Source organism: Silurus meridionalis, chromosome 28, assembly GCF_014805685.1.
Source record: "Silurus meridionalis isolate SWU-2019-XX chromosome 28, ASM1480568v1, whole genome shotgun sequence".
NCBI classification, from domain to species: Eukaryota; Metazoa; Chordata; class Actinopteri; order Siluriformes; family Siluridae; genus Silurus; species Silurus meridionalis.
In genome coordinates, this window is record NC_060911.1 from 14,531,683 (window position 1) to 14,673,476 (window position 141,794).

At 40.9% G+C, this 141,794-nt stretch overlaps 10 protein-coding genes and 1 long non-coding RNA gene across 16 annotated transcripts; 4 read left to right on the forward strand and 7 right to left on the reverse strand.

Annotated features, from left to right (window-relative positions):
* The first annotated feature begins 3,005 nt into the window (after positions 1-3,005).
* On the forward strand, positions 3,006-5,540 carry aptx (aprataxin). The gene is given in 9 exon segments (XM_046843294.1): positions 3,006-3,370; positions 3,716-3,851; positions 3,940-3,986; positions 4,064-4,117; positions 4,199-4,365; positions 4,465-4,567; positions 4,663-4,886; positions 4,967-5,070; positions 5,269-5,540. Coding segments are annotated over 8 exon segments (984 nt in total). The 5' UTR covers positions 3,006-3,370; positions 3,716-3,721; the 3' UTR covers positions 5,424-5,540.
* Positions 5,541-5,663: 123 nt separating this feature from the next.
* slc44a1a (solute carrier family 44 member 1a) lies at positions 5,664-10,808 on the reverse strand. 4 transcript variants are annotated; one of them, XM_046843292.1, is made up of 17 exons: positions 10,678-10,808; positions 10,558-10,595; positions 10,314-10,397; positions 9,812-9,954; positions 9,367-9,503; positions 9,145-9,238; positions 8,835-9,004; positions 8,659-8,748; positions 8,402-8,541; positions 8,074-8,260; positions 7,588-7,756; positions 7,335-7,491; positions 7,180-7,263; positions 6,640-6,777; positions 6,324-6,560; positions 5,985-6,065; positions 5,664-5,902 (listed from the first exon to the last, which is right to left on the reverse strand). In XM_046843292.1, the coding sequence occupies exons 2-17, from the start codon at positions 10,579-10,581 to the stop codon at positions 5,879-5,881; spliced, it is 1,959 nt and encodes a 652-aa protein (XP_046699248.1). In that variant the 5' UTR covers positions 10,582-10,595; positions 10,678-10,808; the 3' UTR covers positions 5,664-5,878. The 4 variants fall into 4 exon arrangements, with proteins under 4 accessions (XP_046699248.1, XP_046699246.1, XP_046699249.1 ...); XM_046843290.1 differs by having other exon boundaries at positions 10,314-10,400; positions 10,678-10,807; XM_046843293.1 differs by having other exon boundaries at positions 10,558-10,592; positions 10,678-10,803.
* Positions 10,809-12,702: 1,894 nt separating this feature from the next.
* On the reverse strand, positions 12,703-17,381 carry LOC124381153. Its single transcript, XR_006924804.1, has 4 exons — positions 17,275-17,381; positions 15,330-15,427; positions 15,109-15,203; positions 12,703-14,413 (listed from the first exon to the last, which is right to left on the reverse strand). It is a non-coding gene; the product is annotated as an uncharacterized LOC124381153 (long non-coding RNA).
* Positions 15,453-40,696, forward strand: abca1a (ATP-binding cassette, sub-family A (ABC1), member 1A). Of its 2 annotated transcripts, none has more exons than XM_046842564.1 (50): positions 15,453-15,574; positions 17,307-17,411; positions 18,296-18,389; positions 19,870-20,011; positions 20,381-20,499; positions 22,624-22,745; positions 23,389-23,580; positions 24,089-24,178; positions 25,882-26,116; positions 26,523-26,662; positions 26,760-26,876; positions 27,075-27,269; positions 27,374-27,579; positions 27,692-27,868; positions 27,957-28,179; positions 28,295-28,516; positions 28,602-28,806; positions 28,907-29,020; positions 29,104-29,278; positions 29,367-29,498; positions 29,600-29,739; positions 29,831-29,968; positions 30,520-30,752; positions 30,845-30,917; positions 31,029-31,231; positions 31,321-31,369; positions 31,456-31,572; positions 31,686-31,834; positions 31,914-32,038; positions 32,118-32,216; positions 32,746-32,935; positions 33,012-33,106; positions 33,200-33,232; positions 33,324-33,429; positions 34,203-34,277; positions 34,423-34,592; positions 34,698-34,875; positions 34,966-35,081; positions 35,170-35,314; positions 36,194-36,317; positions 36,425-36,554; positions 36,634-36,754; positions 36,856-36,918; positions 37,001-37,107; positions 37,188-37,329; positions 37,452-37,586; positions 37,783-37,886; positions 38,487-38,579; positions 38,720-38,963; positions 39,238-40,696. In XM_046842564.1, exons 2-50 carry the CDS (start codon positions 17,346-17,348, stop codon positions 39,376-39,378), a joined length of 6,804 nt encoding a protein of 2,267 aa, XP_046698520.1. In that variant the 5' UTR covers positions 15,453-15,574; positions 17,307-17,345; the 3' UTR covers positions 39,379-40,696. The 2 variants fall into 2 exon arrangements, with proteins under 2 accessions (XP_046698520.1, XP_046698522.1); XM_046842566.1 differs by having other exon boundaries at positions 31,456-31,563.
* A 6,222-nt stretch (positions 40,697-46,918) lies between these two features.
* On the reverse strand, positions 46,919-86,617 carry LOC124381200 (mucin-2). Its single transcript, XM_046842617.1, is given in 11 exon segments — positions 46,919-49,053; positions 49,056-51,449; positions 51,492-52,074; positions 52,691-54,278; positions 55,952-57,220; positions 57,558-57,599; positions 57,863-57,988; positions 58,073-58,231; positions 83,581-83,925; positions 84,054-84,116; positions 86,443-86,617. Coding segments are annotated over 11 exon segments (6,900 nt in total). The 5' UTR covers positions 86,453-86,617; the 3' UTR covers positions 46,919-48,732.
* Positions 68,214-73,281, reverse strand: LOC124381096 (butyrophilin subfamily 2 member A1-like). Its single transcript, XM_046842472.1, has 12 exons — positions 72,949-73,281; positions 72,552-72,614; positions 72,080-72,424; positions 71,834-71,992; positions 71,618-71,749; positions 71,381-71,470; positions 71,064-71,102; positions 70,878-70,979; positions 70,723-70,764; positions 69,582-69,620; positions 69,006-69,089; positions 68,214-68,720 (listed from the first exon to the last, which is right to left on the reverse strand). The coding sequence occupies exons 1-12, from the start codon at positions 72,956-72,958 to the stop codon at positions 68,437-68,439; spliced, it is 1,389 nt and encodes a 462-aa protein (XP_046698428.1). The 5' UTR covers positions 72,959-73,281; the 3' UTR covers positions 68,214-68,436.
* A 425-nt stretch (positions 86,618-87,042) lies between the features above and the next one.
* Positions 87,043-94,103, reverse strand: tacr3l (tachykinin receptor 3-like). 2 transcript variants are annotated; one of them, XR_006924792.1, is made up of 6 exons: positions 93,492-94,103; positions 92,534-92,722; positions 91,917-92,067; positions 88,591-88,787; positions 87,412-87,776; positions 87,043-87,368 (listed from the first exon to the last, which is right to left on the reverse strand). XR_006924792.1 is itself a non-coding variant. In XM_046842473.1 (5 exons), the coding sequence occupies exons 1-5, from the start codon at positions 93,842-93,844 to the stop codon at positions 87,488-87,490; spliced, it is 1,179 nt and encodes a 392-aa protein (XP_046698429.1). In that variant the 5' UTR covers positions 93,845-94,103; the 3' UTR covers positions 87,043-87,487. The 2 variants fall into 2 exon arrangements, 1 of the variants encoding a protein (XP_046698429.1); XM_046842473.1 differs by having other exon boundaries at positions 87,043-87,776.
* A 7,761-nt stretch (positions 94,104-101,864) lies between these two features.
* LOC124381101 (N-acyl-aromatic-L-amino acid amidohydrolase (carboxylate-forming) B-like) lies at positions 101,865-107,166 on the forward strand. The gene is made up of 8 exons (XM_046842476.1): positions 101,865-102,067; positions 102,290-102,403; positions 104,120-104,355; positions 104,434-104,629; positions 104,715-104,808; positions 104,910-105,017; positions 105,811-105,923; positions 106,683-107,166. The coding sequence occupies exons 2-8, from the start codon at positions 102,401-102,403 to the stop codon at positions 106,890-106,892; spliced, it is 960 nt and encodes a 319-aa protein (XP_046698432.1). The 5' UTR covers positions 101,865-102,067; positions 102,290-102,400; the 3' UTR covers positions 106,893-107,166.
* Positions 107,167-108,013: 847 nt separating this feature from the next.
* On the reverse strand, positions 108,014-112,075 carry cldnd1b (claudin domain containing 1b). Its single transcript, XM_046842477.1, has 5 exons — positions 111,988-112,075; positions 110,855-111,141; positions 110,095-110,223; positions 109,860-109,997; positions 108,014-109,747 (listed from the first exon to the last, which is right to left on the reverse strand). Exons 2-5 carry the CDS (start codon positions 111,129-111,131, stop codon positions 109,527-109,529), a joined length of 765 nt encoding a protein of 254 aa, XP_046698433.1. The 5' UTR covers positions 111,132-111,141; positions 111,988-112,075; the 3' UTR covers positions 108,014-109,526.
* A 941-nt stretch (positions 112,076-113,016) lies between these two features.
* glb1 (galactosidase, beta 1) lies at positions 113,017-118,994 on the reverse strand. The gene is made up of 16 exons (XM_046842471.1): positions 118,794-118,994; positions 117,883-118,055; positions 117,638-117,788; positions 117,058-117,118; positions 116,883-116,977; positions 116,514-116,694; positions 116,315-116,373; positions 116,114-116,235; positions 115,977-116,017; positions 115,725-115,837; positions 115,538-115,612; positions 115,312-115,401; positions 114,640-114,753; positions 114,390-114,521; positions 113,941-114,195; positions 113,017-113,809 (listed from the first exon to the last, which is right to left on the reverse strand). Exons 1-16 carry the CDS (start codon positions 118,845-118,847, stop codon positions 113,561-113,563), a joined length of 1,965 nt encoding a protein of 654 aa, XP_046698427.1. The 5' UTR covers positions 118,848-118,994; the 3' UTR covers positions 113,017-113,560.
* Positions 118,995-119,042: 48 nt separating this feature from the next.
* On the forward strand, positions 119,043-122,687 carry ccdc86 (coiled-coil domain containing 86). Its single transcript, XM_046842481.1, has 4 exons — positions 119,043-119,301; positions 121,526-121,655; positions 121,845-121,919; positions 122,541-122,687. The coding sequence occupies exons 1-4, from the start codon at positions 119,162-119,164 to the stop codon at positions 122,664-122,666; spliced, it is 471 nt and encodes a 156-aa protein (XP_046698437.1). The 5' UTR covers positions 119,043-119,161; the 3' UTR covers positions 122,667-122,687.
* Positions 122,688-141,794: the final 19,107 nt, after the last annotated feature.

Consider the following 141,794-nt stretch of genomic DNA (forward strand, 5'->3'; position numbering starts at 1 on the left):
GTCAAAATTTGAATTAGAGATTAGCAGAAAAACTTTGAGTATTTTTTTTGCTGTTATTTTTAGTTAATCAGATGTTTAGATGTGGATTATGTTCTGTGTGTATCTCAAGAACACATTAACTAAAAGCGATAGGGAAAATTAATTCTCAGTCAATTCCAGGCAGAGATTACTGAAATAGATTTGATGATAGTAGCATTTCAGACATTCCTGTTCATTACAGTGTCAGTGACTGACAGACACACAGGTCTTTCAGCTCGAGTGACATTACAATAAAAGGAAAAAAACAAAACTGTTAATCTGTCATGCTGCAGGTTTGTGCTTTCAATCTCCGGAAGAATAAAAAAAAAAAACTTGCGAATGCACAGAAAAAAATTCAGCAGGTAAAAAACTCTTCTTTACTTAATCACCTCAGTTTATGTGCAGACTCAGAAATTCTCGGAATCAGAATCAGGTTTATGTGCCAAAGAATTTGGTTCCAGCTGTTGGTGAATCTCCAATGCAAAGGTGGAAGTAATAAAGTACAAAAACTTTATTACTGTATTAAGTAGATTTTTCTGGTATCAGTTATTTTACTTCACTATTTATTTTTTTTACTTTTACTCATAATTTTTTTTTTAATGAAGATTAACAGTTTTGTTTTTACTGTCACTGTAATGTCACTCGAGCTGAAAAACCTGTGTGTCTGTCAGTCACTGAACACTGTAATGAACAGGAATGTCTGAAATGCGACCATCATCGAATCCATTTCAGTAATATCAGCCTGGTGTTTATTGAGAAATTTCCCTTTTGCTTTTAATTAATGTGTTCTTGAGATACACACAGAACATAATCCACATCTAAACATCTGATTAATTAAAAATAACAGCAAAAAAATAAATAGTAAAAGTTTCTTGGATAATCTATAATTAAAATTTTTACTTCACAAATAAATTGGATTAGAAACAAAAAATCTTTTATTACATTTTATTAATTGTTCATTTTGGGGAACGGGGGGTAGAAAGGTGTATACTGGTGTATTTGGTGGACTGGAGAACGGGGGGTAGAAAGGTGTATACTGGTGTATTTGGTGGACTGGATAACGGAGGGTAGAAAGGTGTATACTGGTGTATATGGTGGACTGGATAACGTGGGGTAGAAAGGTGTATACTGGTGTATTTGGTGGACTGGAGAACGTGGGGTAGAAAGGTGTATACTGGTGTATATGGTGGACTGGAGAACGTGGGGTAGAAAGGTGTATACTGGTGTATTTGGTGAACTGGAGAACGTGGGGTAGAAAGGTGTATACTGGTGTATTTGGTGGACTGGAGAACGGAGGGTAGAAAGGTGTATACTGGTGTATATGGTGGACTGGAGAACGGGGGGTAGAAAGGTGTATACTGGTGTATTTGGTGGACTGGAGAACGGAGGGTAGAAAGGTGTATACTGGTGTATATGGTGGACTGGAGAACGGGGGGTAGAAAGGTGTATACTGGTGTATATGGTGGACTGGAGAACGGGGTAGAAAGGTGTATACTGGTGTATTTGGTGGACTGGAGAACGGGGTAGAAAGGTGTATACTGGTGTATTTGGTGGACTGGAGAACGGGGGGTAGAAAGGTGTATACTGGTGTATATGGTGGACTGGATAACGTGGGGTAGAAAGGTGTATACTGGTGTATTTGGTGGACTGGATAACGTGGGGTAGAAAGGTGTATACTGGTGTATTTGGTGGACTGGAGAACGGAGGGTAGAAAGGTGAAGCTGAAGTCTGCTAGAAGCTCTGCAGTACAGTTGTGAACCCCACACATGCCAAGGTTATTTCTGAGGAACACAATGTGAAGGAACAAAGTCACATCATAAACCACTGGTTATAGAATCATTAAATTTTTACTGTAGGTTCAGCTATTAGTATCAGACATTAGAAAACTACAGAGGAAAATCTGGAAATCTCAGTAGATTATTGGTGCTCCGCCACATATACCACACACACACACACACACACACACACACACACACACACACACACACACACACACACCTCACTATCTGTTTGAAATGCTGCCCTCTGGCGGCGCTACTACGCACTATAGCTGCAGGACACAAGAACAGATGTTTTCACCTCATGAACATTATCTCTTATCCAGAGCGATTTAAACATATATAAAAGTAAAAAGTAAAGTAAAATATGTTTCTTTTTTACCTTTAAACAACTGAAAAATCATGAAATGACTTTTTTTTCTCCAATATATTTTTATATTTTAAAAAGTGATTGAGCAGAACTCATCGTTATTATTACTCATCGATATAAATAATGTTATTTATATCATTTACTGAAAAAATGATATAAATAACATTAAATATCAACAACAATAAAAAGAAGATTCAAAATGTATGATACAATATCTGAAGAAAAAAATAAAATAAATACAAAGACCACAGTTAAATGGAAACTTATGACTTTCTGATCAGAATATATATATATTGTTGATATTTAATGTTTTTTATATTATTTGCTTTTAGTAAATGTTTTAAAATCATGCTTTTTCTAAACCAGACGATGAGTTCTGCTCAATCACTTTTTTAAATATAAAAATATATTGGAGAAAAAAAAGTCATTTTATGATTTTTCAGTTGTTTAAAGGTAAAAATAAACATATTTTACTTTTAATAATTCATGCATTAAAGTAATATTTATATATTTCTCTTCTTCTTCTTCTTCTTTTTCTTCTTTCGGCTTCTTCCATTAGGGGGCGCCACAGCGGATCATTCGTCTCCACACCCCCTGTCCTCTACATCTGCCTCTTTCAACCCAACTACCTGCATGTCTTCCCTTTACCACATCCATAAACCTCCTCCTTGGTCTTCCTTATATATATATATAATTGATTATTGATTGTGATGCACTTTGCCCAGTTGCGCACATCTGTATAAGATGTTTATCAGGATTATCACACAGCAGCTCGCATTTTACTTTTATTTTGAAAGTCTGTTTCCTGAACCAGACCGGAAGTGACTCACAAATACGCTATTATTATGCATTGATCCCCTTCCAAATGCAGTCGGATTGTCTCCTATCTTCTCTCTTCTCCCTCTCCCTCTCCCTCTCTCTCTCTCTCTCTCTCTCTCTCTCTCTCTCAGTTCACTATATAGTGAGTGTGGGGTTGTTAGTGGATTAGTGAGCTTGGAGGAAGGTGCAGGTGATCACTGAGCAGGAGACTGAGGTTCACAGCGCTGCTTAGTGTCCAGCTTTAAATCCAGTTACACTGAGACTGGACTGAGGACAGGAGGAGGATAAAAGGAGGACAGGAGGAAGTGTGTCGTTGATTCGATTATTGTACGAGTTTCTGTAGGAACAGTGTGATGTATAAGTGTCTCTGAGGAACTGAACACAGGTAATGTATCATCTTCATCATCTTCATCTTACTGTAAGTCCTGCACTGGGGAAGAGGTAAGGACGAGGAGCTCCACAGTGTGGGGTATAAACACTCAGGGGTAGGATAGGGTGGATCAGGGGTAGGATAGGAGTAGATCTGGGGTATATGTGTGTGTGTGTGTGTCTGTGTTTAGACATGAACGGTTATTTTTCTAAAAATTCTGTCCTGAAGAAGTCATTCAAAGAGTTTTGAGGGACATCATCACGTGACGTGTTTGAGATCCGACAGTGCTGTAAGAAAACCGAGGGCTGTGCAGGAAGAGGTTGTGTGATGTGATGTTTTGTGGTGGTGTGGGTTTTTCAGGAGGAAATGTTGACTTGTTGGTTGGTGAGTGAGGAGGAGATCCATCATCCCATCCAGCTCCTTCATCATCACACACACACTCTGGGGCGAAGTCCAGAAACTAAGATCAAAGACCAGAAATGCTCCAGACAGCAAGGTAAGAAAGTGTTTTCCATTAAGGGGATCGAGTGTGGAATCTCCTGGTGGTGGTGGTGGGATTCTAACCCGTTTCTGCACGTTCACAGTGGAACTGAGAGCAGATTGTAAGCGAGGGTTCGTCAGCGTGAAGCAGGTGAGATCAGGAAATTGTTTTGTTTGTCGGAAATGAAATGTTTCTATCGATGGATCTCATCAGCACGTCTCCTACAGTTAGGCAGCAATCCATCAAGCCTGGATGATGTAGTCGTGGGCAAAGGCAACCAGGTAAAAGCAGCTCCTGACCAGATCACACATTCCAATCAGTAACTGAGACTGTTACACCGTTTCCTTCACCTCTGCAACCAGGTGACCTTCAAACCCGGCCAGAAGCTCTACCTGCTCAACAGGCTTTACCCGTACACGCTGCAGTTCAGAGACGAATCAACATCTGGCTCTTCGCTCCTGGGGAGAAAAGCAGACCGATGAAGAGACCACACCAGAGAGACACAGAGGAAGAGAAAAATGAGGAGAAGGCAAAGAGCTCCAGGACTTCAGGAGCTTCCTGTTCCTTCCAGCCGGAGAACCCACCTGGAAAGGTCTGCATGCTCGGTTTATTGGTCGTTTAGTGTGAGATTGCGAGTGTGTGATAAATCATCAAGGGTTTGTTCTCCACAGGAAGGCACAGGTCACTGGAGTCAAGGTCTCAGAGTCTCAATGCAGGACCCCAGCATGCAGGTGGGTCCACACCAGTTTCATAGATTTATCACGGATCATCTCCTGAAAGCAGAACTTTCCTCCTCACGCACCGCTCCTCCTTTTGTGTTCCTCAGGTGTACAAAGACGAGAAGGTGGTGGTGATTAAGGACAAGTACCCGAAGGCGCGGTACCACTGGCTGGTCCTGCCGTGGGACTCCATCTCCAGCCTGAAGGCTCTGAGGTCCGAGCACGTGGAGCTGCTGAGACACATGGAGCAGGTCGGAGATCGCATGGTGCAGCAGCAGAGTCCAAACAGGCTCCATTTCCGTCTGGGTTACCACGCCATCCCGAGCATGAGGTCCACCACGTTCCTATATCTCACCAGTGTTCTTCACAGCAGATCTTACAGTTGTTCTCTTTTTTTTTTTTCTCTCTCAGCCACGTTCACCTTCACGTCATCAGCCAGGACTTTGATTCTCCATGTCTGAAGAATAAGAAACACTGGAACTCCTTCACCACGGATTACTTCATTAACTCTCAGGGTGAGGAAGCTGGAACCGAATGATCTGAGGAACGGCTGTGTGTGTGTGTGTGTGTGTGTATGTGTGTGATGCTTTACTAATAAAAAAAAAAAAAAAAAAGAAACCAGGGTTGAAGAAGTTTGGCTTCTTTTTAATCCATTTTTTACGCTGCTTCCATCCCGTTTGTCTCCTGATTAACTCCAGATGTTTGTTTTCCAGATGTCATCGCGATGCTGGAGAGAGATGGCCGCGTGAGCGTGAAGGACGGAGCCGGCGAGCTCCTGAAGCTCCCGCTGAGATGCCACGTCTGCCGCGAAGAGCAAACCACCATGCCCAAGCTGAAGGAACACATCCGGACTCACCTGCTGTCCTGAGACCCGGGGACGAGGAACCGTCTCGGAGCTTTCGAGGATTCCGGATCGGAATTCCGAGCGCGGTCACGATTTTGGAATGAATTCGGTTGAAATAAAAGCGACAGAGTTGCACAGAGAGTCGTGCATTTTTATTCATCAATAAACCCCCCCCACACACACACACACACACACACACACACACACACACACACTTTATCTACAGCTGTAAGCAACTGAGCTTTTACAGTAAAACATCTATTCTACGATTAGTGTGACTTTTATTTATAAAAGTGAAGTAAAAAATGACTAAAAACATACAAATTCTTATTGCTGACTAAAATTCAGCTCGTACGCGATGCTGCATAGCTGCTGCGCAGGCGATGCAGTTACACACTACACAAGTTTTAATCGCCGGAGTGTTGAGGTTGTAGATCAGGACGTCCTGATGATGAAGATGATGAGGAGGAGGAGACGGTTCAGGCTGACGTTTCTCCTGTGGTCTAAAATACACAAAAAAACACTTCAGTATCATGCTCTCGAATAAAAACCCAAACAAACTGAAGAACGAGAGAACGGGTGTACCATGGGTTTCATTTCCTTGCTGTCTCCACCTTCTGCTTTCCGTCCCTCAGCCTCGGCCTTCCTGCTGCTCTCTACAAACTCCTGCGGGAAACATCAGATTTTTAAAAATATATACTCGAGAGTCGTGTAGAATAGAGATTGACATGGCAGAGGTAGAGCTGCACCGGAACAGGAAAAGGACGTCTGGATTTTATACGTCTGATGACTTGTGACCCATATTTTTTGTGTCAGTTTTTAAGACAAATGGAGACAAATGTGAGATGCAGATCCATAATACATACATCTATGGAAGGAGTCTCCAGCGTCAGCACTTTGTACCAGGACTGTGGACGTTCTTACCATGAGCGCTTTGTCCATGTAGTACTCTCGGCCGGGGCTTCCGTCGTTGTACTTGGTGTCGATGGCGAAGCAGAGGAAGAGAACGTCCACCACCATCTCGAACACCGACAGGAAGCAGTGCGCCACCAGGAAGGCGAACACGCACACGATGATGAGCGGCAGAACCCACACCGTGTACTCGCGCTGGTAATTCAGCGCCAACACCCCCGCGAACGCCGTGCAGGACACGATCAGGACCTGAAAATCACATCGCGGAAACGTTACAGCACGCATCAACTTCCAGGAGATGTTCGAGAACCCAACGCTCCTCACGCACCTTTCCCAGGAACAGGACGAAGTCTCCGACGGAGTTGATGGTGGCGACGCGCAGCACGTTCTCAGCCAGGATGATGAAGGCGTCTCGGGCAGACGTGCAGAAGCCGGTGCTGTTGATGGCCGTAGCCACGTAGGCGTTCTCCAGAGAAGAGAGCACTCGTAAACCATCCACAATTCTAACTTTAAAAGGCCAAAAGTTTGCGGACACCCGACCCTGAGATTGGCGCCTGAATCTTTTTGAACATCATCTCCATCTACTCTTATAAGAAGCTCCATTAGGAGGAGACCTTGCACGTGGTATCTTCATGGAGCTGGCTGAATGAATGATGTGTGTGTACAACTTTGTTTAATAGTTTGGTGAAGGACAAACACACGGTTGGGGAAAAGTCAGGTGTCCTGATACTTTTGGCCAGACAGTATGTGTTGAACATTCAAATCGATACACTGAGTTCGGTTCCTCTGACGGTTCTTCCCTCGTGATCACATTTACACAGGGATTTATTGTGTGTGTGTGTGTGTGTGTGTGTGTGTGTGTGTGTACCTGGTTCAGGTAACTGAGGCACTTCTCGAGACACCACAGGCAGCACACACACGCTTTGATCATGCAGCGAGCGCAGGCGTTCTCCTGCAGGAAATCAGAAGATCAGTACGAAGGCGCGCGGTAACGCAGGATCGAACGGAGACCGGGAAACTCACGCTGCCTTTCAGCTGGCTGTGGATGTAGGTGAGGACGAGGCGTGGGATCTCCACCAGCGTGATGATGAAGGCTCCTTTCGCCACCGTGCCCAGGTGATAGCGCATCAGACGCATGGCTGAAGACAGGATGGGGGTCAGGGGAAGCTGAGACTTGTCTCTGTCACACAGGGGGGTGGAGGAGAAAAACACCTGAGTGTAACTCGAAATGGATAAAAAAAGAAAAAACATACGGGTTCGACCTTCAACCTCTTACCTGGTGAAGTAGTACGTTACGACCGCGCCTGCGATCGTCATCTGTTGGCAGGCCAGGACGAACTCGCTGATCCAGATGAGACCCACGGCGTGGTACCACACCATGTACTGTAACGGGCCGTCCATCTTGAACTCCACCAGCTCCGTCTGATTGTTCTTCACTGGACTTCCTGTGGAACAGAGACACACATCGCGTGTGTCAGCCGCTGGAGATTTCCAAGGAGGACGCCGGTTAGAACAACTGGTCATTTCTGATGCAGGACCTTTTTCTGATCAAACATCTCTAACATCAGCGAGGAACAACCCTGGCAGACGTCTTGTAGGACATGGACAAGTTGCAAGAACATTTTGGGGAAAATCTCTGTAAATACAACACATTTATTGTGTGTGTTTTTTTCCCCCTACATTTACATACAATTGTATCAGGTGCACTCTGGCACCCCCTACAGGTTTACACGAGACATACAGATCCGAACATCAAACAGACCTGCGGTACCAAGAAGCAGCAGCACGGTGATCCAGTAAACCCAGAAGAGCATGAGCGTGAGAAAGGTCCAGAACGGCTGCAGAACCAGCAGAGGAAGAGATCCGAACACTTTACTGGCCACGCGGAACAGAGCGATGGTCAGGGCGACGCGTTTCCTCATGAAGAACAGCAGCAGGAGCAGAACCGCCTGCCGGAGAAACCCCGCTAAAGTTCAAACCTGATTCGGTTCTATTTCAATCAAACGCAAAAAAACAGATGGAAAAAACTAATCCGGACTTCTGCAAAGTTCTCCGACGAGTCGTGGAATAAAGGAGAAGGAGTTCAGTACCGTGAAGATTGTAGCTGCTATGGCGTAGACCAGCAGAGCTTTCTGGTTGTCCACAGCCACGGCTAGCTCGTTAGCAGGCATAGTGGCGTTGACCGAGTTCCGGTGGTCCACGTAAAGCCACCAGAGAACTCCAGTTCCACCTGAGAGAAGAAACACCTGCGTTTATATACTTCTGATCTTCTACACGTCAGCGTTTGAGGACGTTCTCACGCTTTCTGGTGGCGTTTCAGTAAATATTCAACAAAAAAAAAACCAACCTAAGGATCCGAGAACAACAACGGCGGTGAGGAGCCACACCAGGACCACTGAGATGTAGCGGATCACTGCCATCAAAATGATGCTCAGAACTGCACCCAGAAGCAGAAGAAACATCAACATCATCATCATCACAGACTGATGCAACCAAGAGAACATTGAGAGGGAGAAAGGTTACCCAGAGACAGTAAACACAGCCCCATGATGATCTCCTTGGAGGTCATGACCCCAGCGATGACCCTGTGCAGAACGCTGTTGTCGCTGACGAACGTGACGACGGCCTCTGCGAACTTGGAGAAGCAGGAGATATCAGCCGGGGTGCAGCGGTGGAAGATCGGAATAGACTGACTACAGGAGGAACCGAAGAAGAAGTGTTAATGCTGTATGTCAAGGATCTTCATCCTGGTGTATAAACATCTAAAATGTGAAGCATCTACAGATACTGAAGAGTGATATCAGCCTGGATGAAGATGATGTAATGTTCTTGCCTGGGGGGAACCGGGAGCTTGGGGCATTTCGTGGCTCTGTTCGGATCGTCTGGATATGCGTCTGGATTAATCTCATAGGAACACAAATTCGATCCTGTAAACAACAACAACAACAACAACAACATCCCTCAGTTCTTTCATTCTGGGAATCTTCTCAATCCAGAGACTAAACATTGGGTCATCGTTTGGTTTTTTCCCTTTTGAGCTGATGATCGTCCTTACCGTTCGTCTGCGAGAACTTCCTGAGATCTTCATAAGTCTGTAGTTGGATATCAGGACATTTGGAGACGCACAGAGCTACGGATTTGATTTTCCTCTTCACGATGTCGATGTTACAGGGATCGAGGAAGAACACGTACCTGCAGGAAGCGAAACATCTCAGAAAATCGAAAATCGACCTAGAAAGATCTCAAAAGCACGCTGTGTGAGGGATCAGGGTGGAGGAGAACATGGCCGTTTGCAGCCGAGAAGATCGGATCGGATGATGCCGGGCGGAGTTTAATATTAGACCGCACGCTAACAGAAACGAAGAACATAAAAACAGTGAGAAGATTTGATGATCATTTATCGAATAATAAACTCAGATGTTTCTTCTCCACATGCTGGTCAGTGGATCGTGAAGTTACTGGTTAATGTTTGTTAATGACGTTAGAACTGAAGGTCCTACTTGTTTGCCGTTTGGTCGCGGCCGCTAAGTTCGATCCCGGGAATTTCGCTGTTCTTCTGGCCGCAAGTGTTCCCGTAACTGTCGTACCCTGAGATGAACCTGGAGGCCGCGCCGGTGGACACGGCAAACCCGCAGAGGAACAGCTGATGGAGAAACAACGAAAAAGAAGGTTCCTGATTAGAAGCTGGAAGTTTAAAAGTGTTTCTATGATTTCTGCATCAGAAATTGAGGTGGAACCTACGAGAAGAATCTACTGGATCATCAGAAGTGAAACACAACCAATTGGAAGATCTCTACATGTTCCTGAGATGTTCTGAATGTTTTAATATAAATTCTGGTGAAAAAGAGAACTGAAGGCAGAAGGAACTTTGGAATGTGTGGACATCATGTGATCACGAGTCTGTTCGATTTTTTTAAATTATTCAACATCACATGAGCATGTCTCAATGTTTTTGTGGAATGCAGAAGATCAGATTCCTGATCGGACACGGCTGTTTCTCACCATTCCGATGTTGAAGAGCGCGAAGAGGATGAGCCAGGGGATATCCGTACATCTCCTCTCCTCTAAAGGCTTCCACTCTCGACTCTTCTGAGAAAAACACAACACACAGACAGCAGCAGCTTCAGGTTCTGCAGGTCTCAGCATGTTCACATCACTCCATCCAGGAACAGCCTCAGCCATACACACACACACACACACACACACACACACACACACACACACACACACTGCAGGTCATACTCACCACAGTGCTCCCGCAGCATCCCATAGCAAAGCTCACTGCTGGAACACACAAAACACAAATCTAAAATCTCCGAAATCCAGATGTGTACTGAGTAAAGAGCCGCACATCTGGATAACAAACCTCTCTGAATCAACTCTGAACAGCTGTTGGAATTCCGCCCGGGTCTCTGCTTTCTGTCTTGACTTCCGGGTTTACTGGCTACAATGTAGCGTCGGGCGAGGTTCTGACGTCACACATCGTGTTTACAACAAACTTTACTCCGATTGGCGGATCAGATTTGTGACGTCAGAAAAGGAGGCGCGAGACAGAGAAACGCTGGCGCGCCAGAGGAAACGCTTACCTCCAGAGTGAACTTCTCTCCGAGGAATCTGCTCTACTCCCAAACATGGAAATGAAATCAATTAAAGATAAAGAAGTGCACAATTATTGGCCCCCCTTCAGGATCATGAATGGGGGAAAGAAAATTCACTGAGGACTGAAGGGGGCGTGGTCTATTTATTGTTGTTGCCCCATAAGCCCCCACACACACACACACACACACACACACACACACGCTGCTGTAGAATTGATACACACTCAAAATGACATGTCATGAAATGATATGGCCGCGAGATGGCGCCAGTGTCGCTGTTGATCATTTTCTTTTGTTTCTATCTGCACACTTTGTTTCTCTCTGTGTCTAGGTGTGTTTGTTTATCACGTGCAGCTCAGTGCCCAGTGGAGCCATCTTTCCACTAAATTTCCTCACAGTTACTCAATGTTCTTTGTTTCTCTCTCTCTCTCACACACGTGCCATCTGCTTTGTATATCAAAAACTGAGAGATTCCAGATGTGGCTGAAACAGTAATGAAAGTGGTTTACTAACATACACAGCTTTGGAAAAGAGATGGATGGCCAGACAGACAGACAGACAGACAGATAAACAGATAGATAGATAGATAGATAGATAGATAGATAGATAGATAGATAGATAGATAGATAGATAGATAGATAGACAGATAGATAGATGTAAGGAGGTGAAGAAGTTCAGTTGCTCTGTGTTTTGTACAGAACATCATCAGGAACTGGGGAAAAGATGTGCAGTGGATTTTCTGTGAATTTCATGGCTTCAGGTCAAATCATGTGACAGGAAGTAAACTGGTGCAAGACCACACAAATTATCATAATCACCTTCCAGTGCTGAAGAACATGAGCAGAGTGAGGAACACAGTGGAGAACCTGGACAAAAGAACTTTATAAAAACCCCTGAGCACTGAGCTGTTACCGTGTTAAACCACTCACTCGCTTACCATCAGAAGTTTCAAACCAGAGCAGAAGCAGAGGGAACTAATGGCCATGCTTGAGGGACCACATCAGGAGCATCATGGTCTTGCTGGGGCTCAAACACCCACACACACACAAAAGTCCTCTTTGCATTGTTAAAAGTGTGAGACCCCGATTCCTGTGTGTGTGTGTGTGTGTGTGTGTGTGTGTGTGTGTGTGTGTGTGTGTGTGTGTGTGTAAATTCCTGGAGATCAGCAGCGTGCTTCAAACCAGCCATGAAGTCTACGAGGTCACATTTTCTCTGAGCTGCTGGTGTTTTAATACGACGTGTTTGTGTGTGTGTTTTCATTTAATCTCATTTTTCATTTCTTTTGGCTCAGACAATCCACACACACACACACACACACACACACACACACACACACACACACACACACTAAACATCATGAGAAAGGCAGCCATCTTGTGCTGAAGATTCAGAACTGAGATTCAGATTTATTCTGCTTCATCTTTTCATTTAAGTTGAAGAATTTCCCAGTGCACAATTCATGAGAAACAGCAGAGTGTGTGTGTGTGTGTGTGTGTGTGGTTCCTGTGCTGATGACGTCATGTTCCCTTTCACCCAGTTTGCAGGCTGAGAGAGGTTACTGTCGGTCATTGCGCACACTGCGGATTCTTCTCTCCTCCAACACACATTACAGCAGCGTTCACTATTAATAATAATAATAATAATAATAATAATAATAACAATAATGATAAAATTATTATAAAATTATAATAAAATAATAATAATAATAAGATTATAATAACAAAATAATAATAAAAATAATGTAAAAAATATTTTATTAATAATATAAATAATAATCTTGCATTTATATTTAGAAAATATAATAAAAAAAGTGCACATGTACAAAACTTTCACTGGGTTCTCAGTTTTTGGGGGGAAGAGTGAGAGATCATCGTCAGGTCGTCAGGTCCAGTAAATCCTTCTCTGCAGATCTCAACTCTATCATTAATCACTGACTTACTCTTGAATAGATTTCTGTTCATGAACATGTATTTAATTCTACCCAATCATCTATTCTCCTCATTTAAAGGGTTCCTCTCGGGTTCCTCCCAGTTTTTGCTGCTGTAACACAATCATTTCCGTCACGGGGATCAATAAAGTCTATCAATCCGTCTGGTCTACGGCGCGCTGCTTCAAGAAGTTTAATTTCAGTTTCTATCCAATCGGATTTCAGCGTCGCATCACGTGTTGCCAGGGTCAAAGAAATCTGCCTATAAACTCTGCAAGCTGTAGCTCACGATCCATGTGTTTGTAATCGGAACCAATCAGACTGTGATTTGGTGATTCTGAAGCCCTCTAGCAGGCGTACGATAATGTCCGCGTTTTCACGTCCTCTGATTGGACGGTCGGAGAGCTTGCAAACCGCGTCTGTAGCAAACCGGACGATCCCAAATCTGTTCACGTGAGCTTTTTAGACTTTTCAAGAAAAGCTAAGGAATGGACAGATTGGACAGACGAGCGAGACGCGTCCGTTATTCTGGACTGAGATGTTTCACTTCTGCAGGTACATGTTCTTCTGCGATCCCTGTAACATTGTCATCGTGAAGAGGAAAACAAACCCGTGTGACGCAGTTCTACTGCCTATCTCTCTAAAATTGATGCCTTCCATAACAGTGGCGTCGTAATGACGGGACTAAGAGGTGGATTGGTTCAGGTAGAACATCTCTGAAGGTCTGACGCTGTTAGAGTGTGATATATAAGTGTGTGTTTTTTGCTGCCATGCAGATTCTCCTTGTTTTTCAAACCTCTTTTTCCAATCTTTTGTTCTCTCCACTGTCTCATTTGATGCCGTGTATTTGTGTATAGAGCTATATTTAGCCCCGCCCCCCTCCTTTCCTGAGGTTACTATCGGACAAACTGCAGCTCTGAGGAACACAAGGGTTGATTTATCTGTTTCTTCATCATCCTCCAACCAGACAGTTTAATTTTTGATTTCTCCTCACCGTGTAAATGAGATGAGTTTGATTTTTAATCTTTTATTTATTCGCTATTGTGTTTTTTTTTGTTTTTAATAATTCACTCAGCTACACATTACTGCAGTCTTAAAACGGCAACGCCTTCCACAAGTGGACCCACTGCTCTGTGTGTGTGTGTGTGTGTGTGTGTGTGTGTGTGTGTGTGTGTGTGTTTGTGTCATTAAAGCCATGTATATAAAAACAGGATCTTGGTGTTTTACTGTATTTTATTCGATGGTGATGGAGCTTGTGTGATGATGGAAGTTGGTCTTCACGTCTTCATTAATGTGTAATTGCACAAATCTGTCAGTTCATTAGAACCTTCTCAGCAAACAAGATCTCATTTACCTGCAATAAATAAGAGAAAGACGGACCAGAGGCAGATCTAGAACATTCCTCTCTCCTGTGGCTCGGAGCTTCTCACTTCCTCTTTCACTAAATGTTCACAAATATATGACTTCATCTGGAGCAACTTCTTCATGACACACTTACCAAATTTTTTCTCTCTCCAAAATCCGAGTATATCTGAACCCTGTGAAGACTGGAATCCAGCTGGAAAGCCACCCAGAACCTTCATGAGATACACAGCATTATTTGGAGGTGTGTGTGTGATCACATAAGCACTTTTACACACACTTACTGTTTTATTTTTCTATTTATTTCACATCTATTCGAGAACACGTGAACGTCGTGGTTTATATCTGCTGTGGGACATCAGTGAAACGAGGAGGTTCCCGTTCTCGCTTTAAGTTACAGCGGCTGGGAAACTTCTCCGTATCGCAATTACTTGTTTATAATCAAAAATGCAGAATAAGCACGCTATTATAAACCCGCACTACTGGATCTAATCACAGCCTTCTGACCAATCAGAGCACAGGATTCAGCAGAACTATTCTTTTAACGAATTCACGATAGAATTCAGGCTGTTTGTGTTCTCCTGAGGGTTTATATCGAGGTGTAGGACCATGAGGACCCGGACCATGTTGTGAGACACATCTAGCAGGCATCCAATAACCTCAGCATTTTCACGTCTTAAAAACAATCACGTCCTGATGAACAAATTCATGTGGATTTAATCGCTGTTTTTGTTTATTTCACAATGACTTCCCAAGGAGAAGAAACCGACGGACTTTTCCAAAAAAATAAATGAATAAATAAAAATGCTGGACGTCTTAAAAAAAAAGGTCACCAAAACGGTTCAAGCTTTTTGAGTTATAAAATGTGATGTCAGGCTTGATTTTTTCTGCAGAAGGTCTAAAGAGTCACCTGTTTCACCTCCATACAGTAGGTGCTCCTGAACCTGTCAGGAGGTGTGAAATGAGGATGAAGAGGATGATGAAGAGGTTACTATCGGGCATTTGCTGTAAAACAATGCACTCATTAAAGCTTTCAGAACCTACGGTCTATATTATTGATGAGGTATTTGTATTATATATATGTGTGTGTGTGTGTGTGTGTGTGTGTGTGTGTGTGTGCGTGTGTGTTACCGGTTTAAGGAGTGTTTGGGCTGAGCACGTGCTTGGCGTCGGTTTCTCTGTTTTGACCGCGAGTAACCCCACAGCTTAAAGCGGCAACATCCGTCCTGCTATAAAAGGATGGAGAGAGAAAAAAAAAACAGAGAGACACAGATAGAGAGAGAGAGAGACAGAGAGAAGTGAACCAGACAGACAGTGTTTCTATCTCCACTTTATGAACATTATCACTAAAACCCTGAAGTGAGGAAGAGCGAAAGGTAAGAGATGATGATGATGATGATGATGTTTTTTGTCTCTTGCTGATGTCATGTTTAGATTTGTATTAATTCCGATTTAAAAACCCAAAACTCTTAAAGATCCGAATTCAGGCAGAAATAATAGAAATCACATTTTTAGTGCAGATCCGTTTTTCTCTCTCTGTTTGTCGGCACTCTTTGTTTCTCTGCTACATTGTAACTTTTTTGCTGTAAGATCTCGCGGCGCGTTTGATGTTTAATATTAATGTTATTTTTGATGGAATTTAAATAAAGATGAAAGACAAAGACGTTGCGTTTAAACTAGACATCTGCATGAAATGACCGACAGTAACCTCATTCCTCCTCCTCCTCCTCCTCTCTATACTGAAAACACATAAACCACACACACACACACACACACACACACCACACACAAGAAGCGTTACAATAAGTGTTAATCATTTAAACAGGGTTTTAGTTTTGCTAATATTATAAACAAGTGTCTTTTTTTGGAGAAAAAAGGATTCGTTGAAATGATAAACGAGTGATGGATGATGAGGTTTATGAGGAGCTCAGGTTTCTGATGATGAACGCGGATTTGGAAAACCGTGAACGTTAAAGTGATTTATTTGTGATCATCAGTATTGAGGTGTTGAGCTGTCAGGAGTAGATCCTGGAGTGAAGGAAAAAAAACAAGTGAGAACAAAGAAACTCTAGTGAAGCGCCACTGAACGCGAGCAGCCACTTTGTTGAAGAGCATGTGATCATTTCTTCATCTGGTCCAGTATGGATTTTTTCTTGAATTGAAGACGAAAAGAATTAAGAATAAAGACATGAAGAAACTGTAGTCATGACGAGAAATCTATCTATCTATCTATCTATCTATCTATCTATCTATCTATCTATCTATCTATAGAGAGAGATAGATAGATAGATAGATAGATAGATAGATAGATAGATAGATAGATAGATAGATAGATAGATAGAATATTGATAAACATTAATATGGTGAGAAGTGTTTTATAGTCTGGAGTGTTAATATACGATTTGCTCCGTCAGGCTAAAGATTAAGGTTGACTTGTCTTACACACACATGCACACACACACACACACACACACACACACACACACACGACACAGACACAAAGGAATAAACTGAACTGGATCATGCTTTTTATGTCAATTGTAGTTCATGTATTTATGTGTGTGTGTCGCACCTCGGTGCTGAAAATCGTTGTTTTCATCGGCTGCAATTTCATCTGCCAATTTATTAACTCGTCTCAACAAGGTTTTAGTTTGTACACACACACACACACACACACACAATGTAATGAACTACAATTGACATAAAAAGCATGATCCAGTTCAGTTTATTTCTTTGTGTCGTGTGTGTCGTGTGTGTGTGTGTGTGTGTGTGTGTGTGTGTGTGTGTGTGTCATGTGTGTGTGTGTGTCCGTGTGTCCGTGTGTCTGTTTCGTGTGTGTGTCTGTGTCGTGTGTGTGTGTGTGTGTGTGTGTGTGTGTGTGTGTGTGTGTGTATTGGTCTCTGAGCCTCAGCTGTTATATTGACTTGTTTGAAGGTCCTGCGTGTGTTTGACGGTCACTCGTCATGTACAGTCAGTTATTGACAGCGGTGGCGTGAGTTCCGTCCAGCAAATAGGAATCGCGAGTTGTTGGGCGTCTGATTGCGTTCGAGCGGCTTTGAGGAGCTTGTGGACTCACCAGAGCTTTACATTGTGTTCTCTCGTCCTCAGGTCCAGAGAGGAGACACGAGCTGCAAAAGCCGTGAGAAGATGGTTGTCTCCACTCAGCTCAAACTCCTGCTGTGGAAGAACTTCACCTGCCGAAGGAGACAGACCGTGAGTTCAAAACGTTAAAAACAACATGTATAACAGCCGGGGTGGCGGGTGGGGATGTGGGGGATGATTCATTTCCTTTAACAGCACACCGCCAGAGTGTTTTATTCAGCAGATATTTAATGGTGTTTAATGCAGGATGGATTCCTCCTGCAGCCTGGGTTCACGGTTCAAAGGGTTAATCTGACAGATGTAGAGGAGCAGCTGGGAACAGACTCATGAATAGGGGTTTGTGTCAAACAGCTGACAGGATCATGAAGTTCACCAAATCCCTGTTACTGAGAACTTATGCTTCCATTCCGGGATCAGATTCCCGTCGTAAAGACAAGAAACAGTTTGTTCCGGGATACAATGAAAAAAAAAAAAAAAAAAAAGATTAAGAAAATGTTTAGGAAAATAAAAAATCCTGATTGTTATAATCAAAAGGAGTGAAAAAAAACTTATTATAATAATTAAATAAATAAACAAATATAATAATAATAATAATAATAATAATAATAATAATAATAATTATAAATAAGTAAAACATTATTATAAATTATTACATTATATTATATAATATTTTATAATGATTTTTAACTATTTTATAACAATAATAATAATAAATTATTATTATTATTATTATATTTACTAATTTATTTATTTATTATAATAAAAATGAGAATTTTTATTATAAAAACCCAGATGTGCGAAGTGTTTATTATGCACACTTCACAAGACATTGCAAGACAAAATCCTCCGTATTAATAGTTTTATAGTAAATAAATACATTTTTTATAGTAATCGCGTGTTTAACGGACGTGCTTATATTTACAATGTGAATTATAGACTTTAATATATGATAGAAATGTTTAAACCTGCTAAAATCCTGATGTTTTCTGTCTCAGATCCAGCTGCTGATTGAGATCGTGTGGCCCCTCTTCATCTTTTTCATTTTGATATCCGTGCGTTTCCATTATCCTCCGTATGAGCAGCATGAATGTAAGTGTTCCGCAGTTTCTGACTCTGTTTACATTTGATATCATCACAGACAGGTTTTAGTAGCGTGTAGGACTGTAATGAAACTGTGCACAAGATCAAACCAGAACTTTCTCATTCTGGTTTTTCGACCAAATTTCATTATGTTCATTCATCATTGTAAGAAATAGAATTTCCCTCAGATAGTACGTCTCTCACCAGCCCCATCTCCATCCGCTAAAATGTGATAGGACCCAAAAAATCGCATCTTAACTCGAAAACTGATTGTGAAACGCCAAACTTTTGAATGGAGTTAATGATTTGAAGAAGGTCAGAATGTTGTCTGTTTGCATTCGCCTGAACTTGGGGTGTTTCAGTTCCCACTGTTTGCATTGTGTGGACCGTGGACCGAACCTCCAAACAGGTCAAGGATATAAAAACAACTCCAAGAAGAGCTCTTACCCAGGAGAACTCAGTAGTTCAAACGGTCTACGATGTTTGTGTGTGATTAGTGGTGAGAGTAGGGAGCAGGTGGAGAAGAGCCTGGAGAAGTGGAGGTACACGCTGGAGAGAAGGGGAATGAAAGTCAGTAGGAGTAAGACAGAGTACATGTGTGTGAATCAAAGGGAGGGCAGTGGAGGGGTGCGGTTGCAGGGAGAAGAGGTGGAGAAGGTGGAGGAGTTCAGGTACCTGGGATCAACAGTGCAAGGTAATGGAGAGTGTGTTAGAGAAGTGAAGAAAAGAGTGCAGGCAGGGTGGAGTGGGTGGAGAAGAGTGATTTGTGATAGGAGAGTATCTGTGAGAGTGAAAGGGAAAGTTTATAGGACTGTGGTGAGACCCGAGATGTTGTATGGTTTAGAGACAGTGGTGTTGAGTAAAAGACAGGAGGTGGAGCTGGAGGTAGCAGAGCTGAAGTTGTTAAGGTTTTTGTTGGGAGTGACGACGATGGACAGGATTAGAATTTGAGATGGTTTGGACATGTGCAGAGGAGGGACATGGGGTATATCAGTAGGACAATGTTGAGGATGGAGTCACCAGGAAAAAGGAGGCCAAGGAGGAGGTTTATGGATGTGGTGAGGGAAGGTAGTTGGTTTGAAAGAGGCAGATGTAGAGGACAGGGGGTATGGAGACGGATGATCCACTATGAATGATTTTCAGATATTCTTCTCCTGGATTGATAGTGCAGGAATGATAACAGGAGTAAAGCCGAGACGGTGGTGTATAAATGATTTCCACAGTCCGGTTGTTTACAATAAAAGAATGAAGTCAGTTATAAATCCAGGCTGGAGCGGCGAGTAAAGCCTGATTAACTCGTTTGAACTTTTCCAAGGAGTCACTCTGAGCCGCACTCCGAAATCCAAATGTTCTCATAGTATTTACTTTAGCAAAATGTTTTTCTTTTTGATAACGCTTCCTGGAGCACTGTATAGACAGGACCTTCTGACATGTCAATATTGAAGCTCACTTCTGTTTGCTTTCATTGTCTCAAACAAATCTTATCTAGGTCATTTTCCCAACAAGGCCATGCCATCAGCTGGCACCTTGCCATGGGTTCAAGGAATCATCTGCAACGCCAATAACCCCTGCTTCAGATACCCTACTCCTGGAGAGACCCCCGGTGTGGTGGGCAACTTCAATGACTCCATGTAAGATTCCTATCATTCCATTATCAGACTGCTGATGTTCCTCATGATGTCTGCTTTAAAACGTTTACTAGACTGTAAAGTTCTTGATCGCTAAAAGAACTGGTACCCATGACATGGTTCTGGTTCCTGCTCACGTCAGCTCATTAATTAGTAACAATCTTTAACGCTAACTACGGCATTTTCCATGTTGTGTTGATTGCGTCCCGTTTTAATAACGTGTAAGGAGACGCTGCGATATTGTATTACGTATATTTATCGCCCTGTGACGTTCGCACGAAGTCTCCCAGAAGCCTTCAAAGAAAAAAATTAATTCTCGAATTGTGCTGAGAATCTAATCAGATGTCTGTGTTTTTGCTGATTGTGTTCCAGAATCTCCCGGTTGTTTACTGACGCCAAGAAAATCCTACTGTACAGCCAGAACGATAAGAGTTTTGAAGGCTACAAGGGTCTCGTCCAAGCCCTGAAGAAACTCCAGAGCAAAACTGCAGGTACCTCATCATCACGTTTTCTGACTATTTTAGGTCCGTTATTAATACCTGAGCTGAAAAACTGTAAAGCAGCATGTCACGTGATCGTCTCACCCCTCAGCGTGGAGATATCTCCTCACCCACACGGCAGGTCTGATATGATAAAGTGCGTTATCTCTCTGCACCACGCTTGCGTCCATGACCAGACAAATCTCCAGTCCTAAGGGACGGGGTTAGCGACTGCACAATGCGTGGCGTCTGCAGACCTCTGAGACCAGCGCTGAACATTTTGTGCTCTCTAACGCACCACGGGCATGCAGACTTGTTTATTTCCTGTTCTGCTTCGTGGCAAGGTGCAGAAAGCTGTGCGCAACAAATCATAATCACATCATCCTGCATACAGCATTCCGACATTTCATTTCATGTTCTCGGGATGCCACAGGGAAACAGAATTGTATTGCGTCACACTCTTTCACACACACAAACACACACAGCAGATCTGCAAACCTCCAGCACTCATTCTCACAGGATTAAATTTGACACTGTGTGTATCTGCACATTCTTCATTTTTTCTCTTTAGAAGGACTGAAGGTTCAGTCGAGACAAAACACAGATCTGCATTACGACTTTAGTGATCTCAGTTCGGTCATAACTGTTGGTTTCCCTCAATGTTTTAATAATTTTGTTGGCATTTCGATTGAGGTTCTGAAATCTTATTAAGCCCATGAGGAACTTGAGGAACATACACAGTTCTTGCTAGTGTTTGGAAAACCCATCTCTTTAATGAACTAGTTCCTGGGACAGTTCTATGAGGGTTTTATGAGGTTTTTCTGAAACGGATCTAAAGGTTCTGAAAAGCTCTTCCCTTTTAAAATTCTGTATTTGGTGTTTAGGTTCCTGAGAAGGTTCTCCTTGTGGAAATAAAGCGAGAGTGCTCAGGATGCACTCGTTCCCCCCTTTTGTTCCATTTTACCCCGTTTCACCGGTTTCCTGCTCTGCTGCCCGGATTATTGGCAGCGTCCCCATTCCCTTTCAAGTCCTTAAACCTCCCTCGTCTTGTTTTTTCCCTCTTGGTTCTATTCCAAGCTTCCGTTCGTGTGTCCAGCAGATCAGACCGCAAAGTTCCACCTCGCAGCAGGACGCAGATCCTCATCAGTCATTCTCTTTACATTTCACTGGGGGTCCCTCGCACGCTTTTCACCGAGCCAAGTTCCACTTTTGAGCTCCGAGTCTTAAACACAGGCTTTCAGTATTCGGTTTTCTTCTCGTTCAGACGATTAGAAGACAAAATGGTCTGCAGCTTAAAAAACGAAACGAGGCTGAAAGCACTCAGTAATTATAGTCAATATTGTACTTTTGCCTCTTTTCTGTTGGCTCTGTGGGGCAGATGGCGCGCTGAGAGTCGAGCAGTTGAGCGATTTTAATGAACAGCCCCACAGCGGCTTGTTTACACCCGAGTCCCGATTCACATGGTGTGGAGGAGAATTCAGTCCCCAACAGGAAACCATTTGGACTCAGAGGAATTCTCTCGAACGTCTACACAAGATGTCAAGTTGGAGCTGTGTTTATTTCTTTCTCAAACAAACATTACAAGAGTCACTGTTTTTTCAATCAAGTACCAAAATTTTTTTATGGTTTTGAACCTGTATATACAATGAAGAATCCTAAAATGAAGCTACAGTGGAATGACATACAGTAACCTCATTCTGGTTCACATTGGTGCAGAGAGAGAATTTCTTGGGATGTTCTGACCAATCAGATTTGAAGCTTTTGGAGATTGAGTCTCTCACAGTGTCTGTATTAGAAGAATAGAGTAGCCTTTGTTGGTCATATATACATTACAGCACACCGAAATTTGTTCTTCAAATATCCCAGCTTGCTCAGAAGCTGGGGTCAGAGCGCAGGGTCGGCCATGATACGGTGCCCCTGGAGCACAGAGGGTTAAGGGCCTTACTCAAGGGCCCAAAAGTTGCAGCTTGGCGATACCGGGGCTTGAACCCCCAACCTTCCGATCAGTAACCCAGCACCTTAACCAATGAGCGCCCACCTCCCCTATTATAAGATCCTACTGAAAACACTTTATAATCTTCCGCTTTTCAAGCTTATCTCAGGATTTGTTCTGTAAATTTTTTGTTGTTGTTGCAGGTTTTAAGTTGAAGGACTTCCTCCGTGATAATGAAACCCTGTCTGAGTTCCTGGAGCAGAACGCGACGCTGAGCAAACACACCGTGCAGCAGATCGTGGAAGCCGACATCAACCTGGAAAAAGTAGGAACGCTTTCTAATCTCAAAGTCATCCGACGTTAATGTTTGCATTGTTCCCTCACCCACATTCTAGAAAACGTGCCTCTCGCTCTCTTGAGCCAAACAAGGAGGTCTAGTAACGGCTGCATTTATATAAAAGACGCTCTGAACCCAGTGTTATGTGGTTATTTGTTCTAATACGTAGATGTTCCTCTCTGTGCTCCTGTGTTCCTCACCACCTGTGGTCAAACCATCAGGTCGATAGATATGTAGGTGTAGATAACTCATTATTCACTAAAGATTAAATGAATTTTATTCATTCCTGAAGAGAAAATGGCCAGGGGTCTAGAAAAAGGCATCTAAATTTCCTAAAAATATTTGAAATGTCCCAAAACACGGCAGTAGAACATGTCCTGTAGTAGCTCTACTGAGTCTGTGGGAGTGAAAGGATTCGCAAAGATCTAGTTCGTCTCCAAATTGTTTCTGTAGCCTTGAGAGAAGGACAAGCGATGGGGGATATGGTACAGAACATTCTCTGTTCTCAGAAGAACATGAAGCTCATGACAAACCCCCATTTCAATCTTCAGAAATCAAAGAAATAAAGAGCCGTATTACAGGTCACGGTGTTATGGAAGAGTTATGGAGTGGTTACTTCATCCTTCCTCAGGTGCTGATTAAAGGTTTCGGAGTGCATCTGAGAGATCTGTGCAACACCACGTCGCTGGAGGAGTTCGTCAGCATCGCTGATCGCAACGTGTCCCAGATGACCCAGAAGATCATCTGTCAAGCGCCTGCTGATTGGCTGAACAGTGCGGAGAACCACTTCCTGTCCAACCTTGACTTCCTGAAACCCATACGGGTAAGACCTACAGAGATGTTTCGAATTAGATACCTGTATTATTTAAAAGATCCTCCACAGAGCTGCTGCAGAGTTCTGGATTGAGGTCAGAACTCCTCTAGAAATTCTCTAGAACAGTCGATCTGACAGTAGTTGCAGGTTTATAGTCATGTTCTCAGAGTACCGGTTTGGTCATGTTAATGTGGGTGTAGCAGTAGATACAATAGAATCATGAGCAGAATGAATAATGGGTGATTTCCAGACAGATTTCTACAATACACACTTTAAGAAATGATGAGAAACTGTTATAGCACACAAACCATCACACAGTCAGCATTGTGCTTCTCTAGAGGTTTCAGTGGGAAGAAGGTCAGAGTGTGAGGACGTGTTGCACCATTGCGCTGTTTTTCTTGTTTTTTTTTTTCATGAGTGAAGGTCATGATGAGGGAGAGGCGAAAATGGCCGCTCTAGAAACCAGTTTATTTCCATAACAAACTGAATATTGAACTCTCCTTCCGTCTTTCTGCAGAAGGACGTCAGATCCAACCCTAAAGTGGTCCAGGATGTGTCTCTGGCCACCGATACGCTCTTGGAGAGTCTGGGATTGTTGGCTGTTGAGGTGAGTGAATCCAAAAATATCCCTTATCCTCTTCTGGATGCCAGAGCGAGACGCATGATAACTCTGCTACAAGTTCCAGAACGTTTCTTATGTAGGTCAGAGGACACTGATTTGAGATGATCGAACAAAAGAAATTCGATTAAAGCATTATTTTACTAATAATATCCTGTGTCTAAACATGAGGAACATCTCCAGACCTTCAGCTTATGAAACTAATGATCGGGAACATCTCCTGTCGACTATCTCAGAGAAGTTCAGCCTATCAGAATCTATTTCACATATTGTAAAGAGTTTCGGTGCTAATTTGAATAGCGCACATGATTGGGCGGGGGGGGGTTGATTTTGTTACATCACAGTTCAAACTGTGTGCAAGTGCTCTGTAGCTCCGCCCACAAATTTGTATTTTTCTACACAAAAATCGAGTAAGGAATCGTTTTTTCTACTTAAATATAGAATTAGATGCGGCGTGTTTGGAGTTTGGAAGCCTGTGCAGCAGTTGACAGCAGGAGAAGAGGGTTTGCTATTCCCGGAGCTCAGGGTTCTCCGGTCACTTTGTGAGGAAACCAGAGCCGAGTCCGTACGTTATAAGTGATGTAGCGAGCTCCAGGTGCTGGCAGATCCTGCTCTTCTACAGTTAAACAGCTGAACACAAGGTCACTTTGGGTCACTGCTGTTTTTGTTAACTTTAAAACCGGATTGTGTGAATAAAAATTGAAATGAAACAACAGTGAACAAGGCGTCGACTTTGTGTGCATGCAGAAGTAGAAAATATTTCAGCGGTGTCACATGACGAGACCGACTCGCACAAATACACCACCACTGTCAGCTGTTAGAAAGGAAACGAAACAGACTATTCCTCTGCCTCAGCTTCTCTATTGTTCGCACGCTGCGGTTTTCAGCGCTCGATGAACTGCAGTAACCCCTGTAGCAAGGCTGCGGGACCGGAGGTTACTCCAGGTCGTTTCAGGGGCCTCGAGTTCCTTAAGTGCTTTTGTTTGCGTGTCTCAGTCTCAGAACAGTGTGTTTACAGTAGCTCTTGCTTGTGGTTAGATTTAGATGCCTGAAGGATATGATTCAGTTTCGTGTGACTGAGTAGGTGGGACCTCTTTGGAGCGTCGATGCCGAGAAACGAGCCGTTAGGAGGGAACGAGTACAGTGGGGATGAGGAACGAAGACCGGAAAAAGCTGTTTTGCTCAGTCAGAAAAAAGCAGGAAATAAAACGTCTGAAGTAGATCAGTGTAGATCGGCAGCATGACTCTGAGGTACCTCTGTCTTCTGTCAATGAAACTGATACAGTACACAATAAAATACAAAAGACTTTACATCTCTACTCGTTTCTCGCTAGAAAGACCCACCCGAAAGTAAAAAGGAATAACGTGACCCAGTCACACACAGGAGTTGATAAAGCGTAATCTTCATCATCATTTTCTGTTCCTGTTCTGCTCTGTGACCGAGAGTAATCTCGCTTTACCGCTCCTATGCTCAGCAGCTCCCCCTAGAGGCAGACGCTGGGATTTCCTTCCAGTCTAATTCCTTTACATTTTCACAATAGATGATTAAAATGTATTTAAAATATTATTATAATTGCAAGTGATTAATGTGAGATGTAGGAATAATTATAATGAGCACCTTGTTGTAAGACATTGTTCTGGATTTATCCCTGACCTTCTTGTACGAATTCGTTCCCGATTCTCCCTCGCAGCTGATAAGCATGAAGAGTTGGAGTGACATGCGGAACGAGATCCTGTTCCTGACCGGAAACGTCACCCATTCGCCCAATCACGTGTACCAGGCCGTGTCACGCATCGTGTGTGGACATCCAGAGGGTGGCGGCTTAAAGATCAAGTCTCTCAACTGGTACGAAGATAACAACTACAAGGCTCTGTTCGGTAACCATAACGACAGCGAGCCGGTATCCGCCTACGACAACACGTCCAGTAAGTGCTGTAAACACATCCGGAGCACATCGGCATCGCTTTCACATCACTGAATACTTGAACATCGTTTTTTGTTGTTGTAGGAGTTTTGTTTATGTAGATTGTCGTACGATTGTTGTGGGTGTGGCTTGAGGAATTAGAGTTGTAATGAGAAACAGTAGTATCTGTATGTAACTTTTAAGTTTGTTTAACACACTGGTTCGTGTACAATCGATTGTAGGATTTACGTTGCGCCTGGCTTCATGCTAGCTTCTTGTTAAGATAAGATTAGCAAAGTCAGCTAACTATTATTTACAATCACCGGAAAAAAACAATCTGTGCTTTTTCCTTCTGATTTATTTTTTTTTACCCCTAATGCCACTGTACACATTTACTGAGAGTTTGTGTTTATGCTATGCTCCTTCAGCTCCATACTGCAACAACATGATGAAGAATTTGGAGTCGAGTCCAATCTCACGGATGATCTGGAGAGCATTGAAGCCTCTCCTCATGGGGAAGATCTTATACACGCCTGATTCACCTGCTACACGCAGGATCATACACGAGGTCCGTCTCCGTCTGAGTAATGGATAGAGGATTATTATCCATTCTTAACCATGTCTCTCTAACTCTAGCTCTCTCTCTCTCTCTCTCTGTCCCTCAGGTGAATAAGACGTTCCAGGAGCTTGGTGTTCTGCGGGATTTAGGAGGAATGTGGGAGGAGATGAGGGTGAAAGTCTGGGACTTCATGGAGAACAGTGAGGAGATGGACCTTGTGCGAGTAAGTTGACTGAAGTAAACTTAACAGTGACACACAGTGGTCAGTAACAGTACTGCAAGTTAGTATTGGCTAGACTGAAATGAAAACACAGTCATTAAAACATTACTTCTTAATGTAATGCTGGAATTTTGCTTATTAACACAGATTTTAGTGATGTATAGGAGTAATTAATGAGTGTCTGCTGTCTTCTCTCTGTAGACTCTGCTCCAGAATAACGCCAGTGCTCAGTTCTTTAATGCCAAGCTAAGAGAGACAGAGTGGCGAGTGGAGGACATTTCACGTTTCTTGTCTAAAGCCTCCGAGGACACGCGGCCCTTGGGTACAGGGTACACCTGGAGAGACATCTTTAACGAGACGGACCAGGCCATTCTCACCATCTCACGCTTCATGGAGGTGAAGCACACTTTTATATTCATTCAATCATGGTTCAAAAGAAATTCACATTTTTGTTGTGATTTCGAAATCAAATGTTATTTTTCTTTTATTTTGATCTAAAGTGTGTGAACTTGGACAAGTTAGAGCCGGTATTGACCGAGGAACGTCTGGTGAAAAAATCCATGCTACTGCTTGACAGCCGCAAGTTTTGGGCCGGAATCGTGTTCCCGGACATGCAAGCGGATTCGTCCGAGCTTCCTACCAACGTCAATTACAAGATCCGAATGGACATCGACAACGTGGAGCGTACCAATAAGATCAAGGACGGGTAGGGTTTCCTTTCTTTTTCATACTAAAAAGGTCACCATCTGGATGTATTTGAATGATTTCCGCATGGGAATGTGTACTGGAAATGAAAACGTTGTGCTTTGTACCCTCAGGTATTGGGATCCTGGTCCTCGTGCTGACCCCTTTGAGGATCTACGATACATCTGGGGAGGATTTTCCTACCTACAGGATGTTATTGAACATGGTATAATTCGAGCTCTGACAGGCAGCAAGGAAAAAACGGGAGTTTACATCCAGCAGATGCCGTATCCGTGCTACGTGGATGATATGTACGTGTTTAAAAGGTTGTTTCACTTCAGCTGTGTTTTCATTTAGTATTTTTACGTTATTTACCCCTATCGATTGTTTATCGCCAAGGTTCTTGCGTGTGATGAGCCGCTCGATGCCGCTCTTCATGACCCTGGCCTGGATGTACTCCGTGGCCATCATTATTAAAGGCATCGTGTACGAAAAAGAGGCGCGTCTCAAGGAGACCATGCGGATTATGGGATTGGATAACGGTATATTGTGGCTGAGCTGGTTCATTAGCAGCCTGATCCCACTGCTCATCAGCGCCGCCCTGTTAGTTCTTATCCTGAAGGTGCGACTCTTGTACTTCCACAGGAAAATTTGGTTTTCTAAATAAATAAAAAAGATGCTCCACAAGAAAAGGAATTTAAGCATTCGCGTTTTTAATATCTCGCTCTACATTACAGATGGGGAACCTTCTTCCCTACAGTGACCCGGGTGTGGTTTATCTCTTCCTGGTTTCCTTCGCCATAGTCACCATCATGCAGTGTTTTCTGATCAGCACGCTATTCTCTCGCGCCAACCTGGCGGCTGCCTGTGGGGGCATCATCTACTTCACCCTGTACCTGCCCTACGTCCTGTGTGTGGCCTGGCAAGACTACATCGGTTTCGGGGCTAAAGTGGTCGCGGTGAGTGTCGTGTCAATCGGGAGCTCTTATCGGAGTATCACTAGACCTTGAGAAGATAACATTTATTAATGTCTTCGTCTCTCAGAGCCTGTTATCTCCGGTAGCGTTCGGGTTTGGATGCGAGTACTTTGCACTGTTTGAGGAGCAGGGAGTGGGCATTCAGTGGGATAACTTGCTATCCAGCCCCATGCAGGAGGACAACTACAGCCTGACCACCTCCATCTCACTCATGCTATTCGATTCGGTTTTGTATGCCATCATGACGTGGTACATCGAGGCTGTCTTCCCAGGTAATCTTTCTCTCTTTGGTTATATTTTGTTCAGTATTCCTTTATATTTCCCAACTGATGATTCACGGTCAGGTCCTGTATTGTTTGAAATCTCTCCCAGGTCAGTATGGGATTCCCCGGCCGTGGTATTTCCCCCTTACCAAATCTTACTGGTGTGGAGAGAAATGCGGCTGGACAACAGCTTCATCCACAAACAAGAAAGAAAATGCAGACGGTATTTATAGAATTTCACTTAAACGTCATTTGCTCAGATAAATATCTGTTGAAGTCTAAATGATCTAATGGTTCTTTCTGAAGCGGTGTGCATTGAGGAGGTAGCATCTGATCTGGAACCGGGTGTCTACATCGAGAATCTGGTGAAGGTGTACAGACATGGCAAAAAGCTGGCAGTGGATGACCTCACTTTGGGGTTCTACGAGAACCAGATCACCTCCTTCTTGGGCCACAATGGAGCAGGAAAGACCACCACCATGTAAGATCAATACTTTTGTTGTTTTGTCGACTTTCAAATTTAGATGTTTTTCTTAGTTTTTTTTCTGACTGATGGTTTTTATTTTCAGGTCTATTCTGACTGGCCTGTTCCCTCCCACATCTGGCACTGCTTACATTCTGGGCAGAGACATTCGTACAGATCTAAGTGCCATCCGTCAGAACTTGGGAGTGTGTCCACAACACAATGTCCTCTTCAGCATGTACGTTCTTCTATAGACCAAACATGATCTTTGAGCTCCAACCTCAATGAAGTTTTCAGTAACATTTGTTCTAAAGCTTGTTGTTCTTGTTTAAACTACAGGTTGACGGTAGAAGAGCACATTTGGTTTTACGCTCGTCTAAAGGGCCTATCAGAGGAGAAAGTGAAGTCTGAGATTGATCAGTTTGTTAAAGATTTAGGCCTCCCTCACAAACGCAAATCTCGCACTAGTCAGCTTTCAGGTGAGCGCATCTAGAAAAATCTAGAACATCCTAAGACTGGCTGAAGATCTTTTTGTCATAATTAACATCAATGATGTCAATTCTATTACAGGAGGAATGCAAAGGAAGCTCTCGGTTGCGTTGGCGTTTGTCGGCGGTTCGAAAGTCGTGATCCTGGATGAACCTACAGCTGGGGTTGATCCGTATGCTCGGAGGGGCATCTGGGATCTCCTGCTCAAGTATCGTCAAGGTGAGGGCAATAAATATTTTACCAACAGCTACAAATAAGAGGTGGTATCAAAACGTTTTGAGATGAGTTCTGTTTAGTACTTCATTTATCTACGTTTTCACCTTAAAAATGGTCTTCTTGCTCAGCAATGAAGCCTCCCAACGTGCTTCTGGAACGTTTCCTGGAAGTCTTATTTTTGAATTGTCTCAGGCACCTTTTGCTATTCGCGCTGGATCTCGGCAACGGTGTAAAAACGGCGACTTTCAATCGCATTGTTTCACGAGCTCGGTGACGGGGTGCGCATGTGGTCAGAATAGCACAGGTGCTCCATGTGACTGTGCGTGCAGCCTTGTGCTGCCATCTGTTGGTGTCTTTTAAAACCAATCACGAAACCTATCGTTATCACCTTGTATCGAAACATGACTTTTGTGGAAACGATAAATGGCAGGACGCATGAATATTTAGTCTGAAATGAATGAAACAAGATTAATAAAAGTTTCACAACAAAACATTTGCACGATAGACAATCAAACATTGTGTAATTTAGGGGATTTTTTTCGTGTCTTCACCAGGTCGAACCATCATCCTCTCGACCCACCACATGGATGAGGCGGATATTTTGGGTGACCGCATTGCCATTATCTCTCATGGGAAGCTGTGTTGTGTGGGATCCTCCCTTTTCCTAAAGACTCAACTGGGCACGGGATACTACCTAACACTGGTCAAGAGAGATTTGGACTTGTCTCTAAGCTCATGTCGAAACTCCAGCAGCACCGTATCCTATTCCAAGAACAGTCTCAAGAAGGTTCGTGGTCACAGACATGCAGCAGTGTGAGAAAATCCTGGCTAAATTGTTTCTCTAATAGTTATGTGTATCTAATCATTCTCTCCATGCAGGATGACAGCGTCTCTGAAAGCAGTTCTGATGCCGGCCTTGGCAGTGACCACGAGAGTGAAACTACCACCATCGGTAAGATTGGATAAATCTGACCTTCTGCTTTGTGGAATCAAAACCTTCATAATAATAATAATAATAATAATAATAATAATAATAATAATATGTATGTCTTTCACATTGCAGACATCTCCCTGATCTCCAACATCATCTTCAAGCACGTTCCCACAGCCAGGCTGGTGGAGGATCTAGGTCATGAGATCACATATGTGCTTCCTTATGAAGCAGCAAAGGACGGTGCTTTTGTGGAGCTTTTCCATGAGATCGACGATCGTCTCATTGACCTCAGCATCTCCAGCTATGGAATTTCAGACACCACGCTCGAGGAGGTAAAGTCAGTCTAGAAAGGTGGATTACATTTAATTAAATTAAATTAATTAGTGACGGAATTGTGACCAGGTTCTTCTCTGTGGTACAGATCTTCTTGAAGGTTGCGAAGGATAACGGCGTCGACGCTGTAACCTCGGGTAAGTTCGAACGGAAATATACTCTGAATATCATCACTCCAAATGAAGAGATCTAGAAAGGTTCTTTCAATCATTTCTTGCTCCAGATGGTACGATTCTTCCAAGAAGGCATCGCCGGCATGCATTTGGTGACCATCAGAGCTGTCTGAAGCCCTTCACTGAAGATGACAGCTTTGATATAAATGATTCTGAAGGTGATCCAGGTACTTCTGTTGTCCATCATCATCTATAACATTAAACTCTTATCATCACTACGTATTCCTTTACATTGTCACATAACGGTTTTCTGCAGTAAAGATTTTTATTTGTGGTTCAGAATCCCGTGAGACGGATTGGTTAGGGGTTTCTGATGGAAAAGGCTCGTATCAAGTCAAAGGTTGGAGTTTAAAGAGACAGCAGTTTGTGGCTTTGCTTTGGAAACGTTTCCTGTACGCACGTCGCTCTAGGAAAGGATTCTTTGCGCAGGTTTGTTGATTTATTTTCAAAACTACGACCGTTCCAAACTTTCTGAACCTTTCGCTAACCCCTCATCTGCTCTTTCCAGATTGTACTTCCAGCTGTGTTCGTTTGCATTGCCCTGGTCTTCAGTTTAATTGTACCACCATTTGGAAAGTATCCGAGCCTGGAGCTGGAGCCCAGCATGTATGAGGAGCAGTTTACCTTCATCAGGTAAGAACAGTAACAAAAATAGACCTAAAGGATCTTACAGTGATCCAAAGTCTTATTGAGTTTTTATATTTCATCGCAGTAACGATGCACCGGAGGACACGCACGCTAACAAGCTACTCGGCTCGTTAACGGACAGTCCGGCCTACAGGGGGAGGTGTTCGGATGATGGGAAATCTGGGTGAGTGAAGTCAAGAGAAATTGTACTTTGGTTAAAACAGAAACAGAGCTTAAATATTGACACTAATTAGGTGAGAGAGGAAAAAGGTGTGGGTGATAAATGCAGCATGTGACATGTGCAGTGGCTGATGGGAAATGTAGTTCAGGCCTCAAGTGTGACAGTCACACTCTCAAAAGAATGCAGATCAGACAAAATAATGATGAAACACAGACACTGAACAAATGGCATGTGCTAAATCCTCCAGTTATGCAGTTCAGCCATTCTAAAGGAAAAAAATAATAATAATATTGAAAAATATGTTCGAATAAATCGGCATCGTCAGTGGCAATGACGCATATTGATGGAACGAGGTTCATATCTGTGGGTGTCCTTCGACATATTAGTTACACAAATTCAGGAGAAAAATATAAAGATCCAGATCTTTTTCCGCATCTAAATATAGTTTAATTACCACATTTCTTTAAATGTGAACAAACATTTCAATAAAGAAATGATCAAACTACTCATTTCTTCATGCTTTATTAAACAGAGACGGGTCGTGCCCTATCGAAGAAAACGCATGGACTGTTCCAAAGGTTCCCAAGACCATATCAGACATTTTTCAGAATGGAAACTGGAGCATGGAAAACCCATCACCTCTGTGTGAGTGCAGCTGTGAGAAGAAGAAGAAGATGCTTCCAGAGTGTCCTCCGGGGGCAGGAGGCCTTCCACCACCACAGGTACAAAAACAAAGTAATCTTGTTTAAGTAATGAAAGGATCTGGGGCTCTTTATTCATTTGGTTTATTGTGTTTAGATTAAAGTCAGCAGTTTGAACACACTGCAGAATCTAACAGGGAGGAATATTTCTGACTATCTGGTCAAAACCTACGCACAGATTATAGGAAAAAGGTGAGCAGAGAGAGTGTGTGATTGTAGTGTAAATACATGCTGTTGTTTTGTGTGTAAATCTCTAATTACAGAGTGTTTTCTGTTCTGTTACAGTTTAAAGAACAAACTCTGGGTGAACGAGTTCAGGTATCTACCAAACTACCATCTATCCATCCATTCTAGTCTTCATGAAATCATTCAATCGAATCTAACCTTTATTCTCATTGGCTGATTACAGATACGGTGGCTTCTCATTGGGTGCCAAGAGTTTACAAGGCCTGCCTCCTTCAGACGAGATCTCCATGGCCATCGCTCACATGCGTGTTCGTTTCAACTTAGACAGAGTAAGTACTTCCAAATTCTTCTGATTGATAAGTAATCTTTCCGATTTTCTGCCGTGTTTGATCTCACATCATTGTTTATCTAAACCAGGGGTCCCCTTTTTTTTTGTGAGACTACCAGTATTCTTTTGGAGATTTTATTATAATTTTGTTCTGCATCGTACAGACATACGAGCGAATAACTAGGGGTCGACTGATAGCCAAGTTAGATCGTACTTGCTGATAACAAATAAATCAACTGATACTTTTTTAATGGATACTGGATAAAAAACAAACAACATACCACGTAAAATAGCACTGCACTGAAGAACTGAATCAGAAAAATGTGCTAAATTAAATAAATATACTTATTAATAAATATAATAATATAATTAATACAATAAAAAAATAATAAATATAGCGCTCTCCATGCAGCACGCCATCTAACGTGTGGAATCAAACATCACTTGGCGTCAGCAATTCGCCACTAGAGGCAGCTCTCTTAATGACAGGGGACTGAAACCCGGAAAAACTATCGGTATGGATTTTTGCTGATAGTTCCAGCGAATCCACTATCCGTGCCTCGACCTCTATAATCAAATACAGATATGACATTTTTATAGGTAAAAATAAATATTTAAAATGACTTTTCTTAATATGTCTTTGGCATTATTCAGAGGGTAGTTCCAAATCTGGGGGCTGTAGTTTGGGGAGCACTGATCTAAATAATCTGGATTTCTCAAAAGCCTCTGTTTGTGTTGAAGTGAACACTAAGCTAGTTTTGTCGTTTGGAACAGGGCACTGCAGCAGACAGGTTCCTGAGAGGTTTATCAAGCTTCATCAACAACATGGACACCAAGAACAATGTCAAGGTCTGTAGATTTAATGGAGTAAACGCTTTATGGTGAATCCTGTGCAAATAAACCTCTGAGAAACTGTAGCTTTCCTCCAGTCATATCTGTCATTAGTTCACACTAAACTGATAAACTAAAGCCATTTTCTTGTGTTCACGTGCAGATCTGGTTCAATAACAAAGGGTGGCACAGCATTGCTGCTTTCCTCAACGTGATGAACAACGGTATCCTGCGTGCCAGCCTGCCTGCTGGGCTAAACCCGGCCAAATTTGCTATCAAAGCTTTTAACCATCCACTAAACCTCACTAAAGAGCAGCTCTCTCAGGTGGCCTTGTGAGTAAACATGTTCCTTATTATAGGAATCTGTTCCATACAGTTCCTACAAATTATTCACTTCTCTCAGGCCTCCATCACATAATGTGTTTTTCTTTGTGTCAGGATGACCACCTCAGTCGATGTTCTGGTCTCCATCTGCGTTATCTTTGCTATGTCCTTCGTCCCGGCCAGCTTTGTGGTCTTCCTCATCCAGGAGAGAGTAAATAAAGCCAAACACATGCAATTCATCAGCGGAGTTCAGCCGCTTCTCTACTGGCTCGCAAACTTTGTGTGGGATATGGTGAGATCCCGGTTTATTTCTAGATCATTTCTATAGCAACATCTCATTCAGTTGTACACTAACTATACCATTCTGGTGTTTCTCTCCCAGTGTAACTACATTGTCCCCGCAACCCTCGTCATCATCATCTTCGTGTGCTTCCAGCAGGAGGCCTACGTCTCCTCCACCAACCTTCCTGTCCTTGCTCTTCTTTTACTGCTTTATGGGTACATATTCTCAAATTAATATGATCCTGCTGTTGATCCTGCATATCCTTGACAAGACTAAAGATTTGTTGTGTTTGTGTGTTTCAAGCTGGTCCATAACTCCTCTGATGTACCCAGCATCGTTCTTCTTTAAGATCCCCAGCACGGCTTACGTGGTCCTAACCAGCGTCAACATTCTCATAGGAATCAACGGCAGTGTCTCCACCTTCGTCCTGGAGCTTTTTGGCAGCAATGTATGTATAAAACAGGTGCACTCGTAGTACAGCAGTATTTCACTAATTATTAGAAATTATAACTAAACAATAATCAGTGTAACACATGGCCATGAGTGGACATCAAGCATTTATGAAATGGTGAAAAGAATCTAGAGAATAAGGGTTTATAGGAAGATCTGACTGAGCCGAGGTTTCAGGTACGAGTTGGTATCAGAAAGTTTCCAGACTCGCTCTGTTTACAAGAAAGTATTTATTTATCTTCATTTCTAGTCTTCTTTTTTCGAAGCTTGTCCTGCACCTTCTGTGATTCGAGCTGGATCTCCGCCAAAGTGTAAAAAATCGCCAGCTGGATCTTCATTTTTGGGAAGAGGGTGAAATATGCAAATCTGGCAAGTAGTGTGTGTACAGAAGTGAGACCATGTGGGTCGTTCTCCGATGATCGTTATGCACGAGTTGCTGAACAGTTTCGACATTTTTGGCGGTTGAACCCTTCATCTCTTCGTCTTCCGGCGATGTTCTTGAAGTTTGAGTGCCTCTCGAAACACCTCAATCAATTCGTCGAATGTACGTCAAGTCAGACATCACTGTTGCAAAATTACCCGGTTTCACGCAGAATTTCAGGCTTGCTCTTTGTTCTAACTTGCTGTCCACGACGAAATCGCAGACGTGGGAACGCACATGAGACAGAACAGCACCAGTTACACCATTAGTCTCCAAACGTTTTGCTAAAACCTCATATTAAATAAGCCAAATCCAGATACTGTAATGTACAGGGGTGTGTATATTTTTGCAACAGCACTGAATCAGATATTTAAACCTAAAATTTGCTTTTCTGCCTGCAATTTTGCTTTAAACGCTAAATCATAACCAGATGCTCTCTGATGTGTCCTGATTCAGGAGACTGGTGGCATCAATGACATTTTGAAAAACGTCTTCCTGATCTTCCCTCACTTCTGCTTGGGACGAGGCCTGATCGATATGGTGAAGAACCAGGCCATGGCTGATGCTCTGGAGAGATTCGGTATGATCCAATGAATGAGTTTTTGGAATAGGCAGTATTCTGGTGCACCTTGATCTGCACTGTACTGGATGTGTATTTATGATCTGTAACTTTCCTAATCCCTCCAGGTGAGAATCGCTTCCGTTCTCCTCTGGCGTGGGACATGGTGGGAAAGAACCTCTTCGCTATGGCAGTGGAAGGCGTGGTCTTCTTCTGTATCACAGTGCTCATACAGTATCGCTTCTGCATCAAGTCCAGGTACGTTCCTCAGTTCCTCAGAGAATATACTTCTGGTTCTTCGATCTTCTCTGTGCTGATTAAACCTTGGTGCCTACAGAGGCTATAGTGCTCATCTGAAGCCGATCACCGAGGAGGATGAGGATGTGGCCAGAGAGAGGCAAAGGATTCTGGGTGGAGGTGGACAGAATGATATCCTGGAGCTCAGAGGGCTGACCAAGGTGAGAGCATGGCCCGCTTCCTCTACATGGCACCAATTAAAGTAGTAAACAATAAACATAAGAGCGTTAAGCAGTAAAGTGATAGTTTGATGTTCTTGCAGGTCTATAAGAGAAAGCAGAAACCAGCAGTGGACAGATTGTGTGTGGGAATTCCACGTGGAGAGGTAAAAATACTGTTTCAAAATATCCTCTCGACATTCCGTTACACCGCAGCCGTGATATTCAATGTGATTTTTCTCCGTGTAGTGTTTTGGATTGCTTGGTGTTAATGGTGCTGGCAAGACGAGTACCTTCAAGATGCTGACTGGAGATTCGGTCATCACGAGCGGAAAGGCTTATTTAGCTGGAAAGAGGTTCGGAGATAATGTCGAATGCTGCATTTAATACGCAATACCTGTTTTTACACAAACACTAATTATAAACTCTATTGCAGCGTATTGACCGAGATCAACGAGGTGCATCAGAACATGGGATACTGTCCTCAGTTTGACGCCATCAACGACCTTCTGACCGGCCGAGAGCACCTGGAGTTTTACGCCATTTTACGTGGCGTCCCAGAAAAAGAAGTGTGTGAGGTTGGTACTTCACTAGAGCCGAAAAGCTCTGTTACACATATAAGCAGAATATCAGGTCATGGTGTGGAGGACATCATGGTGGGTTTATATAATTCATCTCTCGCACCCGGTGCTGGTTGCAGGTGGCAGAGTGGGGAATCCGCAAACTGGGTCTGGTGAAATATGTGGACAAATCGGCAGGAAGCTACAGCGGAGGAAACATGCGCAAACTCTCCACGGCCATCGCTCTGATCGGAGGCCCACCAGTGTTGTTCCTGGTGAGTAGAAACTAGGCACAGGGGTATGATTTCCTTCAAATGCCCTTTGGCCCATTTAACACCCCACACAGGGGTTCTATGACCAATTAATACAATTCCTACAATAGACAGAACCATAGTGAGACCCATCACGGCCTGGTTCATATGATTTTCTGGAAGTTTATGCATCACTCACACTGTTGTTGTTTTGGAACAGGACGAACCCACAACTGGTATGGACCCCAAAGCACGACGTGCTCTGTGGAACTGTATCCTCGGCATCATTAAAGAGGGACGTTCCGTCCTTCTTACCTCACACAGGTAGATTTACCATCTTTTCTTTTAGAAGTGAATTAGAATTGTTAAAAAAAAATGTTCAGGCCCTTAGAGTTGAAAAGATAAAGGTTCTTCAAGAGATATATAACTTCTGCAACTGGGTTTACTTTTCAAAAATCCGGTTTAGAAACCCAGAATGACCCAAAAAAAGACAAGAAGGAACCCATTTTTTTTGTAAGCGAATGCAGGCAGTTTTTAGAGTTGAGATGGAAATGCGCTCTGATGACCATATACTAGAATGAAAATATCATAAGTCCTATTGTAAAATATCACATGGCCTGGCCTACACAGGAATTTTAAAGAATGGCGACCAATATGGGATAGTGTACTGTAATTTAATAATAAATTGCGAGCGACAATTATGTCATATCGCTATCGTAACATCGAAAAATTGTAAGTCCAACCTGCCATAACTAAGGGATCATCTGTATTAGGGATTGGATTTTATGAAAGTCTTCTATAAGTAAAAGAAATTCGGATAGTTATTACTTCTCAACTTCCTAAAGGCTACTTGGAACCTTCTGCTGTATGTTTTATAAACCTTCTAGACTGAACCTTTTCATGAACAGTAAATCTATTTTTCAGTATGGAGGAGTGTGAGGCTCTGTGCACTCGCATGGCCATTATGGTCAATGGCAGGTTCCGTTGCCTTGGCAGTGTTCAGCACCTAAAGAACAGGTAGGACCTCAGGAGAGTTTCCTGCAGCCATGGTTCATGGTTTTCTGTCCAGTCCTTATTGCAGAACAATTTTCTGTAACGTGATCACTGAAAGTTCTTCATGCGTAGAACAGTTTTTTTTATCAGAGTTTTCTGTTCAGGTTTGGTGATGGCTACACGATCATCCTGCGCGTGGCAGGTTCTGAACCTTGTCTAGAGCCGGTGATGGAGTTGATCGAGCAGGAGTTACCAGGCAGCACTCTGAAGGAGAAACACAGGAACATGCTGCAGTACCAGCTTCCATCATCGCTCACCTCACTGGCCAAGATCTTCAGCATCCTGTCCAAGAACAAAGAGCAGCTCCACATTGAGGACTACTCTGTCTCACAGACCACACTAGACCAAGTAAGAAAAATTGGATGGGTTCTGAGTTGTTCAATTACAAATAGAACATTAGCACCATCAGCTTAATACTGTTAAATGAAGGAGCTCTATTTTATAAAGCTAGAATTGGTTTTCTTCTCAATAACCCATGAGGAACGTTCTCCTCAGAGTGATATGCTGAGATGAGCTCTGTACTGAATTATATAATTAGTGATATATATAATGTATTTTTTTTATATAAACCCCAGAGTTCATTATAATATTGATAAAATATCTCTCAATATTTTTTGTTCAGGTTTTCGTGAATTTCGCCAAGGACCAAAGTGACGAGGACCACATCAAAGACATTTCCGTGAACCAGAGCGATGCCGTAGTGGACTTTTCCCATTTGGATGCTTTTCTCACGGACGCTAAAGCACAGGAGACTGTGGTGTGATCTGTCTTAGATGTTCCGAGATCCATTTTTTTGTAATGACTAATTTAATTTTTAATATATTTTTTAGTATTTTTTTGTTCAGTTTTCAGTGGTGTTTGTGCCCACAAGAGGGCACTGGACCTCCGACACACTACTGAATCCAGACTCAATGCAAATCAATGCAAAAAATAATCCATTTGGATGCCGACGAGGTCGTGCCTGGTGCCGCTTCTCCGCATCGCAACGTTAACGCGTGTAAAAAAAAAACTTGATACTTGAACAGTATTTTATATAAATGTTCTCTTTAGGGTTCTACTCGGTTCCACTCAGACACTGCCAGTTATGTGCATGATTCAGGGTCAAACTTCATCTCTCTTTCCAGCGCAGGACATTTTTCTTTTAAACTCTGCTACAACAGGAACTTAGGACACAACCTTCTTGAGAACATCTGCTGTGTGTAAGTGTTACCTGCTTTAGAAACGAGCTTCACAGAGAGCGAACCGACGTTCCTAAGCATGTTCTTGAGAGTTGGTGCTGGTGTGTAGCCTTGTGTCACATCCCTGATACAGTTTTTATACTGAAACGTAAATAAAAGCTCAAATAAAAAACTGGAGAAGGTTGATAGATTAAATATTGTATAAAGATCATGATGCATTTTGTGCCAAACTGAGATCTTGTCCGAAAGTGAACTTTGTGGAGTTCCTTGGATATTTAACACTGCACGTGCCGTGGACGGTGATGTTCATGCAGTAGTTTTTAACACGTGTGTGTTTCTTGACTTTGATATGGAGTTTTAATCTCTACACTTCTGTACCATCATGTTTAATGTGCAATTTATACAAACAGCCACATGCAAATTTTAAACGAAGGATAAAACTCAGGATTTGATGCGTTCTCTATTTCATAAACTCTTTGCACCCTTTCACTTTCAATTCCTCGTGCATCAGCGATCCTAAAAAACCCTGATGGAGACTTCAGGCCATTTGTTTCCAGCCTGGAGTTAAAACCGTGACCAAAAATGCCACCAAAAACGTAATTTGGTGCTTTAAGATTCAATTCCCTTACAGAAAAAAAAATCGAATCAGATGATAATAAAGATGATGATGGAATAATATTTAGCTCATTGTTCCAACATGGAAGCACTTTATAACAGTCTCTGCTGAGCTGTAGGTTTCTTTTTGTTTGTCCTCAACATTTACACTTTTTAGTTGAACAGATGTTTAAACATCTCACTCTGCTCATTTTGTGTTAAATTATGTGTTTTACACTTTAAGTATTAAAATCTATATTAATGTTACGTCTTTTCTGTACTTATATGAATAAAAACATTTTGTCTGTATACTGTTTTTGGGTTGGTGGTATGAAAATGATATTCATATATCATATAACAGCATGAAAGGTAGACATGCCGGAGGTCCTATACGTACTTATCTGCTGTATGTATATATATATATATATATATATATATATATATATATATATATACACAGTACAGACCAAAAGTTTATATATATTATATATACAGTACAGACCAAAAGTTTGGACACACCTTCTCATTCAAAGAGTTTTCTTTATTTTCATGACTATGAAAATTGTAGATTCACACTGAAGGCATCAAAACTATGAATTAACACGTGGAATTATATATGGAATTGTATACATAACAAAAAAGTGAACTGAAAATATGTCATATTGTAGGTTCTTCAAAGTAGGCATCAAGAGAATGCCAAGAGTGTGCAAAGCAGTAATCTAAGCAAAAGGTGGCTACTTTGAAGAACCTACAATATGACATATTTTCAGTTGTTTCACACTTTTTTGTTATGTATATAATTCCATATATAATTCCACGTGTTAATTCATAGTTTTGATGCCTTCAGTGTGAATCTACAATTTTCATAGTCATGAAAATAAAGAAAACTCTTTGAATGAGCAGGTGTGTCCAAACTTTTGGTCTGTACTGTATATATATTGTGACGACGTTCAACATGCAGGAAAAGGCAATCGCTCCGAACACGACTGCCAGAGTGGTGCTGAACGGATAGCGCCACTTCAGCACCCGTGTTGTGGAGAGCCGTGGTGCACATGGCAAGAAGGCGGGGCGACCTGATGAGGCACAGCTGGAGCCGAATGAGGAGAGTGGCAGCTCTTCATCCTCCCAGAGTCAAGTGAAGAGTTTAAAAGGAGCTGCGCAAGACAGCGAGTTGGAGAATGTCTGGCTCCCAAGTAATGGAGGTTTTCTCTCTCCCTTTCTTTGCAGGAAGCAGCGACGGCAGTTACGGCGGAGAGACCTACAGCAGCGACAATCCCAGCTCATACCCACAGCCTGCTAGAGCTTCCTATGTACCAAGGCACTAAAACCCACATCCCGTCCCGCGCCATTGATCCCATCTTGAAACACCTTTTGTAGACAAATATCCAACAACAGGCGGTCGTACAGGAAATCGCGAAAGAAATCCACACAGCTACGAAAGAGCTCTTCAAGCTGCTTAGGAAATGACGTCAATCCCATCCTCAGCCCAGCATAGGAAGCGCAGCACCTGCTGACTAAAATGACGACGAGGGGCCGACCCAACATTTGTACACGTTTGAATATATTGCTATAAACGAGGGCTGGCCGAAACGTGAATGGGCGCAGCTTGTAGCTCCCTGCCCAGCTCATGTACTACAGCCTCCCCATAGAGTCAAATGGGAATTTAAATGTTTGGAGGACAAACTACATACCATGAAGAGAGGGCTCCAACTGAAGAGAAAATCAGTTGGAGAAATCACAGAGAGAGTGGCCATAGATACATTTATAAGGGCACTACCCCTTCAAAACAAAAGGCTGTAGGGATGAAAGACCCAAAAATTCCTAAAGAGGTAGTCGAAACAATTGAGTGCACCATGTTGAATCTAGAAGAAAAGGTAACAAGCTACCAGCCACGCTCGAAACAGTCACATAAGCAAAAACTTCAAGGTCCAGGTAGCAAACAGCGAAGGTAAGTGGCCATTGTTAATAGTGCTACCTGTGCCCCTACTAATAGGCAGAGACTGGCCTCGGTTCCCTAAGCAACGACAGACCACCCTGGGGACCGCAAGGAACAGAAGAGGCCGGACACCTGGTCATAAATATGGTGTGTTTTTGGAGCATCGCATTCCACTTTTAGTCCCAGTGTGCTCTTATATTTCCCTCCATTCTTTTGTAAAGAAGTTCCACTACATTTTGAAGTGTGGTTGTGGAGATCTGGAGGTTCATCTGCCGCAGTCAGGTACTGATGTTCGTGAGGCAAGGAGGCCTGGGGTGCAATTTATCCCAAAGTTTCTGTATGGTTAAGGATCTGAGCACTATAGCACACCATTGAAGATCTTTCTCTCCAAACCATGTAAACCATATCTTCACGGAGCTCACTTTGTACACAGGAGCATTGCTGTGCTGGAACAGGTTTCAGTGTCCAAGTGAATACAAAATTTTATTATACTCCCTCCAAAGACAATTGTGTGCTTCGAGCTTTGTGGTAACAGTTTTGAGCAGAACCACATATTGCAGGAAAGGTCATGTTTCCACAAACTTTTGACAGGAAAACTTAGAATCCATTCAGTGGTTCTCAAACCTTTTTGAGGGGGTGGATTTTTTAAGCCCTGCCTGTCCTCCATCACCTCAAAAATGGTAATAATAAAATAATAAGGTCTAATTTTTTGAAATATCAAGTAAATCGATAAAATCAAACAGTATTAAGTTCAAAAATAAAGAAAATAAAAGTGCAATTGTGTTAGGCCTCGATTGTTTGTGGTTGCTCTGAGTGTATTAACTTCGTTTTCAATAGAAATAAATCATACATGAAGATTAATAAAGAACAAAAATATTTGATAAATCCTGCCTCTCTTGCGCCAACCTGTCATATATTTATTCCCCACTAGAGGGCGGCTCACACTGAAGAGAACCGCTGAATTAAATTAAAGCATACTGTTTTATCTTCATTGACCGTTTGCTCTGTTTAAATGCAGTAGATTATAAAAACAAATAATCTGGATTGGGAATTTGGGAACTGTCCGCTTCTGGGTGGATTTTGACAATGAAGGCTGCACTGTTAGTCTCAGGTTATTGCTCTTCATTGGAGAATGCCACTTCCACTTCAGGTTCAGGTTCTAAACAGGAGAGCCCACCACACACTTAGTACGTAAGGTCATTAAGTCAGCCAATGGCCAGTGCCCGTCTACTTTGGCTTTTGATGATGCATCGTCACCCTCTGACTAAAACTTGGCTTGTGAGGCTGCACCCACCACTGATATAAACAAAAGCAACATGACGTTGAGCCCAAAAATCCACCACAACTGTGAAGGGCTAAATTAATATTCAGTTAAGTATTATTGAGGTAACAATATCCTAAAGGTTTTACAACAAACAGTATGTAATTGTGTATAAAATACATACTAAGAACATTGTCTATGAAGTGTTACCACTCACTCTGAGGAACACAGTGGCCTTGTCATACCTCCTCTATCTGCTAGACTCAGGTTCTCCAGGTTTCCTAACTGAACATCTCCATTATTCCTTCTACATCTGTGTGTTTTTTGTAGAACAGCGCCGGGGTATTATACAGTTTGGGACGATACCAAGTTGTTTACAAGAGCACAGGGCATAAACACAGAGGAACTGAGGAGCCCTGAGACTGAACCTTCACTGGAAATAATCTTGGAATAGAGAGAATATTAGCTTCTTCTTCTTCCTTCGGTTGCTCCCATTAGGGGTCGCCACAGCAAATTATCCGTCTCTACATCAACCTCATGGCCTCTACATCAACCTCTTACAAACCAACTACCTGCATGTCTTCCCTCACTCATTGGTCTTCCTCTTTTCCTCCTTCCTGGTGGCTCCATCCTCTTATAAAATCATAAGAGTCATGTAATAAGAGTAAATGATGCAAACATGTACTTCACATCTACTACTGTAACATTGGGTGTGGTTTGACTTGGCGTGGCAAAAGCATGACAGGCGTGGAGACAGAGGGAAGGATCCACATGCGAGCTTTAATCGAGAAAGTGGTCTAAACAGGCAGAGCCAACAACAACAAACAGATGTGTCTGAAAGAAAACGAAAGAGTGATCCAGAAAACAGGCGAAGGACATGGCAGGCAACAAACAATCATTAGCAAGATAAACAGTCTGAGGTCAAGACGGTGAAAACTTGGCGAGACAAAACAAAGAAACACAGAACATGGACAAAACAGAACCCGTTACAAAGTCAATACACAACCATGTGTGTTCAAGACTTTGTCCCATTTATAGTCCTCCTGCTTGGAAAAAGGAGAAGTCGGTAATTGGTTCCCAGACAGGCGATTCTGGGAACTGTAGTACATGACGCATTCTTTGAAGTCGTGATGCCCTCTGGTGGTAAGTGGAAGAGAAGACCAGGACCGGATTTCAGAAAATTGCAATAAAATGCGAGTGTTTATTGCCTTCTTTGTCGTCTATATTAAAAAATTTTTTTTTTTATTTACGAGCTTTTCTTTTACATTTTGACTTTTATCACTTCACCTAATTTAGTTTAAATGATGATATTAGTCAGATGTTCCTGCTTCAGTCAATTTATCAGCTTTGGATCCTAATTTAACTGGATCTAAGTTAATTTTTTACTTTAGTTAAACTATATCAATTTATTTATTATTTATGCCTTGTTTGGGTTCCTTCCTCTAAACTGGAATAATACTCGTCAAATGGTAAATTACAAATATATATATTCAAGCATCAGTAAAACATAAATCATAGTGTATCTGTGTACAAAAATAAAATTTTATAGGCCAATTAATTTTAACACATGAACAAACTTCAAGTGGATTTGCTCAACTAAAGTAATCAGTTCATTTGTTAAGAATGAGAAAGATCTTAAGTCTCTCATGGTGTGGCCCTCTACCGGTAGGTATAGACATGACAGTTTTATGTGTTCTTCATTCAAGTCAAGTTTATTTGTATAGCACTTTTCACAACAGACATTGTCTCAAAGCAGCTTTACAGAAATCAACAGTCAAGGTGAATGGTGTGCATTTATCCCTGATGAGCAGCCATGGTGACTGTGGCAAGGAAAAACTCCATAGATGTAATGAGGAAGAAACCTTGAGAGGAACCAGACTCAAAAGGGGAACCCATCCTCATTTGGGTGACATCAAGAGTTTGATCATAAATCTTTCAACAGTACAGAACACTGGAGAGTGAGAACTAACATGAGTACTGGAGTATAAGATTATAAGTAAATGTTCTTTCTACAGTCTTTGGTATAAAAGTAGGAGCTTAACATTTGTGATCATCACAGATCCAGCATCAGCTTCTCCATGCCAGAGCCTTTAAACACTTCAGGAAGTCCAATATCAAACTCATGTAGTGGGATCCAATTGGCACTGGTACGTCTCTAGATGGTTCGGAATGTTTGCAAGTTTGGCATCTACTTCTTTAAAGTCCATAATCTTCACGAGGTGGGACGTGACTGGAGCTGGCCAAACCTCAGGAAGCCTCAGGATGGGGAGAGAAAGAGAAGCAGTGGAGAGGAATTAGCGTAGCTGCTGTTCATGATATTAACAGCACAAGTTGATAATGTGCATGTGATCAGATGTTCTGGAGCACAAGGTTATGATGTGATGTGTGTTATGTGTAGGCTTTGCTAAAAAGATATGTTTTTAATCTACACTTAAACTGGGAGAGTGTGTCTGAGCCCCAAACACTGTCAGGAAGACTATTCCAGAGTTTAGGAGCTAAATGTGAAAATGCTCTACCACCTTTAGTGGACTTTGCTATTCTAGGAACTACTAGAAGCCCAGAATTTTTAGCTCTCAGGGAGCGTGACGTTCATCTTCATTTATGATTTTTTCTATTTAAATTAAAGTTCATAAACTCAAAGCAGCCACAACCAAGCATTAGTCATATTGCAAGTAAATTATAACAATATCGGTTAGCCTACCAAACACAACTACACTGTTATTTCCTCAATCTTTAAACTTGATGCTATTTAATGTTATCGATTTAGAACTTGATATTTCAATAATTAGACATTTTTCATTACCATCTATGAGGTCCTGGAGGACACGTGGGGCTTGGAAATCCATTTCGCTCTAAGTTTGAGAACCACTGGTCTATAATAAACAGCGTGCATGCACAGATCACACCGATTTATGGTCGAATAGTAAATACACAATGCTGAATATAGAAAAAAAAACAAAGGATTTTTTTTTTTTTTATGTGATGGCACTTTATGATGCTGTGTCCTCAGTGCTGTTAAAATAAAACATTTCCAGTTAGAATGAGATCAGCAGCGGGGCAGAATCCCAAGGAACCACTGAGGAACCTAATGGAGTCCTGAATCCAGGGATCAACACTCAATATAACGGCTTTCTTTCAGATTCAGCTCCAATCTGTGCACTGCAATCGTGCGAGCTGAGAAACAAGCTGTAAAAGCCATTTCATACATGGTTTCAACATTAATATGATACAAAATTGAACAAATAAAGAAATAAACCAGCTAGAATTCCATGTGAAGAATGTCATAGGAGAAGCTCCTATATAACATTTTAGTGTTGACAGGTATATATTAATGTTAAAAGGTAACAATGTAAATTTTTATTTGACATAAAAATAATTTTACTCGATTATTCACACCATTCAATCAAAAGCAGGTTTATAAAACACTTCATTTGCTGTTTACATCTTTACATCTATTTTGCATTCTGGAACAAGTCATGTGAAAACCCACTGGAAACCATTAAAATTCTCCGGGAAATCATCTGAAAGCTCCAGAAGTTCGGCTCAGGTAACATCAAAATTTAAAAAGAAACAATAAAAAAAAGTGTATAAAAGTGTACAGAGTATTTTCTTGTTTTCTTCTGCGAGTGTTACACTCTAAAATGTTCCCATAATGATATGGTGTATTTACAGACAGTATTGGAATAAAAACAGCAGGAATATCATGTGTACAGCATATACAGTCTGTGTAGAAAAAAAAATAAAATGATCTAAATATAAACATAAAGAAGTATAAAAGAATCATTACAAATGCTGAAGGATAAATACTAATAAAAAAACCCTAAATCATTAAATAACACACCAGCTACTGTTTTCCTGTTCAGGATACTTCACTTTCATCTCCACATCCTTCCTGGAAGGCGAGAGATGCCCATCCATTACCATAATCTCACACAAACATCTCTTTTCATTGGCTCTGTACATGTACCCTGCACAATGACAAAGTTGAATCTAATCTAATCTAATCCAATCTAATAATCTCACCTGGTGGAAATTTAATGTCAGTTTTACTTATTTTTATATTACATTTTCTCACATCTCACTTTGTTCTTTACAGATTTGAGCCAAATCTCTTATCCTCAGTCTCTGATGTTTGAGGCTCATAGAGACACTTAGAAGAAGGAGAAGTTTCTTTACTCTTTTATCCTCTTGGTAAGGGTTTCTTTTGCTTCAGAGAAGCTTTTTGTTTCTTAATCAAAGTATGTTTTCCTTTTTACTTGGATGTGTACTGTTTTATTTTCAGAACTTGTAGCTGCAGAATTGAGTTGCTAGCAGCAGATGTGAAACATGAGTTTTTGGCATCAGGTTTAGAAGTTGAGTTTCTTGCATCAGGTGTAAAAGCTGAGTTGTTGGCATCAGGTGTAGAAGTTGACTTCTAGGTATCAGGTGTTGAAGTTGAGTTTTTGTTATCTGGTGTAGAAGTTGAGTTCTTGGTATTAGGTGTAGATGTTGAGTTCTTGGTATCAGGTGTTGAAGGTGAGTTCTTGGTAACAGGGGTAGAAGTTGAGTTTTTGGTATCAGGGGTAGAAGTTGAGTACTTGGTAAAAGGTGTAGAAGTTGAGTTCTTGGTATCATGTATTGAAGTTGAGTTCTTGGTATCAGGTGCAGAAGTTGAGTTCTTGGTTTCAGGGGTAGAAGTTGAGTTCTTGGTATCAGGTGTAGATGTTGAGTTCTTGGTATCTGGTGTTGAAGTTGAGTTGGTGGTATCAGGTGTTGAAGGTGAGTTCTTGGTATCAGGTGCGGAAGTTAAGTTTTTGGTATCAGGGTTAGAAGTTGAGTTCTTGGTATGAGGTATTGAAGTTGAGTTATTGGTATCATGTGCAGAGGTTGAGTTCTTGGATTCAGGTGTTAAAGTTGAGTTCTTGGTATCAGGTGTAGATTTTGAATTCCTGGTATCAGGAGTAGAAGTTGAGTTCTTGGTATCGGGTGTAGATTTTGAGTTCTTGGTATCAGGGGAGAAGTTGGGTTTTGGTATCAGATGTAGATGTTGAGTTTTTGGTAAAAGATGTAGATGTTGAGTTCATGGTATCAGGTTTTGAAGTTGAGTTCTTGGTATCAGGTGTTAAAGGTGAGTTTTTGGTATCAGGGGCAGATGTTGAGTTCTTGGTATCAGGTGTGGAAGTTGATTTCTTGATACCAGGTGTAGAAGTTGAGTTTTGGTATCAGGTGCAAAAGTTGAATTCTTGGTATCAGGTGCAGAAGTTGAGTTCTTGGTTTCAGGGTAGAAGTTGAGTTGTTGGTATCAGGTATTGAAGTTGAGTTTTTGGTATCAGGTGCAGAAGTTGAATTCTTGGTATCAGATGTTGAAGTTGATTTCTTGGTATCTGGTGTAGAAGTTGAGTTCTTGGTTTCAGGTGTTAAAGTTGAGTTCTTGGTATCAGGTATTGAAGTTGAGTTCTTGGTATCAGGTGCAGAAGTTGAGTTTTTGGTTTCAGGGTAGAAGTTGAGTTCTTGGTTTCAGGTGTTGAAGTTGAGTTGTTGGTATCAGGTGTAGATGTTGAGTTCTTGGTATCTGGTGTTGAAGTTGAGTTTTTGGTTTCCGGGGTAGAAGTTGAGTTCTTGGTATCTGGTGTTGAAGTTGAGTTTGTGGTATCAGATGTAGATGCTGAGTTCGTGGTATCAGGTTTTGAAGTTAAGTTCTTGGTATCAGGTGTTAAAGGTGAGTTCTGGGTAGCAGGTGTTAAAGATGAGTTCTTGGTATCAGGGGCAGAAGTTGAGTTCTTGGTATCAGGTGCAGAAGTTGAGTTCTTGGTATCAGGTGCAGAAGTTGAGTTCTTGGTATATGGTGTAGAAGTTGACTTTTTGGTAACAGGGGTAGAATTTGAGTTATTGGTAAAAGGTGTAGAAGTTGAGTTCTTGGTATCATGTATTGAAGTTGAGTTCTTGGTATCAGGTGCAGAAGTTGAGTTCTTGGTTTCAGGGGTAGAAGTTGAGTTCTTGGTATCAGGTGTAGATGTTGAGTTCTTGGTATCTGGTGTTGAAGTTGAGTTGGTGGTATCAGGTGTTGAAGTTGAGTTATTGGTATCATGTGCAGAAGTTGAGTCATTGGTATCATGTGCAGAAGTTGAGTTCTTGGTTTCAGGTGTTGAAGTTGAGTTCTTTGTATCAGGTATTGAAGTTGAGTTTTTGGTATATGGTGTAAAAGTTGAGTTATTGGAATCAGACATTGAAGTTGAGTTCTTGGTATCAGGTGTAGAGATTGAGTTCTTGGTATAAGGTGTAGAAGGTGAGTTCTTGGTATCAGATGTTAAATTTGAATTCTTGGTATCAGGTGTAGAAGTTGAGTTCTTGGTATCATTTATTGAAGTTGAGTTCTTGGTTTCAGGGGTAGAAGTTGCGTTCTTGGTATCAGATGTAGAAGGTGAGTTCATGGTATCAGATGTTGAAGTTGAGGTATTGGTACCTGGGGTAGAAGTTGAGTTCTTGGTATGAGGTATTGAAGTTGAGTTCTTGGTATCAGGTGCAGAAGTTGAGTTCTTAATTTCAGTGGTAGAAGGTGAGTTCTTGGAATCAGGGATGGAAGTTGAGTTTTTGGTATCAGGGGGAGAAGTTGAGTTTTTGGTATCAGGTGCACAGGTTGCGTTCTTGGTATCAGACGTTGAGTTTGAGTTCTTGGTATCAGGTGTAAAGATTAAGTTCTTGGTATAAGGTGTAGAAGATGAGTTCTTGGTATCAGATGTTGAAGTTGAGTTCTTGGTATCAGATGTTGAAGTTGAGTTCTTGGTATCAGATGTTGAAGTTAAGTTCTTGGTATCAGGGGTAGAAGTTGAGTTCTTGGTATATGGTGTAGAAGTTGACTTCTTGGTAATAGGGGTAGAAGTTGAGTTATTGGTATCAGGGGTAGAAGTTGAGTTCTTGGTATATGGTGCAGAAGTTAAGATCTTGGTATGAGGTATTGAAGTTGAGTTCTTGGTATTAGGTATTGAAGTTGAGTTTTTGGTATGAGGTATTAAAGTTGAGTTCTTGGTATGAGGTATTAAAGTTGAGTTCTTGGTATATGGTGCAGAAGTTGAGTTCTTGCTATAAGGTGTAGAAGGTAAGTTCTTGGTAACAGGAGTGGAAGTTGAATTCTTGGTAACAGGAGTGGAAGTTGAATTCTTGGTATCAGACGTTGAAGTTGAGTTCTTGGTAACAGGAGTGGAAGTTGAGTTCTTGGTAACAGGGGTAGAAGTTGAGTTCTTGGTATTTGGTGTAAATGTTGAGTTGTTGGTATCAGGGGTAGAAGTTGAGTTGTTGGTATCAGGTATTGAAGTTGAGTTCTTGGTAGCAGGGGTAGAAGTTGCGTTCTTGGTATCAGATGTAGAAGGTGAGTTCATGGTATCAGATGTTGAAGTTGAGGTCTTGGTACCTGGGGTAGAAGTTGACTTCTTGGTATGAGGTATTGAAGTTGAGTTCTTGGTATCAGGTGCAGAAGTTGAGTTCTTAATTTCAGGGGTAGAAGGTGAGTTCTTGGAAACAGGGGTGGAAGTTGAGTTTTTGGTATCAGGGGGAGAAGTTGAGTTTCTGGTATCAGGAGTAGAAGTTGAGTTTTTGGTATCAAGGCTAGAAGTTGAGTTCTTGGTATATGGTGCAGAAGTTGAGTTTTTGGTATCAGGTGCACAGGTTGAGTTCTTGGTATCAGACGTTGAGGTTGAGTTCTTGGTATCAGGTGTAAAGATTAAGTTCTTGGTATAAGGTGTAGAAGATGAGTTCTTGGTATCAGATGTTTTAGTTGAGTTCTTGGTATCAGATGTTGAAGTTAAGTTCTTGGTATCAGGGGTAGAAGTTGAGTTCTTGGTATATGGTGCAGAAGTTGAGTTCTTGGTATTAGGTATTGAAGTTGAGTTCTTGGTATGAGGTATTGAAGTTGAGTTCTTGGTATCAGGTGCAGAAGTTGAGTTCTTGGTATTAGGTATTGAAGTTGAGTTCTTGGTATGAGGTATTGAAGTTGAGTTCTTGGTATATGGTGCAGAAGGTAAGTTCTTGGTAACAGGAGTGGAAGTTGAATTCTTGGTATCAGACGTTGAAGTTGAGTTCTTGGTAACAGGAGTGGAAGTTGAGTTCTTGGTATGAAGTATTGAAGTTGAGTTCTTGGTATCAGGTGTAAAGATTAAGTTCTTGGTATAAGGTGTAGAAGATGAGTTCTTGGTATCAGATGTTGAAGTTGAGTTCTTGGTATCAGGTGCAGAAGTTGAGCTCTTGGTATCAGGGGTAGAAGTTAAGGTTTTGGTATCAGGTGCAATAGTTGAGTTCTTGGAATCAGGGATGGAAGTTGAGTTTTTGGTATCAGGGGGAGTAGTTGAGTTTCTGGTATCAGCAGTAGAAGTTGAGTTCTTGGTATCAGCTGCAGAAGTTGAGTTCTTGGTATCAGTTGTAGATGTTAGGTTCTTGGTATCAGGGGTAGAAATTGAGTTATTGGTATCAGGGGTAGAAGTTAAGTTCTTGGTATCAGGTGTAGAAGTTGAGTTCTTGGTAACAGGAGTTCTTGGTTCTTAATTTCAGGGGTAGAAGGTGAGTTCTTGGAATCAGGGGTGGAAGTTGAGTTTTTGGTATCCGGGGGAGAAGTTGAGTTTCTGGTATCAGGAGTAGAAGTTGAGTTTTTGGTATCAAGGCTAGAAGTTGAGTTCTTGGTATATGGTGCAGAAGTTGAGTTTTTGGTATCAGGTGCACAGGTTGAGTTCTTGGTATCAGACGTTGAGGTTGAGTTCTTGGTATCAGGGGTAGAAGTTGAGTTCTTGGTATATGGTGTAGAAGTTGAGTTCTTGGTATCAGATGTTGAAGTTGAGTTCTTGGTATCAGATGTTGAAGTTAAGTTCTTGGTATATGGTGTAGAAGTTGACTTCTTGGTAATAGGGGTAGAAGTTGAGTTATTGGTATCAGGGGTAGAAGTTGAGTTCTTGGTATATGGTGCAGAAGTTGAGTTCTTGGTATCAGGGGTAGAAGTTGAGTTCTTGGTATTAGGTATTGAAGTTGAGTTCTTGGTATGAGGTATTGAAGTTGAGTTCTTGGTATATGGTGCAGAAGGTAAGTTTTGGTAACAGGAATGGAAGTTGAATTCTTGGTATCAGATGTTGAAGTTGAGTTCTTGGTAACAGGAGTGGAAGTTGAGTTCTTGGTATATGGTGTAGAAGTTGAGTTCTTGGTATCAGATGTTGAAGTTGAGTTCTTGGTATCAGATGTTGAAGTTAAGTTCTTGGTATCAGGGGTAGAAGTTGCGTTCTTGGTATATGGTGTAGAAGTTGAGTTATTGGTATCAGGGGTAGAAGTTGAGTTCTTGGTATATGGTGCAGAAGTTGAGTTCTTGGTATCAGGGGTAGAAGTTGAGTTCTTGGTATTAGGTATTGAAGTTGAGTTCTTGGTATGAGGTATTGAAGTTGAGTTCTTGGTATGAGGTATTGAAGTTGAGTTCTTGCTATAAGGTGTAGAAGGTAAGTTCTTGGTAACAGGAGTGGAAGTTGAATTCTTGGTATCAGATGTTGAAGTTAAGTTCCTGGTATCAGGAGTAGAGGTTGAGTTATTGGTATCAGGTGCAGAAGTTAAGCTCTTGATATCAGTTGTAGATGTAAAGTTCTTGGTATCAGGTGCAGAAGTTGAGTTCTTGGTATCAGGGGTAGAAGTTGAGTTCTTGGAATCAGGGATGGAAGTTGAGTTTTTGGTATCAGGGGGAGTAGTTGAGTTTCTGGTATCAGCAGTAGAAGTTGAGTTTTTGGTATCAGCTGGAGAAGTTGAGTTCTTGGTATCAGCTGCAGAAGTTGAGTTCTTGGTATCAGTTGTAGATGTTAAATTCTTGGTATCAGGGGTAGAAATTGAGTTATTGGTATCAGGGGTAGAAGTTAAGTTCTTGGTATCAGGTGTAGAAGTTGAGTTCTTGGTAACAGGAGTGGAAGTTGAATTCTTGGTATCAGACGTTGAAGTTGAGTTCTTGGTAACAGGAGTGGAAGTTGAGTTCTTGGTAACAGGGGTAGAAGTTGAGTTCTTGGTATTTGGTGTAAATGTTGAGTTGTTGGTATCAGGGGTAGAAGTTGAGTTTTTGGTATCTGGTGTATAAGTTGAGTTGTTGGTATCAGGAGTAGAAGGTAAGTTCTTGGTATCAGGTGTGGAAGTTGAGTTTTTTGTATCAGATGTTGAAGTTGAATTCTTGGTACCAGGGATGGAAGTTGAGTTTTTGGTATCAGGGGGAGAAGTTGAGTTTTTGGTATCAGGAATAGAAGTTGAGTTTTTGGTATCAAGGCTAGAAGTTGAGTTCTTGGTATATGGTGCAGAAGTTGAGTTTTTGGTATCAGGTGCACAGGTTGAGTTCTTGGTATCAGACGTTGAGGTTGAGTTCTTGGTATCAGGGGTAGAAGTTGAGTTCTTGGTATATGGTGTAGAAGTTGAGTTCTTGGTATCAGATGTTGAAGTTGAGTTCTTGGTATCAGATGTTGAAGTTAAGTTCTTGGTATATGGTGTAGAAGTTGACTTCTTGGTAATAGGGGTAGAAGTTGAGTTATTGGTATCAGGGGTAGAAGTTGAGTTCTTGGTATATGGTGCAGAAGTTGAGTTCTTGGTATCAGGGGTAGAAGTTGAGTTCTTGGTATTAGGTATTGAAGTTGAGTTCTTGGTATGAGGTATTGAAGTTGAGTTCTTGGTATATGGTGCAGAAGGTAAGTTTTGGTAACAGGAATGGAAGTTGAATTCTTGGTATCAGATGTTGAAGTTGAGTTCTTGGTAACAGGAGTGGAAGTTGAGTTCTTGGTATATGGTGTAGAAGTTGAGTTCTTGGTATCAGATGTTGAAGTTGAGTTCTTGGTATCAGATGTTGAAGTTAAGTTCTTGGTATCAGGGTAGAAGTTGAGTTCTTGGTATATGGTGTAGAAGTTGAGTTATTGGTATCAGGGTAGAAGTTGAGTTCTTGGTATATGGTGCAGAAGTTGAGTTCTTGGTATCAGGGTAAGTTGAGTTCTTGGTATATGGTGTAGAAGTTGAGTTCTTGGTATCAGATGTTGAAGTTGAGTTCTTGGTATCAGATGTTGAAGTTAAGTTCTTGGTATATGGTGTAGAAGTTGACTTCTTGGTAATAGGGGTAGAAGTTGAGTTATTGGTATCAGGGGTAGAAGTTGAGTTCTTGGTATATGGTGCAGAAGTTGAGTTCTTGGTATCAGGGGTAGAAGTTGAGTTCTTGGTATTAGGTATTGAAGTTGAGTTCTTGGTATGAGGTATTGAAGTTGAGTTCTTGGTATATGGTGCAGAAGGTAAGTTTTTGGTAACAGGAATGGAAGTTGAATTCTTGGTATCAGATGTTGAAGTTGAGTTCTTGGTAACAGGAGTGGAAGTTGAGTTCTTGGTATATGGTGTAGAAGTTGAGTTCTTGGTATCAGATGTTGAAGTTGAGTTCTTGGTATCAGATGTTGAAGTTAAGTTCTTGGTATCAGGGGTAGAAGTTGCGTTCTTGGTATATGGTGTAGAAGTTGAGTTATTGGTATCAGGGGTAGAAGTTGAGTTCTTGGTATATGGTGCAGAAGTTGAGTTCTTGGTATCAGGGGTAGAAGTTGAGTTCTTGGTATTAGGTATTGAAGTTGAGTTCTTGGTATGAGGTATTGAAGTTGAGTTCTTGGTATGAGGTATTGAAGTTGAGTTCTTGCTATAAGGTGTAGAAGGTAAGTTCTTGGTAACAGGAGTGGAAGTTGAATTCTTGGTATCAGATGTTGAAGTTAAGTTCCTGGTATCAGGAGTAGAGGTTGAGTTATTGGTATCAGGTGCAGAAGTTGAGCTCTTGATATCAGTTGTAGATGTAAAGTTCTTGGTATCAGGTGCAGAAGTTGAGTTCTTGGTATCAGGGGTAGAAGTTGAGTTCTTGGAATCAGGGATGGAAGTTGAGTTTTGGTATCAGGGGAGAAGTTGAGTTTCTGGTATCAGCAGTAGAAGTTGAGTTTTTGGTATCAGCTGGAGAAGTTGAGTTCTTGGTATCAGCTGCAGAAGTTGAGTTCTTGGTATCAGTTGTAGATGTTAAATTCTTGGTATCAGGGGTAGAAATTGAGTTATTGGTATCAGGGGTAGAAGTTAAGTTCTTGGTATCAGGTGTAGAAGTTGAGTTCTTGGTAACAGGAGTGGAAGTTGAATTCTTGGTATCAGACGTTGAAGTTGAGTTCTTGGTAACAGGAGTGGAAGTTGAGTTCTTGGTATCAGGGTAGAAGTTGAGTTCTTGGTATTTGGTGTAAATGTTGAGTTGTTGGTATCAGGGTAGAAGTTGAGTTTTTGGTATCTGGTGTATAAGTTGAGTTGTTGGTATCAGGAGTAGAAGGTAAGTTCTTGGTATCAGGTGTGGAAGTTGAGTTTTTTGTATCAGATGTTGAAGTTGAATTCTTGGTACCAGGGATGGAAGTTGAGTTTTTGGTATCAGGGGAGAAGTTGAGTTTTGGTATCAGGAATAGAAGTTGAGTTTTGGTATCAAGGCTAGAAGTTGAGTTCTTGGTATATGGTGCAGAAGTTGAGTTATTGGTATCAGGTGCAGAAGTTGATTTCTTGGTATCAGGGGTAGAAGTTGAGTTCTTGGTATTTGTTGTAGATGTTGAGTTTTTGGTATGAGGTGTTGAAGTTGAGCTTTTGGTATCAGGGGTAGAAGTTGAGTTCTTTGTATATGGTGTAGATGTTGAGATTTTGGTATCAGATGTTGAAGTTGAGTTCTTGGTTTCAGGGGTAGAAGGTGAGTTCCTGGTATCAGCAGTAGAAGTTGAGTTCTTGGTATCAGCTGCAGAAGTTGAGTTCTTGGTATCAGTTGTAGATGTTAAGTTCCTGGTATCAGGGGTAGAATTTAAGTTCTTGGTATCAGGGGCAGAAGTTGAGTTCTTGGTATCAGATGTTGAAGTTGAGTTCTTGGTACCAGGTGTAGAAGTTGAGTTCTTGGTATCAGGTGTAGAAGTTGAGTTCTTGGTAACAGGAGTGGAAGTTGAGTTCTTGGTCAAAGGTGTAGATGTTGAGTTCTTGGTTTCAGGTGTGGAAGTTGAGTTCTTGGTAGCAGGGGTAGAAGTTGAGTTCTTGGTATCAGGGGTAAAAGTTGAGTTCTTGGCATTTGGTGTAGATGTTGAGTTGTTGGTATCAGGGGTAGAAGTTGAGTTGTTGGTAGCAGGAGTAGAATTTAAGTTCTTGGTATCAGGGGCAGAAGTTGAGTTCTTGGTATTAGATGTTGAAGTTGAGTACTTGGTACCAGGTGTAGAAGTTGAACTCTTGGTATCAGACGTTGAACTTGAGTTCTTGGTACCAGGTGTAGAAGTTGAACTCTTGGTATCAGACGTTGAACTTGAGTTCTTGGTATCAGGTGTAGAAGTTGAGTTCTTGGTATCAGGTGTAGAAGTGGAGTTCTTGGTATATGGTGTTGAAGTTGAGCTTTTGGTATCAGGGGTAGAAGTTGAGTTCTTTGTATATGGTGTAGATGTTGAGATTTTTGTATCAGAGGTAGAAGTTGAGTTATTGGTATCAGGGGTAGAAGTTGAGTTCTTGGTATATGGTGCAGAAGTTGAGTTCTTGGTATCAGGGGTAGAAGTTGAGTTCTTGGTACCAGGGGTAGAAGTTGAGTTCTTGGTACCAGGGGTAGAAGTTGAGTTTGTGTTGGGAATTGTGTTGTTGGTATCATGTGTGAGACCTGAAATATTAAAAAGTGAAAAAATACAAACATATTTAGAATTGTCTTGGATAGAAATTGTTCTGATGTTGTGTCTCTTCAGAGAAGATGGAAGATCAAGTTTAATAAATATTTTAACCAATAAACATTTATTGTTAATAAAACACTCAGATGCAAATAAAACAAATTCTGGTGTTTATAAGTTTAGTGAATAATTAAGACTGTATAAAATGGATCCATTTGGAGTTTTACTTGGAAACAGACTGCTGTAAAATCTTTCATAGAATCTGAAACAGAAGCTGGTTGTGGATTTTCTGAAAAGGTTCGAGGTTCATGAAGCTGCTTTAAACACATTTACCTGGAGATGGAGTCAGTCTTGTTTCTGCGCTTTTCTCTATTTCTATATGCAGAAAAAACTGATTTGAATTTGATATTTTCTGGTTGATAAAAAATAAATTAAACTTTGTATCACCTTTTTTTTTACATAGTACACAATAGACAGTAATTCCAGCAGCACACAGCAGCAGAACAATTATATTTAGAAGAAGGTATCTATTTCCATACTCTACACACACACACACACACATCATGTTGTTTCTGCAGTTCTACCATCAGAAATGTTCTTCCATACAAGATACTTTCAGGATGATTGATCTGTGATACCTGCAGGGATGAATATTGCTGTTCTGCACTCTTTTGTCTCCTGACCAGACAAACCCACAGAGCAGGAGATCCACAAAGATGGAGACACAATCATCCATGAGCTCACATCTACAAGTCCTTCAGTATCTGAGGAAAAAGAAAGTGAGATCATGTTGGTCATGTTTCTTTGTAGTCGTGTCTCTGATGGAACAGTACATGAGGGGATCTTACTGTTGGTGAACTTGTCTTTGCTGAGATGTTTCAGATCTCTCCCATCTTTATCTGTCCAGATGACTGAAGGCTCAGGTAGCCAACCATGTGAGTGACAGCTAACGTTAATCTTTCCTTCTCCTGCTTCATGTAAGGTGAGAACAGGAGTGGATCCCACCACTGAGAGAGAAAGAGAGAAGGAAAGAGAAAGTAAGTCAATACAACAGGAATTCAAAAAGAAGTTTAGAAGAACATTCTCTATGAAGCGTTACCTCTCACTCCGAGGTACACCGTGGCCTTTTCATACCATTTATCACTGCTTACATGGCACACATAGTCTCCTCTATCTGCTAGAGTCAGGTTCTTCAGTTTCATGGAGACATCTCCTTTCTCCAGGTCTCCTAAAAGAAACACTCTGCCCTGGTACTGAACATCTACAGGATTCTTCTGGATCTGTGTGTTTTTGTAAAACAGGGCCGGGGTATTATATAGTTTGGGACGATACCAGCGCACCTCCAGGTGTCGAGCATCCAAGTTGTTTTCAAGAGCACAGGGAAGAGACACAGAGGAACCGAGGAGCCCCGAGACTGGAGACTGAACCTTCACTGAAAATAATCCTGGAGAAGATTTTAGACCCAAATCAGCATCATGTCTATTTAAATCACTGTGTATGATCTTTTATCAGAACAGAGTCTAGAGCAGGGGTGTCAAACTCAGGCCCGCGGGCCAAATCTGTGTAATTATATTTGGCCCGCGAGATCATTTTAAATGTGTATTAGAGCTGCCCGCCAGTGTATAGTGCATACACCGCTAATACTACAAATCCCAGAATGCTTTGTTAGTGCAGTTGCGCGTCAGTCGAGACCGCTGAAAAACTCTGCGTATTCAGCGTTGAATTTACTTCCGCGATTTACCGACTTTGAAGCCCAGAAATGCAGATTTGAACTGCTCAGTAATCCGTTTGTGGTTGACGTGGAAAGCGCACCAACCAACCTCCAAATGGGGCTGATTGAACTCCAGTGTAGAGACACGCTCAAGTGAAAGTACGACTCTGTGTGTGCTGCACAGTTTTCATGTTTCCTCCCCGACACACTGCTCCAACTCCGTGCCCAAGCTGCTGAAACACTCTCTATGTTAAGCAGCACATATCTGTGTGAGTAACTGTTCTCTTTAATGGAGATGAACAAAACACCACTCAGAAGTCTCATTGATGAACACCTTCACTCAATCCTGAGGATTTCCTCAGATCAGAGCCTAAACCCAGACATTGATGCAGTTTGGCTTGAACCAATGTGCATCAGAATAAATCAGATTGTAAAAACTGAGCTAGAATGAATGTTGTCTTTATGCACTTTTCCTACTTCAAGGCATGGACTGGTAATAGTTGAAAGATTGCTTTTTTTAATTGAAGGAAATTCTTATTATTTTGGTTGTGTTGTTGTTGCCCTGTGAAAAAAGGTTTAAATTAAAAAGGAATTAGAAATGTCTATAGATAGATAGATAGAGAGAGAAAGAGAGATACTCAGCATAAGTCATGTTATGTTCTGAATGGCATCAGGTAATAAATAGTCAAATATAAATTAAATAAATAAATAACATCAAATAGACATCAATAAAACAAGACAATGAGAGTTAAAAGATAGGGGTTGGTGTAATCGTTAAGCTGAGCTCTGGTGCAAAGTACAATTCTTCTTCTTTTAAGAAACAAAGAGCTAATGGCATCACAGTCAGTGCTCTGAACCATTTAGTTTTTCCCTGCTCAGGTATATTGCCATTTTTGCTTGACCAAAAATAAAAATAATCAACTGACACATAAACCTGTTGCTCCTGCTGTACTTAAAACCCAGAATAAAACACTGTAAAGTAAAAGTCACATTCAAGTACCATAAAATGCCTTTTACAAACTCAAAAAGTGACTGCAACCTGGAGCATTGAGTAAAAGCATGAAAAACAGTCTCTCTCTGTGAACAGAATGGACAGACTTGTAAAACATTGGGGTTTAAAACAAAAATAAAAGAGTTCACAGAGATAACGCAGTGTAAAACCCTCCACTGGAGGTCGGCAGCTTTCTTAGGTAATGGTGGGTTATACAGTGCCCTCCACTCTGGTCTAATATCATTGTTAAAACCAAAAACATTTCTCCACTGGGTGTCCACCCTCCCACTCAGTTTTTTTCTTGTTTAAAACTTTAACACAGGCCCTGTAAAGCAGCTTCCCCGTCACTGTCCCAAAGTTCAACCCCCCTTCACCCCTGCACTCCAGGATTGGGCCACCACATCCGTCGAGGTCAGGAGCAATGTCCAGCTGGGGAAATGGTTCCTCCTCTGCAGGACCGCTCTCACCGATTTTATAGTCCTTCAGCTGATCACGCTCCTCTGCTGTTAGTGTAGACCTCCATCGGTGTAGGAGCTGGTTAGCGATGCGCAGAGATCGTAGTCCTATACGTGCATCCAGGTCCTCCCCTCGTGACAGGTCTGTCCCTGCGACGCTTACCAGCTCAGAGTGTGACGATCCTTGAGGAGATCAAAGCTCTGGACAGTGTGGGGGTGGTCGCACCGGAGATGTCCAGCTGACTCCCGTTGACCAGGGGCTCCTCTAGCAGCCAGTGTAATGTTCCGCAGCCCTTTATCCTTTTCTTAAAAAAGTCCATATTTTCAAAAGTCCACGGTAAAAGACCGGTAATCCAGTAACAATCAGTGTGCTTGTGTCCGTTAAAAACAAATTTCTGTCCAGCCCCAGCCCTCCTGCCATGTGCAAAAGTCCACTGGCTGCTGTCCTCCATACCAGGTTCCTGGGCCCGGTTAAGAGCCTCTGGATAAACTGGAGACGAAAGGGTTAGGGTTAGGGTTAGGTGTTCAAGTCGAGGTTGAAAACTTATTTATTTAGTCAAGCCTTTTATCATTAGGTTTTTCTTAGGTAAAGGCTCAGATCTGGAGGGAGCATGGATATAGTGTGTTTGGTGAACTGGTATATTTGTATGCTGTCGTCCCCTCACATTCACACGTTCACTCGGGTTTGTTGACGGTGGTGTGGTGGGTCATCTCTTATCCCAGAGATCCCTCATGTTTGTGTTACCTTCTGGTTCTCCCTTTTAGTTATGCTGCCATAGCGAGTCTTGCCGGAGTCCAAACTGCACAGTAAAATTAACTTTCATACAACAATAGGGACACTTAATAATCCATATCCTTCTCTTCCCGTCACCCTCTCTCTCTCTCTCTCTCTCTCTCTCTCTCGGTCGAGTTAAACATGCTCCTGAGGTTCCAGTGACCACTGTTCCTGCCCCTCTCCCCTCCGTGGATCTTCACACTTCTGTGCAGCTTGGGACGGTATCTCATCAACACCTTGGGTGGTTCCATGTAATTCCGGAGTAGAACGGGTGCTTTGAGGATGGATTGGACTGTAGTAGGTGCTGCTGCACTGACTCGGGAGTGCAGTTTGCTTCTGATCGTCATCACTGTAACCCGCAACATTGTATATCTGCTTCAAATGGACATTTGGTGCAACCCAGATGAGGATGGGTTCCCTCTTGAGTCTGGTTCCTCTCAAGGATTCTTCCTTATGCTATCTCGGGGAGCTTTTCCTTGCCACAGTTGCTCATCAGGGACAAACATACTTACAAAGAACATATTTACGTTTAATCACCACATTATCTGTGTAAAGCTGCTTTGAGACAATGTTCATTGTTAAAAGCGCTATACAAATAAAAATGAATTGAATTGAATTGTTCTGCTGGCGAGATGGACCAGCCCCTGCCCCCATTCCTCCTTGGGCAGATGGAGGACACTCTGCGGAATCCAGTGCAGACCATCCCAGAAGAAGTCAACGAGCAGTGCTTGGATGTTCGCTAGCAGCTTTGGCAGCGGATCCACACACGCCAGCTTGTGCCATAAAGACGATGCTGCCAGGTTGTTTATCACTAGCGTTCGCCCCCTGTAGGACATCTTTGGAACCAGCCGCTTCCACCTGCCCAGTCTGCCCTTGATTTGCTCTACAGTGCTTTCCCAGTTTTTATTCAAAAAATCATCACTCCCCAGGTAGACACCCAAGTACTTAAAACCACCTTTTTTCCACACCAAACCTCCCCACTTCCCAACTAAAAACGCTTTACTCTTTCCCTAGTTCACTTTTGCTGATGATAAAATTTGAAAGCTTTCTAAAACATCAGTTAAAATATCTACGTCAGAATGGGATCCCACCATTACTGCCAAGTCGTCTGCATATGCTGACAGATAAAGTGAAGCATTGGCATGTGAAATATTAAAACCAGAAAGAGAACTCCTTAGATTGATTAAAAGAGGTTAAATTGCAAGAGTGTACAGTATTCCTGAGAGGGAACAGCCCTGCCTGGGTCAAAAGCCTTATCCTGATCTAGGAAAATCAGACCAGTCTTCATGCCTAATAGCCTAAAGTTGTCCAAAATGTCACGAATTAGGTAAACATTGTCAAAAATCGACCTGCCAAGCACACAGTACGTCTGGTCATGGTGAATGGTCTGCTCCATCACCCTCGTCAGTCTCGATGCTAATGCTTTCAACAGCAGCTTGCAGTCAGTGCACAGTAGTGACACCGGGCGCCAGTTTTTCAGCTGAGTCAGGTCTCCCTTTTTTGGCAACAGGGTCAAGACGGCTCTTTTGCAATTAGACGGGAGCTGACCACCTTTCACACTTCCCCTTAGAACCTTCAGCACGTCCTGCCCTATTACTTCCCAGAATGCCTTAAGGAACTCAACAGGGAGACCATCTATTCCTGGCGCCCGCCCATTCTTCATGCCTTGGAGAGCCTCCTGAAGCTCAGTCAGTGACAGCTCCCTGTCCAACTCTCTGGCCACTGAATCTGTAAGCTTAGGCAGGTCTTTAAGGAAGCTCTCTTCCACCTCCTGTGCCCCTGACCTCTCGCTGCTATACAGCTTCAAATAGAAGCTGACTTTTTGCTGGCGAATTTCAGAAGGCTCTGATACGAGATCCCCTGATTCTGTTCGCACAGCATGCATAAATCTTTTCTGTCCATTCTTTTGCTCTAAACCGAAGAAGAACTTAGAAGGAGCATCCATCTCAGTGACACTTTTAAAGCGTGAGCGGACCAGTGCCCCCTGTACTGCAGTGTCCAACAGGTCGTTCATTTTTCCTTTTTTGTTTTTGAGGGCTTCAATATGCCCTTGATTTCCTGTTCCTGCTGTACAATTAAAATCTCCTCCCAAAACTAAAAACTCTGCAACATCAATAATTAATACAACATCATTAAGTTTGTCTAAAAAACTTATTCCCTCCACTGCACTGGTGGGAGCGTACACACAGATAAAAACAAAAACCTCAATCTCATAACAAACATTTACTTTTAAAAGCCTCCTGTTTAAAATTTCCTCCACCGTGTAAGAAACAGGAATAAAATTACGAGTAAAAAGCAGGGCAACACCACCACTAATATTATTCAGGAAAACAACAATTGCACTGTTCATTCTGGAGGCAGAGACAATATTCTCATGCCCCACCACATTACCAATAGCTAACACACACTCCTCTACACTCACACCACACAACACCCGCACACCGTGGCGGCGAGTCAAAATTTCAATCCTCGCGTTTGAAGACGCCATGTCAAACACTCACACTCTCTCACACACACACACACACACTACATATTTCCTTGATGTTTAAAGGAAAAGTAGCGAAAAAATGCTGAACACGCCACGCATGCGCAGAGAGAGAGAGAGAGAGAGAGAGAGAGAGAGAGAGAGAGAGAGAGAGACGAATGCCAATAATGTGTGTTTTATTTTCAATTTAATTTTTCATGTGTTTATAATATTAAGCTTTGGTTGTTCCATGATGTTTATGCAAAACAAAAGTTTGTTTCCATATGAAAAGGTTCAACATTACACATCTGGAGAGACGGAAAACATGCACAATTGAAGTCAATTTTTCAATAAATATTGAGTTTGGCCCGCGATTTCGACCCAGTTTTTAATTTTGGCCCACTGTGAATTTGAGTTTGACACCCCTGATCTACAGTGATGTCTGTTAAAGCTGATTATGTGAATAAATAATTACACTGACCAGAAGAAGTCTGATGGATGAGAGCTGAGAAAAGGAGCAGTGAAAACCATCTCAGTGGTAGAGCTGTTAACAGAAGAAGTGAAGACCTTCAACATGTGAAAGTTATTTAAAGACTCACATTATTGAAGTAGATTCACTTGATTGTGTTTTATTTATGATTCACTTGTAAGTGTGAATGGAATTTATAATAAAGTGTGGAGAAAGTGGAAATCTTACACTTCATGTATTTATTTTTCTGTGAAAATATTAGAAGTGAGATGTTCACTGTTCTGTTTATTAGATTTACACAGCAATTGATTTTCTCCCTGAACACACTTGTGATACATGAAGATTCCACTGTAGGAAAATGAATGAATAAACAGTACAGAAGCTCCTACCTGAAGTCATGGCAGTAAGGAACTCTGTGTGCTCAGAGTGCCTTCAAAAAGCCACATTTACTTTCGGTTTTGAAAAGGCTCCAGCCATAAAAGTTTAAGGTCTGGAAAGTGAAAATTTTATTATTATTAACGTTCATATTAAACATAGTAAAAGAAGGCGTTTTACTAAAACTGTATGAAAATACAGGAAAATCACTTAAGTTCATGTTCATGTTCACAAAGAAATCCTCTCAACACACATTAAAGAGTAATTGTGTATACAGTTTTCTCTTAGTTTATTCCTATACGTTTATCTCTGATGAGTGAGCCAAAGGTAATGGTGGTGTATCTCATCTGGCTTTGCTGAAACGTACAATTGTTTATCTTCAGCGTAACAATTGTCAGCCCGTTAGAGCACAACCTGCTAAACGGAAATAGCGTCCATCTTTCAAACACTCCTAGGGACGCCAGAAACCCCCAAACGGTGCCAGAATGTCTTTAAGGCTTGCCCCGACTACACTCCAGCGTTCTTCCCCTGTTTAAGTTTACTTTCTGTTACTGGCCTGTTTCCGCCTGACTATTCTGTCCTCCGGCTTCCTGACCAACGCGCTCCGGTTCCCGGCTCGGCTCTGCTCTGCTTGCGCATCCGGCTCGGCATCCACGAGCTCCGCGCGCTTTGGCTTACTGAATCGGCTCACTGAATCGGTTCACTAAATCGGCTCTGCACGCTCGCATTTCTGGCGCGGCTCTTCTGAATTGTTGAAAGCTGAGTTGAAGTTATGAGGGACGGCTCTTTCTTTGCAGTGTCTGGATGGTGTGGTGCAGCATCTCCATCTCCATATATATTTACATGTTTAATACAATTTGTTTATTTGCACTACTGGTCGATGCTAAACTGCATTTCATCTGCAATGCATCTATCTGTACTTATTTATAAAACTACAGTGGTTGTTGATTATCGTGTCTTATCTGTGATTTTTCTTCTTCTTCTTCTTCTTCTTTCGGCTTCTCCCATTGGTTGCCACAGTGGATCATCTCTCCTCCCTGTCCTCTATACATCTGCCTCTTTCACATCAATTACACACATGTCTTCCCTCACCACATCCATCTCCATCCTTTATTGCTCTAACTTGCAGCACATCCTTCCCAGCTCGGTTCCTCTGCCTGGACAATCGCTACAAATCCTTTTCTCCTTCCTTAGTGTCCATTTTCTCATACAACTCCTCATATGCCTTTTCCTTGGTTTTCGCCACATCCCTCTTTACCTGCTGCCGCATCTCCTTGTACTCCTGCCTACTTTTCTCATCACTCTGTAGATCCCACTTCTGTTTCTCCAACCTCTTTCTCCTTCTGCTTTCCTGCACTTCCTTATTCCACCACCACATCTCTTTGTCTTCCTTTCTACTTTCCGATGTCACACTTAGAACCTTTCTATCTGTCTCTCCTGCAGTAGTTCCACAATCATCCAGCACCACTTTACCACCACCGAGCCCCTGTCTGACCTCTTCCCTGAACCACAATTCTGTGGATAAAACAACCAGCTGTTTAAATTGACCATATCAAATTTATGAAAAAATAACCTGTTATAGTACTTGTTTGACCTTATGTGGATGCAATAATATGCAATGAGTGCGTCATGTGTGTCATGTGCGCCGCCCATGAATTTGTTGTGCAGGCTGATGATGCCTTCGTTTTTCAACTTTTCATTTAGTTCTTTGCATTAAGTTCTGCTTAAAAATAAATGCCTAAATTGCATTTATGTCACAGCATGCTGTTTTTATTTTTACAATGTTCTTGTTGATATTACAATAATTATAAAAGTTCATTAAGAGCATAATTCATCAAAGCATTTGAAATCTATGCACAGGAATTCGAATTTCTACGATATTGCACCTAAATACAAAATAATTCATATGCATTATTATTATTCATTATTCACATTATTTATATACTGTTTTGCCTAATGAAGCAAACGTGTGTTGGTTATTTCCGATATGTCAGCAACAGAAGCAATCAATACTGTGGTACATATATATTTTTTCTATCTTGGCACAACTTTCCTCAAATTTGGACAATTTCCCAAGATTAGAAGCAAAATTCCACATGCACCGACATGGTAAAATTATGCTTCCATCAGGTGTGTTTTGAGCGACGGCTCTTTCTTTATAGTGTCTGGATGGTGTGGTGCAGCTTTCATCTCCATCTCCATATATATTTACATATACACATTTGTTTATTTGCACTGCTGGTAGATGCTAAACTGCATTGCACATCTGCAATCCATATATCTGTATTTCATATAAATCATTTTACTTGATCATTTATGCCGTTTATTCACAACCACATTCCAGACGACATTTAATCCATTATTCTCTTTTTTTCAGGTTTATATTCCAAAATGTTCTGTGATAAAAAAAAAAAAAAAAGTGTGGACATGATGATATGGAGTAGTACTGAAATATAACAACATGAACATCATATGAATATGGTATATACAGTTTGTGAATAAATTAAAAAACAACTAAAAATATAATGCAGTATAAAATAATCAATAAAAAGCTGAAGGGATAAATCATGAACTCTCCCACTGCATGCTGTGGTCATCAGTAGGTTTGAAATCCTTCATCTCCACATTCTTTGTGACAGATAAGGAAACAACATCCACTAACATCTCACTCTCACCTGTGGAAATTTAATGTCATTAAATGTTATTTATATATTTTACATTTCATTTTATATTTTTCTCACATTTCTCTCTTTTTACCTCTGGGCCAAATTTCTTACCTTCAGTCTCTGCTGCTTGTGGCTCATAGAGACGTTTGGATTCAGGAGAACTTTCCCTGATTTCCACTTTTATCCTCTTGCTAATGTTTTCATTTTCTTCAGGAGAGCTTTCTGTGTCTTCTGCATAGTTCTTTTTCTTTTGCTTCTGTGTGCATTGTTTTTCTTTCAGCATCGTTAGTGTAGTTTTCATTAATTGGTTTTGACTTGACCTGACTTGACTTTCCTCTTGCAGATGTTGTGGAAACAGTGGCAGACACTAAAGCAGATGTTTGAATTAATTGCGTCTCTAAAATGGGGGCATCAGGTGTGGAGTTTGATGTGGTGGTAGTGGGAGTAAAATTTGGGGGAGTGGGACTAAAGGACGGGGTTGAGAAGGTGGATATGGAGGAGGGATTTGAGAAGGTGGTAGTGGGGGTGGGTTTTGAAGGAATGGATGTAGGTATTGTCTCTGAAATGGGGGCATCAGGTGTGGAATTTGATGTGGTGGTAGTGAGAGTGGAGTTTGAGGAGGTGGTAGTGGGGTGGGTTTTGAAGGAATGGATGTAGGTATTGTCTCTGAAATGGGGGTATCAGGTGTGGAATTTAATGTGGTTGTAGAGAGAGTGGAGTTTAAGGGGTGGTAGTAAGGGAGGAGTTGAGGAGGTGGTAATGGGGTGGGTTTTAAGGAGGTGGTAGTGCTGGTGGGTTTTGAAGGAATGGATGTAGGTATTGTCTCTGAAATGGGGGCATCAGGTGTAGAATTTGATGTGGTGGTAGTGAGAGTGGAGTTTGAGGAGGTGGTAGTAAGGGAGGAGTTGAGGAGGTGGTAGTGGGGTGGGTTTTGAAGGAATGGATGTAGGTATTGTCTCTGAAATGGGGGCATCAGGTGTGGAATTTAATGTGGTTGTAGAGAGTGGAGTTTAAGGGGTGGTAGTAAGGGAGTAGTTGAGGAGGTGGTAATGGGGTGGGTTTCAAGGAGGTGGTAGTGGGGTGGGTTTTGAAGGAATGGATGTAGGTATTGTCTCTGAAATGGGGGCATCAGGTGTGGAATTTGATGTGGTGGTAGTGAGAGTGGAGTTTGAGGGGTGGTAGTAAGGGAGGAGTTGAGGAGGTGGTAGTGGGGTGGGTTTTGAAGGAATAGATGTAGGTATTGTCTCTCAAATGGGGGCATCAGGTGTGGAATAGGGTGGAATCAGGGTGGTAGTGAGAGTGGAATTTAAGGGGTGGTAGTAAGGGGAGTTGAGGAGTGTTTTGAGGAGGTGGTAGTGAAGGTGGGATTTAAGGAGGTGAAAGTGAGAGTGGGACTTGAGGAGGTGGATGTGTAGGTGGGATTTGAAGAAATTGATGTGAGGGTGGGATTTGATGGGGTGGAGGTTTGTATGGTCTCGGAAATGCAGGCAGCAGGTGTAGTATTTGAGATGAAGTTTGGTTTGTCAGTAGCTGAACCTGCAGTGGAGAACACTGGTAAGGAGCTGCATCCTCTCTGCTCTCCTCCAGAATCTGGGTTTCAACAAAACCTATATCACTGCATTTATATACAATTATTAGCAACTGTTATGTTTTTGAAGTGAAGGGCAGCAAACAATCTTGTAGATTTGTTTCTATGAAAATAATAAATAATGAAGTCGGTATGCAAAAAGTTTATAATAACATCTCAGCAGCAACATCTTTGAGCAGAAATATCTGAGCAGCAATGAAAGTAAAAATGATGCTGTTCGCTACGTGAGGATTCTGAGGTGTTCTGTTCTGCTGTTACTACATTACTGTACATTTATGTCTATTTACCTGCAGCTTGTGGTTTATTTTTCACGGCCTCAGAATTCTGTAGTTCAGATGATTTCACATGGTTGAGATCTGCTCTCACAAACACATTATAGAAAATACATCAAAATCAGATTTAGAGCTTTTCTAGGATGGACACTGTAAACTCATGAAACACTCGTACACATCGAGGTTCTTCTGTGGTTTCTGGTGGGTTTAGTGAGTAATTGTGAGTGTTGGAAACAGATTTATAAAATATTCCAAAGAATCTTACATGGAATTGGTGTCATTTTTGCACTTTGCTCTATTTTAATTTGCAGAAAGAAACAGAGACTTAAAATTGTCTTGTCTGAGATGAAAACATAATTAGAAGATAAAGTGTTGATCAGGTGGTTGTAGGAAGTGTAAAGATGATATGTGACAAACCTACAACCACTTTAATTTCAGATAAATAATCATTCTGATCCGGATTCTCCACACGGATCTGATTCAGGGGTTCAGTTTCTGAAGAAGTTCCTGATGTTTTATAAATAAATTCATCTGTTATTTTCACATATTTAGCTGAATTTTATGAATTGTGTATTTCATACCATCACCTACCTTCTGCACTTTCTGTCATTTTTCTCTTCAAAATCAGACCTACAACAGAGAGAAAAATGTTCCATATTAGATCTCAATAACCTGCTAAAGACCTGATCCAGCTTCCATGTTTCAGGTGTCAGCAGTAGTGGATGGACGGAGATGTTGAAATGTGGTTGATTTCAGCAGGAATTGGAAAATTGTTGGTGGCAGTAAACCGTTTTATTATTTTTTTTAAATTGCTGTTTTTTTCTTCAAAGTTTTTTCTCTTTCTTGCTTGGGTACCTACTGTTTTTGATGATTTGGGGATAGCGGTAGACACTGAAGTAGATGTGGGAATTGATTTGCTGCATTATGTGTAGGAATTGAGTTGGTGCCATTAGATGGGGATATTGAGTTTCTGGCAGAAGATGGGGGAATTGAGTTGAAGGCAGCAGATGGGGCAATTGAGTTGAAGGCAGCAGATGGGGCAATTGAGTTGAAGGCAGCAGATGGGGGGAATTGAGTTGAAAGCTGCAGATGGGGGAATTGAGTTAAAGGCAGCAGATGGGGGAATTCAGTTGAAGGAAATAGACATGTTAGCAGCAGAATCAGGAATACAGTTGCTGGCAGTCGAATCGTTAATTAATTTGCTGGCAGTAGATGGGGGAATTGATTTGTTGGCAGCAGATGAGAAAATTGAGAAAATTAAGTTATTTAGACAATAATGTCTGTATGTTGAGTTACATTTAGAGGACAGTAAATCTGTACTGATACACAAGCTACACATTAACTACTCTAAAATATATCAAGTTTAATTTCAATAGCATTGTCCCTTGAGAAGACACTACAATGGTTGCTGAAATGTGAGGTGCACTCACTTTTGTGAGATAATGTATATAAAAATCAGATTTAGAACTTTTCTAGGGTGGAAAGAGTCCTGATTGTATTTCTCTTTAGAACAGATGGAAGTGTTATTTCAATTAAATAAGTTAAAACTCAACACTTCAAGGTTCTTCTGGGGTTTCGTATGGCTTTAATGAATAATTACAAGTGTAGAAATTGGATCCACTTGAAGCTCATTTACTTGGAAAACAGACTGTTATGAAATATTTCATAAAATCTGCAAAGGTTCCGGGAAAAAAAGAAGCTGGTTGTGGATTTTCTGTTTGAACTCATTTACCTGGAGATGGAGTTAGTCGTATTTCTGTGCTTTGCTCTATATCTATTTGTGGAAAGAAACAAAGACCTTTAACTTTGTCTGAGATAAAATAATTGTTATAAGATAAAGTGTTGATCAGATGGATGGAAGTGTTTAGATGAGGAGATCTGACCAACCTACAACCACATCATCAGGAGCATTAATGACAGGTGAAGAGTCATTTTCATCTGGATTCTTCACACAGGCCTGATTTAGAGGTTCAGTCTCTGATAAAGTTCCTGATGTAACAGAAAAAAATTAATCTTATCTTCTCTTATTTCACTGGATTTTATGAATTAAGTGTATTTTACCCAGTCATATACCTTCTGCAGTTCCTTTCTGTTTTTCTTTAGAAATCAGACCTACAGCAGAGAGAAAAATTATCTGTATTAGATCTTTATGACCTGCTAAAGACCTGCTCCAGCTTCCATGTTTCAGGTGTTCTTTCTTCTTCACACTACAGAAACTGTAGAAGATCTTTAAGAATTCCTGTCTGGTCTATTTGTCATGGAACATCAGGACTGTTCTGCTTAATAGTTTTCTGATCTACAGGAATGTTTTTGTCTGTCAGTCCAATTTATTGTTGGATTTAATTTGATATTTTCTGATTGATTAAATATGAAGTTAAACTTTATATCACCTTTTTTACGTAGTACACAATAGACAATAATTCCAGCAGCACACATTAGCAGAACAATTGGAATCAGAAGAAGGTATCCATTTCGAGACTCTGCACACACACACACACACACACACACACACACACACACACACACACACACACACACACACACACAAATCATGTTGTTTCTGCAGTTCTACCATTTCGAAATGTTCTTCCATACAAGATACGTTCAGGATAAATAATCTGTGATACCTGCAGGGATGAATAATGCTGTTCTGCTCACTTTTGTCTCCTGACCAGACAAACTCACAGAGCAGGAGATCCACTCAGACTCAGATGGAGACACAATCATCCATGAGCTCACATCTACAAGTCCTTCAGTATCTGAGGAAAAAGAAAGTGAGAACATGTTGGTTATATTTCTTTGTAGTCGTGTCTCTGATGGAACAGTACATGAGGAGATCTTACTGCTGGTGAACTTGTCTTTGCTGAGATGTTTCAGATCTCTCCCATCTTTATCTGTCCAGATGACTAAAGGCTCAGGTAGCCAACCATTTGAGTGACAGCTAACGTTAATCTTTCCTGCTCCTGCTTCTTGTAAAGTCCGAACAGGAGTGGATCCCACCACTGAGAGAGAAAGGAAGAAGAGAAAGTAATCCAATAAAAAAGGAATTCCAAAGGGAGTTCAGAAGAACATTGCCTATGAAGCGTTACCTCTCAGTCTGAGGGACACCGTGGCCTCATCATACCATTTATCACTGCTCACATGGCACACATAGTCTCCTCTATCTGCTAGAGTCAGGTTCTCCAATTTCATGGAGACATCTCCATTCTCCAGGTCTCCTAACAGAAACACTCTGCCCTGGTACTGAACATCTACAGGATTCTTCTGGATCTGTGTGTCTTTGTAAAACAGGGCCGGGGTATTATATAGTTTGGGACGATACCAGCGCACCTCCAGGTGTCGAGCATCCAAGATGTTTTCAAGACTACAGGGAAGAGACACAGAGGAACCGAGGAGCCCCGAGACTGGAGACTGAACCTTCACTGAAAATAATCCTGGAGAAGATTTTAGACCCAAATCAGCATCATGTCTATTTAAATCACTGTGTATGATCTTTTATCAGAACAGAGTCTAGAGTAATGTCTGTTAAAGCTGATTATGTGAATAAATAATTACACTGACCAGAAGAAGTCTGATGGATGAGAGCTGAGAAAAGGAGCAGTGAAAACCATCTCAGTGGTAGAGCTGTTAACAGAAGAAGTGAAGACCTTTAACATGGGAAAGTTATTAAAACACACACATTATTTAAGTAGATTCACCTGATCGTGTTTTATTTATGTTTCACTTGTAAGTGTGAATGGAATTTATAATAAAGTGTGGAGAAAGTGGAAATCTTACACTTCATGTATTTATTTTTCTGTGAAAATATTAGAAGTGAGATGTTTATGTTTATTAGATTTTATTAGATGTTCTGTTTATTAGATTTACACAGCAATTGATTTTCTCTCTGAACACACTTGTGATAAATGAAAATTCTACTGTAGGAAAATGAATGAATAAACAGTACAGAAGCTCCTACCTGAAGTCATGGCAGTAAGGAACTCTGTGTGCTCCGAGTGCCTTCAAAAACCCAAAAAGAACCAAAAGATCGATAAACCAACAGCCACATTTACTTTCTGTTGTGAAAAGGCTCCAGCCGTAAAACTTTAATGAACAACCAGGTTTGTTTACCTTTGGACTGTAAAGTCTCATAAATCACCTTTTATTATTATTAACGTTCATATTAAACATAGTAAAGAAAAACGTTTTACTAAAACTGTATGAAAATCCATCACTGAAGTTCATGTTCATGTCCACAGAGAAATCCTTTCAACACACATTAAAGAGTAATCGTGTATACAGTTCAGTTTTCTCTTACTTTATTCCTATACGTTAATGGTGGTGTATCTCATCTGGCTTTGCTGAAATGTACAACTGTTTATCTTCAGCCTAACAATGCAAGGTAAGATCATGTTAAGATCCGTCTTGAGATCAGGACTTTGACAGAGCCACTGTAGCCTATTTATCTTGTAGTTCTTGAGCCCAAACGAAACTTAATTCTTGGAGAGGTTTTCCATATGAACTGTGATGCCCGTGGTGCCTTTCTGATATCAGGGAAGAATCACACAGTGCACAGAATGGCTTATGTTCTTCTTCAGTTTATTGCAGCCAACAGACAAGTGTATATGTCCGTTGAAAAGAAAGCCTGACCTAAAGCTGTTTCCTGTTTGGATATGAAGATATACTAGTCGGAGATGTGTGAGCCCAGATAAAGACTTCCTGTAAACCTTACACACTAACATTGTAAATATTCTATAGATACTGAACAGACAAAAAATGTGTGTGAACCAGTGTGAGAATCATCTTAACACTAACAGCCACTCTTTTACTTCGACCTCGTGATCTTTGTCCTGCTGAAAGCTGAGTTGAAGTTATGAGGGACGGCTCTTTCTTTGCAGTGTCTGGATGGTGTGGTGCAGCAGCTCCATCTCCATATATCTTTACATGTTCAATACAATTTGTTTATTTGCACCACTGGTAGATGCTAAACTGCATTTCAATGCACATTTGCAATGCATCTATCTGTACTTATCTATAAAACTCTTCAGTGGTTGTTGATTATCATGTCTTATCTGTGATAATTCTTCTTCTTCTTTCGGCTTCTCCCATTAGGGGTCTCCACAGCGGATCATCTCTCTCTATTCCCCCCTGTCCTCTACATCTGCCTCTTTCACACCAACTACCTGCATGTCTTCCCTCACCACATCCATAAACCTCCTCCTTGGCCTTCCTCTTTTCCTCCTTCCTGGTGGCTCCATCCTCAGCATTCTCCTACTAATATCCCCCATGTCCCTCCTCTGCACATGTCCAAACCATCTCAATCTCACCTCTCTCACCTTGTCTCCAAAACGTCCTACATGCTCTGTCTCTCTAATTAACTCATTTCTAATCTTGTCCATCGTCGTCGCTCCCAATGAACATCTCAACATCTTCAGCTCTGCTACCTCCAGCTCCACCTCCTGTCTTTTATTTAATGCCACTGTCTCTAAACCATAAAACATCTCAGGCCTAACCACAGTCCTATAAACTTTCCCTTTTACTTCTACAGATACTCTACTATCACAAATCACTCCTGCTGTCACTCTTCTCCACCCACTCCACCCGGCCTGCACTCTTTTCTTCACTTCCCTAACACACTCTCCATTACTTTGCAATGTTGACCCCAGGTCAACTCCTCCACCTTCTCCACCTCTTCTCCCTGCAACCGCACCCCTCCACTGCCCTCCCTCTCATTAACACACATGTACTCTGTCTTACTCTTACTGACTTTCATTCCCCTTCTCTCCAGCGTGTACCTCCACCTTTCCAGGCTCTTCTCGACCTGCTCCCTACTCTCAGCACAAATCACAATATCATCCACAAGCATCATAGTCCACGGAGACTCCTGTCTGACCTCGTCCATCAACCTGTCAATCACCACTGCAAACAGGAAAGGGCTCAGAGCCGATTCTTGATGCAGTCCAAAATTCACCTTGAACCAGTCTGTTGTTCCTACTGCACATTTCACTGCTGTCACACTGTCCTCATACATGTCCTGCACCACCCTCACATATGTATGCTTTCTCTAAATCCACAAACACACAATGCAACTCCTTCTGACCTTCTCTATACTTCTCCATCAACACTATCAAAGCAAATATTGCGTCCGTAGTGCTCTTCCTCAGCATGAAACCATACTGCTGCTCACAGATGGTCACCTCTTCTATCAGCCTGGTTTCCACTACTCTTTCCCATAACTTCATTGTGTGACTGATCAACTTAATTCCCCTGTAGTTACTGCAGGTCTGCACATTTCCCTTATTCTTAAAGATCGGTACAACACACTCCTCCATTCCTCAGGCATCCTCTCACCTTCCAAAATCCTGTTAAATAATCTTGTTAAAAACTCCACTGCCATCTCTCCTAAACATCTCCATGCTTCTACCTATATGTCATCCGGTCAAACCTACTTTCCATCCTTCATCCTCTTAAAAATGGCTATCACTTCCTCCTTACAAATCCCATCCACGTCCTGCTTCACCAACTCCACACCATCTAAACTTCTCTATTTCATTTTCCTCATTCATCAGCTGCTCAAAATACTCCCTCCATCTTCTCAACACACTCTCCTCACTAGTCAACACATTTCCATTTCCATCCTTTCCCCATCTAACTTGCAGCACATCCTTCCCAGCTCGGTTCCTCTGCCTGGCCAATCGCTACAAATCCTTTCTCCTTCCTTAGTGTCCAACTTCCCCTACAGCTCCTCATATGCCTTTTCCTTGGCTTTCGCCACATCCCTCTTTACCTGCTGCTGCATCTCCTTGTACTCCTGCCTACTTTTCTCATCACTCTCTCTATCCCAATTCTGTTTTGCCATCCTCTTTCTTCTTATGCTCTCCTGCACTTCCTCATTCCACCATCATGTCTCTTTGTCTTCCTTTCTATTTCCAGATTTCACACCAAGTACCCTTCTAGCTGACTCCCTTATCACTTCTGCAGTAGTTTCCCAATCATCCAGCAGCCCTTCACCATCCCCGAGCCCCTGTCTGACGTCTTTCTTCTTCGGTTTCCATCATCTTGTTCTTCTATCAGTCCTTACACTCCTCCTCTTCTTCTTCAGCTCCAAAATCATCCTACAGACCACTGTCTGATGCTGTCTAGCTACTCTCTCCCCTGCCAACAATTTACAGTCTCTAATCTCCTTCAGATTGCATCTCCTACATAGAAGATAGTCCACCTGTGTGCACCTTCCTCCACTCGTATACATCACTTTATGCTCCTCCTCCTTCTTAAAATGTTCACCACTGCCATTTCCATCCTTTTAGCAAAATCTAACACCATCTGCCCTTCCAATTTCCTATCCTTAAGACCATACATACCCATTACCTCCTCATCACCTCTTTTTCCTTCACCCACATGCCCATTAAAGTCTGCCCCAAACGTTCATTCCTAGGTACACCATATACCACTTCATTCATTTCAGAACTTTTCCTTCACCTCCATCTCACAACTCACTTTTGGAGCATAAGCACTGATGACATTTATCATCACACCTTCAACTTCCAGCTTCACATTCATCACCCTATCAGAAACTCTCTTGACCTCCACTACACTCTTACTGTACTCTTCCTTCAGAATCACCCCTACACCATTTCTCTTTCCATCCACACCATGATAGAACAGTTTAAACACCTCCAATGTTCCTGGTCTTACTCCCTTTCCACTTGGTCTCCTAAACACACAACATCTCTACCTTTCTCCTCTCCATCATATCAGCTCCCTCTCTCCCTTTACCAGTCATAGTACCAACATTTAAAGTACCAACCCGAACCTCACTCTCCTCCACTTCTTCTTTTCCTGCTGTCTCTGTAGACGTCTTCCTCCTCTCCTTTTCCTTCTTAGGCCAAAAGTAGCCCAATTTCCGGTATGAATTTCTCTTGCGTGATTCAAATATTTTATTTGGCACATGCTTTACGCTGGATGACTTTTCTATTTCAACCCTCTCCATTTATCCAGGCTTGGGACCGGCACTACGAGTGACCTGACATGTCTTATCAGTGATTAATGACCTAAAATGATTTAATTGTGTATTAACCTGAAATAGAGCTCAGAGTTCTCTTCTGTGCGTAACATATTTTAAACATGGTAGAATTCCTAAAGTAAATAGATTCAAAAACGTAGCTCTGCCCAGCGGCTCTGCTGAGGATGTTGCTTCGCCAATCCGCTTTGCTGGCTTTGCTCTCCCCTCTGGCCTCTTCGCCTAACACTTTAATATCTACCTAAACACTGTTGCAGAGACAATTACACCCGTTTAATTATATCTTGTCCCCTAAGCTGGAGTCCTTTTTCACCAGGATAAAGCTTCTCGCACATGTACACTGAAACACACTGCTTGTGTGTCTCTGTAAACAATGTTAGGCAGGTGATTTAATGTTATGGTGGTGTTGTGAGTCACTGCTGTTTTGTATCTCTTTCTCTCTTCCCCACCACTTGTGTTCTTGTTTTGTTGTCTCTGGCTCTCTGCTGTTTTACTAAAGGGGGATTTATTTATTTATTTTCAATAAAGAGCAAGAGTCTGTCCAGAAGAAGTGGAAAAGGTTGCACCCTGATACCTTGTCAGAGGGAGTTTGTTTAGAAGCATAAGACTGTGTACATGTTAACATTTCACCATGTAGGTCTTGTAATTGTCTAGGCACCGTAGGTTAAAGGGCAGGTGTCAACCCTTGTATTTAAGTAGCTTAGCCTAGTCTAGTCCGATATATAGTTTGTTAGTTAGGTAAGATATTTAAAATAGAGCCTAGAGTAAACATTAATGGTAATTTATTTTGGCACTGTCCATGTTTTCTTGCCTGTGTATGTTTAGTTTCACCTGGCAACCCTGCACAGTTTTTGTGCCCTCTGTCATTCGTATTGTCAATCACTAAAACCATTCTACCCTCTGGTCCTATTATCATTTTAATCCAACACTGTTAATTGTCCCCTCCACCCGGTAAAGCCACAGTGGGAATGTAACATGTATATTACATTTAGAATCAGAAAAGGATTTTTCTACATGTTTAACACATTTTCGTTAAATCAACATTCTGTTCTACAAATAAATTACAGTTTATAATTATTTATAATACAAGTATTTATTATTAAATAGTATTTGTAAGATTTGATTTGTCTCTGTTTGGAAAACTGAATCAGTTTAATAAAATCAGTATAATAAAATAACATGACCTATCTGCAGTCACAATGTCACTGTTCATACACAACACAGAAAAGAATAAACCACATCGAAGCTTCCTCTTACCTGAAATCATGGCAGCAGGATACGCTGTCTGCTCAGAGCGCCTTCAAAAAAAACACGAGGAACTGAATGATGTGTAAAATATTTCTGAATCCTGTTAATCCATTTACAAACACAGAGTAAAACGATTCACTTTCACATTTGGTTTGAAATAGCTCCGCCCATAGAGCTGGAATAAAGAGACAGGTTTGTGTTCAGACTGGAGAATGAGAGAAACCATCTATTAAAATATTTTCACATTAATATTAAACATAAGTTCAACCTGAACATCTCCATCTCCTCTCTCACTTTACAATAAAATCCAAAGATCTTGCTTTGCTGAAACATGTGTGTATCTTAAGCTTAACAATGGAAGCAAAAACCATGTTTACAAAATGTCTTGACCAGAGGTAACATATATATAAAGAAAAGAGCTGACAGATCCTTTCAGAACAGCAAATATTATCTCAGGAAGTGTAGAGAACTCACTATTTCCATCTAATTCTCAATAGTGTTGAGATCAGGACCTTGACTGACCACTGTAGGACATTTATCTTTTTTGTTCTTTAGCCATTCCAATGTGCTTCTAGCTATAGACTTGGTATCAATGTCCTACTTTAAGCTGAATTTTCTCCCAAGTGTCAGTGGACTGAAGCAGATTCTCTTGTAATATTTTGCTTCATTCATTCTTTCTTCAATCAAACAAATTTCTCAGTCTCTGTTAATGACAAGTTTCCCCACAACATGATGCAGCCACCACCATTCTTCATTATAGAGCTGGTGTGAGGCATGGGGACAGTTAGGTTTGCATTATCTTTTTTCATTAATAAATCATTTTACTTGAAAATTCATGCTATTTATTTATAACCAGATTCTATACAGATGTATATTACACACTCCATTTATATGATATTTACAGTATATACAGTCTGTGTATAAAAATAATCTAAATAACCAACAGACAAAAAGCAGAATGAAATAAACAATACAAAAAATGAAGAGAAAAATGATCATAAACTTCAGTCACACTCCATTTTAGCCTCCTCAGTAGTTTCATTATGCTGTGTATCCATATCCTCTGGGGGATGATCTTCCTCTGACATCTCAGTATCACCTGATAAAAAGTTTGTGTCAGTGTTATGTATATATTTTACATTTCATTTTATATTTTCTGCACTTTTCACTTCTGGGCCAAATTTCTTACCTCCAGGTTCTGCTGCTGGCTCATACAGACGCTTGGACTCTGGAGAATTTTCAGTTTTTTCTTCAAAGTCCTTTTTTCTCTTTCTTGCTTGAGTATCTGCTGTTTTTATTTCAGAGTTGGTGGAAGGATCTTTATTGCTTGGTCTGAAATGTCTTCTAGATGATTTGTGTCCAGTGGTAGACCCTGAAGCAAGTGTAGAAGTTGAGTTCTTGGTATCAGGTGCAGAAGTTGAGTTCTTGGTATCAGATGTTGAAGTTGAGTTCTTGGTACCAGGTGTGGAAGTAGAGTTCTTGGTATAAGGTGTTGAAGTTGAGTTCTTATTATCAGGTGTATAAGCTAAGTTCTTGGTATCCAGAGTAGAAGTCGAGTTCTTCGTACCAGGTGTAGAATTTGAGTTCTTGGTATCAGATGCTAAAGTTGAGTTCTTGGTATCAGGTGTAGAAGTTAAGTTCTTGGTATCAGGTGTAGAATTTGAGTTCTTGGTATCCAGAGTAGAAGTTAAGTTCTTTGTATCAGATGTTAAAGTTGAGTTCTTGGTATCAGGGGTAGAAGTTAAGTTCTTGGTATCAGGTGTAGAAGTTGAGTTCTTGGTATCAAGTGCAAAAGTTGAGTTCTTGGTATCAGGTGTAGAAGTTGAGTTCTTGGTATCAGGTGTAGAAGTTGAGTTCTTGGTATCAGGTGTAGAAGTTGAGTTCTTGGAATCAGTTGCAGAATTTGAGTTCTTGGAATCAGTTGCAGTATTTGAGTTCTTGGTATCCAGAGTAGAAGTTAAGTTCTTTGTATCAGGTGTAGAAGTTGAGTTCTTGGTATCAGGTGTAGAAGTTGAGTTCTTGGTATCAAGTGCAAAAATTGAGTTCTTGGTATCAGGTGTAGAAGTTGAGTTTTTAGCATCAGGGATAGAAGTTGAGTTCTTGGTTTTAGGTGTGGAAGTTGAGTTCTTGGTATCAGGTGTAGAAGTTAAGTTCTTGGTATCAGGTGTAGAATTTGAGTTCTTGGTATCCAGAGTAGAAGTTAAGTTCTTTGTATCAGATGTTAAAGTTGAGTTCTTGGTATCAGGTGTAGAAGTTGAGTTCTTGGTATCAGGTGTAGAAGTTAAGTTCTTGGTATCAGGTGTAGAATTTGAGTTCTTGGTATCCAGAGTAGAAGTTAAGTTCTTTGTATCAGATGTTAAAGTTGAGTTCTTGGTATCAGGGGTAGAAGTTAAGTTCTTGGTATCAGGTGTAGAAGTTGAGTTCTTGGTATCAAGTGCAAAAGTTGAGTTCTTGGTATCAGGTGTAGAAGTTGAGTTCTTGGTATCAGGTGTAGAAGTTGAGTTCTTGGTATCAGTTGCAGTATTTGAGTTCTTGGTATCAGTTGCAGAATTTGAGTTCTTGGAATCAGTTGCAGTATTTGAGTTCTTGGTATCCAGAGTAGAAGTTAAGTTCTTTGTATCAGGTGTAGAAGTTGAGTTCTTGGTATCAGGTGTAGAAGTTGAGTTCTTGGTATTAAGTGCAAAAATTGAGTTCTTGGTATCAGGTGTAGAAGTTGAGTTTTTAGCATCAGGATAGAAGTTGAGTTCTTGGTTTTAGGTGTGGAAGTTGAGTTCTTGGTATCAGGTGTAGAAGTTAAGTTCTTGGTATCAGGTGTAGAATTTGAGTTCTTGGTATCCAGAGTAGAAGTTAAGTTCTTTGTATCAGATGTTAAAGTTGAGTTCTTGGTATCAGGTGTAGAAGTTGAGTTCTTGGTATCAGGTGTAGTTAAGTTCTTGGTATCAGGTGTAGAATTTGAGTTCTTGGTATCCAGAGTAGAAGTTAAGTTCTTTGTATCAGATGTTAAAGTTGAGTTCTTGGTATCAGGGTAGTTAAGTTCTTGGTATCAGGTGTAGAAGTTGAGTTCTTGGTATCAAGTGCAAAAGTTGAGTTCTTGGTATCAGGTGTAGAAGTTGAGTTCTTGGTATCAGGTGTAGAAGTTGAGTTCTTGGTATCAGTTGCAGTATTTGAGTTCTTGGTATCCAGAGTAGAAGTTAAGTTCTTTGTATCAGGTGTAGAAGTTGAGTTCTTGGTATCAGGTGTAGAAGTTGAGTTCTTGGTATTAAGTGCAAAAGTTGAGTTCTTGGTATCAGGTGTAGAAGTTGAGTTTTTAGTATCAGGGATAGAAGTTGAGTTCTTGGTTTTAGGTGTGGAAGTTGAGTTATTTGTGTCAGGTGTAGAAGTTAAGTTTCTGCTATTGAATGTGGGAACTGTGTAGTTGGTATCAGGTGTAGAAGTTGAGGTCTTGGTATCAGGTGCAGAAGTTGAGTTGTTGGTATCAGGGGTAGAAGTTACGTTTCTGCTATTGAATGTGGGAATTGTGTTGTTGGTATCATGTGTGAAACCTGAAGTAGTAGAAAGTGAAAAAATAGAAACATATTTAGAATTGTCTTGGATAGAAATTGTTCTGATGTTGTGTCTCTTCAGAAGAGATGGAAGATCAAGTTTTAATTCATTTCTCTTCTTTTAACCAATAAACATTTATTATTAATAAAACACTCAGATTCAAATAAAACAACTTCTGGTGTTTATGGGTTTAGTGAATAATTACGACGGTACAAAATGGATCCATTTGTAGTTTTACTTGGAAACAGATGTTGTAAAATCTTTCACAGAATCTCTAACAGAAGCTGGTTGTGGATTTTCTGAAAAGGTTCGAGGTTCTTGAAGCTGCTTTAAACACATTTACCTGGAGATGGAGTCAGTCGTGTTTCTGCACTTTGCTCTATTTCTATTCGCAGAAAGAAACAGATTTTAAATCGTGTTTAAGGTGAAAACGTAATAGAAGATAAAGTGTTGATCAGGTGGATGTAGGAAGTGTAAAGATGAGGAGATCTGACCAACCTACAACCACATCATGAGGAGCTTTAATGACAGGTGGAGAGTCATTTTCATCTGGAGTTTCCACACAGACCTGATTTAGAGGTTCAGTCTCTGATAAAGTTCCTGATGTTAAAGAAAAAATTTTTTTTTAATAAATAATAAATGTAATCAATTTAATGAATTAAGTGTATTTTACCCAGTCACATACCTTCTGCAGCTCCTTTCTGTTTTCCTTTAGAAATCAGACCTACAACAGAAAGAAAAATGTTCTGTATAAGATCTTTATGACCTGCTGAAGACCTGCTCCAGCTTCCATGTTTCAGTGTTCTTTCTTCTTCACACTACAGAAACTGTAGAAGAATTGCAGATCTTTAAGAATTCCTGTCCGGTCTATTAAACTGCTACAGTCATTTGTCATGGACCACCAGGACTGTTTTGCTTAATAGTTTTCTGATCTACAGGAATGTTTTTGTCTGTCAGTCCAATTTATTGTTGGATTTAATTTGATATTTTCTGGTTGATTAAATATGAAGATAAACTTTTATCACCTTTTTTACGTAGTACACAATAGACAGTAATTCCAGCAGCAGCACACAGCAGCAAAACAATTGGAATCAGTAGAAGGTATCTATTTCCAGACTCTGCACACACACACACACACACACACACACACACACACACACACGCGAAATTATATTGTTTCTGCAGTTCTACCTTTCAGAAATGTTCTTCCATACATGATACTTTCAGGATGAATGATCTGTGATACCTGCAGGGATGAATAATGCTGTTCTGCTCTCTTTTGTCTCCTGACCAGACAAACCCACAGAGCAGGAGATCCACTCAGACTCAGATGGAGACACAATCATCCATGAGCTCACCTCTACAAGTCCTTCAGTATCTAAGGAAAAAGAAAGTGAGAACATGTTGGGTGGTAGGTAGTAATTGTGGTGGTAGTGTTTGTGGTGGTAGTAATTGTGCAGGTCAAGTCACGAAGACTTTGTTGTCATTTCAAGCATATATTTCTTTGTAGTCGTGTCTCTGATGGAACTGAACATGAGGAGATCTTACTGTTGGTGAACTTGTCATTGCTGAGATGTTTCAGATCTCTCCCATCTTTATCTGTCCAGATGACTGAAGGCTCAGGTAGCCAACTATGTGAGTGACAGCTAACGTTAATCTTTCCTTCTCCTGCTTCATGTAAGGTGAGAACAGGAGTGGATCCCACCACTGAGAGAGAAAGAGAAAAGAGAAAGAGAAAGTAAGTCAATACAACACGAATTTAAAAAGAAGTTCATAAGAACATTGTCTATGAAGCGTTACCTCTCACTCTGAGGGACACCGTGGCCTTGTCATACCAGTCATCACTTTTTACATGGCACACATAGTCTCCTCTATCTGCTAGAGTCAGGTTCTCCAGTTTCATGGAGACATCTCCTTTCTCCAGGTCTCCTAACAGGAACACTCTGCCCTGGTACTGAACATCTACAGGATTCTTCTGGATCTGTGTGTCTTTGTAGAACAGGGCCGGGGTATTATGTAATTTGGGACGATACCAGCGCACCTCCAGGTGTCGAGCATCCAAGTTGTTTTCAAGACTACAGGGAAGAGACACAGAGGAACCGAGGAGCCCCGAGACTGGAGACTGAACCTTCACTGAAAATAATCCTGGAGAAGATTTTAGACCCAAAATCAGCATCATGTCTATTTAAATCACTGTGTATGATCTTTTATAAGAACAGAGTCTAGAGTGATGTCTGTTAAAGCTGATTATGTGAATAAATAATTACACTGACCAGAAGAAGTCTGATGGATGAGAGCTGAGAAAAGGAGCAGTGAAAACCATCTCAGTGGTAGAGCTGTTAACAGAAGAAGTGAAGACCTTCAACATGTGAAAGTTATTGAAATGGTTTATCTCCATGTATCTCTCCAGTCTTCTAACACGCTACGATCCATCACGCTCCCTGAGATCTCAAAACTCTGGACTTCTAGTAGTTCCTAGAATAGCAAACTCCACTAAAGGTGGTAGAACATTCTCACATTTAGCTCCTAAACTCTGGAATAGTCTTCCTGACAGTGTTCGGGGCTCAGACACACTCTCCCAGTTTAAGTGCAGATTAAAGACGTATCTTTTTAGCAAAGCCTACACATAACACACATCACATATCATAACCTTGTGCTCCAGAACATCTGATCACATCACATTATCAACTTGTGCTGTTAATATCATGAACAGCAGCTACGCTAATTTCTCTCCACTGCTTCTCTTTCTCTCCCCATCCCGAAGCATCCTGAGGTTGCTCCAGCTCATGAAGATCATGGACCTTTCAAGAAGAAGATGCCGCAAACACCCCGGACCATGTAGAGACGTTCCAGCGCCATTTGGATCCCACCTCATGTAGTGTTTGGACACTGGACCTCTCAGTGTTTTAAAGCTCTGGTATGGAGAAGCTGGTGTTGGATTTATAATGATCTCAAATGTTGAGCTATTTTATGAGTTGCTCAGTAGCTTCTAAAGACTATAATCACACTCTTGATGTCACCCAAATGTGGGGCGGACCCTTTTCAGTCTGGTTCCTCTTAAGGTTTCTTTCTCGTAACATCGAAGGGTTTTTCCTTGACTTGACTTGACCAAAACAGAACCTCATCACTAAAAGTCTATTCATTCTAGTTCCATCATTGTTGATGTTTCCACTGCATTAAATTTACACCTGCACTAAATGAACGTTCTATTCTAAAACCGCTTCAGAACACCATCTTTACAGAACATCTACGTATTTCTATTATTCATTAGAACACATACAATACAATTTCGACTTTTTTATACATAAAATCATAAATCATAAATGTATGGCCCATAGACAACCACTCACTGTATAATCTTTAAAAATGATACAATAAATTGTAAAGCTAAAAATCACCGCAAACATCAGTGAATTTGAATTATTTCATATTCAAACACATAAAAAAAACAAGTTTTTCTTCGTATGTTTGCTACTTAATTGATTTGATCTTCACTCAAAAAATCTTCTCCGATGATCACCGCATTATCGTTTAAAGTTTTCGAGAAAAGCAAAGGCGAAATAATTCCTGTCTATTACTGTATTCATATTTAAATCATTTGTATATTAATATTCAAATGACTATTAATATTTGAATATTATATTCCTGAGATGTTGTATGGTTTAGAGACAGTGGCATTGAGTAAAAGACAGGAGGTGGAGCTGGAGGTAGCAGAGCTGAAGAGTCTGAGATTTATATTGGGAGTGACGACGATGGACAGGATTAGAAAAAAGTTTTTTAGACAGCACATGTAGGATGTTTTGGAGACAAGGTGAGGGAGGTGAGATTGAGATGGTTTGGACATGTTCAGAGGAGGGACATGGGGTATATCAGTAGGAGAATGCTGAGGATGGAGACACCAGGAAGGAGGAAAAGAGGAAGACCAAGGAGCAGGTTTATGGATGTGGTGAGGGAAGACATGCAGGTAGTTGGTGTGAAAGAGGCAGATGTAGAGGACAGAGGGGATGGAGACGGATGATTCGCTGTGGCGCCCCCTAATGGAAGAAGACGAAATAAAAAGATATTAAAATATAATATAATTTTGTATAATTAGTATAGTAGTATAGTATAGTGTAATCTATACTAGAGTATACACACTATATAAGAATTCTTTGAATGAATGAGAGGGTTAATCAGGGTCACTTTGAGTGAAGAACAACTGAATGAATTATCAATTAACATATAAAATAAAATAAAATAAAATAAAGGTGATTTTTTTGCCTTTAAATTGTACTATATAGTAGTAAAGACTATACAATAAGATGTTTGAGTGTATAAATATGGGTCATTATTATATATATTTACACCACAAACACGAATTTGTATTTGTGTTCTCATGAAAATAGAAATACATTCTTTTTTTTTGATGAATTGTCTTTTCTCTCTATCAGGTATTTTCATCCTAAGCTTGACCGCAGTCCCTGACCAGGGATTTCTACCGAAAACGTTCAAAATATTTAAAAAATCCCTGAAATCGGCGTGATATGAAATGATCTACAGTAGGATTTTATTCTGTCTGCTGTCTGGAACGTTACATAATCCCGTGACGTCACACATCTGCAGCACTTTATCACTCATGCGGAACATCGAATGAGAATAAACGGCAAAGAAGCTTCTTCTTACCTGAAATCATGGCTGTAGGGAACCGTGTGTGCTCACAGAGCTTTTAATGAAAAAATATATCCCAAATGTATAAAAAAACAAGGGATATATTTCCAAAATAAGGGAATCTTATTCATCCATTTCCACCCGCACGGAAGGGAAAAAAGATCAGGTTTTACTTTCGGTTTGAAATAGCTCCACCTAGGAGATCTGGAACAAATAGCAAGTGTGTGTGTGTGTGTGTGTGTGTGTGTGTGTTTTCACCATCGGACTTTAAACTGCCATAAATCATCTACTTATCTTTTACATTTAGTTTTAATTTTGACCATTGTTAAAGTATGCACATCTGTACACTATTCTTCATGGCATAAAATCTACATTGCACATCTGTACACTGTTCTCCATAAAATCTACAGATCAACAGATTTCCATGACTTTTTGGTGCTGCTGTTTGAACCACTTTGCTTCCTCAGTAAGATCAGATTAAAGATCTATCACCTTCCACCTTCACCTCACTGCTGGATTTCAGAACACTACTGAATTCTTACCGTTTACATGATCAGTTTCTTATAAATCATAGAAATCAGCTCTGAGATCAGTGATTGATCAGTGGAAAAGGAATCCCAGACCACGAGTCTCTTTTATTCATCACAAAATAGACGTTTCGATATTACAGTTTTTGACATTTACTACAAAACATATGATCATATGATCTACAAACAACAAGGAAATCCAGGACAACATCTGGATTTTACCCTATAACACCTTTAGCATGCAGGTAGTGTTTTCATCTCAAGAAGATTCTCACGTCATGTGACTAAATACATTTAACAATATTCAGTGTGTGCGTCATGAGTAAAGCTCATCTGTACACGTTCCACCAACACCACGGTCGAATTTACAATAAATACACGTGAACATTTAATTACAGCAGACTTCAGAACAACGATCGCATTTTTGTAACGTTTTTTAACGTGAATTCTGGCCTGGTTGCTTCGGCCAGAGGTTCAGAGCTTCACCATGCTACAGTATGAAAACAGAAACGGATGGAAGATCAACATTTCAGTCAATCAAAGTGCTTGAAGGCGGAGCTTGCGTCAGTGTACAGGCCGTATTTGGTGGGAGGAGGACTAGCTTTGGTGCTGTTGATCTCGGTGTGGTTCAGAGATCTGGTGCTCTTGCGGTTGGTCTGGCGAGGGTCTTCGCCGAGGACGCTGGTGTCGACGCGGGACAGCGTGCACATGCTGCTACGGTTCCGCGGGTGGAGTCTCGCCGTACGTAGTTCCAACTCGTCATAGCTCGATACGTGGATGAAAGGACACCAGCGGAAAGCCTTTTTGAAGCCAGCTCTGAACCTGCAGGACCACGGGAGATAATCTGTACGCTGCGGAGGGCTTTTAAATGTCAGAAATACAAAAAGAGATGAAGCGATCGAGCGTCTCATTGTCGCTGTGGATAGTCTAAAGAGGATTGGGGTTTTTACTGTCGTTAAACAACATGGTGGAGGTTTGTTTTGAGAAGGGGTCTTAAATGCATTATTATTCATTAATAGTTCACAAAAATACACTAGATATGCTACTGTAAAGTTTAATTTCAAACCTATTGAGGGTTCCCTCGAGCTGATCCAGATTTAGATTGGATTTAACCTTATTTCCACAGCACCGATTTGTTATCGCCACTCTTAGGGCAAGGCTCCCAACCCTCTCCAGGGGTGCTGTATCATCATGGCTGACCCTGTGCTCTGACCCCAGCTTCCTAACATCACTGGGATATGCGAAGAAAGAATTTCTGCTGTGAAGTACGTGTAACTTTTAGTTTATAAACGTTTCAGCGAGTAAATCTAATCAACCCCCTCTGCTGGCGGTAGGGTGAATTACAATTGAAATCCCACATTTTTTCTCATTTTAATTACCCTTTTACCAGATAGACATTCCCTCTGAATATTTATCTATATATAAAATAAGGCTTCCTGAATTGCCTTATAAAAAGAACGGCTACTTCAAGGTTTTTTTTATAGCCTAATAAAAGAGCACAATCCACTGCACAGCAATATCACTAATAAATCAGAGTGCGTCTAATGTACCGCTTCATTACTACGGCTTTTAAACACCGTAAACAGCTCCAATCTCTGTGTGTGTGTGTGTGTGTGTGTGTGTGTGTGTGTGAGACCTGTTGTTGAGGCAGCAGTAGATGATAGGGTTGTACATGGTGGAGCTCATGGCCAGCCACAGCACTGAGAGGTAAACCTGCTGAATGGACTTTCTCTTGTTTAATTGTTTGTTCAGTCCGGTTACGATAAAGTACACGTGATACGGCAGCCAGCAAAGGGCAAAGGTCACCACCACAACAATCATCATCTTTACCACCTGGGGACAGAAAATGGGTTTGAGTTCATACGCCAACGTTTAAACAACAGTACAATTTTTATATGCAAATAAAAAGCAATAGAAAGGAAAGCAATAAACCTGAAGCGTTCACACACAATAATATGCAAATAAATAATATGTGAACTAGTGCCTAAGGTTAACTCGTGGTGTTCTGGCAGGTGACATGCATCGATGCCTCCTGATCTACTTTTGTTCCTTTTAAAAATCCAAAACTGAAGACCACCTCGAGAAACCCACCAGAGAACCCACCGTTCCACCATCTCATGAAGTCTCATAAAAATGAGTTGAAAACCTGAGAGCCGGGAATTTATCATAGACTGAAGTTCATACACGTTCTACAGCAACTCCATTAAGAAAAGATCTGGATTGAAATGATCCCTCAATCAGTTGGACATTTTTATATGTTGCTGTGTAGAATCATTAATCTGGTCCCTGATAATCCAGAGAGACATCGAGATTTCTTTACAATCCACACACACACACACACACACAAGAACGGTCCATCATCTGAAGACAAAGCACGCTGTCCATAATGAGTGAGGAACCCTGCCGGATAAAACACTCTCAAAAGAAACTCGAGTACTAAAGAGCACCAGGTGTAGTTTAATGAGGACCGAGAGACACCGAGTCACCAAACACAAAGCAGGTAAAGGTTATTGATGACGCAGAGCTGTGTGTGTGTGTGTGTGTGTGTGTGTGTGTGTGGGTGGGTGGTTGGGAGGATGATGAAGAGGCGGATGTTCTTTAGTGATGATCAAACAGTAGATATGATGATTACAGGAATAAGTGATGTCTGGAGAGTGAGGTATAAGACAGCAAGGCTGGAACACACACACACACACACCTGAGCCAGTAATTTGCCCTGGGGTACCTGGCTCAGGTGTGTTGGCTGCAGAAATGAAATGGGACAGAACTACACGCTGGCTCAGTGCCGTGTCTCAGTTTGGACGGATATCAAGGTGCTTTATATTATTAAATATATGAAGCACACCAGATATTTTTGGATGAAGAATCTCTCCAATGAAGCTTTTCCAAATTTTTGTCGACAAATTATTTAGAAGCATTTAAAGTAAATCATTTGTGTTTTTTAAGAGTCATTATTTAGTTCGTATAAATTATACATATAAAAATTCTAACAGAAATTATATTACAGTCACACATTTTTCCCATCATCCCCATTATCCACCTCCACCACATCATCCACCTCATCTTCATCATCCCCATTATCCACCTCCACCACATCATCCACCTCATCTTCATCATCCCCATTATCCACCTCCACCACATCATCCACCTCATCTTCATCATCCCCATTATCCACCTCCACCACATCATCCACCTCATCTTCATCATCCCCATTATCCACCTCCACCACATCATCCACCTCATCCTTATCATACCCATTATCCACCTCCACCACATCATCCACCTCATCATCATCATCCCCATTATCCACCTCCACCACATCATCCACCTCATCATCATCATCCCCATTATCCACATCATTTACCTTCTCCACATCATCCATCTCATCTTCATCAGCCACATCAGTCATCTCATTTACCTTCTCCACATCATCCATCTCATCTTCATCAACCACATCAGCCATTTCATTTACCTTCTTTACATCATCTTCATCCGCCGAATCATTTACCTTCTCCACCTCATCTTCATCAGCCACATCAGCCAGCCTCATTTACCTCCTCCACCACGTCACTTACCTCCTTCACCTTCGATATCTCCTCCACCATACTGACCTCATTCACCGCATCTTCAACCACATTAGCCATTTACCTCCTCTTTGCTTCTCCCCTCCACCTTTTCCACCCCATTCTCCTCACTTACCTCCTTCACCTCCTCATTCACCTCCTCACTCACCTAATCACTCACCTCCTCCACCTCCTCACTCACCTCCTTCACCTTCTCACTCACCTCCTCCACCTCACTTGCAAGCTACATCTCCTCCACCTCATCGACCTCACTTGCCTCCTCCACCTCATGCTCCCCATCCAGCTCATTCACCTCCTCTACATCATCCATTCATCCACATCATCCAGCTCTGGTTCAAACACATCAACCCCCTCAACCTTTAGCACTGGATTAGAAAAGTATATGACATGAGATCCCAACTGATCTGATTCTGGAATAATACATGGTGGGTGTGTGTGTGTGTGTGTGTGTGTGTATTAAGCTCACAGCTGGCCTGTACTTACACAAATGACCTTAATCTGTGGGTCTAAACTGTATTAATATTGAGAGATTCCTGCAGCACAGTGGGAATAAACCCGGATGATGTCTTCATGAGAAACGGTCACATGGTGTTTCTGCATCCCTGACCATCACACCCACACACTCTCGTTAAACGTCTCATTCCAGATATATTCCCTCTGTGCTTGGTGTTTTAATGAACACTCTCTGGGGAAGCCTACGTTCAGCTACAAGAGCATTTGTGAGATAACGAGGTTGGTGTCCAGTCCATCCCATAGGTGTTCAGTGGGGTTGAGGAGGTCAGGGCTCTGGGCAGGACACTCAACTTCAACCTTCACACCAATAGCCACGTCTTGGAGAGTGCTTCGTCTACAGCATCTTAGTTCAGTGAAGGGAAACTAATGATACTGATACATACTATACAATTCCATGCCTAGTGGTGAGTTTGGGAAAAAACCACGTATCACGTTCTTCTGGAATTCTTCTTCTCAAAGCATGTCAAGCACCTTCTCAGCAATGGTGTCAAAATGGTGAACTTCGAGCTGGATCTTCATCTTCGGGAAGAGGGCAAGTAGTCAGAATAGCAGAATCTCGATGTGGACTATGTCTTTTGGCCTACCGACTTAAGTTCGGCGCTCTCTGCGACTGTGCGTGCAGCCTTGTGCTGCCATCTGTTGGTGTGTTACAGAACTAGTCTTGAAACTTTTTGATACCACCTCGTATGGCTGTAATGGTCGGGTTGTGAAGATGCTGAAGTATGTACATACAGTGATATACTGCTGATATAAACGACTATTAGATTTATATCAGTGCTCCCAATCTTCACATTCAGGTTTCAATTATAACCGTATTTGGTGTTTACGCTATATCGTGCTATTTCACTAACGCCTGAACTTCTACCTTCCTCTTGGCACGTAGTTGCCCGTGATAGTTGTCTGACGAGTCTCCTGGAATTTCACTTCCCCACAGAGTCACTCCGATGATGGTGTAAGCAATTCCCATCACCACAAGGGGCAGCATATAGACCAGCACAGACACTATGGTGTGATACCTGGAACATGGAAAATCACAAAGGTGTGGTATCAGATATATAATTCAATGGTTATGATTATTTTGGAGGAAACAAAAAAAACAAAAAAAATAAAAAATCAGATGATGAAGGCTTCATAATCAGAGGTTCTACTTCAAAAAATTATTACTTCTTCCTCAATTATAGAGTATACAGGAATCTTTAGTGTTTTTCCCAAAGGAGAACCCATGACACTTCATGGATGAGCAGTGAAACATCTCCACTCAGATAGATAAACAACACTCAGTGTAGCGTGTACTCTGAAGAAACTATTAAAGGTTCTGTAAAGAACCACATGCAGAATGTTTCCCCATTATAGAAATATTTCAGAAGCAAAACCAATACCTAACAATTTAAGAGGAACCCTTGAGAAGAAGAATTGATCATTAGCACTGTAAGTAAACGAGTTCTCTTCCATGTACGAACGAATAAATTGTTTCACACATACATCAACGAATCTTCGGCTGGTCTTGGCCAAGCGACGTAGCAGATGGTTCTTCGAGGTAACGTCCTGATGGTGGAGTAGAAGCAGAGAGGAAATGCCAGAACCACAGCAAGAAACCAGATACACACAATTACCACTTTAGTGGCTGTAGCTGATAATCTGGGCTTCAAAGGATGGATGATGGCCATGTACCTGTCACACAGACACCACAATCTATTACAGGGTTGGAGAAGCAAAGCTCTAATTGGGCTATGAGGACTCTGAGGATGGTAAAAAAGACTGCTGTGTTACACGGGTTCATATTATATTGATATGATATTATCAACCCCCTCCATAAAAGATCTGCACTGATGCTGGGCATGTGCAATCAAAATATGAGTTTCATGGCTGAACTACACAGATTTTTTTGTCTAGTGTTTGGTTATGAGAGAGAGAGAGAGAGAGAGAGAGAGAGAGAGAGAGAGAGAGAGAGAGAGCTGTAGGAAATTAAATTCCTGAAGATCATAAGTAAGAATATTATCCCCTGTGCTCAGTCTGAAGGCTTATCTCTGGTGGAGATTGGATTTGAGAAAGAACATAATAATAATAATAATAATAATAATAATAATAATAACAACAACAACACAAAATGGGGGCAAAAGTGACCCTTAAGGTCCAGGCAGGTCCATCACACATCACAAAGGAACCACAGCAGTGATAAGTTCACGGTTCGTTTTGTGTATGGGTTCTAATCTCTAATGGAACCCATGAGGGGTCTAATGGAAACAATTAGAGATTACTGTAAAGGAGTGTTTCATTGTTTAGTAGCTTTCTGTGCTGATTTATACACCACTGCGTTTATTATAATATATACATCTATAAATAATAATCATAATAATAATAATAATCATCATCATCATCATCATAATAATCAATAATAATAATCATAACAATAATAATAATAAGAGGTGGATCTCAGTACCGGTCCACGGAGATGGCGGTCATGGAGTAGATGCTGGCGAACACCGCGGCTACCGGGAAGAAGTTGTGGAACTTGCAGTACTCCTCCCCGAAGTACCAGTCCCCGTGCGCGGCGTAGATGAAGTTGATGAGGGTGTTGAATGCGGCCATGGCGGCGTCGCAGAACGCGGAGTTCAGCAGGAAGTAGTTGGTGACGGTGCGCATCCGGCGGTGAGCCACGATGATCCAGACCACCACCAGGTTCCCGAACAGGCCCACGGTCAGAACCGAACCGTACGCCACCGACCACAGGGCCACGCGCCACGGTGGCTGCGCGAACTGATTGGTCCAGTTACGCGTCACGTTCAACGCCATGGAGAAGTTTTGGAACCGAGACTGAGGAGGACCTACGGAGCGAACATGCGCATCAGAACCATTCTGGGTCAGCCGGAGAAAACGCTCACCGGGAGACACCGAGATGCGCGTGCGGTGCGTCCAGGCGTGCCGAGATGCGCGTTCAGGCTGTGTGTGCGTGTGTGTGTGCGCGCGCGCGCGATGAGATCTACTGCATTTTATTCTATTCTGATTCGTTTGTTATTGTTTTTTTATTATGATTCTTCAATGTTTTATAATCGGTTGTGTGTTTTTTTTTCTATATTCTCCTTGTCTGGTGTTGTGTTCCTTTTGTTTTTGTTTTTATTTCATGCCATTGTAAGGTGATTGATTTATTGTGTTTTAAAGTTTTCTATTCTATTCTAATAAGTTTTCTTTTTTTACTTTTATTCTATTTCATTTCATTCTTCAATTTTATTTCTGGTTTTCTCTCTGGTTGTACTGTCTTTTAATGATGTTACTGTGTTGCACTGTATCTTGATGTGCTCTGCCTCTTTGCTGTAAATGCAAAAGAATAATTTGCAAATATACAATCTATAGAAACAACTTTTATATATATATATATATATATATATATATATATATATATATATATATATATATATAAAATATATAATATATAAAAACGAAATATATTTAATCAACGATTCACACTAACAGTCCTGAAAGAGTGAATAAAAAGTGAATTCAGTCAGGGGTTTATAAAGCACAATGACAGGGTTATGTATTTCTCAGTAGTAATATTTCTAACGTGGAGTAACGGCCTAGTCGGATTTGAGCTCGAACCTTCTCCATGCACAAACCCATCATATAGATGTGCTGGAATAAAACATGGAACACGTCCCTACTGCAAATCCCTAAACGAGGTGCTGTGTATACACTAGAACATAATGAGTGCGTGTACGTGTGTGTGTTCTGCGTGGTCTGAACACAGAAATGTCACGTTCCACCCCCCTGCACTGTGTGGGGTAAAGACCTTTTTATCATCAACCTCTTTTAAATTCTCTTGATGTTTGCACAGGTGTGAGAACGCCAGGAGGCTCCTCGTCTCTCCTCTTAACTCTGCAATTAAACAGGATTAAACACCATATAATCTGCCCTTAATGACTCATCACTCAAACACACACACACTTCAGATGCATTTAGGGCCAGTCAGGTTCGGTCTTATCACACAACATATACAATTTGCAGGGTTTGGTAGTGTTTGGTCAGAAGGTAGTGGATTTATATTAACGCACTTGCTCAGATCGTATCTACAGAGTGAGTGGATTTGTGTGGTCTTATTGGTTTTGGAACACTAAATTCTACAAGCCATATTTGTTTTTTTTGTTTTGTTACCAGCAAAATGTCATTTGTTTATGCGAAAGTCATTCGGAAACTTATACAAACAAAACACCAATCGAAGTTCTTTGACGTAAACAAAAGACTTACCATCTAGATGACAACACTGTTGTTTGTTTGGAGTAAAAATGCTTTACAGCATGTTGTTCACTGGACCCTCATCTTTCCTAATAAACCGGGATGAGCAGCAATGGATTGTTTGTGACTCGTTATTCCGATAATAATGTGAGTAGTGTGTTTTTTTACGCATGTTGTTTGTGTGTACTGCTTACACACATTCAGCAAAATACATTCGTTATACGTTTTCCATTGAAAAACAGAGATCTGAAATCGCTGCTTGAGGGCGAAAGCTTTAGAATGATGTAGAGTGAGTCATGTTACTCTTCTCCCTATTTATTTAATCTACTGTTAAATATTAACACCTGAGAACACTGGGATATCGGTCGCGTGGGTGCGACGCTGACGACTGAAGGGTCTTGCAGTTGCTGATCGCTATATTGTATGATTGGACCCTCCTGCAACACCACACTGTCACATACATGATTGTTTTAGGGTCTTTAGGTTTCTGTTTGAGACCAAGCATCCTTAATTAATCGCACTGTAGGATGAAGATGAAGAGACCATTTCTGCTGTGACAGAAATTGAAAATGCAGTGAGGCCCATAGAGGTATGAGGGTCCATGTGTCTCCACCCAGAATCTTAGCAGTGTAAGAGATTTCCTGCAGTTGTCAGTCCTCATTTAAATAATCGGTCTTGTATTGCAGACTTTATTAATCGTGTTGAACTGTTGCCTGCCAAAAAGCTGTATGAGATGCATCTTCAAATGGAAATTCGAAAAAGTGACATGGAGATGGACCTTCTTCAAAAGGAGGACAAATAGATTAAAATAAAAAAGACCAGACTTGAAATTTACTTGCTGGAGCAAATAAAGAAAGAATGAACAACCCTTGGCTGTGAACTGGTTTTATTTAAAGTTACATTGACATGTCCGGTCTCGTACAACATTGCCATCTCTTTGATCCACTGGGTTTCCTGGGGGCTCCTCTTGGCCATCTTTATCAAGAGGAGGAAGAGCCCTGTCACCTCTCATTGTGGCAAAAACAACACATGCCTTCTCTGGGCTGACCCTGAGCTCACATGGGAACTGAAACCTTGCCTTCAGGATGCCTATGGTCATCTCCACCTGACTGAATTGTGTCTGTGGTCCAGACTCAGGTGTCATCAGGGCACACAAGGGTACCCTCTGTTCCCCCAGCAAACAACCAATGATTTGTCCTCTAATGGAAGGCAAAATATACCGTTAAAATTTGGAGTATGACGACTCCCTAAACATTCTGGCATCACCTACAGACCCTGGTTATTTGGCTTCAACATTAGTGATGAGGTGGCATCATATTACCCAGTTAGTGGGGACCGGTAATGATTTAATGGTTTAAACACCAAAAGATTTAGCAGCCAATTATCTATTGTTCCCTGCAAATTGATGGTATGGATTGACTTCCTATTAAATATTCATTGACTGAAGGAGCTTTAAAAGGAATGTGGGTTCCATCAATGCATCCAATCACATTTGGGAACCATATAATTTAAAGTTATATATGTAGAAACATTTTAATGATCGTGGCTGTTTACAATATGGATATATGGCTAGATTAAGAAGTGTTATGTAACTAAAATTCTCATTGAATATTATAGAAAGGAGAAACCCGCCACAGAAATTCCTCTTTAATGACTCTCAGTGGTTTAAAACCAGGAGTGTGTAAGAAGCGTTTGAGTGTACAAACCGCATGGAAAAGATTTCGTATCATCTGTGCTTCCACATCCACTGGATCATCTTCAGAAGGGCACGCTGTGCTCCGTCACCTCTGGAACAAACTAACCGTCACACTGAAAAGCTACGGAGCAGGTTATTGTTTAGAGTTTAGGCTGCTATGGCTACTTACATACCCTGAAAGTTTCCTTTTTTGGAAGTGAAAGCTGAGGATATACGCTTACACTCGAACGTACCCAGGTATGTCACATAACCTGCTTTCTGGAATACCGCTCTGGTCTTTTAAATGTTGATTTGAATTAGCTTCGGCTAGGGTTTGGTCTAGTGGCGAGTTAAGGAATTGTGCCTGGGAAGATTTAGCCTTTTAAAGGGCAATGCTATGTGAAATAGGGGCTTCTGTATACATTAGAAATATTTCTTTCTATTTTTATGTTGATCTTTTGTAGTAGATTACAGTACTATCTCTCCATTAACTTCTTTAGAACTTGTATGTAATGTTCTAATAAAATATGTTCTTTTTTATCTAATTAAGTGCATTTTGTACTTTTTCCTGTAGCTATAGCTGTAGGTGAGTATGGTATGCGAGTTGCCAGTATTTATGGAATTTTCTCCATGTGATGTGTTGCTTGAATAAAATTGTTCTACTGATGTAGACTTGTGAATATACTGGAGGAAAATTCCTCTGCTGGTTTGTTTAGCTTAGTATTTTACATTTTCCTGTTGTATTCTTTTCGTCTTTGCAGTTTAAAATCACAATTTTATTGCTCCTTCATTTCCTTGATTGCTTGGTGTCCAAGCACAGAGAACTCTATAAAGAAATTCCTTTAAATATAATTTTCCTTCACTTTGCATAACCAAATGCTTCCTCAGAGAACTATTAACTGGTTTGGCGAGTTTGGTCTATTTTTATACCTTGCCGTGTGGGTGTGGTTAGAATCTGAAGGCTAAGTTGTGATTGGTTGGGTATTTTATTTCTGAGGAAACAGCTTCACCTGTGGCTTTACTTTTCCCTCTAAACTTTGAATTGACTTCCTAAATTTCGAAATTAATGCCTTTATTTTTGTATTTTATGTTGAGATTTTGGGTCCTGTTTCAGTTTATTTTTATTTCCTTTGTTGTATTTGTTTATATTTTTATATATTCAAAGATCCAAAGATTTGATGGTGGTTGGGCATTCGGCTAGGAGTTGGTTAGGGTTTTAGGATACTATATAGAGATTAGGATTTACGGATAAGGTTATTGTTTGGGGTTATACTTTAGGTTTAAGATTACCGCTTAGTGTTGGGGCTAGGTTTGTAGGGCTAATGTTTAGAGATGTTTACGGTTAGGGGTTAAAGGTTAGTTATTAGGGTTTGTACTGTAGGGTTAGGGATTAGGGTTGGCGTTTAGGATAGATTTTCAGTTTAAGGTTAGGGTTTAATAATGGGGCTAGGGTTTAGGATTAGAGTATTTATGGATAGGGGTTAGGATTTAGGAAGAAAGTGTAAAAATTTATTATAAAACTTCTATAAACCAAAAAATTAAGCACTAAAAATAAAGATACATTTCAGAATGCACTACAATCTGTACAACATATACACACTGTACTGGAGCCGACGCGAGTCCTGGAGTAATTCGAATACAAAAACGCATTGAGGCAAATTATTTTGTTTAGTCCATTTAACTACAAAAAGAGCAATATGTTTCCCCACGGACTATTATTTCTGATGCCCCACCCACTAAACTCTGACTTTTTTTCTTGGATTCCTGACTTTATTTCTCTCAATTTCAAATTTATTTCTCGCAATTTTGACTTTATTTCCCAATAGAATACTCGATTACTAAAATAATCAATCACTGGAGCCCTGCACTGTACAACATACACACTGTACAACATGTACATTCTGTACAACATTTACATGTTGTACAACACACACACACTTCCTGTACTACATATATGCTCTGTACAATATACACACTTTGTACAACACACACACACACTGTACAACATGCACACTGTACAACACACACACTTTCTGCACAACATACACGCTCTGTACAACATGCACAATCTGTACAACACACACACACTTTGTTCAATATACACACTGTACAACACACACACTTGGTACAACACACAAACACACGTTGTACCACACACACACACTGTATAACATACAACTTTGTACATCAGACACACTCTGTACAACATACACACACACATAGACAATCCACAACATATACATTCTCTACAACATTTACACTTTGTACAACAGACACACTTTCTGTACAACATACTCACACTGTACAACACACACTTTGTAAAACACACACTGTTGCAGACTGTTTATATTAATTACAGTCCAAATCCATCCTTATGGTTCTTGAGTTGAACTTCCACAGGAACCACATGGGTCTTCAGGCGGTTCACGTGGAACCAACTCTAGTAGGATTGAAGATAAATAGAAAGCTGGATATGAAGTTGTTGATTTGATGCCTCCTCACTGCTGAACGCAGGTGTAGTTCCCCTCACTGTTCTCGTCTGTCTGTGTGCTACATCTCAGTGTTTTGCACCGATCAGCTTTCCCACCTGCGCTTCCCATCTCAACACATCGCAGGTGTGGAACTGCCGATAAACCCTGAAGGATTTCCTGAAATAGAAATGAGCTCGTGCAGGATTTTCTTGGCTGCTGAAATGACCGTCCAATCCACCCACAAGCTGATTGAACATTTCTGCACCTGGTAGACACAAGAAGAAGGAAACCTGCTGCAGATCCCTCCAGGGAATGCCAGTGTAAGGAATTATCTCATCATCTGCCCCCTGGACAGGATCACCTCCTGTCGTATAGACAGGATACCCCCGAATTCAGCCTTTCCTCTCGATCTCTGCTCTCCTGCAAGTACTTGGGGAAGTCTCAATGAAAACACACGAGGCAGCTCTCAGAGAGAAGATTACTAATGTCAACAAGGTACATATTACCATACTGTGAGAACAACAAAACGCAGGTTAGCCATACCAAAAGGCGGCAGTTTGGGTTTTCTCACAGTGAAGCGTATGAAGAAAAGATAAAGACAAGAACTGAGTGTTCTGGGTCAACCTAATCTAGGACCAGTGATCAAGGATATCTTACAGTATGTATCAGAAGATGAGAACCTTATGTTCAGAGCAAAGGTTGTATCCAAAACACATATATGTACATAGATTATTCCCGCAATTAGTGACTCTATAAAATGACTGAATGGAGTAATTTATCTTTCAGACCTGGGAAAGAGCAAGGGATCACTTCTGATTTACACGTTTAAAAAAAGTTGGGACAGGGCCATGCTTTCCACTGTGTAACATCACGTCTTCTGTCTGTATACATCTGGGAACTGGGGAGACAAGTTGCTGAAGTTTTGGCTGATAAATGTTGTTCCATATGTGTCTGATACAGGATTCTAGCTTCTGAACAGTTCTGGGTTTTCTTTGTTGTGTTTTTCATTTCATGATGCTCCAAATGTTTTCAAATAATGAAAGGTTTTGACTGTGGACATTTCTACTTTCAGTTCAGACTTTTCTACTACGTAGTCATTTATTTATTGTAATTATATTGGGTATGCAGTTAGCATTGTCTTGCTCAAAGACCTCCTCTGAAAAAGACGGATGGAAGCATTTGTTGAGCCTTTCCAAATTTGCATGCTGCCCATTCCACAGGCACGAATGCACTCCTGTATCATCAGAGATGCAGCTTTTTGAACTGAGCACTGATTACAAGAGAGATGGTCCCTCTCCTCTTTAGTCCGGAGGACGTGGTGTAGATTCGTCTGATCACAGAACAGTTTTCTACTTTGCCTCAGAGAGGATGGCGGCATATCTGGATCATGTTCACGCATGCCTTCTTCTTTACATGATTTAACCTGCAGATGACGAAAGAGATTTAACCTGCAGATAACATGGCAAACTGTGTTCAAAGACAATGAATTCTGGAGGTGTTAAAGAGATCATGCAGTGATTTTCATTCCAAAATCAGAAGTGTTTTAAAAGCAGTGGCCCCTAAGGGCCTGAAGATAATGACAATCCAATGTTGATTTTCACCCACTGTGCACAATTTCTCGAGATTCTTTGACATTTTTGATGATATTATGTTCTGTAAATGATGAGATATTCAATTGTTTTGCAATGTTGAGGAACATTATTCTGAAATTGTTTCACAGTTTGTACACACAGTCTTTCACAGATTGGTGAAGCTCTGCTAATCTTTACGTCTAAGAGACTTTGCTCTCTAAGATACAATATTTATTCCCAATCATCTTACTGTCCTGCTGTCAATTAACCTCGATAGTTACCACAAAATGTTTCTTTCACTGTTTAATTTAGACTTTTGTTGCCCTGTACCAACTTTTTTTTAGATGTGTTCAGCCATCAAATTGAAAATGATCTTATTTTTTCTTTAAACTGGTCCTCAGTTTACACATTCAATATATTTTCCATACTCTTTTATGAATAAAAGTATTGATTTGTGTGATTTGCAAATCATTGCATTCTGTTTTATTTACATTTTACACAACGCCCCCCAACTCTTATGGAATTGGAGTTTTAAGTGACCACACCCGGCAATAAAACCGGTTCTGAGTCTCTGTCTGATTCTAAAAAAGGTGTCGTGCTTGTGCCCTCTGGTGGACAGGTGAGGGATCATGCAGGAGATCATGAGAACGTGGTTTCCTCAGAATTCTCTGGTTTATAATTCAGGTCTAATACTGTATAATCTGGTTAAACAAGATCATAAATATATTTTCCAATCACCTCTCTCTCTCTCCCTCCTTCTTTCGTTCATTCTCACTCTTTCTTTTCCTCCCACCACCAACCTCTTTCTCTCTCCCTCTCTCTCTCTCTCTCCTTCTCTATCTCTCTCTTACACACTCTATCTCTTTCTTCATCTTCTTTTTCTTCTCCCTGCAGGAGGTGGAGATGATTCAGCATATTGTAGTACTTTGTGCTGACTGGCGATTTCTTCATACACACACACACTAAAAAACTGGTCTCAGGTCAGTCTGAAGCAGCAGCTTCTGGCATCGAGTGAAATCTAAAACCGGGTGGAGGAGAAGAAGATCAAAGAAGAAAACAGGGCAGGAATGTAAGACCCTGGTTTTGTTGCAAAAGAGTGGGAGTGTGTGTGTGTGTGTGTGTGTGTGTGTGTGTGTGTGTGTGTGTGTGTGTGTGTGTCACACATGCCGGATCAATGTAGCAGGTTAAAACATGCACTGGAGTGCTTTAAACATGTTTGTGTTCTGTGTGTGTGTGTGTGTGTGTGTGTGTGTGTGTGTGTGTGCATGTGTATGTGCGTAAACGGATGCAGTCCTGGGTAAACGTGTACCTTTGCTGTTGCCTCACACTTCATGTGTAAGTTGAGTTCAGAGGTCTTCTGCACGTTGGAGCAGCAGGAGAAGAAGTTCTCTGTGAAGAGTAAATGGTGAGACGTTTGATTACTGTTTGATTTACTTTCGCTTCCTCGTGATTTCCCAGGGTTTGTGGGTTTGGTGTTTCTTCTGAATGTGTTGTTTGTTTCACATTGATTTATTGTAACGCTCTTCTGTTGGGATTTCCTCACAATCTCCTGCATAAACGGATCCAGAACTCAGCTAGACACTAGACACCTAACACTAGAACCTCCTCTGGTGTTCTTTATCATCTACACTGGCTTCCTGTTAAATTTCAAAAAGACTAAAAGATTCTCACTTTCAATGCACTTCATAATTTTGAACCTTCATACATCTCTGATTTGTTTCATACCTACACACTCTCAGACCTTCCTCATCTGTTTCCTTCAATGTACCTTCTTCCAGTTTTAGTCGCTATGGGGTTTAGGGCATTTAGCTGGGCTGCTCCTCATGTGTGGACTTTCTTTCCACAATCAATACGAGATTGTGGCAGTCGGAGCACTTTTAAATCGTCCCTCAAAACTGTTCTGATTCACTTTAACAGTTAAAAGTAGTTTTTGCTGTGTTTTTCAATCTACTGCACCGTGTCCTTGAGTGCTCTGAAAGGTAAATAAAATCAATTATTATTATTGTTAGGTAATAACGCAGACTCTCTGGATTTCAGATTTCAGCTCACACGAACGAACGAATAAATGGAAGAATATAATAATTGAGCGAGTCCGGTGACTCGACTAAACTTTAACTTCGAGTTAAATCGTTAACTATTACGCCACATGGTTTGCATGTTCAGGGTTCGGCTTTGCTTCGTTCCCTCTCAGGGAATCTGATAAAACATGTTTTGTTACCAATCCCCATTGCACTCATTACTTTCGCACGCTACTCATCTTTACTTGTACACCTCCGTCTTCTGTATTATTATTTATTGTTTTATAAAAAAATACCTCATGCTAATATATTTAAATATTCACATCACACTAATCTACACATTTTCATTTCAGTCTGATGATCTTAAAACAATAAAATGGTACCATATGGAAGTTCATTACATTTAAAGATTATCACCCAAATGTAATTTATTGGTCTTTTTTTTTGGAACCTTGTCCTTTATTCAGCTTCTCCCATTAGGGGGCGCCACAGCGAATCATCCGTCTCCATACACTTCCTGTCCTCTACATCTGCATCTTTCAAACCAACTACCTGCATTTCTTTCTTCACCACATCCATAAACCTCCTCCTTGGTCTTTCCATTTTCCTCCTTCCTGGTGGCTCCATCCTCAGAATTATGTCCAATAATCCTCAAATCTGCACATTATATTTAATAGGCTTAATTTCGAAATGGATAGTCTGGGAAGCTACGCAATAACGGGACCAACCCAGTAACAGACCCCCCATTTCTAATTTTAAATTATTTTGATGCAATTTTTACCTGAAGCTGAATCTCAGAAACTGGAGCCAATAAACACTAAGGACTTGATTTTCTTCATTCATGACCCAAATCTAGTGAACTAGAAGACTTTTATTGTACAAACTGACATCTAACAAATAAAACGTAGTTTCTTCTGACTGCACTAACAGAAGCTACACACTTTGTGTATGTTAGCTGCATGTTGCTGCACAGGGGGTCCTGCAGACATGCATGTGGCACGTTATTGTCGGTCCGTGATTTGTTTTGTTGCGCTGCGTTGTGTATAGTTTGCCTCGATCTTGCATTACTTGGTGCAGTATTTCTCCATTGGTTTTCCCATTAGATGGAGCAGATCCCTTTCCCCGTTCTGCGGCGCGTAGCGATTTGTGGCGGGACGCATGGAAACGAGATGACGGGGGTTTTCCTGGTGCCAGAGTTGGAAAGACGGAAGAAAGAGAAAGGTGATGCCGGGAGGTCTGTCGCGTTCACGACGGTGTTGTCCAACCCACGTGCTGCCAAAGAGTGTAGAAGATACATGGACAAAGACCTGAACCGCTGCTTTACCAAAGACACCCTCAGGTCAGGGTGGCATCCCAGCATTCTTTGCATAACACTGCTGATCATTGAAAAGATCTATAACGTCTTTCTCTTTCACAGTTGCCCGATCACTGAGGACACTCCGTATGAGATCCAAAGAGCTCAGGAGTTAAACTCTCTGTTGGGTCCGAAAGGATCAGATGCTGCTGTAGATATTATCTGCGACCTCCATAACACCACGGCGAACATGGGCCTCACCATCATCTCCTACTCATGGAGCAACTGGATCGGCCTTCACGTCTTTAAACACTTGCAGGTATCTAATGATGCTTGTTTATTGCTTGGCAGATGTTTTTCGTCTTTTCTTTAGCACTGAAATGTTGCAATATTATGTGCAACAGGCAACAATCACCAGCACGCCTGTGAGACTGGTGCTGATTAATGTTCCTCCTTGTGAAGCCTACTCCCTGGAGTCCGTTGCCAAGTACGGCATCTGTAAGTGTGTGTTCCACCGAGCAGGTCCAGATGTTTGCATTCTAGTAAATATCCTGTTCTTCTTTTTATGTTGGGGTTTTGTTTATTGTGTCGATCTTCAGCTTTAGAAGCCGGGCCACAGCCTCAAGGCATCGTTAGAGCAGATGTCTTCAACTTCATGAAACAGGCTGTGGACGCCATTCTGGAATGGACTGAAATCTTTAACTCAGGTATGACGGATCTGAGATCTTTGATCGCATTTTTCTCTCCGAATGCGTTCCAACGGCTGGGGCTTAGTTGATCGCATGAAAGCTATAAACTGAAGACGTGTGATTTCTGCCAGCAAGCTAATGATTGGCAAAATATTACTCTTTTGGCTCCTGGCAATGGACAACTGTTGTATCAGGAATCGGATGCAGTTTGAATTATACGCGTTGGGCCCAATATTTAAAACCAGGGGTCTTCAAAATTTTTCAGCTCAAGGACCCCTTAGATGATAGAGACATGGGGCAGGGACCCTCTGACACAAAATGTGTCAAACACAGCCAATGATATTAATAGAAACCAATCATATTATGCTAGTTATACTATGCTAGGACAATTAGAGGATGTGCATCATTGTCTGTATATTTTTATATATTTTTTAATCTTTGTTAAAACCTTAAAAAATTATAAAAAAATTTTTTTTAAAACATTTATTATTCTATTTTTCAAATTAAATCATTTATCTTTGATGTTTTTTTAATTTAATAATAATAATAATAAAAAACCTTATTTGATTCGAAATGAATTAACGGCAGCCCTGCAGTACCGCCCATGGGGAAAGACCCATGCTTTAAACTATAATTATATGAGGTGTTTTGGATTTCTTAAAAGGTTAAACCTACTATAAGATACTGCATCGTAAATGATTTGGGTTATGAACGAACATACTAGAAGGAGTCTCCTTCCTGATATAATAATATTCTGGGTTTATAAAATAATATAAATCTAATCACAATAAAAACGTTTACCTTTTGTAAGGGAAAGTCATTAAAGGAGGGGAAGTGGAGGCCTATTTAATACAGAAGAGTATGGATTTCCCCAGAGACGCTACCACTGGACAACCAACAGCTGCCATCCATCCACAACTCCAGGTATGACAAACCACGTTTCTTCATAAACGCATCTGATATAATGACTAGACCTTCACAGCAGGAGCGGATCAGACTGTAATGTTGTTTTTGATTCCAATTTTCATTCCAATAAGTTTCTATTGTCAATATGTCAAATGCAGTGGAGGGCCATCGGGGCCAGCAGGTCAGCAAACTCTCTCAGAATCACTGACTTGTGGTTTTAGTATACAACTTGAAGTGTTAACCAATCAGATTGCTCTTCGGCCACTTTAAGGAGTCCAAACAAGTCAGCATTTTCACGACCTGTGATTAAACGGTCAGAGCTCGCACTAGTCAGAGCTCGCACACTGTATCTGTAGCAAACTGTTGCCTGGGGGGTAAAATACACTGGTCTGAAGGGGTTATTTTTGAGTCACTTCAACATCAGAACTGATACTTTAAAGATCTGATGAAGCTGTCAGGATTCAGAAAGATGTTTGGGGTTCATCACACTAATTCAGCTTTAAGAATATCATTCAGATATCCCTCAAATTCACAGCATGGGTTCAGGAACTCGAGACTCACACTAGACTGCAGGATTTGTTTTCCTCCCACATCCCAAAGCTGAGATCAGTGTAATGTTTGTGCACAGAGTGAAATTTCTTTTATGATGGTAAATAAAGACTAAATACCCCGTGTGGTTGAACGCTGAACTGCAGCGGAAAAATACCAAAAAAACATGAACAGAATTTTGACCCCCGATAACCACAAAATAGCCTAAAATGTGAATGAATCCTTCAGGATCAAGACTTCTGCCTCCTCCAGCGTGGAGATCCCATGTTCCTGACGTTCTCCGGAGAAACACTAAACTATGAAGAAGAACAACCTCTCCATCCTCTGTTCATTAATGAGGCCGCGTACTACGAGAAGGGAATCGCCTTCCATCTGGCTCTGAAGAAGACCATGAGCATCCCGAGTATACGAGCCGACACGGACGGAGAGAAGAACTGAAGGAAATCGGCACAACACCAAACCTAATCTTTCCATTTTTTTCTTATAAAGCACAGCCTCAGGTATAAAAAAATAAAAATCGTAAAATCGATTAAAATATGATCCAATAATGATTGTTACCTCGATGAAAAAAAAATTTATTTTGAAAAAGTAAACTATATGCATTTAATATATATTTTACAGTTGCACTAAAAAATGTTTATGTCCGCAGGAATGTATGAATAAATGAATGAATAAATATCAGAAAATAAACATTCTACTTCTAAAACCATGACCTCCTGCCAAGCCTTGTGGTCTGTTCTGAGCTCCACCCAGCAGCGAGTTCTTAGTTTAAACTCACCTTCATGTCCAGAGAGGATTTTCTTATTGAAGCACCTGAGCAGGTATGTCTTCACCTCAGAAATCAGCAGTGTAGGTGAAATGCAGAATGTTCAAATCTTCACCTGAACTTATTTCAGCTGGGCGAAAAACCCTTCTCAGAAGCTCAGTAGGCACGATTTTGGCCTGAGCCCAGAAGAACTCACCCACGTGGGGAATTAAACCTTCCACATACCGTAAGAATCCTGCACTTATTAGCTACATTTTCCAATCATGTTGCTACTAACTGGAAATGAAATGTTCGAAATGACGTGGTGCAGCGCAAACGTCACCACACCTTCACAGTGAGTGGATGCTCAGGCCCGAGATTGCGCCTGCCCTTGAGTTTCTAGAGGGTTCCTACAGAAGATACCGCCGGTTCAGTTCCTGACTTTACTAAAACCCTTGTGGATGAATGAATCTCGCGCAAATCTCCCCGCAATCTTGTGGAACATCTTCCTGGAAGAGTGGAGCTTTATCCGAACAGTGAATGGAGACTAAATTGGGTTGCGAGATGTTCGAAAAGATTCCCGATCTCATGCTGAGGTGTCCGCAAACTTTCACTGGATAAACTAAATAAACCTGGGAGCTCGGATCTCTGCAATGGATTGTGGATTGTAATCCGTATCGTGAACCAAAAGAACATTAGAGAACATCGAGAGCTCAAAACATTCACCCAAAACAGATGGCGAGGGTTTCTGGAGCTCGGCAGGTTTCCGCTCCCAGTCCGGAAGTTACGAATAAACAGAAATAAATCCCCAAAATTCACATTCCACCGGAGAGAACTTTATTGCGTTCACACGTATGAAACGCAGGAGTATAAAAATACATATAAAAAGGACACAGACGGTGATGTGGACAGCATTACAATTTCCCAGTGGACTGTCCTGGTGTCTCCTCCTGACTGAGACGTATCTGATCAAACTTGGCTTGACGTGTGCTTCATACAGTCTGAAAGATCGGTCACATGATGCTAATGAAGAAAAGAAAAAAAATCATCTCGGATCTATAAATATATAAATATTCACACTCCGGCGGTGATTCGGGTTCGAAGGCGCGGTTATATTTTGAGCGGGAACGCCGGAGAAAGGCGTCAGTGGTTAAAACGCCGTTCAGCTCAGTGTACGAACCGATTTACACACAAATAACACGTATACATTAAACACACCGGAATCGAGTAGACAAAACAAACGATTACATTCCAAAACTAATACACAGGAAACGAACGATTCAGCTCAATGTTAATCTGTAAAACTGGAGTGCCAAAACTTTGTCACCACGGCAGCGAGGAAAATCATTATCTATAGTAATAATAGTATTATTAAGACTTATGAAGCGATAGAAAATTAGAGTAAAAAAAAAAACTATTTAAAAGTGAATGCGAATGAAACTGCCAGCGACGGCCAATCGGATCGGTTCTTGTTATGTGCCACGCCCACAATTCCTCTGACGTCTAAAAAACAAACAAACAAAATCATCTTATCTTCTTCAATTTTACAGTAAACCCTAGTTTTTTCATCTTATAACCCGATAGAGAAACTATTACTAAAGAACTGCAGTCGGTTTTGAGGGCGATGCCGGGGCGGGGGAGGAGCCAGAAAAGTGTCCAATGAGACTCAAATGAAAAAAAAGAAAACCTCAGTTCTTCTGAAATTTATCCTAGAAATAGTAAAATATTCAGGTACACATATAAATTTATGACGTTTATGAGCAGATGATGATGAGTGGATTATTCGTGATGGATGTTGTGCAGGAAGCTCAGACGTTTGGACTCGGCAGCGTGACTCATATTTAGTAGTAAATAAGTGGTAATGGTAATGAGGAGATTATAACACGTTATTAAGCCTCAGTAATTAGTCACTAATTAGTTACTCTAATTCTAAAATTGACTCCTAGGGTTCTCAGGCGACTCCTCAGGTGACCCCTATAGGTAGCCCTCAGGTGACCCCTTAGGCGACTCCTCAAGTGACACCTTAGGTGACTCCTCAAGTGACACCTTAGGTGACTCCTCAGGGGAACTCCCTAAAGTAACCCCTCAGGTGACCCCTCAGGCGACTCGTTAGGGAACCCCCCTAAAGTGACACCTAAGGAGACTCCTCAGGAGACCCCCTCAGGCGACTCCTCAGGGAACCCCCTAAAGTGAAACCTCAGGCGACTCCTCAGGCGACCACATCGTTGACTCTTTAGATGACCTCCTCAGGTGAGTTGTGTATGGAGTGTGTGATTCCCAGCTGAATTGTGTGTGTGTTGTGCGGTTGCGTTGTAACGCTGCGCGTGTTACGCGACCCTGTACGCAGTCATGCGAGTGTAGTTCTTGCGGTGGCTCCTGGCGGCCCACGTGAACAGAGCGGCAGCCATCATCTGCAGAGGGGAGGAGATCAGGGCCAGGTACAGAGACCAGCCCAGAGACAAGTGGACGTCCCCGGGCGGGTCCAGAACTTTGTGAAGCAGGTCCTGTCCCGCCAGGAAGCAGCACACTGTCGCCAAAGAACACAGACCTGCAGGGGGCGGAGCCAGAACCATCACTTTACTTACTTACTTACTTACTTACTGTGTGTGTGTGTGTGTGTGTGTGTGTGTGTGTGTGTGTGTGTGTGTGTGTGTCTTTACCTGCCAGTAGGTGCAATAATCCAACAAACAGTGTGGGTGTGAGGCTGCGACACAGACATGCACACACTCCGACCAGTGCTGCCAAAAACACCAGACTCAAAGACACCAGTGGGAAGATGAAGCGACAACGCCACAGAACTGAAACACACACACACATAAACACACACACACACACACACACGTTACACACTGAGGGAACATCTATAACCCTCTACAATCATCATAAACCTCGTACCTGTGCGCAGGTAATCCTCCTCCTCCTCCTCTATGCTTCCAGTCACGTTTCTGTACTTGGTTTCAAACTGCTGAGGTAAAGTGAAGGCCTTACATTCAGACACCATGTGTAGATGTTCCCTCTGTGTTTCTACACAAAAAGAGAGAAAGAGAGAAAGAGAAAGAGAGATGAAATTAAAGCGGCAGTCTGTGATTCTCTAAACAGTCTCTAGACCGCTCACAATCACAAAATGTCGAACCACAATGAAGTTAAAAATCAATCTGCGCAGTTCCTCTTTTCTGGTCCTGAAATGACCCAGGGTCAAACTTCAGCCTTTTTCTGAACACCTGGACCAGGAGTTTGTAAATGAACACCATGCCATGCTCTGAACACAAACACAAGGAGAGCCAGACAGCTGCTTTAATATCTCCCATACCGCCGCTTTAATATCTCGCATACCGCCGCTTTAATATCTCGCATACCGCCGCTTTAATATCTCCCATACAGCCGATTTAATATCTCCCATACCGCCGCTTTAATATCTCGCATACCGCCGCTTTAATACCTCCCATACAGCCGCTTTAATATCTCCCATACCGCCGCTTTATTATCTCGCATACCGCCGCTTTAATATCTCGCATACCGCCGCTTTAATATCTCCCATACAGCCGCTTTAATATCTCCCATACCGCCGCTTTAATATCTCACATACCGCCGCTTTAATATCTCCCATACAGCTGCTTTAATATCTTGCATACAGCCGCTTTAATACCACACACACCTGACCGAGTAGGCACGAGGATGCAGCGCCACCACAGCCCCAGCGAGCCGTTGAGGTTGATCAGAGCCCGGCCGTATAATATATCATCCGCGTCCTCTTTCCTGAAGTCTTCTTTCAGTTGCTGCAGTTCTGACCCGTTGTTGGCGTCGTTGCTGGGCGGCGGACTGCGGTACTGGTACCAGTGCTGCGTTCCCACCGCCACTGAGAGGTACACGCTGGCCAAGAGGCTGAGCACCGAGCCGATCACTAATGCCGTGGCGTAGCGGTTATCCACCATCTTTACACTCCTGTACACACACATACACACACACACACACACACACATCATCATCATAATCATCATCTGATACAGTGCAACATCATGATTCAAATAAATCATATAATTATTTATGAATTATTTACTCATAAATATCATGTAAAGCTAATTCTTTTTATTGATCTTCAGTCCAATCATATGGTACATCATTTACAAAAAAAGCACCAGGGCTCGATCCCAAATACCAGCCTCATCACTCCCCGAGTTCACTACTCTGCACATATTTAAACCGTGACGTAGGGCACTATATTTTCAAACATGGCTGCGTTTGGGACTCTGCCCCAAAATTCCTCCTCAAACCCTGTTGAAGTAAAGGTTTATACATGATTAATTATTGTTTTTTTGTTGTGGAAAAGGACGATTTATAAAAAAAATAATGCAGTTCCGAGTAAATCAGGATTATTTTAATATATATAATAAACTTATATAACTTATATATTACAATGAACCTCCTGAAACAGGGTGAGGGAGTCAGATGACGCTTTATGCTCATGTATTCCTGAATCACAGTGAGAATGAGAGGATTTATTTACTAATATTGTATTTACTAATATGTTATTTTATTATTAATGATAAAATCTGTCTCATCCACACGGCCGTGTTTACAGGGTTAAAGCTAGGCTAGGCTAACGAGCTACACTGATGACTAGCCGACTGGTCTGTAATTAGAGCTCAAATCTCACACACTTTAATATAAAGATCATTATTTTATTATTATAATAATTATTATGATCACACACTCACTCTCTCTCTCTCACTCACACACACACACACACACACACATATCTGTGTTTATATCACAGAAAACAGAACTCACCTCCGAGCCCCGAGGTTACTGTCGCTCTTGTTCCGGTTTCACTCTGACCACACTGGTCCTCGGGCTGCGTCCCAAACCGCTCCATGCTCCCTACATTAATACACTACACTGGGGCAGAGTGTACCGGCGGCCACACCCACCGTAGTGCACTACATATCTATCCGAGGGTCTATTTGTACTAGAGCCTGAATACACCAACATGTGATGGAGAGGGAAATAAATAAAAATAAAAATAAACAAACAAACAAAAATAAATAAATAAATAAATAAATAAACATAAATTAATGAATATAAATAAGAAATAAATAAATAAATAAAAACTATACTGTATTTATTAAATTTGAATAAACTAAATTCAGCTATAAACAATTACATTTATCTACAAATAAATAAATAAAAATCTATAAATAAAAATATTTATTAAATTTAAATAAACTACAACATAAGTAAATTCAACTACAAATAATTAAATTAAGCTATTAATAAATACAACTATAGTTATTACATTTGAATACATTAAAACAACACAATAATAAGTAAATTAAGCTATACATTAATAACAAGCTATAAATAAATAAATAAAACTATATTTATTACATTAAAAAAAAACTACAACTTAAGTAAATTAAGCTATAAATAAATTAATAAATAAAAAGCTGTAAATAAACAAAAATATTTATTACATTCAAATAAATTGAAACATAACAATAAAAAGTAAATTAAGCTACAAACACAAATCTTTAGGTTGGCTATTGAAAGAAAATTACCCTTTTTTCTCTCATTATTTATTTGAATCAGACTAAATCTGATCTGATCTCTGAATATAATCTCTTTCCAGGACGTTCACCTCCACCTCCACCTCCTCCTCCTCCTCCTCCTCCTCCACCTCCACCACTGTGCTACTGTAATATCCAGCACCAGGTTGTTTTTTTTGTTTTTTTTACAGCATTTCTTGACACCTGCCCAAAACGTCTACACCACTGTTTAATTCTTATTTCTTTAATAGAAAAATAAAATAAAACTGAAGCCTCAGTTTTTACCCCACAGTGAGTTTTATTGGAATCAGGTTTTATTAGAAAGCAGCATGTGATAGTTTCCTTCACAATATTCCACAGTATTCCACAGTATTCCCAGCAGTAAGAAAAATAATTATTTATTATAAAATCCCAGAGTAAATAATCAGATATCCATAAACCCCCCCCCCACCACCAACACACACACACACACACACACACACACACACACACACACACACACACACACACGTTCAGATTGTAATGATCACACTATACATCATCTCTAATACAGTCAGTAGTGTGTGTGTGTGTGTGTGTGCGTTTTTATGGTGTGTGTATATTGAGTGTTCATGGTGTGTATTGTGTGTGTGTATGTGTGTGTGTGTATTGCGTGTTCATGGTGTGATGAGTGTTTGCGCCCTGCTGTGGGGTTTGGTGTGTGTGTGTATGTGTGTGTGTATGTGTGTGTGTATTGAGTGTTCATGGTGTATGTGTGTGTGTGTGTGTGTGTGTGTGTGTGTGTTTGTGTGTGTATTGCATGTGTGTGTATTGCGTGTTCATGGTGTGATGAATGTTTGCCCCCTGCTGTGAGGTTTGATGTGTGTAACGGTGAAGTTGAGGATCGGTGTGTGTGTGAACTGGACCACACACTCTCCCCGTGTGCATTGACACGTCTCCAGCTCCAGAAGCGTGATGTTATTGGGGGCCTCGGTGCTGAGGACAGACGCAGGGACGAACAGAGTGACCTGAGGACCACGAGACGGCCAGTAGCGACCCAAATTCACCCCGTTTATCCACACCTGACCCTGAAACAACCACCATCAGGACAACGTTATAACCAAATAACACACACACACACACACACACACACGCACACACACACGCATGCACACACAAGCACACACACGCACACACATGCACACACACGCACACACACCTTGCTCCAGCCTGGAAACTGAATGTACGTGTCCTGCGGCAGGTCTGGGATTTGGTCAGGAATCTTCAAGGTTCCACCGTAAAACGTAGGCAGAGACAGCGAGGTAGGCGGGGCTAGGATGTGGGTGGGGCCACTGTCCTGTTGAGAGGACGTGTCCCACAGTAGCCCCTCCCTCACTACTTCATCTATACTGAGACTGAATATTGTCCAGTTGGTCAGAACGTCTGCTCCCAGTGTGAGGTTCGTCACCAGACCCTGCAACAACACCACAAGAGGGAGCAGTTAAACAGGAACACAAACCAATCAGGTTATTGATCATGTAGCTGATTGTGTAATTGACTGTTATTGATTATGTAACTCATCATGTCATTGTGTAAATGATCATGTTATTGATTTGAGTCATTCATTCTGTAAATCTACTAAAGATTAAAGGAGAATCTCTGCAGTACCTTGAAGTCGTTGAGGTTTTTTCCGTAATTAATTCGGCCCATGCTCTCCACCAGCACATCCAGACTGCTCCCAGCTCTCCCAGTTATATTAATACTGATACACTTGTTTCTCTCCAGTATTCCTACAGCCACCTACACACACGCGCACGCACACACACACACACACACACACACACACACTTCCAGCTGCGTGTAAGGGAATAAGTGGCGCATGCACAGCTTCGATGTGGTGTAGTGAAGGTGTTCTTACTCCGCCCACTGAGACGTACGCTCGGTCATGAACTCCGTTCAGCGGAGATGAGAGAGGAGTCGGCTTTAAACAGTCCACAGGAAGTGACGTCTGATACAAAACAAACCCGAATTGCTGAAAAACATCAACAACGCTGCAGTTAATAAGCGATTTACACGTGAGCGCAGTAGAGAGCGGGAGTCTGGAATACGGGTGGAAAACAAACAAACAATCTGACAATCAAATATACAAACAAACAAAGATTCAAATATACAAGCAAGCAAGCAAACAAACATATAGACAAAAATACTAACATACAAACATACAGCCACACAATCAAATATACAAACAAACAAACATGCACACATACTGACAAAATTCTAACATACAAACAAATAAGCATTCAAACAAACATAGAAACAAACAATTACAAACAAACAAATGAAAACATACAAACAAAATATACAAACAAACAAACGAAAACATACAAACAAACAATAAACATTTTAACACACAAACAAACTAAAACATACAAATAATCAAATATACAAACACACAAAGAAATATAGAAACAAAAATAATGTACAATGACAAACATTCTAACATACAAACAAAATATACAAACAAACACAAACAAACATTAAAACAAACAATAAAAACAAAATCCGGAGGCTGAAGCTGTAAGTGATTTACCTGATTGAGGTCGATGAAGCTGAGAGGATAAAGAGTTTTCACAGGACCAGAAACTGAGAGAATCTCCAGAGATTCTGATACGGTCTTTAACTACACACACACACACACACACACACACACACACACACACACACACACACACACACACACACACACACACAGAGTTAAAAAGCTTTGTTGTCTAGACAGTGCTGTAGTCATGGTAACGCACAAAAAAAAGCTTTACTTTCTTCATTTGCACTTTTCCGTATGCAAACTTGGGCGTCGACGGCGGTAAAACTCCACCTGGTATCTTCTTATACTGTATATAACACACACACACACACACACACACACACACACACACACACACACACTGTAAGCTTTATATTCATGGAAACCCAGTGTGTCTCCTGGTCCAGGATCCTTCACACCTTCTTAATGACTTTGCGGATGGCGAAGTATTTTTGCGTGAGATCTCCAGCCTCCGTCAGAGGAGCATCGAAGTCGTAGCTGGTGGGCTGAGGAGCAAACGGAGTGTTTGCACCTGGCATACCATATACAACACACACACACACACACACACACACACACACACACACACACACATAAGGAAAAGGAGAATTTCTTCCATCTAAAATGTGTGTGTGTGTGTGGGTGTGTGTGTGTGTGGTCACACAACTCACCGTTCCAATACCCAAACGTGGTTCCTCCGATAAACATGTACCTTTCACAAGAAAAACACCACCACAGCTTCATCAGTACACAGAGACCCAACATGATGATGATGATGATTAATATTTACTGTATTTCTTCGTCTCACATGTTGACGTTTGCGCCGAGGTCCAGGATCTCCTCGAGGGTCTTGACCACAGCGTTGGTAGAGACGACAGAATGAGGTTCTCCCCAGTGATCCAGCCAGCCAGTGTAGTACTCCGAATTCACCTGCACACACACACACACACACGTTTACACACACGCATTCCATACATTCCATCAGTTCTACCACATTATATTTTCTTACCAGTGGCCCACGAGGTTCAGCGTATCTCTGAGCTTCAAAAGCTTTTGTCACGTTTCCGCCTGCACACACACACACACACACACACACACACACACACACACACATTTAAAACCTATGTTGTCCTTTAAACCACAAAACTAAAAATGTGTGTGTGTGTGTGAGTGAGTGTGTGTGTGTGTGTGAGAGCGTGTGTTCTCACCAGGCCCGAAGTCGACAGTGGCGTAGACCCCCTGCAGAGCTCCACACTTGAGGTAACCGAGTCCGGGTCCGTCAGTGCTGAACAGAACCACGTCGTCCCCCAGGTGCGAGCGGAAGAGTTTGACCAGGTGACGCAGGTAATCGAAATCACACGCGAAATAGCTCCCGTACTCGTTCTCCACCTGATCCACACCAACACACACTTCATCACCACACCAGGGTTCAGAGCTCGTTGTATGGAATCACCTTTATCCAGAAGCATCTTCTCCTCACTCCGTATTTCCGTTTGGTATTTCAGCACCGAACCTTTTCGACATAGAATTTTACCCGAAAACCCAAATCTAAATGGATGAATTCACGCGGGTCTCACCTGCACTGTGATGATCGGCCCCCCGTTCTGATAGAGGTGACGCTTCATCATGGGTAAGAGCTTCCCCATCCATTTATCCACCGCCGCTAAATAATCTGAAATCATTTATCATCACCTCAGCAACCTGTTCTTCAAACACACTGCGTTTATTCAGAAACCGGGGGCGGGGTTTAACCTGGATCTGCTGTGCGGAGGACGATGTCTTTCTTCTTCAGTAACCATGCAGGCAGGCCGCCCTTTAATAACCAAAACACACCAAAATCTCATGTAGAAGGAATCACCACTGCATGTCAACACCAGCGCACACAGGCAGGGGGCGACACCAATTAACCGACACTCTGTTATAAAATGTCCGATTAGATTAGATTCGATTTCATGTGGCCAACTTTGGTATTTCGTAGTTCTGCATTTTAATATTCGTTACGTCAATTATTCATTGATGAATATTCAAATGAGACATAGGAATATTCTACATTATTAAAGAGAGTTCACACAAAGCTATAAAGTGTGTGCACACAATTATCTACACACACACAATAATTGATTTATTCAATTTAACAAATGAGTACATTTATTGTTGAATTTTACATTTTAAATTGATTTTTTTTATTGAAAAAATACCTACGAAGAAATGAATATTAATTCTTCTTCAACTAATTGCCTGAAGAAACATTGATAATTCGATGAATTTAATAAATTAGTGATAAAAAAAAATTAGTATTATTAATATAATTATTAAAAAAACCAGGCCTGACCAGGTCCCACTCAGCACAGATGTAGGGTCCGGGTCTGAGGATGACCAGCAGGCCGATGTCGTGACACAGCTGGAGGAAATATTCCAGATCTCGGTCTCCGCTGAAGTCGTACACTCCGGGCACGGACTCGTGGAAGCTCCAGGGGATGTATCTGTGGGAAGGAGGTCGGGGGTTTAACACGCTGTGTGTGTGTGTGTGTGTGTGTGTGTGTGTGTGTGTGTGTGAAAGAGATGGAGATGGCATACGTCTGGACGGCATCGAGTCCAGCCATGTACATCTTCAGCAGCCGGTCTTTCCAGTAGAACCTGGGGATCCTGCTGTAGTGAATGCTCCCGGAGATGTAGCGGAAATATTCTCCATCCTTCAGGAAGCTGTTGTTTTTATAATCCACTGTGAAACTGGGAGCTGCTGAGGAAAGCTGACACACACACCAGGGGGAAGAACATGTCATCAGGGGGAAAATAAAGGGTCGGATTTATTCTAATAAAATACGTCGTTATGAATTTCTTTAAAACCAGGAGACTTTTTTTTTTTATTTACATTTTTTTTTTTTTTTCATGCTGAATTCAGTAATGAAACATCATCATGCTGAACACTAAATTTAAATAATATAAAAAAATTCAGATTTATTGCAAATGAATGATATGCAGAATTAATATAGTGATGCGCTGAGACTAAACTCCTGCTACACAAATCATGAGTTATTAAATATGAATTAATGACGTCATATCTTTTTTTAAAAAAAAAAGGGAACTGAAATCCTAAAGTGGATGACGTCATATGAGATCACATGACCAGTCACAGGACATCAGTGTGACACACACACACACACACACACACACACACACCTGACAGGTTTTAATCACATGATGACTCTTTTTTTTACAGAAAATGTTCACAACTTAAAATTAAACCCAAATAATAAAACAAAATAAAGTTTTTATAGAGGAAGCATGAGCAATCATAAAAGAGACAACAAAAAGAAAAAAAGTTTAATATTATTCCATAAACTCGTCGTTTTCCGGTTTGAGTTCAATTAAAAACACGTGTTTATCAGATGAAAATGTTTCTAAATTTGAATAAGCCTTTAAAAGGAAGTGTTCCGCGCATGCGCAGTGAGTAAATGAAAGCCCCCGGGTGGTATAGAGAGACTTACGGACACGGGAATGAGTGTGAAGAAGAAGAAAACTCCAGCTGTGGACACAATCATCTTTCCTGCGGTGATCAATCCCTGAATCTGTCACTCCTTCACTCTTTCAGAGCAAAACCCGAGGCGGAAGTAAACTTTAATCACGTGTTGATGTGCGGCTCGAACAAATCACGTGATCAAAAGCCAGTTGAGTGTAGTGCGCGCTCCTGGTCGCTGGGTGGAGACATGCGCACTTCTTTACTTTATTACTGGTTTATTCTTCTTCGTCGTTTTTCCCCCCACGTTGAGTAAACAGACGGAACTCTACACGTGTCTTTGGGAGGACGGTTCGGTTCGTTTCGTTTATTTAAATACACTCCCCACGATAAATTAGCATGACGACTAATCAGGAGATGCAGCTCCAGGCTGCGACAGCGATCAGCGGAAGTGTTCAGATTCAAAACCCGAGCAGAACCATGATCCCGCTGGGGAAACCCAAATCCGGACGGGTGTGGAAAGATCGGAACAAACAGAGGTATATACACACACACACACACACACACACACAACTTCAACTCTTCATCTTTGATCTCTCGCGTGATCTCTCTCTCTGCAGCTCAGGTCTGTGTGATAACTGAGTAAAACATCATCGCGATTCTTTCTTTCGATTCTGAAATCACGATATTTAACACTAGTTGGATTTACCTGCAGCTTTAAATGCCTTTGTCTTTCTAGTCAGAGTTTAATCAATTTTCCATACATCATCCACATGACCACCATCAACATTATCATCCTCATCATAATCATCCTTATTCTCCTCCTCATCTTCATCCTCAACACAATCATCCTTATACCCAACATTATCATCATACTCCTCATCATCATCCTTATCCTCCTTATCATCTTCAACATAACCATTTACAGTACAGGCCAAAAGTTTGGACACACCTTCTCATTCAAAGAGTTTTCTTTATTTTCATGACTATGAAAATTGTAGATTCACACTGAAGGCATCAAAACTATGAATTAACACATGTGGAATTATATATGGAATTGTATACATAACAAAAAAGTGTGAAACAACTGAAAAATGTCATATTCTAGGTTCTTCAAAGTAGCCACCTTTTGCTTTGATTACTGCTTTGCACACTCTTGGCATTCTCTTGATGAGCTTCAAGAGGTAGTCACCTGAAATGGTCTTCACTTCACAGGTGTGCCCTGTCAGGTTTAATAAGTGTGATTTCTTGCCTTATAAATGGGGTTGGGACCATCAGTTGTGTTGTGCAGAAGTCAGGTGGATACACAGCTGATAGTCCTACAGAATAGACTGTTAGAATTTGTATTATGGCAAGAAAAAAGCAGGTAAGTACAGAAAAACGAGTGGCCATCATTACTTTAAGAAGGTCAGTCAGTCCGAAAGATTGGAAAAACTTTGAAAGTGTCCCCAAGTGCAGTCACAAAAACCATCAAGCGCTACAAAGAAACTGGCTCACATGCGGACCGCCCCAGGAAAGGAAGACCAAGAGTCACCTCTGCTGCGGAGGAGAAGTTCATCCGAGTCACCAGCCTCAGAAATCGCAGGTTAACAGCAGCTCAGATTAGAGACCAGGTCAATGGCACACAGAGTTCTAGCAGCAGACACATCTCTACAACAACTGTTAAGAGGAGACTGTGTGAATCAGGCCTTCATGGTAGAATATCTGCTAGGAAACCACTGCTAAAGAAAGGCAACAAGCAGAAGAGACTTGTTTGGGCTAAAGAACACAAGGAATGGACATTAGACCAGTGTATATCTGTGCTTTGGTCTGATGAGTCCAAATATGAGATCTTTGGTTCCAACCACTGTGTCTTTGTGCGACGCAGAAAAGGTGAACGGATGGACTCTACATGCCCGGTTCCCACCGTGAAGCATGGAGGAGGAGGTGTGATGGTGTGGGGGTGCTTTGCTGCTGACACTGTTGGGGATTTATTCAAAATTGAAGGCATACTGAACCAGCATGGCTACCACAGCATCTTGCAGCGGCATGCTATTCCATCCGGTTTGCGTTTAGTTGGACCATCTTTTTTTTTAACAGGACAATGACCCCAAACACACCTCCAGGCTGTGTAAGGGCTATTTGACCAAGAAGGAGAGTGATGGGGTGCTGCGCCAGATGACCTGGCCTCCACAGTCACCGGACCTAAACCCAATCGAGATGGTTTGGGGTGAGCTGGACCGCAGAGTGAAGGCAAAAGGGCCAACAAGTGCCAAGCATCTCTCGGGGAACTCCTTCAAGACTGTTGGAAGACCATTTCAGGTGACTACCTCTTGAAGCTCATCAAGAGAATGCCAAGAGTGTGCAAAGCAGTAATCAAAGCAAAAGGTGGCTACTTTGAAGAACCTACAATATGACATTTTTCAGTTGTTTCACACTTTTTTGTTATGTATATAATTCCATATATAATTCCACATGTGTTAATTCATAGTTTTGATGCCTTCAGTGTGACTCTACAATTTTCATAGTCATGAAAATAAAGTAAACTCTTTAAATGAGAAGGTGTGTCCAAACTTTTGGTCTGTACTGTACATACTCATCATCTTCGTCCTCCTGCTCATCATCGTCCATATTATCATCATCAACATTATCACCCTCCTTACCCTCATCCTCATCATTTTATCCTTATACTCATCCTCCTCAACATTATCATAATATTCATCATTATCATCTTCCTCACTGCATGCTCTGATCTGTGTCTGTGTCTGTGTGTGTGTTTTACAGGTTCTCTGCTCTGTTGCGTGATAAACCTCTGCGCAGCTCCTGGCAGAAGAAGATGGAGGCCAAGAGGGAGAAGGAGATGGTCAAGCAGTACCACCAACAGCTGAAAAACAACAAAGCCAGAGAGAAGGAGGTGTGTGTGTGTGTGTGTGTGTGTGTGTGTGTGTGAGAGAGAATAAATAAATTACAGATAACGTTCATTTAATCCATAATGTGCAACAGGATTGTGATTGCTTTTAGTGAACCCTACCACAAGGTGGCACTGTGTACACATGTTTGTATTTTAGATGTTCTCAAAAAAATGCAACCAAATGTTTTACAGGAGAGAAGGAAGAGACAGGAAGAGAATCAGAGGAGAAGAGCAGAAAACGAGAAGAAAGCAGAGATTGTTCAAGTGGTGAGAATTTTGATTTATTTTCCGACGGCACGGAGCCACAGGAGGGTTTAGTCGATGCAGTAGTGGTGCACTGATCTGCTCTGCACGAGCACAAATCTGCACAGACGCATCAGCAGGAGGAAACGGTACTCGCAACGTCATCATAAAAGCGATGCATGCAAAACAACACGGAGAGAAACCAGAGGCCCTTCAAAAATCAAATGAGGGTTGGAATTGTAAAAGAACGGATTCCAGCAGACGTAAAAAATTCCTGGTGGCACAGCGAGAGAAGAAACTAAAGCTGAGAAGAGAGTAACGTCTTCAACAGGATCCGATACATACTTAAAAAAAGTGGGGACTATGTAGCCCGGTCCCCACAGTGTCCACATCACTGAATATGAGTGTGTGAATCCAAAACGTGCCATTCTTTTAATACAGGCCAGGAACATCTCATGCGGAATCATTCCGCAAGTGTGTAGAAAACAAACAAACAACACCCCCCCCCAACCAGGAAATTGTGATATCTGTAAATAGATGTCTAATATATTGTACAATATATGAACATATGCATATAAGTTGTCAATTGTAGAGACCAGAACTAGATCATTGGGTTTCCATCACGTCCTGATTCTTCTCTTTCAGATTCGCAACACGACCAAACTGAAGCGCATGAAGAAGAAACAGCTGAGGAAGATCGAGAAGAGAGATACGCTGCCGGCGCTGCAGAAAACCCCGCCCACCATCAAAAAGCCCAAAGAGGGACAATAAAATAAAGACTTTAAAGCCTGGGATGAATTTCACTTTGTTTTATAGAGTCCACACACACACACACAAAATGTGTATTGTAAATAAATTGATTGTGTGTATATGTGTGTGTGTGTGTGTGTGTGAGGTATTTTCCTCTGCGGTTTTCATTTTTCATCTCACAAAAACAAAACATTGTTCTTTCACTTTCTGTTGAAAGCCCCACGAGTCGCACGCTCAGTCCTTGTACTTCCTTTATCTGCAGTCATGTGATTTATAGGTAAGTAAACAGTGATGAAAAGCTACACGTCTTCACGTTTTGTGTGCGTGTGTGTGTGTGTGTGGGGAATTATTAAAAGTTCAGCATTTTTCTACCATTCGATTTCAACCAACTTGAACTGATCAATGATGATAAACATCCGAGACTTTTTTCCGACCGTGTTCCTTCCTGGGAGATGATGTTCACCAGGATCCTTCCAGTCTGTAATAACGCTTTTCTTAACCCGACATCAGTAGTTTCATCTGTCTTTTTTATTTCTTTGCTTGGTGCAGGACAATTATTTGATCTTTCTGAAACCGAGGAACCACAGCAGATGTTTTACCCACGTGGTCGTGTAATAAGAAGCTTCTCACTGCATCAATTCGGGTTTAACTTTTACTGCTGAAACACCTTCATGACTGCAGTCAGTATCTGATGGAGCTGCTATGTTTTTATTCAATTATATTCAGGTGGGACTTTTCTTTATGTCCAGACTCTTAATAATGTTCATTAAAACTTCTGAAGCATATGATATATAGTTAAAAAATAAAACAGGAATAACCACAGAACGAAGTTCATAGAATAAAGGCTTTTATTTTAAATAGTAAATGAGATGTTCAGTAATGAACTGATTACAGCTGAAATGCTACAGATGACAGTAGATGTTATGATTTGTGTAGTTTGTTAATTAAAAGGTGTTTGCGAGAGAACAGTGGAATCAGATGTGATTAGACGGTGAATGAATGATCTGATTAAAGGCAGGAGTGTAATAGCAGGGATCTTATCCTCCAATGCATCTCTGGTAGGTGAGGAACATGGCCCCAGACTTCACTCCCAGCTCTCCCAGGCTCTTACACTGTGAAACTGGTTTGCCGTTGTAGACAAGGTTCAGAGTTTCCCCAAATCAGGCCTCTGCTCCAGGCATTTCTTGATCAGAGTAGCACCGGTGTCTGTGCTCTTTACGCTCAATAGGATGCGAAGGTTCTTGGAAGGATCGAACACCTGCACCTCAAACACACCAGCCTGAGGAGAATCTGGGGCATCATAGCACACCTGCAGAAAGCTGTGAGTGGTGTGACAGAAGTCTGGATGATGTTGGGTCACATGTTTGTCTTCAGTCCATTTGGGGATGCACTCGTGCACCTACAGAACAGAGAGTTGGGAAGAAGATGTGTGAAAACTCCGACCATGGACCAGATATTTATGGAATAAAACAATGTGTGGTGCTGTTGATGGAAACTAATAAACACTGAGGTGGTGATGAAGCACAGTCACTCTGAAGGTGATGATTTTTCTCCAACTGCACGTCCCCAAGTGTATTATTCCTTCAACACCACAATAAATGACCAACAATGACACATTTTGTTTATTACAGTACGACACGCTGTACTTTTTATCCAGTTTTTGGTACATTTTATGTTGTGGAAATTTCTCCTTCCTTAACCAGCTTCTTTTATTCCCTCACGTGATGTTTATAAGACAAAAGTTTTAATATAGATATAAATGGAGCTACAGAGCTTCCAGATGTTCAACAGAAAAAATACTACAGCGAAAAACATGCAAAAACATTCACACTTCTAAAATATACTGAACGCTTTTTAGTCGATTTTTAGCCGTTCATTTCTACTCTTCCTGTGCGAATACGCCTCACATCTTCAGTGCTACAGAAACGTCTCTGTATAAACTAAACCGAAGTGTAGAACATTTCATCACAATATTACAATTGCAACATTATAATCTAAACAACAAAATTGTTAAGTGTATAAGATGAACAGTACCTGGGGTGGACACACTTCCAAATTCATCCTGTTATCTGAGCGTCTTCTTTCTCTTTCAGAGTCTCACTGTGTTTTCTGTTGTTTTTATAGAAGGAACGCCCACGGACTTTCGAGACGAAGCAGCAGCAGCTCTGTGATTTCATCATTAGCCTTGAAAGTACCTCAAACCTCTCAGTGTTGCTGAACCCAAATGTATTTATTTTGAAACCTCTTTAATAATAATAAGTGATACAAACATACAGGTGTCAAAGTGTTCAAGTTTGATGTTTCAGTGTTTTTTTTCGAAGTAAAAATGTCTACAGAGAGAATTGAATTAACATAAATATAACATTATAATGGCCACATTTGAACAACATGAAAGTAAAATGTGACTCCAGTAAAAGTGTCCCTTTAAACTTTCACTTGAGTAAAAGTACAAAAGTATTTGCCTTCAAATGTACTTCAGTATCCAAAGTACATCGATTTATTACAGCTATAAATGTTCCTTTTATCATTTTTGTTACAATCAACTCAATTTATGAGAAAAGACTCGAATGTGACTCTCAGCAACACTGATGTATGAATAAAGTGAAAATAAGGACTCAAACATTTCATGAAAATCCTGTAAATGAGGCCACTGTTGTTGTGGTGAGTTCGAGTCTGGAGTTTCTTCATCATGTAACCCTTTTTGAAACGTTCTGCTTGCTGTTGAACCAAAAAGTTGAAAAAGAAATGACTGATTTCACAAAATGTGGTTGAGTGAAAAGTTTGAAATGGAGTGAAGTTACTGTAAAAGTCTCCCAAATTGAAACACTTCAGTAAAATACAGTAACTGCATTTGGTTTTCTCTAAACAAACACCACAAATTATCAACATTCTCAGGCTCACATCTATAGAGGTTTGATTCTTAAAGCCATATACAGGTACACACACACACACACACACACACACACTTTCTGAGGTTTTGTGGGGTCCAAGCCTGGACAAGTGAGAGCTGTTTCACCATTACAGAAAGAAACTACATAATATCAGGCGGGTGGATCAAAGTGAAAGTAAAAACCATTTGGTGAGTGTTCGGTGGTTTCCAATTCTTCTCCTGGCGTTCCTGTTGGCAGGATGCCATGAATGTAATCAGATGCAAAGTTATAAATGCATTTCCCTTAAATGTGCTGTTTACAGCCAGATAACACATGCTCGATTTTACAAACACACACACACGGTTTTGGTGATTCCCCAAGCTTCTGAAGTTTCTCTTTCAGTTAGCAATGACAAATGATGACACCATTGACCACAACTGTTTGTCCATCAAGTCCCACAGAACTTTGCAATGTTTCTCAAACGGTTCCTGTGCTGCAGTGTGGATGCGCTTTCAGATTTTTTTTTGCTGAAAGAGCGACGCTGCATTTGGGGAACATGGTCACCATGAAGGGATGCAACTGCAGGGGGTCTGGAACATCCAAGTAACGTCAGTTAGGAGAACTGTCAGTGGGTTTAATGTTCTGTTCTGCAATCTTATAATAGATCTTTGTTCCAGATGCCACTTTATGTCGAGTTCCAGTCCTGTGAAGGTGCAGGGTGTGTACACGCATAGCGCAATGGGGTTTTTAAAGGGTCATCAGACACTTAATGGTTCTCAGCTTCGAGAAAGAGCTTTACCTGAACATTGTGGGGGTCCTGTGTAGAACTTTTCAAAGGTTTCCCCTGAGAGAAACCAGAAACATCTTCAAATTATTCAGTTGTGAGCCTGAGTATGCTGAAACCCATACTGAAATCGGCTGATACTACAATATCAAACGTGGACATTATATCATTATTTATATTCAGGTTTACAACAGTAGGTATCTTCTCATGAAAATCTCAAACACCAAATTCAAATTCATTAGAGGTTTCAAAACAAATACTTGAGAAAATTCCTGTTAAGAGACTTCCAGGTTTGTGGTGCATTAGTATCAGTGGGTGTTCCCTTCTACAGTATTTAAGAACACCACACACACACTGGGAGAATCAGAAGGAGAAAAAAAGACAATCAGATCACGGGATGACTTCAAACGTGTGTGTTCCCCAGGTACTGTACATCTTTTACACTTATTTTCTTTTTTAGATTCTAAAGTTCTAACTGAATAATTTGATGAGATGTTCCACACTACGGTTTAATACGGAGTTTAGACAGAGACGTTTCTCTCATGCTGAAGAACTAAAAAGCTTTCGAATATTTTGTTTTTTACCTGTAGTATATTTTCTGTTGGAGAACATTAGAACCTCTGTATCTCCATTTATTTCCATATTAAAACATAACTGATTTTGAGGAGTTTATATGTCTGTATAGCTTCTCAGCAGCATGACGTTTGTCTTATAAACATCACGTGAGGGAATAAAAAAGAAGCTGCTGAGGGAAGGAGAAATCTCTGCAACCTTCCACAACATAAAATGTACCTAAAACTGGATAAAAAGTACAGCGTGTCGTTCTGTAATGAACAACATGTGTCGTTGGTCATTTATTGTGGTGTTGAAGGAATAATACACTTGGGGACGTGCAGTTGGAGAAAAATCATCACCTTCAGAGTGACTGTGCTTCATCACCACCTCAGTGTTGATTAGTTTCCTTCAACTGCACCACACATTGTTTTATTCCATAAATATCTGGTCCATGGTCGGAGTTTTCACACATCTTCTTCCCAACTCTCTGTTCTGTAGGTAAAGGACGTCTACTACAGGTGGACTCCTCCTGAAATCAAACCCTCGACCCAACATCGTCCAGACCTCCCCAGCTGGGCTTCTGCTGAAATCAAACCCTTGTCCCTTCATTCTAGATTCCTTCACACCACTCACAGCGTTCTGCAGGTGTGCTATGATGCCCCGGATTCTCCTCGGGCTGGTGTGATTAAGGTGCAGGTGTTCGACCCTTCTAAGGACCTTCGCATCCCATTGACCGTGAAGAGCACAGACTCCGCTGCCACTCTGATCAAGAAATGTCTGGAGCAGAGGCCTGATTTGGGGGAAACTCTGAACCTTGTCTACAACGGCAAACCAGTTCCACTGTGTAAGAGCCTGGGAGAGCTGGGGGTGAAGTCTGGGGCCATGTTCATCACCTACCAGAAATGCTTTGGAGGATAAGATCCCTGCTATCACACTCCTGCCTTTAATCAGATCATTCATTAACCTTCCAATCACATCTGATTCCACTGTTCTCTCTCAAACACCTTTTAATTAATCACAAACGACACAAATCATAACATCTACTGTCATCTGTGGCGTTTCAGCTGTAATCATCTCAATACCAAACATCTCATTCTCACGTTTATTCAGTTATCTTCATTTACTATTTAAAATAAAAACCTTTATTCTATGAACTTCATTCTGTGGTTATTCCTGTTTTATTATTTTATTTTATGAAATATTTAATTCCACAATAAACTGCTTCAGAGGTTTTAATGAACATTATTAAGAGTCTGGACATAAAGAAAAGTGAATGTGAATAAAAACATAGCAGTGCCATCAGATAACGACTGCAGTCATGAACTTGTTTCAGCAGTAAAAGTTATTAAACCCGAATTGATGCAGTAAGAAACTTCTCATTACACGACCATGTGGGAAAAACATCTGCTGTGGTTCCTCTGTTTCAGAAAGATCTAATAACTGTCCTGCATCGAGCAAAGAAAAAATAAAAAGACATGAAACTACTGACGTCGGTTTAAAAGTGCTCAAGACATTATTACATTAGCCTGATTTAGAGGTTATAGGGGACCAACCCCAGCCATTAGGGTTGCACAAGCCTTAGTGCCGGTCCCAAGCCCGGATAAATGGGGAGGGTTGCATTAAGAAGGGCATCCAGCGTAAAAACATGTGCCAAATCAAACATGCGGATGGTCCGCTGTGGCAACTCCTAATGGTAGAAGCCGAAAGAAAGAAAGAATGTAGAATTAAAACCTCCAAGCTCTATGAAGTCTCATAGTTGTTTGAACTACTGATCCACACAATCATCAATAACATGAATTCCACTGACAGGTGGTAATTATCTCATTACAGTGGAAGCTGTGAAGTGGTGGCAGGTGAACAGTCAAGGCACAACACAATATAAAGCAGGTGGTTTTAATATTATGGCTGATCGCTATGAACATGGTTACATATAAATGTATAAAAAACAGCTGATTTTGTGAGTCGTTGGTGTCTTCCAAGAAGCACGTTTCCTTTCTTGGTGTTTCCTTTCCATGTGCGATTTAGAGCTACAGAGCACATGATTTATTATATACACATGGTTATGGCAACGTGGTGAAGTTATTTTTCATTCGAATCGTTGCACGTGAGCTGCCACATTATTGCTGTAGTGTTTGTCTTGTGGTGAACTGAAATGAACCAGTCCACAGTTAGGTGATTCCCAGAGCTGCTTAGTTTCTCTTTCAGTTACCAAACAATAATAATTCAGGTGATTTCAGAAACGATGAGGGCAAAATCTCATCTGGGTTTTTTTCCAGTGAACGATTCTGTTGTTGTTACATGAATGTATTTTACTGTGTATACAATATACACCATGAACACTTTAAGCTTCTGAAACATGGTGGTTATTAGACAAAATATATAACAATAATGGATATTATAATTATTATATTGAGATCATAACTTTCTGTCGATATCAGTAAATTCAGAAGACAGAATGCCTAGTCAAGAGTTCACTTGTGACATTTCTTACATCCATAATGTACTTTAGAAAATCCGTTGTCTTGTGTAGAGGAAAGTGTGAGTACAGAGTCAATTGCACTATTAGTGCTACTACAATTATTTTCCAATCCATATTACGTCAAGAAAAACTCAAGAAAAGATTCTTTATTTTAGGAAATGAAGGTCAGTCAAACCAAAACATCCCAAGAACTTTGCACTTAGGGTTTGATGGTTGTGGACACTATGATAAAACAGACTCTTGAAAGGACCATCCCAGGAAAGGAAGACCAAGAGCTACCTCTGCTGCACAGGATACATTTATTAGAATTGCCAGAATCAGAAACCGCACTTTTGTATAAATGCTTCTCAGAATGGATAAGTTGGCAGAAATATTTAATCATCCACTGTTCAGAGGATACTACGTGTGTCAGACCTTCATGTTCAAACTGTGGCGACGAAACCATTACTTTCAAAGAACAACAAGAAACACAGGGAATGGACATTAGATCAGTGGAAAACTATCCTTTGGTCTGATAAGTCCAAATTTGAGATTTTTGGCTCTAAGCGATTTCATTGTTATATGTACAAAAGGTGAAGGACACTTCCTGAATGTGTGGTTTCCACTGTGAGGCATGGAGGAGGAGGTGTAATGGTGTGGAGATGCTTTGCTGGTGACACTGTTGGTGATTTAGTCTAAATTGAGCACACATTTAACCAGTGTGGCGACCACAGCATTCTGGAATGGCATGCAGCCATCACATGTGGTTTACACTTAGTGGTAACATCATTTGTTTTCCAACGGAACACCGACCCCAAACGCACCTCTAGGTTCTGTAAGAGCTATTTGTTCAAGAAGCAGAGTGACGGAGTGCTGCATCAGATGACCTGGCCTCCACAATCAACCGATCTAAAGCCAATTCAGATGGTTTGAAATTAGTTGGACTGGAAAGTAAAGGAAAAGCAGCCAACAAGCACTGAACACCTCTAGAAACTCCTCGGGTTTGTTAAAAACATTCCAGGTGATGACCTCTTGAGGTTTACTGAGAGAATGTTGAGTGTGCAAAGCTGAAGCAAAAGGTTATTTAACACGTTTTTTGTTTACTACATCATTTCACACGTGTTCTTTCATAGTTTGGATTCTCAATGTACAATGTTGAAAATGATATCCATTGAAGGAGAAGGTGTTAATTATAACGGTCAAGCAGCGCTCTCTACCGGCCATTTATCGCATCTTCAGACAGAGACCGAGACAGAGACCACCCCAAATATTTTCCAAATCATCTCTAGATGTTGCAGTGTCTCTGGAAGTCTGACGTAAACACACCTTATTCTTCTTACTGAGGTCCTGAACCAAGTCTTCAATGAAAAAAAGGAATAAAAGCCACTGCTGTGGGTATTATTCTCCTTTTATAATAGGATCAAGTGTAGATTTACATAGTCATTGAGAATAAAAGCAACAATGAGAGTTTTGTTCGAGTTTATACTAAAGAATAATCGTTATATATACTGCAATCAAATTTTAAATGTAATTTGGGCTGTAACAATAAATAAATATTTACTTTAAACTGTAGTTCATGGGGGCGGGGATCCGGCGACTCCTAGGGTTCTGCGGTGGTACTGCAGGGGGCACGCAAATTAATCTTGCATCACAAATAATTTTTTGTAAAAAGAAATATTAGTTTCAACATCGAAGATAAAATATTTACATAAAAATACTACATTTATTACATTAAATTTCTGTTAAACCTACAGCTGATGTAAATGTATTATAAAAATAAAAGACAACTGTGAGAAAATCAATTGTGATTTGAATTGCAAAATTAGTTTGTTATGATGCATTATTCTTTCTGAAAGATATGAATGTATATGAAAATATACAGACAGTGATGCACGTACAACAACAACATAGCTCTAATTGTCTAAATTTAATATAACTAGCGTACTATGATTGTTTTCTATTAATATCAGTAGCTGTGTTTGATACATGTTTCTATCACTTGAGGGGCCTTTGAGCTAAAGAACTTCGAAGACCCCTGCTGTAGTAACTATAGCATTGATTTATGTATTATATTTATGTATTCACCTGAGACAGAAGAGTTGACTGTCGCGTTTGTGTTTATTATTTTCCACTAGATGGCGACATAAGCGCATTATTTACCTTCGAGTAATGGCACAGGATATATTATTAAATGACAGTAAACATCAGGGTAGAAACTTTATAGAAGTCCTTTATAGATGAAGGACGGTATTTATTTAGATTCTGTACAATATAATGATACAGAAAAAACAGATGTCTGATAACCTTTAAACCCAAATGTATTAAAAAGAAAAAGTGGATATAAATATTAAATCCACACACTTTCCTATGGCACTTGATTAAACCCAGGATCACGGGGTTTCACTTATCATCTTGTATCTACACTAAGTATGGAATTTAGACATGCAGTACGAAAGCTCCCTGAGGAGGAACTTCTGTCTGGCTGCTCTACTATTAAGAACAGATCTGTGGAGTGTTCCTCTACTGACAGCTAAATGATCTCAACACAGCCCAACCAGAGTGACCATCAGACTCTGAGTCTGCTTTCTTCTCTTCAGATTGCTGGAAAGTCTCGTTTTGCCATTTAAGAATTATGGAGGCCACAGAGACACAGCTGTTTAGCTTCACATCTGTAGAATCCTGATTATATAAAATCACTTTTTGGTGACTAAATAGTATGTATGTTTTGTGTGTGTGTGTAGCAAAAGAGTATGCGAGTAATGAAACACACGTTTTACGTCATGAAACATGTTGCCTAGTTACACACACCGAAAACACCTGCCGACGTTTCAGCTTTTCTTCATTCGTTATTTCTCATTCAATTTTATTCTGTATTAATTCCTCACTAGGGAATTAAAAGCTCAGTGATTAAGGTACTGGGTCACTAAATAGAGGGTTGAGGGTTTTCTAACTGCTGGGCCCTTGAGCAAGGCCCCTAACCCTCATTTTAATGGCTTGGCTGTAACCCTCCTGTATCATAACTGACCTGCTCTCTGAAACCAGGTTAGAAGAAATCATATGTAAAAGTTGCAAAAGTTCTTACATGGTCGGTACCACAAGCTGAAAAGTGTCCACAGATCCACGTTTTGAAATCTACAAGAACTAGTAGACCATCTGGGTGCCTCTGGAATACAGGTTTTAGGTTTGACATTCATTTCTAGAGCACTTTTCACAATGAACATTCAAAGCAGCTTTACAAACTGTTAGGATTCTAGAAAAAAAAATTGCAATCGTTGAATTATTTATATTTATCCCCAGTGTACAAGCCTGGGGCAACTGGGGCGCGAAAAAACTCCCTTACATGGAGAATTCGGGATGAATATGGGAATGGATCAGGGGATGAATATGGAAATGAACACGGGAATGAATATGGAAATGAATATTGGATTAAATATGGAAATGAATACGGGAATGAATATGGAAATGAATATGGTAATGTCAAGGTTGAATATGACATTGGTATTGAATGCACCCAGTACTCAGACTAGCTCTTGGATGATAAAAGAACTTCACACCACACTTCATCACAATACTGAGCAAAAACCCCACAGCAAACTGGTGTATGCAGACAAAAAGGTCACTCCTTTCATTGGCTGCACAGACTCATGGAATCCTGATACAGGAATAAACCGTCTGTTTATTTAGACAGCTCATCGTCAATGCTTAAGGCGTGGTGCATCATTTTGATAGCCATCACTTCAGGACTATGACGCTTTAATCTGGCATTTTTACATAAGAAGAGCACCTACCAATTTTCTGTCATTAATGTCTATATTTAGAACTGAATAAAAAGAATGATATGAGCCTGTGGAATTTACTCTGCCATACTAGATTTACTTTATATATTTAAGACGAATAGCACAAACTATTTCATTTTCTTGGCTTTGCATTTCGCTGCCATTTCTTCCCAAAGCTCAGGTTTGAATATATTTTTTGACTTGAACAATAAATCCAGTCATTTCCAGTCCACCAATTGTGGCTTGCAGCTAAGCGTTTCTCGTTTCAACCCACGTGCTTGTGTTCCGTTTCCAAAAATATAACAAAGGACACTTTTTCTGCTTCGCCATGTGACTGAGTGACTCACTTTATAAACTGCATTTTCACCTATCAGTCATCTGAAGTGATCTTTTCCTAACCTCCCCCTGAAGTTTATACGCACCGAAAATAAAAGGCGAAGAAATAAGCGTTTGTTTGTTTTTCTGCAGCCGATTCTCACATTCCTACTGCATGTTTTTAGATCAATGGACATTTCCGTCTTCATGTTAGCATATCGTTTTACTGATGTATTACTGTTTCCCTATTGCTGATTCCACTGAACATTTGAAAAATATCAGCAGGAATTGAAATCCAGTGTACAATGTCATAATTGTGGTATAATTTATCCCATGGTGCTGTGAGGTGTAGACCCTGGTTGGTCAGAAGGTGGATGCATTCTCAGCTGTGACTGCAGTACGGGTCTGCATCATTGCGTTTGTTGGGATCGGTTACGGTTTCTATAGTAACACCAGCGACAGCCTCGCGCCCCGACGACACGATCACGCTTCGCTTTCTTCAGCGTCAGAGCTTTGTGACCAAAATCAGAATATTGCAAGAATGTGAATGTTCGAGAAAACACAGTTTCCTTCACGTCACGCTAGATGTTCCTTCGCAAACTTCTAATCGTGGGTCAGAAAGTTCTCACGACTTTCTTTTGAAGATTCTTCCCTACCAATGATTTGGTTTCCAAGACCATTAAAAGTGAAATTTAGGGATTGTACCATTTCTGTTTGTGTTGTTTTGCTTCTTACAAGGAGTGGATGATACTTTGCATAGATATTTAAATTTTCTATTTTAGTATTTCCTCATACCAGATGTCTTGTGCGTAATCACTGATTGAATCAGAAGGTTTAATAACAGTCTCATGACAACAATTTCGCGTCGTGTTTACGAGTCGAATGACCGTTTGTCGAGGTTTTTTTTTTATTATTATTTTTATTCATTCCAACGTCAAATTTATCGTGCAAAAACCAGCACTAGATTATGAACATAAAATATTATTGTTTGAATATTTCATATATTTGATTTTTTTTATCTCACACACCAGTTTTTATAGCCAAGAAGCAAAGCACGAAAAGTCTCAAGAGTTCAGAAAGTTCTCCTCCCCCTCACACTCACTGTGTCAGATGTGTATCTGTTCATTAAGATAAAACCACACTGTTATCCTAACATCTGCATTAACACCCTCATCAACGCCGGCGACATTTTTTCACATGGATGATATCACCTAAAAGGGAGAAAAACAAACAACAAAAAAAAATATTGCGTGTGTCACATATTTATGGGTGAACCGTGACGTTCTGACCCACTGTTCTTAAAATAAGATCTTGGGTACATCGTATTTTGTTAGGATGAGATAAAAAAAAAGAAGACGGTGTGGTGCATCTTGTAAAAAATAAATAAATAAATAAATAAAAAGTCAAATGTACGTTGAACAAAATCCTGTGCGTCAATGAGAACGTGGGATTAAACGTTATTAATAATAATGAATGATATTCATCTATGTGAAGACACTGATCATGTTAATGATTTCTCATAATAATTATCAACAATGATTTAACAAAGTAGGAAACAGCTATTTTTAGAAAAGGCCTACTCATGTGGTCCTTGCGGGCGACCTGGTGCAAGCGGGCGCCATGTTGGTGACCCCTGGTGTAGAGGATATATGGTCAGATAGATACGATTCGTTCGAATTAGGAAACCGGGCTCATTACATCTCACAAAGCTTTATATCCTTTTATAATCAGCATGTCCAACCTTGGGAAATGTGGGTAAACCTTTTAAAAAGTTGTGTAAATATCTTTATATCTTTTGCTCCTTCTTAGTTGCAGGACGAATCAGAGCGAATGCTGCCTTTAAATATATATTCCTGCTTTCTAAAATAAAAACAATTGAAACCAAATTTTAAAAAAGGTACAAAGATAAAGCTTGAGGTCACAGTTGCGGTTTCCGTTTAAGTCCTCGCTTTAAAAAAAAAAAACACAAAACAAAACGGCACATACTTTGAAAATACCTCTTCATTTCTCAGCAGAAACTTTAGCATACTTCACATACTTAGTTTGTCAGTGTATCTTTAGCTTAGCACTATTCGAGGTGGGGTTTAGTATGACTAGAATGCTAATGCAAATTCGGTTGTTCAATTTCTACGCTAGCAGCTTCATGACATACCGAAGGGTTCAGCTCAGGGGAAAACACTGTATATGCGTAAGGGATTATCGAGGCCTTCCTGTGTCTGGTGTCTGCACGTTTCAATTCTTATGGCAAAGTTACACAGATTTACACAGACAGTGCTTCTCAGATTTCTTAAATAAGTTCTAGACAATTCTTTAAACAAGAGCCTACATTTGACAACAAGGGTACAAGTTTTACACTGCTATGACTCAGCACTCCATAGAAACTTTGTTCTATCAAGATAAATATTTTTTAAATGGGTTTCACAAATGGCCTTCTGCTCGTAAAGTCCCCATGAAAAGTCTTTAGAACCCAGATTTAATTGTCAGTTAAAGAATTTCCTTATGAAACAGGTATGCAAAACTGCTTCACTGAATTACATAACTGCTAGATATGCCACAACCCCAGCCAATCTAAACACACTTTAAAATAGCTTAGCAAACAAGCTAATTATCCGGAGCAGTAAAGAGGTTAATGGAAGACATTTCCCACATAACTCTCTTCCTTCTTTTAGGCGCTTTAAACCTGCTCCTCGAGATTCTCCACTTATGACACGCTCTACACATACCGATTATTCATAGACTCGCTATGTTCTTAATTAGTAATGTTAAAGCAATTAATGTTCCTGAGCTGTTGCTTTTATAAGGTAAAGTAAAAAAATTTTATGTGAACATGAAACATGGCCCGTGATCACGCATCTAGACGCACAGCCGGTTTTCGTTATCAGTATGCGATAAGGTGCATAGGGAAGCAAGCGGGGTCTCCTGACCTCATTTTTCAACCCGATTTTCACACGTCATGCTGCTTCACATCCAGCAACACTTACATACCGACGGTGGAATGTACCACCCTTCGCTCACTCGATCCACTAGCATGTTTTTGGAGGTGGAAGGAAAACTGGGGACCCGAAAAAAACCCACTCGGGACACTAATATTTGTTGCAATGGTCGAACCCAAATGCCCACACAGCTGAAAACACTCCAGTATAAGAACGGAGAGCACATTATTCTCGATTTAATAATGTCGATTTACAAAAATAAAGGCAGTGCAAAGACTTCTTTATCAAGCGTTAAACTATCTTAACCCCAACATATCTCCATTTTTCAGAATTTGCATATGGATAACAGCTGCTGAGGAAACAGGTTTTGACACCTTGAATGATGCCACTGTCTGATAAGCAGCCATGTCTTCAAAATGAATTACATTAAAGAAAATTTAAATCTTATTACCTGGCATTTAACTAACCAATTTATTCACTGGTCAAGTTTTTCATCATAATCAACTATCAACAATTTTTTATAAAATACATTTCAATCTGCCATGTAGAACGTGTTCTCCAAATGGGCACGCAGTTGAACGTCTTTGGACGTCTTTCTGTAGCACAAAAAGTTTTTCTTCACTCGAACTTGAAGATCCAGCATGACAATGCCCCTGTGCACCAAGCTCCATGAAGATATGCTTTCCATGAGTAATGGTGGAAGATCTTCTGCTAGGGCTCCAAACCTAATAAACAGAATGAATGTGAATGCTGACTGCGACCCCAGGCCTCCTCATCTCGCCTACATCACTACCTGACTTTACTAAGACCCTTGTAGATGAATTAATGTCCATAAAATGTGGTAGAACATCTTTCCAGAGGTGTGGAGGTTATTACATATAGAGCAAATGTTGATAAATGCAGAATGGGTTGTTTAAAAAAGAAGCACATGCATCAATCCTATGCTCAGGTGTCCACAAACGTTTCTCCGTATTTAATATCTGTAACATTACATTTAAATTTGGTTTGTTTTTTGTTGTGTTATTTTTTGTGTTTAGTTAAATAATTGTGTCTGCAAAACGGCAATTAAACCTCAGACTTTACATCTGTCGGAAACGAGAAGGGCTGATTGGCAGCTGTTGATCTGCCACTCGCTTATCATGCAGACGGCGCATGATAAACACTCAGACCAATCGGTTTGCACGTCTCCAGCAATGTGGACTTACGAGTTTTGAATGAAACGGAAAAAGCTGGAAACATGGGTGTGTTCGTGCGTCCGTACTGGTTTGGCGATGTTTTTCCCGAGCGCTTGGGTACAAATTAATGTCTCATTTAACACGTTAACAAACAGACATTCTTTCTAATACAAAAAAAAAAAAAAAAAAGGGGTGTGACAGAGTGTGTACTATAAGATCTGCACATTTTTCTTGTTAAGTGCACTTAATCAACGACACGATTTATAATTATAAAAGATTATTTTAGGATAATCATGTCAGATAAACAACATTTAGATTCAGCATTTCTGAATTCGAAATGTCTGGATTTAGATCCATTTTTTGGACCTGGAATGACCACAAAACTTGTAAAATCACTGAGCTTATTATATCTCAATCTATTTTAAGGATCAGTGCTACATTAATTATTAGACACAAACAAACCTGGTGAAATTCGAACAGCTTTTATTCATACCTCCAATAAAAACCATTTGGCAATGCAATGAACTGAATGACCTTCAACATCAGTAGAATTGTGAAAGTGAGAATTTATTGGTTTCTATAACGAATGACGTGATTTGTGTCACTGCTCAATTATCATGCAAACACTTGAAGATAAACACTCAGACCAGTCAGTTCGCATGTTTCAGCGTGGCGAACATTTCGAAAGCGCCGTAAAAGCCGGGAACGTGGGTGTGTCGACTGGTGTGTTTACAGACTGTTTTGGCGGTGCTTCATTTTTACCCAAGCACTTTGGAAATGCCCTTTTCCAAGAATCAATTTAACACATTCTAGCTACAAATAAAGCACATGACTACCAGATATGTTCTAATCTGAGATGTTTTTAAAATCCGATCCCTTCTGATATGCCCCTTTATTTTCATAGCCTTGATGGAAATGTAGATAAATGGCAGGCTGTAGTATGATTAGATTAAGGGATAAAACAACTAGAGTTGATACCAATACTAGTGAAAAGTTCATTTTTAGTTTTTAGCTGTTTATGGGAACTCTTACTATGTGGTCCAAAGTGATAATACAAGTGAAGGAGACCATCGGTTGGCTAAAAAAAACAAGACCACAAAAAAAAGAGAGAGAAAAAACTTTAGGAATTCAAACAGTGTAGGTAGATTCCAGGAGTCTGTGACAGTGCATGTGAAAGTGCATGCGTCAGTGCCTTCTTGGCTAATACAAATTCTCTACGGTTGCCATTACTACCAAAAAACAAAAAACTGTAACACCAAGTCTAGCTGAGGAAGCTCCGTCATATCTGAACTCTACGCATCGAAGATGCTATGCAATATGAACACCAGAGAAGCATGCCGCCTAGGCAACATCCCCAGACAAATGGTAAAGTGCCCCTAAGAAAACATTGTGCCTTTAAAAACTGTCCAGAGACTACAAATGCTTCTCCCTTCCCAGCTGCCCAGACTACAGTCAACAGACGATGCAAACAGCCTTATCCTACACATTGTTTTCTGCTATCTCAGATGCCATCAAGGAAAAAGGAACTAAAAAGATTATAGTGTTATTGCTTTAATACAGTTATCCCCTCACACCTACACAAATCAGCAGCAGAACCTTAAATCTTAAAACCTTGGACTTGGGGGTGTAACTGGTCCAGCATCAATTAAAGCTGAGGTGAGAAATGCACATTTAGTAAAGATTTTACTGGGACAGCAACTCATATTCTTGCTCCGAATAAAGCAAATGACCATTGTAAAAAGATCATAGACTCAAAAATCATTGTACGTTTGTCAGAAAAGTAGTTTAATGGCAGGTTGCGGTCTGTTTACTTTGTATTACGACACATTAGGCAGGTGAGCTCTCCAGAGGGTGGTGCGGTCGGCTGAGCATACCATCCGAACAGAGCTCCCTGACCTGCAGGACATCTACAGCGAGCGGTGCCGGACCAGGGCCAGAACGATAGTGAAGGACCTCAGCCATCCCAACAATGGACTCTTTTCTCTGCTGCATTTAACGAAGAGCTTCCGATCATTGAAGGCAAACACTGAGAGAATAAAGAGGAGCTTCTTTCCACAGGCCATCCAGAGTTTAAACCGGGGAAAAAAGTGTAAAGGGCATCGTGTGCAACCGAGTGCAAACAGCACCTGGATTTCCTCTACTGGACTTACTATTCCTTTCATTGCACTTTTTTTTGCACAATTGCACAACTGATTGTCACTTTAACACTGGACTGGCACAGCACAGTGTCACTTTAATATCAGCACATGGACATTTTAACTAAAATCACACGGGACATTTAAACAACTGGACTCTATCAATATCTGTCATGTATGCAGCTGCATCCCAATAACTGAATGTCATTATTTTAGTAATTCAACTCAAATTGTGAAACTTGTGTATTAAATAAATTCAATGCACACATAGTAAAGTAGTTTAAGTCTTTGGTTCTTTTAATCTGATAATTTTGGCTCACATTTAACAAAAACCTACCAATTCACTACCTTAAGTGATAAGGGAAACAGCTAGAAAGGTACTTGGGGTGTGACATCTGGAAAGTGAAAGGGAGACAAAGAGATATGATGGTGGAATAAGGAAGTGCAGAAAACAGCATTGTGATCGGCAGAGCGATTCGAAAAGTAAGCAGGAGAACAAAGAGATGTGGCAGCAGGTTAAGAGGGATGTGGCAAAAGCCAAGGAAAAGGCATATGGGGAGCTGTAGGAGAAGTTGGACACTTAAGAAGGAGAAAAGGATTTGTAGCGAATGGCCAGGCAGAGGGTACTAGCTGGGAAGGATGTGCTGCAAGTTAGAGCAATAAGGATGGAGATGGAAATGTGTTGACTAGTAAGGAGAGTGTGTTGAGAAGATGGAGGGAGTATATTGAGCAACTGATTAATGAGGAAAATGAGAGAGAGAAAAGGTTGGATGGTGTGGAGTTGGTGAAGCAGGAAATAGATAGGATTATTAAAGAGGAAGTGAGAGCAGCTTTTCAGAGGATGAAGAGTGGAAAGTCGGTTTGACCAGATGACATACCGGTAGAAGCATGGAGATGTTTAGGAGAGATGCAGTGAAGTTTTAAATAAGATAGTTTAACAAAATTTTGGAACATGAGAGAATTGCCTGAGGAATGGAGAAGCAGTGTGCTGCTACTGATCTTTGAGAATAAGGGAGATGTGCGGGGAATTGTGGTATTGTATGAGGATGTCTGGTGTGTCAGAGATATATGTGAGGGTGGTGCAGGACATGTATGAGGACAGTGTGACAGCAGTGAAGTGTGCAGTAGAAACAACAGACTGGTTTAAGGGGAAGGTTGGACTGCATCAAGGATCGGGAGCCCTTTCCTGTTTGCAGTGGTGATGGACAGGTTGAAGGATGAGGTCAGACAGGAGTAGCCTACAGAGACTCCTGTCTGACCTCATCCTTCAACCTCTATATCACCACTCTTTTCCCTCTTTCTGGCAGAAAAGAGAAAGGCCAAGGAGGAGGTTTATGAATGTAGCGAGGGAAGACATACAGGTAGTCGATTTGAAAGAAGCTTCCGAATTTTCATTTGGTAAATGTTTATGGGAACTCTCACCATGTAATTCATAGAAGTGTCATTGCAAATGAAGGAGACCATCATTTGGCTAAACAAAACAAAAGAAAAAACAGACCTAACAGAGAGAGAGTTTAACAGTGTCCAAATCCACAATAGAGATGCCATAAGGAATGTAAATACAGAGAGTTTACTTGAACTATAAATGGAGCAATGATAGGAAGGGCTCATGATCCAAAGCATCCAACAACATCTGTCAAACATAGAGGTCATGTTATGGCATGATCATGTATGGCTGCCAGTGGCGGGCCGTGCATTTGGTACCTGGGGCTTCAGTGAGGACCCACCCAACATAATCCACCTCCTAATACCACAACTATCACGTCGCAATTATAGAAACCATCAATACAATACAAAAATGCAATATAACAACGCGTGGCATTACAGAGAGAGAGAGACATTTCACATATGGAGGGTGAATACTATTTTACTAAAGCAAGCTCCAAACCTCCACTACAACCGCAACTGTGCCACCAACATCATCTGGAGCAGTTCAGAATCAATATTTATTTAATAACATATCAAAAACATAAAAATGTGAATAAATTACAACCTACTCACCAGAGATGCAGACTCATAATGTGCACCGCCCCTCAGAGGCTGTAATCCAGTAGTACCGCTCGTATTCACTGGTCTGGAAGTGGAGAACAAACCCTTTCCCTGGCTGAGATACGCTAGCTAGCTTTGGATATTTAAGTATGTCCGAGA

Bases quoted from the DNA above. Each gene is read 5' to 3' on its own strand.
- slc44a1a (XM_046843290.1), bottom strand. From the start codon at position 10,581: ATGGGATGCTGCGGGAGCACTGTG. The intron at 9,005-9,144 runs GCAAGAACATTA...TTCCTCCTGTAG, and splicing joins AAGCTCCCGGTTCCCCCCAG to TCAGTCTATTCCGATCTTCC. The intron at 7,492-7,587 runs GTAAGAGGTTGA...CCTGTGTGACAG, and splicing joins GTAACGTACTACTTCACCAG to AGACAAGTCTCAGCTTCCCC.
- abca1a (XM_046842564.1), top strand. From the start codon at position 17,346: ATGGTTGTCTCCACTCAGCTCAAACTCCTGCTGTGGAAGAACTTCACC. The intron at 28,180-28,294 runs GTGCGACTCTTG...TCTACATTACAG, and splicing joins TGTTAGTTCTTATCCTGAAG to ATGGGGAACCTTCTTCCCTA. The intron at 34,876-34,965 runs GTGAGATCCCGG...TTTCTCTCCCAG, and splicing joins CAAACTTTGTGTGGGATATG to TGTAACTACATTGTCCCCGC.
- LOC124381096 (XM_046842472.1), bottom strand. The intron at 71,750-71,833 runs GTAAGATCTCCT...CTTTTTCCTCAG, and splicing joins CAAAGACAAGTTCACCAGCA to ATACTGAAGGACTTGTAGAT. The intron at 71,471-71,617 runs GTATCACAGATT...GTGTGTGTGCAG, and splicing joins AGCATTATTCATCCCTGCAG to AGTCTCGAAATGGATACCTT.
- tacr3l (XM_046842473.1), bottom strand. From the start codon at position 93,844: ATGGCGTTGAACGTGACGCGTAACTGGACCAATCAGTTCGCGCAGCCA. The intron at 92,068-92,533 runs GTATGTGTGAAA...TCCATGTTCCAG, and splicing joins CCAGCCGAAGATTCGTTGAT to GTATCACACCATAGTGTCTG. The intron at 88,788-91,916 runs GTAGAAGTTCAG...TTCTGTCCCCAG, and splicing joins AACTACGTGCCAAGAGGAAG to GTGGTAAAGATGATGATTGT.
- LOC124381101 (XM_046842476.1), top strand. The intron at 104,356-104,433 runs GTCAGGGTGGCA...TCTCTTTCACAG, and splicing joins TTTACCAAAGACACCCTCAG to TTGCCCGATCACTGAGGACA. The intron at 105,924-106,682 runs GTATGACAAACC...TGAATCCTTCAG, and splicing joins CCATCCATCCACAACTCCAG to GATCAAGACTTCTGCCTCCT.
- cldnd1b (XM_046842477.1), bottom strand. From the start codon at position 111,131: ATGGTGGATAACCGCTACGCCACGGCATTAGTGATCGGCTCGGTGCTC. The intron at 109,998-110,094 runs GTACGAGGTTTA...TGTGTGTTTCAG, and splicing joins GGAGGATTACCTGCGCACAG to TTCTGTGGCGTTGTCGCTTC. The intron at 109,748-109,859 runs GTAAAGACACAC...CGCCCCCTGCAG, and splicing joins ATTATTGCACCTACTGGCAG to GTCTGTGTTCTTTGGCGACA.
- glb1 (XM_046842471.1), bottom strand. From the start codon at position 118,847: ATGATTGTGTCCACAGCTGGAGTTTTCTTCTTCTTCACACTCATTCCC. The intron at 116,978-117,057 runs GTTAAACCCCGC...AAATGATTTCAG, and splicing joins CCTCCGCACAGCAGATCCAG to ATTATTTAGCGGCGGTGGAT. The intron at 114,196-114,389 runs GTACTGCAGAGA...GTGTTGTTGCAG, and splicing joins AAAACCTCAACGACTTCAAG to GGTCTGGTGACGAACCTCAC.
- ccdc86 (XM_046842481.1), top strand. From the start codon at position 119,162: ATGACGACTAATCAGGAGATGCAGCTCCAGGCTGCGACAGCGATCAGC. The intron at 119,302-121,525 runs GTATATACACAC...TGTGTTTTACAG, and splicing joins AAAGATCGGAACAAACAGAG to GTTCTCTGCTCTGTTGCGTG. The intron at 121,920-122,540 runs GTGAGAATTTTG...CTTCTCTTTCAG, and splicing joins AAGCAGAGATTGTTCAAGTG to ATTCGCAACACGACCAAACT.